Source organism: Perna viridis, chromosome 10 (assembly GCF_037379345.1).
Source record: "Perna viridis isolate PV_CMFRI_1.1 ecotype Kerala chromosome 10, ASM3737934v1, whole genome shotgun sequence".
Lineage (NCBI taxonomy): Eukaryota > Metazoa > Mollusca > Bivalvia > Mytilida > Mytilidae > Perna > Perna viridis.
This window is the reverse complement of record NC_142454.1, coordinates 12,140,322-12,275,914: the sequence shown is the minus strand read 5'-3', so window position 1 is coordinate 12,275,914 and position 135,593 is coordinate 12,140,322. Positions and strand designations below refer to the sequence as shown.

Genomic DNA, 135,593 nt, shown 5'->3' with positions numbered 1-135,593 from the left:
ATTTAGTAGTGGAATAAAATGGGATAGGTGGCCAAAAAGGAGAAGAGGAGAGAGAGAGAGGAGGATGATTGCAGATTTTATGTTTAGGAATATACGGTTGCAGACTGAATGTAAGATTGGAATTTATTTTTATGTGGTTAAGGGATGTGTTTTTCGAGACAAGTGATGCAAGAGGAATATTATTTTTGAGAGTTGTAACTTGCCGTAACTGGAAGTTAACTCGTTGTTGTTGATGATGTTTGTTTGACGTTTTGACGTATACTTGCCTTAACAGGAAGTATTTGTATTCCGGACAATATGTTCCGAGGTTCTGGACAATGGTCCGATGTTATTATGAATTATTGACGTTAGTATAACTTGCCTTAACAGGAAGTTATCGTGTTCCGCACAATGGTCCGAGGTGCCGGACGGTGGTCCGAGGTCGAAGATTGTGTAACTTGCCTTAACAGGAAGTTATCGCTATATGGAGAATTCCTCGATTCTTGATGTCTGTTATGTTGCTCCCCTGTACCATATGGATCCCATCCGTATTAAGGAATTTGAGAACTTTTAGATGATAACTTGATTGAGCGCACGGTATATGTGAGTTTTCGCAATTTTCTGATGTCAAAATAACTTTTCATCCTGTAACATGTATTTTATGTATATTCGTAATAAACTGTTGATTAGTGACAATTCTCTTTATTTTGAACCCGCCTGAGCAACTTGTGAGCAGTGGTTAAAACATACCAGCCAAGAGCTTTGGACATACTCGGCCGCCATGGCACTTACATTAGTACCTCAACCAACTAATGCAACGATTTAACTTCTCCGGGAAGTAAACGTTTTATGTCTTAAACTGGCTAGTTTTGGAGCAGGTTTACTATTGTCATAAAATAATTGTATTGAATATTATTTCATAGATACCATTATAGTTTTTTTTAAAAAACGAGCCGTCTGTTGCTTTATAATACAAATAAATATAACAGCCGACAACCAAATGAATCCCCTAAAACATGTCTTTGACCACAGTGGTTCATAAATGTAATTATCACCATATACTAACAGTTTTTATTTTGAACCATACGTACCCCAATGCAGTCAAACCTTGCATTCAGATGTTACTATTACTTGTCAATAACATTAATTTTCACGCTAATTTGATATCTATTTTTTTGGATGCATAAACTGTAACACTTGTTTACAACCAACCAAAAATTTATAAGAATAGAATATTTGTTTCATCTGCTTGTTGCACCATTATATTTCGCTCTCGGGCTTCGACTTTCGGGCATAGATTTGATTAGTCTCTCTCTTTAAATGTTAAAAATTGTTATACCAAGTCAGGAATGGACCTTTTTCCAATATCGTAAAGTGTCAAAAGTAAAACCCAGCTACTACTCCCCGTACTAGCAATATTTCGACTGAAAAAGTCTTGTTACCATTATCTCTTTTCGACATTGAGTAAAATCCTGTACTGATTTCAGGGTAAGAATGAATTTATAGATAGGTCATGATTTCCAAAGATAAACATTTATTTATTCGTAAGTACTAAACTTTGCAAAATCAATCATCAGCGAAATTAAAGTAAAAAAAAAGCTGTCAAATTAACCAAACTCTTCAGTGACTACATAAATGACGTCAACCTGTAAATCTGTTGACACATTATTCTTGTTATTATAACAATATACCTCTTATTCATAGTTTTTTTTTATTTATTTCAAATTATATTGCAAAATGCAATATGACTGGTTCTCTGAGAAGAAGAAAACAACTTTTTGATATCACAGCGTCAAACATCCAACAATACTTATATTCCTTCATGCACATCTACATATGATAGCTAATCTTCCTTTATTGGCATATCAAAATCCCCTGAGCGAATAAGCAGGAGTTGCACTTACGAGGTTTTAACATGTAAAACCATCAATTTGTATTATCTTCCTTTGTAATGCCCTGGCAGTATCCATATTCCTTCATGCACATCTACATACGGTACCTAACCATCTTATAGAATTTTATCAAAATCCCTTGAGCAGTTTAGGAGAAGCTGCGCGTAAGAGGTTTAAACATGTAAACCTGTTAATTTAGATTATCTCCCTTTGCAGTCCTCCGACAGTAACTAAGTTTCTTCATGTACATCTACATATGATAGCCAATCTTCCGATAGAATTACATAAAAATCTTTCGAGCGGTTTAGGAGGAGTTGCTTACAAGAAACGTGGACAGACGGATGGACGAACGGACAAACAGAGAGAGAGAGAGAGACAGACAGACAGACAGACAGACATGATGATTCCCTTGAGCGGTTCAGGAGGAGTTGCGCTACAAGAAATGTGGACGGACGGACGGACGGACAAACAGACAGACAGGTTTTTTTTATATACCCCTGAAACTTTGGTTGCGGAGGTATAACTAAGTACATGTTATTTAGCCGGTTTTCCTCAATTTACAAAAATACACTGTTATTTTTACTTTGAAATGTTCCCCTGTAATGTATATTTTTTTCGTTATCTACAAAACACTTCCTGTTTTATACTACGCATATTTAAAAAACACCTAAAATCGATTTTTATTGACCTCTATTATTTAATATCCACATGACATACCGGTACATTGTACATATTTAAAGAATAGCTGTCATGCTTCTGTAATGTATATTGTACAGTACATACGAAATACAACGGTAGAACCACACACCCATAAAATTATTTAAAGGACTTGGGTCAATTTTAACTGTATTTTGTTCACAAAAAAGTACTCACGAGCCAATGCTATAATTAGGAATTAAATACGTCACGAGTAGATAATATTTGGCTGATTGGGAAAAAACGGGAAGATAGGTGTACCGTTGGAAAGGTTGTAATGGTGCCTCCTTTGAAATTCCCGACTCAAAAGTGTTCAATTTGGAGAAAACGTCACACATGCATTTTCAATTTTTTGTATTTTTTTATCGGATGTTCTATAAATTTGCATTTTGTGGAAAATATTTTTTTCTGATTCTGATTTCGGACATATGAGCATTTAAAAAAAAAAAAAAATTCATATCCCATGCCATCTTTGTCATTTAAGTATTTCTCCGTCTAAGAATCAGGCAAAATGTGTATAAGGTATGGCACATGAAGAAGAGATTTTATTGCATTATCCAAGTATTTATACTTCATAACCTCACGAAATTACTGTCAAAGTGTTTGTAAAGTTTGCCTTCATCACTAATGCTACAGGATAAATTCAAATAGCTTTTCAGTTGTTTTCTAGATGTATTTGAATATATTTGAGGCAAAAAAGACCAAATTGAGAAAAATGATGTGCCACTCATTGCCTGATTCTTACACAGAATGTTACTTAAGCCTCTTCAAGGGAACAATCGAGCCGACGATGTTTAGAAACCTACGTAGTAATCAAATATGAAGTAAGCTCATTTCTTCGAATTATACAGTTAAGTTGAGCAAGATCTGTCTGTGCGGCTATTAAACCATATATAATGTGCGAAATAATTCAACACACTCCATTTATGGGAAAGATTAGTTCTCTTTTGACATCAGAACATGTTTTATACACAGGTTAACTACGGTAAATGTCAAGCCAGTGTAATTTTTCTCACGTAATTAATATAAACAAGTTCGTAGGGTAAATGAGTCGGAGCGTGCGACCCCGATGTAGGTTACCCCTAAAAGTAAACGGAATCAAAATAACTTATTTACCTATATGTATGATAATTTACTGTTACCTTCGCCTACCACATTGTAATCTCTATTCATTAAAAGTCCATTGTAAAATTTTAAAATATATTACTTCGGTGAAATCAATTGAAACAAAAGGAAACAAATCGAGGTACAAAAACATATAACGCAAAAACTAAAATAAAAAAAAACATTAAAACGTATACTAAACTTCATGCCACCAGTGCTAGCTCTCATATGGCGACAAAGACAAACCCAATTAGATTAGGTCAATACAATAATCCACACGTTTATAAGAACACTGCAATTATAAATTAGAAATATCTGTAATGTGAAAAGTACAGAGAAATGTCATTCTAATGACCGATGCATTTCATATACTGACTTGGTTTAATGGTTTAATTCATTTTAATTTGTATTCAAGCTTGCAAATAACCAAATACGTTTTAAATGAGTTTTAATGGTTTAAAGATACACAGCAAAACTGCCTGGTTTGGTAAATAGTCTTAAAATGTAGCAAATATAGTTGTCTTTGCCTTTAAATATATTCCCATGGACAAAACATAATAGCAAATAGTCGGTCATTGCTTTTTAACCCCTGACCTTTTTTCATAACAAAAATCATGATATAAATGTAACGTTATTTGTAACAAAAAGATTTACAAATCTGTTTTCACATAAACTTGTTAAATTCTGACATAATTACAAGAAAACATATAGCAAGCTGACAAAATACATGTATATCTGCAGATAACAGGTGTTTTAACTGTATATCAGAAGTATTTCCGTGCAGTAAATCAAACGAAGTATGAATAGGGAAAATTCTTAAAAGATAATGTTGAAAATGTATATCATTGAGTATAACTGATATTTCGGCCCACTTAAGGAATGACTGATTTGTTTGGGTCTATGAAGAAATAACCGCAATCACGTCGTACACACGTGTGCTCCATGGGGATTGAGGGTATTTCGAATAATCGAAAAAATATAACAGTCATTGCTTTTAAGTAACAGATTCAGCGAGTAAATCATTAAAAAAGATTTGATGACATTACAGTCACTACAAAATTTGTTCTATGAGATGATGGATGATGTGCCTACCAAAATCGTTGGTACAATTCTTTTATTGGAGTCCAAGTTGCTCATTTACTTTTGTTACTTTGTATGCATTATTTTAGTTACTTTATGTTCTTTGTTGTCTGTTTTCCATATCTGGTCTTTGTCCCTGGATTACATTCTTTTGATTTCCGCTAACATCTTGGTTCGCTTGATTACTCTTTTACAAGTCTGAACATAACTAAAACAATCATTATAAAACTTGCATTGTCCATACATCTGTGACATAACAAAAAATGAAGATGTATCTAAAACTGTAATCTTGATATTTTATGTAATTATGTTCATATACTTTTTAACATACAGTTCTGTAAAATTCCAAATTGTATTTATATATTCAATGTATTGATATTTATTTGCATGTTTTCGTAATACAAGGTATTACTAGTATATTACGCGGACCAGAATTATAAAACGTTCTTCTTATTTAGGCACGTTGGTAAAAGTCGAATTTATGTACGTTTTATAATTTTTAATTCACTGGTTAATCATTATTGTATTATTGTTGATGTTGGTACTTCATCTTATCAGACTAAAGACTCGCCAGTAATGCACACATGGGGACGAACTGGAGGCTCACAAGTGATACTTACACGGAACTATCTGGAAGCTCATGAGTAATGCATACGAGAAGACAAACTGAAGTTTCACGAATGATACACACAAGGTGACAGGCCGAAGGTTCACGAGTGATACTTACAAGGGGCAGATTGAAGAATCACGAGAGATATACACAAGGCTAAGACTGTAGGCTTTCCCAATTCAAGAAATTTAAAGAAAGTGTGAAAGTCATCAATAACATTATAACACAAATTAAAACAAAAAGAGACAAATAAAACACAAAAAACAAAACAAAACAAAATAAACAAACAAAAAACAAACAGTTAAACAGTTTCATGATTTTTTCACAGAGTGTTCAATGATCATATTCTGCTACGCACATGTCTAGATTGTTAAGGAAAGTATAAAATTGCACATTAACTGTCAAATTTAAAACAAGTTAACTTGTAATTGACGCGATAATTAAATTAAATACTTGTTTTACATGCCCCTAAAGAACATTTACATGTATTTTAACTACTTTGTTATTTATGTTGTCTTTGATCCTTATTCACAAGTGCAAAAAAAACTATTACCATTTTGTAATTTATCACAGTGTTAACTACTTCCATTTCCAAAATACAATTCAGCACAAAATAACTAGAAAAGAAGACTATAAGGTTTGTGTAATACTGATGAATTGTTTTGGTTTGTAATGTTTTAAACAGCTTTTAGATCTGCATCCGTTTGAGATATTTCCATCGCAATGAAGTTGGCTAATTTCTTCATTTTTTTTAACAAAAATGTTTTATTTTTGAAAATTGTCAGTCTTCAGAATTTATCTATTTCAGTTATCATTTTTGACGTGATTCAGTTGAAGTAATAATACGAATGCAGCTTAAATAGAAATGCTATTGAATTTAAAAGACATTATGGAATTGATATACAATTTAATATTTGTTTTATTATTGGAATTATGTGACGTCAAGCAAATTGTCATAAACGTTTGCGGTACTAATGAAACATATGTCTCAGTTTAAAAATAATTTTCCAGTTAAAGTGAAGAAAACTATGATTACAGGATTTCTTTTTTATTTAATAGATTAGTAGCGTTTTCATTTTGTCGAACCCACGGACATTGTCATATTTAATATTATGACAATTCAACAAAAACACTTTACGTAAAAAGTGTATAGTTGTATTAACATAACTGTTTTCAAGCTGTTGTTTTATATCAATTACAAACACTTAAAACTATAATTAATTATCATTTTATTGACACTGGTCATGTTAAAATAACAATTTATGACTACAAAACTGACAAAACGTTTGGAACGTCAATTTAATTTCACCCATTATTATTGACACCTTTTGTCACATAAGCGTTTACCTGATGTCCTGCCGTAATGTATGTTTGGACGTCGTAGCAAAATTTTTAAAAATAATTATGTGGTTTTTCAATTGTTTTGCTAGATGTCCCCTTGACAGATATAATGACGTAGTAACTGTCACCTCACCTGAGCCAGGTAGAAACTGCTACAGGTGCGCTGCACTCTCTTCTTGGTACCTGGATAGAAGGAGGTAGAAGGTAAGTGGCGTGCAAATGACCACCTTGTTAACTGCCCCTATCAATTTACTCAAAACGTTGATATAAAAAGCAACTATGATATAGTTAATATTTTTTAACGCAATTAATAATTGGAATGAAACACATTCTGTATGAAAATGCTACTTTTTTAATAAAAAGTTGAAAATTTATTGTTTTTACGCGTGCCGACAGCATTAGTTACATATATTTATTTCAAATATAAAAATATATCACTTAAATATACGACGCATAATTTAGATGTAAGAATAAAGAATATCAGAATATCAGATGTATTTGTATATATATATAGTTTATTGAGTTTGACATATTCAGTAAATGATCTTTGAATTTTCAATTCTTGTTTTTACCTGCTATTTAAATTTATAACCATATAAAATACATGACAAACCGCCTATGACTATAATTATCCTTGCCGTTCTATGCCAAGTTTCGGATGTGACAAATATTTACATGTACTTCTTAATTTACTGTTTTGGTACGCCCACCTCAGTACGAAACCGCGTTTGTAGTTAATTTGTTTTCTTTTGAAATATTTTGTGTTCGGTTGAAAACGAAGTATACCCATTGTTACAACTTGTATTTCGGTAGTACTGAATGTAGTAGTAGTAGTGCATTTATATTACATGTACTAGAATCTCCAAATGCGAATATTTTTCGGTGCATTGATCTATTGCAATCATACCTAAGATAGATAACAACAAATAAGAAAATACCAATCATATGAATATTTCAAATTTAGGTTTTTGTAAGCGTGTTTAAATAAGTAATCTGTCACCAGCAACATAAGAACCACCAACAACATAGGAAGTTCAAAAATAGAATATAAAATGAATCAAATACGCTGTTTAGTCAAAAACCTCACAAATATTGGAATATATATCCATAATAACATGTTTATGAAAGTATTGGTGATATCTGATCAGTTGTTTACATTCAAAATACATTTCGATTCTTGGCACAAGGGGCCGATGAGCTTTATTACTGTAACTAGAATCTTACCACATATTACTAAATTGCGATGTGAAGGATGCCGCTGGCGGGACATCCTTACCCTTCCGGATCACCTAATGTCAATCCAGTTTTTTGTGGAAGTTCATATTGCCATGCTTCAGGTTTTTGTGTGGTGTGCTTTTTCTTTATTTTAAATTTTACATGTAATTGTTGTGTCATGCTTTTTACATTGGGTATTTTTGCCGATATTTCGATATTCACAATATGTAATGATACAGAATGAAAACATGAAAAAAAGGAATAGTATTTATATATATATATATACGTCTCAGAATGTGACGACTGACTCTATTCACTACACTGCTCCATCGGATCAAATTGATACAGGGAAGATATGTAAACGTATAGAAAGGTCTGAAAAATTCCCAACGATGTTAGAACTGTCAAATATGCGATGCAAATTTTTGGTCGTTCCCTCCACGGGACTCGAACTCGTACCGTTGTGACATCTATGGCAACACCTCCTGCACAAAGTCCATATATATATATACGGAAAGTATCAATGAAATATCTGAACGGAAGTGATGTTTTTATACTTGTATAACATTCTTGAATGTAATATTGTCTCGAGTATGTGCTTCTTTTCCTGTCTGGAAACTGACATTTGCTATTTGGTTTCAAAGCCAGTATACTGTTGAGATTATAATTTTAACACATAAATGGTTGTATTAAGCGACTTCCCATTTAACCGGAACCTTACGGTTGAGTAATCAAGGGAACCAAGATTATAGCTGTAATCAAAAGAATGTAATCCAGGGACAAAGACCATACATGGAAAACGGACATACACAACAAAGAACATAAAGTAACTAAAGTCATACATACAAAGTAACAAAAGCAAATGAGAAACTCTGACTAAAAACTGGAAGCATGGACCAGGTGCACCGGTAGGGTAAGCGTCCTCTACTTTTCTAGAAACTTTGTCCTATTTGCTAAGTTAGAAATGTTCAAATGTTTACTTATCTAGGTAGTTTTGTAAAATTGCAGTAAGGCTAATAATTCAAACAATACATGTTGAATACAAATCCGAAAGCAGTCATAGATTTCAAAATTTGCATGTTTGCACTTAATTTAAGTATCAATTATCGGTCATTAGGTGCCTTAAAGAATCATAATACATTAAAGGACGGTAAACCACAAAGAAGCTCTGACTTAATAAATATGATGTAAAAACCTCTTTGTGGTAAATTTTGCTATCATCGACGAATTATGAAAAGGGATTTTGTATTTTTTGCCTACGTGAAGACCATGGTATATTACATCTGACAAGGCATTAGACGTGATAGTTCAAAGCTGGAAATGAAAATTTACTTTACTAGGAAATTCGTGTATTATGTAATTTTTTCCTTATTAGTTTGTGCTGAGGGCACTTACTCTGAACATGCACTTAATCTTAACTTATTATATAGTCAAATATATATTAATAGAAGCTCTGTGTATAGTATAAACTTTCTTCTATAAATTATCGCAAGTGGTAGAGCATTTTTCAAAGTCGGTAGTCTAATGTAAATTAACCGAAAGGTGTTGTCTTTTTTAAGAAATATGCGGCCAAAGTAAACATAGGAACTTTTTATCTAATCGATATTGCGCGTGTCGCAAAATAAAGGCAATACCTTTGTTTCATATAAATGAAAAGTAGTCTATAGTTCAACTTGAGAGAAAATAGATATGCACCCACTGAATATTTACATGTAATATACAGTAACTGAATGTATAACTATAAATTGTGAAGTAGCTATAAGTGAAGCCAATATTTCATCAACTATGGTTAAAAATTGTCGATTTTATCTTTTTGTGAAAACGCTTATATTCAATATTCTGCATGGCTATATGAAGGAGATATATCGTTACAGTGTACAAACTCAGTGTACGAAACATATACAAAATCAGATAAGCAGTGATGATTTATTTCATCAATATACCGGTTTTCAAGACTATTCAATACAGCGTTATTTCCCTTGAATATTATAAATATGCACATCTCATTCCTTAAATCCGAATTATCTTTCATCATCAGCTACAGGGTCTTTTATTGCAATAAATAAAATTATCAAAGCGACATTACTCCATCAAGGTTAAAATTCCATATTTATCAATGTTAATATTCTCACAATTATCAATTCATCTGCGGCCTAATGGGCATTCATTGCTATCTGTAGGCGTTATTTTGATAAACGGTTATTGAATGTTTAACCTTGTAATTGTAACTTTCATCGATATAAGAGCGTGAAACAAAATTGATGTAATATTGTTCTAAAAAGGTGATTCATTATATTGTACTACAGGCTGTACAAGAATTTATGTTTGGAAGTGTCTTTCTTATATAGGACTCGCTTATTTAAGTATAATATAAATATGGCTAATTTCGATATGCTGTACGCGCAGATCGAGGAATAACCTCTTGTTACAAGCATTAGAACCAAATACATTTAAAGATTCGGAAATAAATTATTTTCAAGAAGTACTCGAAATCATAAAAACCGGAACGAGTTGGACAACTAGCCTGACGAATACCTTTGTTTAATTTGCCCGAAGACATGTACCGTAAATCGATTAAACGATGAAAATTCAGTAAATGTGATGAATTTGAAATAAAAAAGTTTTTTAAGTAATATAAATAAGTATAGAAGCTAAAATAAGTGCATCATTTTTTTCTAACTAGTATGCTGTGGTTGTGTAGTCGTAACGAATGCACTTAGCCTGTTAAGCGGAATTTTTTGTTCCAAAATATGAAACAGTTTTAAAAGATATTGCTATAAAAACATTTTGGTTTATAATGGAAAATATTAACGCTAAGTAAACAATTGTGCTTTACTACGCTATTTCCTAATCATATACATTAATCTGCAGGGAAAAGTGAACTTTATTTAACCATTTAAATGTTTTACATTGGTAGTATAATGCAAGTGAATTAGACAATCATTACAGTTCATAATGGTTTTAGGTACAAATTAAACCCTTTTACAGCTAATTGAAATAGACCGGTTTCAATTTCAATACAAATTTGGTTAGGCTAATGAGTAATTTAAATAGCTCGCAAGGTAGAAAACTATGTCTTGTTTTGATAATGTACTAAGTTTTGATATTCTTTCATTTCACTTACCGTAGAAATAAGAAAATGTTTTATAAGGTGTTTGACTGACTTATAAATAACCAAATAATTATTAAATTTTAATACAAAGACACCCATATAGTGATAGAGAAAAGGAAAAATAAAGACTTATCGTTCACGTTACTTGCAGTTACTAGTAGACACATCATGCATGTATAGATCAAATACATTCGTTATTCACTGCACTGATAAACGGCATGCTTTATTCAAATTCATTTATGATGATAATGTTAAAACCACAGAACAAGCAATCTTTATGCAGTAAAATGCATGATTACAAATGATGCAAAAACATGCAATGATGTTCAATGCTTATACATCAACATCAAACCATTAAACTACATGGCTATTTGGTCCGTTAAATGCTCAATCAAATGGTCGTTACATCGTTCTGTACACTGCCTTAGACAGCAAAACACAGTAAAGGTTAGTTTGGGGCTTTATTTTATTTATAAAACGATGATTTTATTCGTTTGGCGATTATTTCTTCAATTAAGGGTTTGTAACTTTTTGTAATGTTTCTTTTTTTTGTGGTTTTCTTCTGGTTTTTGCATATCAATCATTCATATTGGGTCACTAGATACGATGTCCTATTTAAAAGTAATATGTAATATTTGATAAACGAATTCTTAAATGCATATTATACAATGATACATTTATTTTCTTACTAAAAAATCCAATTTAACTAAATCAATTAATTATTACTGTAAACTGTTTTCTTCGTTGATAAGCTGTGCAGTATAATTTGCAAAATGTGCAGACTGCTCACTCCAGTGATCGAAATAGCTGTTTCATTTCAAAAGATGATATAGGCTCTTTTCTCTTTGAATTATTCTGTCAATTATTGATTGAAATGCTAGACGAATGTCATTCAGCCAATCTCCTGCTCAGCAGTTTTTACGATCAATTGGTCTGCATATTGTTGGACATATTTTTACACAGAATGCGTGTTTTGTATATTTTAGTCGGGACATCTTATTAGGCTGAAGAAATTTGAATAAAAAAGACACCACTTGAGTTGCTTTTAAAAGTTTTGAATTTGTAGTTTGAAAAGAATAAATATACATTCGATTTAACCGATTTCCGGTGAATATTTGTACTAATTTCAAGACTTAAGCAGTAACAAATGATCGTGATACTTTTGAAACGCAATGCATCTATCCGATAGCTAATCCAGTTAAGCAAAATTGTTTTTAATACTACTTGTTTGTGAACTAATCTAAATAGGAGTTGAAGACTCAATTCGTATTTTACGATAATGATACAATTTAAGGACGAACAATTTTTGTTTGTTGGTTTTGTTGGTTTTCTTGATTTCTCAATGTCCGATTGCTGTAGATGTAACTTACTACGATCTCATTGATAATCAATATTACATGGACATATGTTTTTTCAAGCATCTAAATTTAGTAAATGCACAGCAAATCCCCTTACATCAAAAATTTATTGTATGCTATGTACATGAAAATAATTTTATCTTCTGAGAAGTGATTTATTTTACGTAATGTTTTTCTGACAGATAATGTATTATGGACATAATTTGGTTTTTACAGATTATGCTAATTTGTATACTAAGACTATTTTAAGACAGTATGATAACTGGAGCAGTTTATGCAAGTTGTCCACAATGCCCGTAAATCAAAGAAAACCTTTTTTGTACCAGTATCCCTCGTAACGTATGACCTGTTTTATTAAGAAGTTCAACGACCTTACGGAAAGTTTACATAGGCGATGATTGCTTTATATGTTATATTTCCTATACCAGTATGCCTTCAAACTAGAAATATTTTGAAAGTGATTTGTAAAGAAAGGACTGTTTTTGTACGATAAAGGAGTCAGATAGAACTTGGTTAAACTCTTGGTAGTACATTATTGGCAATATCAGTATCATTAGTATAGATAGCATAAGCAATTTCCTACGATTTTATAGAAATTGCAACCATTGTCCGAATTTCTATATAAAGCATATTGACCTCCAACAAAAAACAGGATGTATTACAAGAAGCTGGAATTTCTCAAACTTCTGGGGCACCTGTGTTCACATCGGTTTCTAGTTGTGTTCATTGTACGTTTACATTGGCTTTACTTTAAATTTTAATTTGTTCTGTTCTTTAATTCGAAAGAGTTAGTGAACAGTCATTTGACTATTCATTCAGACCCAATGTTTTAAAGAATTTTGTTGAATTCATGGTAGATGTATCACACGAACACATAATCACTATTTCTTTGTGTAGCACTGAAATAAGCATTTAAAAACACATTTTTACATTTTCTTCTAAAGATTAGTAATGAACTTAAATGTCCATATATATGGATTTTATATATGGAGAGTTTTTACCTCGTTGTGTCGTTACGTTTTATTCATTTTCAGTACAAAATTTGGTTAATTTTCTTCAAATTTGATTTACTTTACTAACTTTAAAGAAACATATTTAAATATATCAATCACTGATTAACGACAGCTCCTTAAAATCTCATATTGTTTTTTTAACTCTTTTTCTAGTTATTGTACCTGTTTTTTATTGATGGTTTGATTTGGTGCAATGCAAGTCACTACTGTAAAGTGAAGTTTCAATGATCTTGCAGTTAGACCAAAGTGTCAGTTTGCGACTTAGGTAAATCAAGCACGGTAAAAATGTTGGAGTAGAAAAACTCTGACAGGTAAATCAAGCACGGTAAAAATGTTGGAGTAGAAAAACTCTAACAGGTAAATCAAGCACGGTAAAAAATGTTGGAGTAGAAAAACTCTGACAGGTAAATCAAGCACGGTAAAAAATGTTGGAGTCAGAAAACTCTGACAGGTAAATCAAGCACGGTAAAAATGTTGGAGTAGAAAAACTCTGACAGGTAAATCAAACACGGTAAAAAATGTTGGAGTAGAAAAACTCTGACACCCTCGGAGTCTCGTAAGAGAACTTGAAATATTACTCCTGGAGCGTGGCGCACTCTCGATTGTGTTAAAGTCTTAATTGATTTCGAGATTGGATTGGCTTTGGAATATCACATTCCCTTCTCTGTATTTTAACTAACAATATACAAGATCTCAATTTAATTGACAATATATAATCCATAATTATAGCGTTAAAACTCATTAAACTTATTAGAATACTGGTAGACAATTTTGTGAAAGAAGACGTATTTATTTCTAATGTACAACCGATGTACCGGGTGTACAAGGCCAAGGACAAAAGGTCAAAATGACGATGAACAATTACACATCAATAGTATACTAGAAAGTACACACAGAAAAAAAAAGAATTGCATAAATATGTTGTTGACAGTATTTGAGTGCTAGTGTACGTAAGGACTTGAAAGACATGTTTGTGATAGGATAGATGGGGCTTATGGGATAACTAGAACCATTAGGTATACGATGTTGTATTCTTCAACAAACATTGTAGTCGAAAAGTGGACATCTGTTGATCGAAACGATGTATTTTTTTTATTTTAAATGTATCTTTTTCTTGATATTATGTCCCTGTTTAAGCTGATTATACGATGAATGGATAAATATGCGCAAAAAGTGTTTTTACTCTACTCTTAAACAACAGCTGGTATTATAAAAGCACGTTTTAAAGGTCAAATACAGTTAACACCCCAATTAGTCATACTTAGTAGCAAGTTGAAATAGCGAAATGGTTTAGGAAATATTTCTTCAATGGTAATGGGTGCATGCTAAATGTTGTTACCAGGAGGCGGATCCAGGATTTAAGATAAGAAAAAAAATTGAGGTTAAATTTTTGGAATATTCTTCTAGAGTGGGTGCAGTGTAGATATCTCTTGGGTAAAATTAGCGAGAAATTAAAGTTTCAACCTAAACCGCCTAAATCTACCCCTGACAACCCATGTTTTGCAAATTTTAAGGGGGCGCACGTCCGCCACGCCCCAGCCTGAATCCGCTCCTGGTGTTACATAACGGTCCAATGAGCTATGCTAATGACAAACTTTTCATCTGAAACTACATTTTAGAGTCCTACATGTATTTCATTTATTTTACATTCAAAAGAAATACAAAAGTTCGAAAAAAGTGAATTGAGCTCAGACAAATTCATAATTAAATGTGTAAATTATTACATATACATTGAACAGTTATTAATTTTGAAAAACACATAAAGATACAATCACACTAAAAAGACAAAACCAAATCAACTAACACACAAAAGCAACCCATAAGAAAGATTTTCATAAGCTGTATACTTTTGTGTAGATTTTCACCTGTATTTCTCTTTGAAGTCTCTAAAGTATTTCAATACATTTGCTGTTGTCCTTATCCGTTTAGCTGACTCATGTTTCTGTGAGAGTTTTTACTTTAAGAAATGTTTTGAGCCTTATGGTACATGTTTAATTCTATTATGTAACGGCGGATATTTCAGTACATTCTCTGTGTGGTATCTGACGATGTGACAGCTTTACTCTTTTGTTTGCTTTAACTGCACAATACAGTTTTGAATATCAATTCCCATGATACATTATGTAATAAAAAATCAACATTGTGTTGATGACCAAAAGTCATCTAATCCGCGAAAGAAATATGATGCAAATTAAAGTCTCAAAATACTTACATGAGCCAACCACTTGAACATTACATAACACTACTGCATGTAACAGATGATACTTGTAACGACTTATTTTGAAATATTATCACTGTATCACCAATATTGGAGACAGATAGAAAAAAAGAAAAAAAGAATTATATCTGGCCAGGCTAGTGTCGTATTTAGAAGTAGTTTGTTTCAGTCAATTGAAAGATAATCGAACTACATGATAGTATGAATGAATATCAAACAAGTGTTTCACAACCGCTGTAAAATATTAGTTTTTAAAGCCATCGCCAAATATTTTAAACCAACCATTCCAATTATTTCGAACTTTCAAAAACAGACAGTGGACAACAAATAAGACTATTGACAGTCAAACAAACACACTGATAAGTGACAACACTACAATATATTTATTTTGTTTCAAATGACTACATAATTGTCTCTGAGTTCCGAAAGACTACATAATTGTCTCTGAGTTCCGAAGGTCTACATAATTGTCTCTGAGTTCCGAAGGTCTACATAATTGTCTCTGAATGACCTTTAATTTTCCCGTCAGATTTCGAAAGAGTACACTATATGTATTAGATGTAGTCTTAGAGCAGACATAATGTTGCAGTAATTATTCGATTGAGACTACTTCGTAAACTACATCTTAAAGGGAATATGTTTCCCTATAATGAACATAAGTAGTTGAAAAGGAAGCTGTCTTAAGAAGCAAATAATCAAAACTAATTTATAAAGCTAAGTTTACGGCCACATCAAAATGGTAAATTAGGATCACTATTACTTGATTTATCGATGCAAGATATGCATTGAACAGTTGAGTGTCTTGACCACTTTGTAATTAGCTTTTGCCTTTGTAATGACCATTGACTAGACTGATATATGAATTTATCATACACTGTACCACAATGAGAACTTTAAACCGTTCTTTAATGTCGGCGAGACACATCTTTTATACTGTTAACTGCGTTTGTAACATATTCTTGTTCATTTCACTCCGCCTGCCGGTCACATTCATGTCAAAGACGATAGAAATTTCTCTACGATACACCAAGCACACAATTATTGACATTTTCGTACATAACTTAGTACTTTGTTCGTACCACTACAAATATCTAATTATATCATGCGAACGACTTAGTATTTTGTTAGCACGACTTGATGTTACTCACACCATATTTCGTGCTCATGACTAAACATTTCGTGAGCAAGACAGTATTTCGATAGCACGATTTTTTCTTTATAAGGCACTAAAAGGGCTCCTTAAAATAGAACTAAACAACATTTTGTTTTTGCCAATGATAAATAAATAGCTAGTGTTTTAATGTAATCAGACGTACCGGTCAGACGAAGCATAGTACTGTGAAAGTACTATAGTTCGTGGGGTACCAATTTTCGTAGTTTTCATGGGTAGGTCAAACCACGAAATATTGTTCCCGACGAATAGTAGATTCTCATTGAAGTGTATACTGAAAACTTAAAAACCACGAATTCGAGGTTCCACGAACTTGTGTTTCTTCTATGATCCATGAAAATTGGTATCCACGAATTAAAGTACTTTCGTAGTATTACATTGAAAGGCTCAGTCATTCCCTCAGAAAACACACCTTCTTTTTATGTTTATGCTTCTTATTTCACCTCATTGAATCTTATTCAAAAGGAAACACGAAATACAATGGAAATACACGAAGACATGGTATTATTGCCGTGTCATTCTTTGAATTATTATAAGGCGCTGTGTGTTGTTTTTCTTAAAATATATTACGACATGTGAGGTCCTTATCAGCATGAAAAACTTGAGATGATGAGCGACATTTGGTGGTATCAACAGTGCACTACATTCGTAATCATTTCTTGGAAATGTTTCCCTTTTTCAATATTCATGTATGCACTTTAGATTTTAGCCATGCATTAAATCTTGATAAATTCATTGCATATCATATGACTCACTCATCCACAAATCAATGGTTTGGATGTATTCTGTGGGGGTCAAATCAATATGGCAGAAATAAGCATGTTCATTGCATATTACTATCTTCAAGTAGTAAGTATAATCTAACTCCGGAATAAGCCTATTTTGTCATAATGTTCAAAGTAATTCAAGTTATGAATCATTTTTCATGCAGTCACCTTGTCAGATATTGCATGATTTCATAACAGGATCACACCCAGTATTGAATTAACTATTTCATATTCCGCCAGTAAGAGGATTTCAAATTGAGTTTGCATTCCCTCGATTTTGCAACGCAGAGATCATACATTTGTATCCCCTTAAGACATCTCCCGAAACAACTTGTATCCGACAGATTTTTGAAAATGAGATTCTAAACCATATGGCAATGAATTAGACATTAACAGATATTTTAAAAACCATGATAAAGAGTACGAAGTTGCAATCTCCTACACAGACTTATAACCGACTTCTGATTTATAACATATCTCCTCACTTGCTTATAGCCTGCTATAATACTGGATGGGAAAAAAGTGTGGCAGAGATATAAAGCTTTAAAATAGCGAATACACCTTCTGTGCAAGAGATTGACAAAGTTGTAAACTAAAAATTGATAAAGCTGCTCATTATTGTAAGAAGTAGCAGTACTAACGGTAAAATCATGGGAAAATCCATGGACGGAACAACGCCGGGGACTCTTTACGGACACTTGACAAAGAACAAATTATACAACACATAAAAAGTACATACAGAGAAATGAACACCACAAACCCTATTAAAACCGCAGATAAACTCACATGCTCTGGAGAGCTGGCAGGGAGTACACTCATGTGCACCGAAGAACTAGGTAGACTCTTCTTCTTGAACGACTTAATCGTACTTTTAGCTGAAGGTACGATGAAAGAGGAAGGATATTTATGGCAGATGGAGGACGTCTGTCATATTGCAAATAGACGCTCAGACGTTTCGTACGTTGTTGATGTCACATTCGTTTGAAACGGGGCTGGTTACGAAAACCGAAATAAATTAGAATGTGGAGGTGTCAAAGGCAATATAGTATTAAAATGTGCGAAAACGGTTGTTGTTTTAGGATTACAATCATAAATCTTTGAAAGATGCCGTTAATTGTGGAGGGAAAGCATTATTCGATCACAAGAACGTCCATTTTCATATGTGGACGGGTAACATTAAAAATGCTTGCTTCCCATTTCACCAATATATCTAACTTGTTTCTTGGCGTACTTTGATAAAACAAAATTTTTTGGAAAGAGCAGTTTGTGCCACAGACGATGTCATATTTTTCATGACGTAATGATAAGATCAAAGCGTATTAAAATATTACAAATATCCTCCCTTTGATGTGGACATTGCAAAAATGGAAAGAAATCTATCTGAAGACTCTATATTTAAGGCAAAATGTTAGACATTTTTTTCAAGTAATGCGAACAGCTTTTTTTAATCGGGACTTTTATTAACTATATTGACAATTTATTACATAACCCGAATAATAATATATATTAAATGTTCAATCAGTCTTTTTGTTAATAGCCTTTTTGTCCGTATTTCAATTATGTCACAAATCTTAATTTTTTCTACGTTGTCCATTGGTTACGTTCTTGCTTACGGTTGTAAAATATAACAACGGATAGTATTTTTACCAAAGTATATTCACGTTTAAAGGACTGTGTAAATCATGTTTATTCTAAAAAATAATGAGTTTTATTGTCTAATAGTAGATAAATACGCACATATGTTGTGATGTTACGTTGTATTTTTCCCGACGTTTTCTACGCGCAGCGTTCTACCCAGTCTTTATCAAAAGCTTTTTTCGTTAGCTTTGAGTGAACTATCAAAGTATTTTGAAACGTGTAGATCTACATTACAGATATAAAACCAAATAGGAAAGATTCACTTTACACGCTTTCACAGTATGATTTCCGGTGGGTGCTACTGACTTTTTTGCTTGTAGGTTTGTTGGCATTCTGTTTTAGTGAGGGTGTTCTCCTTTTTTTTTGGCGCATCAGGAAATTTGTTTTCAAATTAGTTCTTGGTAGAGATTTCTCATACTTTGTAAGAAATAATTCCAAATCATCTTCCAAATATACAGAAGAAGATGTTTACAAAATTCTGGAATTTTTAATCGACAACATATTTGTCCAGTGTGATGGACGTGTTTTTCAACAAACAGTCGGCATTCCAATGGGAGCAAATTGTGCTCCTTTACTTGCCGACCTATTCCTTCACTCGTATGAAGCTGACTTTATAGCTGATTTGATCCGAAAGAAAGAATATCGTTTGGCTAGATCCTTTTATCACAGTTTCCGCTATATAGATGACATATTATCTTTAATCCTAATTTCGGGGATTTGATACATCGCATATACCACAAAGAACCCCAAAGAACTTGAGATAAAGGATACTACAGATACTGTAGGGTCAGCTTCATATCTTGGCCTACACTTAGAAGTCGATGGTAAAGGAAAACTATTGACCAAACTTTACGACAAACCCGACTTTTCATTCAGAATTGTCAACTTTCCTTTCATCTGTGGCAACATCCCTTCAGCACCTGCGTATGGAGTGTTCATATCACAACGCATATGTTATGCCAGAGCTTGCCGAAACTACGCAGACTTTTTTGTATCGCGCTAGAACTCTAACAAATAGGCTTCTGGAACAGGGTTATGTTGAAGTCATCACTACAGACGTTTTATGGTCGTCATCATGAACTCGTGGATCGTTATGGTGTACCCATCTGCACCATGAAAACTGATTTATTAAACAGGTCATAGTTTTCCTTTCCTCGTTTGTCTACCCCGGACTTGACTTTTTATGAGCAACTCGGTGGGTGTTTCTAGAAAAACAGAGGACGCTTACCCTACCAGTGCACCTGGTCCATGCTCCCAGTTTTTAACGGAGTCCGAGTTGCTCATTTGCTTTTGTTACTTTGTATGTATGATTTTAGTTACTTTATGTTCTTTGTTGTGCATGTCTGTTTTCCATGTATGGTCGTTGTCCCTGGATAGCATTCTTTATAACCTTGGTTCCCTTGATTACTCTTTCATAATTCCTAACGTTTTTCTCATAGGATAAAATTTCCTTCAAATCATTTTTAAATGGTTGATACCAAACTATTTACCATATCAGGATGTAATCTGATCATTTTAATTGACCAAAACGTACGAAATATTAATATCGATCGGATAATTAAATAATAAAACATGTCGTGTGTGTTATTTTATGTAAAAAATTAAATAAGCACACTTTTTTTTTACATATAACAATTATAGAACGATGTACGTCGCAATACAAAAAAAGACGTCAAATTTTGCCGATTCCGACGTTGCCAAAAATGACACCAACACCGTACGCTACGTCTCAATATTGGTCACTTTAACATTTGTATATAACATGTGCATGTATTTCCCATACGTTACGCCTCATTGATACTTTGATGAACTCATATTGCACTTGTGTCACACGAAGGTTATTCACTTGATAGAGGATTAAACGTTTTATGGCATAACAGATCGTGGCCTAAATAAGCAGATTCATCGACTTCAAGACACTTGACATAAACACAGATGCAATCCTAACCTGCCTTGATTATTCATCAAATGAAAGCAGAATTGGAAGATTTAAGGCTGAATTAAATGACAGAATGGCAAAGTTTCTTCATTTGTTTTTTCTTACTATATATAAGTAAAACTTCTATATAAAACTATTACAAAGAGAAATCAAAATGTATCGTATGCTATATTTGTGAACATCGTATACGGTTGAGGCCGATGGTTGATGATTTTAAAATAATTAATATGTAGACATTTCGTACGACCAACCTATAATTGTACACAGTAATGAGTTGTTATCGTCATCTAAATCTACAAACCATTTACGTAATAAGGCGTTTTCCGATCCTTTTTAAATTTTCGCATGTAATTCAGTTGGGATTTTTTTTTATTACATTCATTTGCAAGTATGTGTGTCTTTATTGAGTTCAAGATGTCCACACTACCGAGGTGTGTGGACCTGGACTATACGAAGAAAAGTATTCAATTTCTAGGAAAAAAACGTGATAGTCCAAGCAATGGCGACCTAGTAATGCTTTATTACAGACAGTTTTATAACATCTATTTTAATTAACATTTTTCTTCGTCAATTGCGATTTAGTTTTCGAGTTAATATTTCTTTCTGGAAAGTATAGACGATAAATAAATCTAACTAAATCATAGGCAAAATTATATGATGGGATTATGGCATGTATCGTAATTATTATCACCAATTTTGTTCAATATTAATAAAACACGGAATATGAATAATGATAATTGTAATAAAAATCGAGTTTCGACATTAATATAACTTTCCTATGCATCGACTGACATTTGGACACAAATGAAACTTTATATACAGATCAATATATATACATCTGTTTCAATGATTTTCTTGTTTTACACGTCAGTGGAGAGAATATTTTTTATCATGTTCACACGCGGGCGTGTTATGGAGGGATAAAATGGGAATTACATGAACTATCAAAGGTAGGCCCGTACTCTTTGGTAACTTCAAATCCATTGTCATTTTTATCATAGAGTTTGGTCACAAACCTTTCATCACTTATTTACAATCCATTCAACGATATAACACTCAAACTAGGAGTAAAAAGGAGTTTGTAAATTGAACATTTATGATTAAAACGTATTTTAGAAGAATAAGCTAGTTCTTGGAGATGACGAGAAAATCGTATAAGGTAGTAATATATTTGTGACTGCTAAACAAAATGTTTACGAGGTGCTTGAATTTGTACTTGAAACAGGACTGTCGAAAATAATACATCTATGATCACCTATTGCGGGGGATAAACTGTTAGAAATGACAGATTTAAAATTTACAAAGCGTTGTTAACCTGCATTACATGAATTTTAATGGCTAGTAAACGGACTGAAAGAGAAACATAACTTGATGCAAACAGACAAAGTCTATCAAATTATTCAACTTTACGTGACCGTTAAATGAGCACTTTATTAACACGGGTTACATGTAATATTAACACGGGTTACATGTAATATTAACACGGGTTACATGTAATATTAATAACTGGCCTGTTGCGGTTAATATTTAGAACGACCTAAGTGTAATATAAGTGTCTTGTTTTTTAAGAAGTAAACATGTTACCCCACTTTCATATCGTCATCTTTGTCGTTTTTTTGTAAATATGTATCTATCTCTCGATCAATATGCACCATGTCAACCTAATACATTGCGGGTTAGACTAATGTTTTCATAAAAAACATAATCCGACACCCACTTGGGCCTTTAATGTATGTTTTGCCAAGGTAGTTCGAATTCCCAAAAACTCTCTTTCTAATTTAGTATTTAGATAAAAAAAAACATTAGGATTGCAGGATCGGTAAAAATAAGGACTTTGTAAATATGTAGTGTTACCTAATTTAGTAACTATGAACATCAGACTTTATAGTTTTTTAGTTTTATCAAACAAGCCGGCCATTCCTTCCTATTACAGTATAAACTGTGTCTCCGATCAATTTTCATTATAAACAAGTAATTATTTCTGCTTGAAAGGCATGTGTCTTTAAACGCCAGATGTGCTAAATGTGGAAAATCATCAATTGTTTGTTCAAATAGAAATTATAGATAAATACTACTGATCAAGCGAGCTTAAACAAATACGAAGGTTGCTCCATTGTGTGGGTCAAGATAACTTAAGACGTTTTTTTTTGCTGCGTGGAAATAGTAAATAAGTCTGTGTCTTACACAAATCGATCGCCATAGTGTGCATCAATCTACATTTGTACAGTAAACTTATAGGGATTTTCTCGAGACACTTCCCCATAATCTGTCAAGTTGGTTTCTGTGCTTTATTACCCGTCTCTATCATCCTTTATTGTATGATTTTCATTTCTTATTAAAATATGATTTCATGACCTTCATATCCAAAGTGTTTTTGTTCTATACTTACAGTAAAAACTGTCGTCGGCTGTTAAAACATCAACTTTCGACGACATGGAAGACAATAAAGCAGAATCAAACGGGGATGCAGTATCCCCCCAGAATATTGATGTCGAGGCTGGAGTCATGGACGAAACCGTCATTTCAGATACCGCCAGTGACGAACCTAAGCTGTATCAGGCGAATAAGTTCAGAAGGGAATATCGACAAGGTCCGAAAGACCACACCATCAAAGACACATTTTGTACTAACTGTGATTCAATGTGTAGTTGTTCGGGAGAGCAAATAAAAAAAGCTTTCCTGAAGACAGTCCCCTTCATCAACATCATGAAAAAGTACAAACCGCGTACTGATCTCCCAAATGATATCATAGCTGGATTTACAGTCGGGGTAATGCAGCTTCCACAAGGTACAATTATAATTTTTACCGTCATGGTGGTCTCAGGGTAGCGTATTCTCCTAGAGTGGGAAGGTCGTGGGTTCGAGTCATATCAAAGAATTTAAAATTGGTAGTCAATGCCTCTCTGCAAAGCATGCGGTATTTAGGAGATAGTGAGGCCACAGGTTGTCTCGAACGGAGTCAGAACAATGTGTCCAAGTGGGATGAGGCTGTTACTCCTATGAGCTGGCACAATAAGAATCCTGCATATCAGACTAGTACATAGCAGGGTCTTTTCGGTATGTCAATCGTTCTACTCCTGGAAGACATGAAATATCATAGGACTTGAAAATATAATCAATAAATCAATCAATCAATCATTTAAATTATGAACAAAAGTTTTATATATTTTTAACACACGAGTTGGGCATATTCTTTAAAAATATTTTTGTAAAAAACCCTATGTAAATTACAGGAATGGCGTACGCTATGTTGGCAGACCTCCCACCAATTGTTGGCCTCTATGTGGCATTTTTTCCAGTATTAATATATTACTTTCTGGGCACATCAAAACACATTTCTATGGGTAAGTCGTACTACATGAGTAAACTCTTAGTAAAATGCGTATATAAATATATATATAAATGTTAGTCCAACCGATACATAATTTATAGCAACTTCGGGAAATGGTTTACAAGTTATCGGTAGAAGTTGGTTCTTTTGCATTTTACCAAATATACAAAAACCTTTTTATTTTACAGCTATGAATAATTCATACATTCTTATGCGCTTGTATAGTTTGCAAATTAATTTGATATTGTACATGTTCAAATAGCGAGCACAGTGAGCGAGCAAGACTTCATACTTACAGTAGATCAATATTAATCTCAAGTTCGATCTTTACTTTCATTGTTAATGGACATTAATCTCATCTTTTAAATATTCATCTGGTAAATACCACTCTTCTTCACAAAGGGTTTATTCTCTAGCTTCGCGAATCCCTCATGTGATGAGAATTATTTTACATCCTGTATAGTAGAGCCTTTAAGCCAGCGGAGTGAATCAAAAACAGTTTTAGCTCTGCGGAGGAGCTTAATAAATGCATACCCATCATTGATAATTATGCAATATTGTCGGAATTCCGGAACGCTTCGGTTCTTTTTTCGAAAATACAATATCTACAAGGATATATTGCAAGGTCGTTTTCTCGGGCTTTTCTATTAAAATCAAGAAGCAAATACTTGTTACTATACAAGTCTTTTGTATTTGGTTCGCTGTTGTACGAACTGTGTAAATATATCATTGGGTTCCATTAAAAAAGTAAATAAGAGATCAGTTCAGTACTATAAGTCATTCAAAACAATGTTTTAAAAATAAGTTTGCATTGGAACAGGCAAAGATGTCAATGATTAACAGATTTACAGAAAGTCCTATCCTTTTCAACATAATTGTTATATTGTTATTTAATAATAAGTGCTGATTTGATTAGGTACTGTTGCTGTTGTGAGCCTTATGACAGGGTCTATCGTATCGCAACTAAAGGAGAAAACAAATTCTATAACTCTCGATACTCTGAACATGACAGATGCTAATTCTACGACAACACTATCTCCCGTGGAATCTCTTATTTCTGAATTGGATGCGGAGAAGATGGCTCTAGCAGCATCAGTTTGTTTTCTTGTTGGGGTCATACAGGTATGGCTGGCGGCAGACTTTTGTTATATGCAATGTTTCAAAAGTCAGTTAATTAAACCCAATTAGGATTTAAAATGTGAGTTTGTATCTTTAATTTTCATATGTGATCTTTGCCTACAACAGTAGAAAACTTCCAAGACAGCAATAAAAAAAAATGATTTTTTTTCCGATGTATTACCGAATCATAACTTACAAGCATGAAATGCAATTGTCATATGTATATTTGGTAACAGCATTTTAAAATCTGGCATGGGTATTTTTGTGCCCTTTGCATAAATTATCCCCGTATAAATGATCTTTTAGAATTAACAGTTCTATCATGATGGTATGTTTTGTATTTTAGATATTGTTTGGTGTCTTCCGACTTGGTTTTGTGACTACATACATGGGTGATTCTTTGGTGAGTGGATTTACCACTGGTGCCGCAGTGCATGTCTTTACCAGTCAGGTCAAGTACATCTTTGGATTGAAAATAAAGAGATTCCCGAACCTTTTCCAAATATTCAATGTAAGTAATTTGATTGATTTTCTTACTTTGACTCATTCATCTGCATCATGCGTACAAATACAGCGAAACCTGTCTTAACCGGAACCCTTTTGAACTTTTGTTCGGTTTATACAGGTTTTAAATTTACCAATGTTTAAAGCACAGTTAAGGAGGTAGACCTGGGGTAAGGGACATAACTCTTGAAATCAGTGACATGTTTATATCATATTCAATTTCGCCAAAGCCTATCAAGCTTTCATTTGAAACAGAATGAAATCTATCCAAGTTATCTTGATGCTTACATGAGATTGATGTAAATCTGAATACAAACGTTCCACTGATTTGTAAGAGTTGTGTCCCTTACCTTAGGTCTACCTCCTTAAACCGACAAAAAAGGACTCTAAAAAGTGTCTGGTTTAGACAGGATTTCGGTTTATTCAGGGGTCAGTTTAGACTGGATTAATTGTACCTGGTCATATATATAACTATATACCCTTTACAAAAACAAATGCTCAAGCAAACTTACTAACCGAGCATTTTGTTTTGACTAGATATTTTTGAATAACTTAAAAGGCAATTTAAGACTAGAAAGATCCATTGTTGTAATTGACAAAATGTGATGATTCAATATTTTGGATTATTCTAAAGTCGTCAGTAAAGAACTTACACGAGGTAAAGCTGTGCAGAGTAACCTGTGTATACAGAATCAGCTTCGAACTAAAAATTGAGTTCAGTTTATACAGATGTACGGTAAATCACATAAAGACTTGTAGATGGAGACCGCTTTATTTGTGGCAGATTTCATCATTTATTATTTTTGACATGATTTTGTTTTTTGTTTTCATTAAAGCTGAAACTGAGAGTGAATTCTTCATGTACATGTATGTAAAAGTTTTATATAATATGTACTGTTAGTTGCAAAGACTTACGTCTAAAGCATCGATACATAATTTGTCATTTTCGATATGTCTTGGTTTCTTTGTAGACGTACAGGGCAATTGTTGAGAATATCGGGAAGACAAATCCAGCCACAGTTATTATGTCTGCTATTTGTATAATTATTCTTTACCTGGTAAAAGTACAAGTGAACCAAAGATTCAAGAAGAAACTAAAGATACCTATCCCTATTGAACTTGTTGTGGTATGTATTGAGAAGCCTTTTCTATATGGGTCAATGGAAGCATTTTACATTGACCCTACTTTACTATGCTAAATGTTCCATGATGTTTTAGGGATGTTTTTAACACTTATACATCTAAAACATTTGTCTTAGCACATCGTTCTTATAAAGTGGTGAAAACTCCAGCTCCGGGGAATTAAGACGGGGACAAATTTAAAAGATAATGTTGGACTTTTCTGATTTCCAAATAGAATTGTTTATGACTATGAGTATAACACTGTTTAATTTTATTTTTTTCTACTTTGATGTACCTGACTGAAAGGGGGTGTTTTTTTTCATGACCCTTAACCATCGTTTGTTTTTTTTTCCAAATAAACTGTCCAGATAATGCTGTGATACGCACATGTCACGCTAGTCTCCCAATTTTCCGTTGATAAAATCCCATAATTTTGTAATCGGAAAACAATGAAACCGATGGCTCCCTAAACTTATCATTACACTGACATAAAACCAATATACTTATGAGCTCTAAATAAACACAAAAACTGTGAGGAAACGCTGTGCAATTTCAAGGACTCGAGATCATTTAATTCGTAGTATTTTGTATGCACAGTGTACCTCTAATGTCAGTATACAACAACATAAAACAATTGGAGGGAAATGCGTTATAAATAAGAAAACCAATGACTTTGGATCGAGGCAGTCGGCATCAAGCCAACTTCAATAACTGGGCGTTTCTGTTGCATAATAATTATAAAAAAAAACAACACTCAAAGCGCTTTTGAAATATCTTACGTAACAACATGGACGGTTGGACATACTGTGGTTTATTAAAATACGTCGGTCCAAAAGTATATTAATTGAAGTTGTATCACGATTGTCACACTTTGACCCAATACTACTGAAGCAAGTTAAACATTTAATCCGTGAAAAAACAGAATAAAAAAATGGTTAAAACTCACTCAGCGAAGGAAAGTATATCAAATGTCAGTATTAAGGATGTTGTAAATGTGGTAATGTGCAGTGTGTCACGTTGATGTGTTTGGTGAGCTGATTGGATAAGAAGTCATGATTTTAATAGGTTAACAAATCCATCTGGTTTTATGTTGGCATCCGTTTCCTATTATCTGTGCATGTATACTGCTAACTATCTACCATTTCCAAATTGGAAGTTCTCAAATTATGCATGTATCTATACACGTTTGCTTTTAAAAGTCATATTTTCGAGCTTATAAGACTGTTTGATTAATTTATATAAATGTAAAATTTATGCTGTTTGTCCTTTTAGGTAATTATTGGTACACTTGCATCCCACTACGGCCAGTTCCATACCAGATATAACATGAAGACAGTTGGGAAGGTTCCTGCAGGGTAAACATTTACACTGAATTTGTTCTTTCATTTGCATTTAAGAAACTGGTAATTTCAGGTAAGAGCAAGCGAATTAGAACGATGAAAATACTCATTACCCGGTACAGACTTGACCAGAAAAGAAATTACATAAAACACAAATTTACCAAATGAATACAATACATACGGAAGTTAAAGCATAAATGAACAACACTGACTTCAATACAACCTGGTGTATCGGTAGAGTAGACTTCACCTGCTGTTCTCAAAACGCCTGTCAAGTTGCTCTTACGATGTCGAATCCAGATTGAAACGAGAAAAACAATGGCATTGTAAACATATCTGTTCTTATGATGGTTATGACCAGGATATGAAAATTATTCTACTAAGCTTACTTTACCTACCTACCTAATTCTCTTCGCACTGGATAGTATATAAGGCCTTCACTGAGGATTCATCTCTTTCTGTTAGTTGCTATGGTGTTGCTCTGGCTCCAACTCCATCCACACTCTCATTCTCATCTCATTCTATACTGATTTTCTCCAAGTTTCCTTTCGACGAATTCTATTTCTTTTTCCTGCTGGTGTCCATCTCATTGCAGTTTGTTGGAATCCCTGTTACCTCCATTCTGATTACTAGTATGTGTCCAATCCAATTTCAGCGCTTTTTCTTGATTATTATTGATATTGGCATTGTAGATGTTTTTCATAAGCTCTTTATTGCCGATGGTATTTAGCCAAAAGATTTTCATTATTCTTCTTAAACATTTGGTTTGAAGGACGTCTACCTTTGTCATAATGTTTTAAATGACGTTCCAAGATTTTGACCCATACAGAATGACTCCAAGAATGTTGCTCTTGAATATTCTGATCTTAGTTTTGTTGCTTATGACTGATGACTTCCAAATGTTTCCAGGCTAGCATATGGTGATATTGCTTTAATTATCCTTCTCTCTAATTCAGATGTTGAATCACAGATGTTACCTTACTTCCAAGGAACGTAAAGTCAGACACCTCATCTATCTCGCTATTGGTGATTTTAAGCTCGGCGTTCGTCTTGCTGTTGACCTTCATCACTTTGGTATTTGCTGCATTTACATGAAGACCAATTTAATTACCGTACATGACTAAGACATTTGTTTTTCCTTGAATGTACTAGAAGAGTTGGTAAAGGAGTACAATATCAACTGAAAGTCACTTGTCAAATGTCCAGGGTAATCCCTTTTTATTTTGTTCAATCAATGCACATGGTGAAAACAGAGGACTTAACAAACATCCATGTCTCACTTCATTCTTAAGATCGAAGCTGTCTGAAAGGTTGGTGCCACATATTACCCTGGCTTGAAAGTTTTTGTAAATAATCTGGATAATTGAAATAGTTGATTGTTTCTGGAATACAATAATTTGCCATGATCTTCCATAAGGCTTGTCTGTATACTGTCAGATGCCGTGGCAAAGTCGATGAAATTGGTATAAATTGTAGCATTCCATTCATTGCTGTGTTCAATGATTTGTCTTGAAGTGGAGATTAGGTTTGAAAATATCTTTCCTTTACTAAAGCCAGCTTGTTCGTTTCTTATAAATAGGGCCATTAGTGGTGATATTCTTCTAAAGATGACTCTACATAGAACCCTATTTGTAACAGATAAAAGAATGATTCCTCTCTAGTTGTTTTGGTCTGTAAGGTCAACTTTCTTGGGCACCTTGAGTAAAGATTAGGTTGCCATTGATTAAGTCCTTGCTCACTGCCCAAGATGTTCTTTAGGATTTCTGTAAGGACTCTAGGTCTTACTAGTTCTTCTGCTTTTAACATCTTAGAATGTATCTGATCACACCAAGGTGCTTTCCAATCTTTTAGAGCCTTGATTGCTTTGACCACTTAAGGACTACCAATTTCTATGTCTAGTGCTTCTTCTGACTGTGCGATGTTTGCCTGTACCAATACATCATCACTGTTTTTATCCATTCCTCTCTTATTGTTCTTAACCTGTCCCAAGTTTTTTCTTTAACTAAGGCATACATTCATTTGGCTCTAAGAAACTTAAGGTTTTAGTTTTTTTTAAACAAAAAACATTTCAATCGATCTAAATTTTATTTTGATAAACGGCATGTAAAAGATGGGAATGTATGAGGTGACCGTTAACCATTGTTTCAGTTCACTGGAATACTATATTTCGGCTGCATAATTTCTTTTGTGTATTTGTAGACATCAAAAGACGTGAACATTGCCCCGATTACAATATAACACTAAAATTATTTACAGTTCGTAGCTCAAATGTATAACCAGTTTTCATTTGCTTTAGTCTTCCCGAACCAAAAGTTCCATCATTCACAGACGCCACTAATAACTTCAGTGAAGGCATCATCGTAGCTGTTGTTGCATTTGCACAGTCAGTATCACTCGCTGCTCTCATGGCAAAGAAACACCATTACAGAATTGACTCTAATCAGGTAAATAACCAAGCTGATAAGTATTGGTAAGTATTATTTAAAGTAAAATTCAATAACAAGTGGCGTAGAATGTGGAAAATTTTGCCAAGTTTATAGGTTATATGGAAATGTGGAATTTTAGGCAAGTAGTAGGTTAATCTATATGTTTGTAAGACTTAACCTGTAAAATAAATGGTAGTAAATTAGTGCCTTAGCTTAAAGCATTTGCATATCAGATATGTACGCCTTGATTGGTATACTACTTGGGGTTAGACCTATAGAAATGAAAAAAAAAGAAATACTGTTTTCATAACGATAAATTAAAGCAGAAACATGAAATCTAAGTGATCGTTTCAAATAATAATCTTCACTGTAACAATAACGCTTCGTCGGATGCAACATATAATGTCGATTAATGTTGGCAGAAACCTACCGAAAGCAGGAAAATTTTAACAAGTAAAACAATGCTTAAATGGTGACATTTGTCGACTTGAAAACAAGTATTTTGCACCCCAAGAAGTGTTGTTACAGTGACGTTTACATTTCATTTTATATTCTGATTCGAATTAAAAAAATATAATCATGTAATAAAACAACGTAAAATACACAGCCAAAATTATTTCAAACGATTTTCACACGAATTTCACATGATTTTCACCTGAATTGAGCAAATAAACTAAGTGACAGAGTTCACGTGAAATTCGGGTGAATGGAGCCTTCACATGAAATTCACACGAAATGTTCAAACGAAATTCGTGTTTACTGAATTTCACATGAAAATCATGTGAATTTCACATGAATTTCATGTGAAGCTCGATTAACATGAATCTCACGTGAAAAATATTTGCCTGTATACATTAATGTATACTTTAGAAGGAGGAATGACAATTGTAATATTTTTTTCAACAGGAGTTCATCGCTTATGGAGCCGCAAATGTTTTTGGGTCATTTTTTTCCTGCTACCCGGCTGCTGCATCTGTTTCAAGAAGTTCAGTTCAAGAATCAGCTGGTGGAAAAACACAGGTATAGTATTTGATATAATCAGTGATACAATGAGTACATAAGCATAGTTTAGATAAATGATGAAAACTGCGTGCGACTCTCTCGTATAATAGAGCAACCAATGAAACCAAGATTCGAGCAGAAATCAACAGAATATAATCCAAGGTTTAAGACCAGACAGGGAAAACAGATGCACATAAAAAGAATGAATCAACCAAAATACCACAAAGAAACAAAAGCAAATGGACAACTCGGACAACTGAAATTGTTGGATCAATATCACTTGTTAGGAACGGACTGTTATCATTATTATACGTAAATAAAGGTTCTGCAGCTAAAGCAAAGTCTACAAGGCAAATTATAAGCACAAAAGATGAATGAAAAGTTAATAGGATCGATAAAACTGCACAGACAACCAATGACGTTGGAGCATATTATGATTGCATGTGATGATTGTATATGACATTTTTTACAGATAAAAAAGCTACTTATCTCCCTTAGAATGTTGTTAAATGTTCAGATTTATTTCCTTTGTTATTTCTCAAATTAATTTTATTAAACAACAAAATTTGTAAACAGTAATGAACAACAAAAGCACACATTAAACAATACTTAAATCCTTCTATGTAATTAAATGTAATATTTGTCTCGCGTATCAGCCTGAATTAATGAATAAACTATTTTGCTAAATAAAGTAAATAAACAATACAAACACAAAACAATCGCGTCACTTTACAATGAAATAGCAGTTTTTGTGAAACAAACTAAAAAACTAAAATATACACCTGCCAAGTGTCACCAATGTAAATGATGTAGAGTAGACGTTTAACAATGATAAACCACACCAAAGAACACAAATGTGGTCATATAAGATTTTAATTACATACTTACCAAAGTTAGATGTTTTATCAGGAAAAATAAGAGGAAAACATTAAATTATATGTAATATCGTGCAACACCTTGTTTATGATGCATCAAAACTTAGTGTTATGACAAGTGTTTTTTTTAAACAGGCTGTATCGTATATTTAAAGGAAGTATTATCCATTAATTTTGACGCATTCATTTCTCATATGCATTTTTTTCTGCAGCTTACCAGTTTTTTCTCAGCATCCCTTGTACTGATAGTGATATTGGTGATAGGACCACTCTTCCAAGATTTACCCAATGTAAGACATTAGTCATGACAAAACTTATACACCTTAGCATTCTAAAACTATTTTATCTTATATATGTATTATTAAAGTAAGTTGATATTATAAATGAGTCAAAGTATTGTTTAATGCTCATTTTAATTTTTAGTAACTATAAGCTATTCATAAATAGTTATCCTGTTCTTTTTGGTTTGATTGTAAATCCTGTATGTTATATTTGCAGTGTGTCTTGTCTTCGATCATAGTTGTTGCTCTCAGGAGTATGTTTTTGCAAATCCTAACTCTGAGGAAACTTCTACATATATCTGCTTATGATTTTGTAAGTATTTGGGCATGTTTTGAGCAAACTTTGTTGAATATTTCAACGCAAATAGTATGTCGGACTTAATTTTTCCACCAAGACTAAAACAAAAATAAACAGGAGATATTATAAAAAAGAACCCCAAGCACAAACACAGTGAGAATGAACGAAATACGTCGTCTTTTCATCACAAATAACTGTTTAGTCCTTTTTTTAAATAAGGGCTAAGTAACTCGTTTCTTTGGTTAGATACTTGATCACTATTAACGCCTTTTTTATCAGCCTTTTCTGATAGAAGTTGTATAAAAATAATATTTATTTTCAGGCCATTTGGGTTGTGACATTTGTGTCTGTTGTTGTTTTCTACGTTGATATTGGACTCTGGGTTGGCATTGGATTCTCCTTTGTCACCGTTGTTATCAGGACACAATGGTAAGTAATATTTAAGTTTAAAATCATCATTTACAGCAGAAATCAAAACTGAGTATCGTGACATTTCGAGATAAGAATTAAAGTTTAAAGTTTAGACCATTGATGAGATCTTTTATTTCAACTTTCAGAAATATAGATATATTATGTTAGAGAACCATTTGTTTTCTAGAGTTACACGTTTTCGGAATAAATACTACTCGTTTTTATTAGTTTTGTATTTCAATTTTCGGGCAAATGAATTACACCTCTCTCTTTGATCAATATATGAAAGTGAAAGTGAAAGTGAATGGGAGTCACATGCAAAGATTCGGTGTGATATTGAGAACAAATTGAAGCTTTTATCTTTTTTCATAAGTACTACAACACTCTCTATAATCACAGGCAATTGTGTTATTGTGTCATAAAATGCCGGATGCCAACAAGTGTTTATAAAAGTATAACTAATGACAGTTTTCTAGTTCTTAACATTTCAGTGAATTTTATAGACAATAATATCAGAAGACGGTGTTAATTTTAATAAATTGATACATTGTAGTGCCAAAGCGAGGGTTCTAAAGAAGATAGAACCAGTTAATGCTTTTGCTGATGAATCTAAATACATCAAGGTATGTAGCATAGTTGAAAAACATGGCGGGTGGAAGTCAGATTTAATTTTCCTTTTTGAATCGCTAGTAAGGGACGGTAGGTCTATCCCCGTGTTCTTAGTTACCAGACTTTTCTATTTTTACCACCAGGATTTTGATTTTGAGGTAAACACTAATGTGATACAGTGTACTTCACATTTTGTATTTGGCATATCTGTAAAATGTATAACGAGTCAAACTTGTGGATCCAGTGTCGATTAAACTAAGGAAAACATTTAGAAAACTTCAGATTACTGATATATCTGAAAGAGTAATCAAGGGAACCAATGTTTTAGCGGTAATCAAAAGAATGTAATCCAGGGACAGACTAGACATGGAAAAACAGGCATACACAACAAAGTACACAAAGCAACCAAAATAATATATACAAAGTAACAAAAACAAATGAGGAACTCAGACTCCACCAAAAAAACTGGGAGCATGGAATAGGTGTACCGGAAGGGTAAGCGCCCTCTGCTTTTCTTGAAACACCCACCGAGTTGCTCATAAAAGTCAAGTCCAGGGTAGACGAAAAAGGATAGGAAAACTATGACACATTGAACAAATCAGTTTTCATGGTGCAAATGGATACACCGTAATGATCCACAAGTTCTAATGACGACCATAAAACTTCTGTAGTGATGACTACAATATTGTAGCAACATAAACCTATTCCAGAAGCCTAATTGTAAAAACTCTCTTATAGCGATAAGAAAAGTTGCGTAGTTACGGCAAGCTCTGACATAAAGTATGAGTTGTGATATGAAAACTCCATACGGAGGTGCTGAAGGAATGTTTCTCAGATGAAAAGAAAGTTGACAATACAGAATGAAGTCATTGATTTTGTCGTATAGTTTGAAACCGATTTCAATGCAAGTGTATGTACCTCTGAGTGACTTTAAAAACACTCTTGATAGAATTATATACTACTTACTATCTTACTTATAAGCTATTTTAACTTAAAAGACCGTATTGAAAAGATCACACGTAGGACACATTGGTAAAATGTAGGGCAGATTTCTACCCAGAGAGCTTTTAAAACACCCAGAAACCTAACAAGATTTGTATTGAAATCAGTATCGCTCTATTTCAAATTGCTAAAATGCATATCACGCCTACTGATAGATGTTATGTTGGTTGTTTCAGACAAGAGGATTTTCAGGAATAAGAATTGTTGGCTTCAACGCACCGCTCTACTTTGCCAATGGTGATTTGTTCCTAAGACAGGTGTACACTTTATCTGATACCAAACCTGAGAGAGTTAGGAAACAGATAAAACGACTAGGGTCTATTCAGGAGTTTAGGAGACAGGTAAATGAAATTGCTTTTTAATCTTATTTTATATTATTTTTTTGTTTTATTTTGGTACGCTTTCGTCTACATGTATCACAATATTGGATAGAGATGAACACTGACAGTGCAGAATTGAAATGTCAAATGTAAAACATTTGATTAAATTGTGGAACTTAATGACTGAACCTTTATGAACATTAATTTTAGGTTTGAACTGCACAGAGATTCGTTCGTATTATAGAGTATTGCATTGTTTATTTCAAATGATTGTACGATCATTGTATAAAATGCTAATATCTTAAACATATGGGCTTAATGCTGTTCTAGTTACGGAAACACAGTAGTTTATGAATATGTGCGAAAAATTCACTTTGAAGTGTTTACATTATATTGTTAAACATATGAACTGGGAAAATACACAAACAGACAACAGGTTTCTGTTTTGATCTGGAATAATTTTAGATTAAACGTAAACATACTGTTCCTCCATGTAGTGTGTCAGCTGGAACACTGTAAACCTTAACACTACTTATACTTTGTTCAACGTAACACGATGTTACAATGATACCTTATTTGATATTCAGTAAACTAATTAATCTAAACTTTCTTTACAGAGCAGTCTTAAGTCATTGGATTCAATTTCGTCGTCCAAATCCTCCAGATCAGCACGATCTAGATCCGCTCGTTCTAGTTTTTCAAGTGTAGGGGCTACTAGCGAGATTGATGGGAACGGGTATTTGCCAACTTCCAATGATCTTGTTCCTATGGGGCGCCCTATTGACACAAGTATGGCAGACTGTGGTTATGTCCATCACATAGTTTTAGACTGCTCTGCAATATTCTTTATTGATACTGTTGGTGCTAAAATATTAAAACAGGTATGAAATATAGTAACCAATTTACAGTGTATCTTGATTGATACGTCATTTATATTTTCATATAGTAACGGAATCTTTAGGGGTTTCAAGTACGTGTATGTGAGACAATTGTTTACGTGTAGAACAAAAAAAAATCTTAACAACAATGTTAATGCTAATGCATATTACTCTTCATCTCGAAATGCCGAAATATGTTAAAAGCTTATAAAGATATCATTGTTTAGTTTATGATTTCGTTAGACTTATAGAACATTTCGATAATTTAATATCATTTGTATTTTAGCTGTGTGATGATTATAAATCCATTCACGTTACAGTACTGATAGCATGCGTTAATGGTAAGTAAGTTATATTCAAGAATTATTATTTGCGGACGTAGTTAATTTAAATTATACATATTTTTTTGACAAAGGAGTGTACTAAGATTGTCTCCCTTTTACTGCAAAAAAATTGTCACTAAAGGGGTATTCTATATTTGAAACTGTCACTCCATTGTAAAATGCAAACATTCACCTACCAAGATATATCAAAGTATTCTATTTTATTTTTTTTTCGTGAAAGACATATTTTGTAAATGCTTGCGACATAAATTTACAATTTAGAAAAATGAAAACACTTCTCCAATTTGGTTTAGTCTTTGAATTTCATTTTTCAGATAATGTGTGGTCAGTGCTTGAGAAAACAGAATTTATAGACACTTATGGCGATAACATGTATATGACTGTTGAGGACGCCGTTACAGCAGCTAGACTGGCTGCACCTGCAGAAGAGGTATGATTGAGCAGCTTGTTATCGCACCATTTTTTTTTTAAACTGTTGACCTCTCGACTAGTACGACACTATTAAGTAAATTGGTTGAATGTTAAATGTTTCCATAGCGACGTAGTCTAATACTACAGAAAGACGTTTTATGATAAAAAAGGTCCTTAGTATCTTTTCGAATACCTTACAAAACTATTTCCCCAATATGCACATTTTAAAGTGATCATATGTTAATGAGATATCTATATTGTTTTAACCTTAATTTGACAAATTTTCAGCGAAAGTTACAAATCTATCTTGAAACAATTACTGAGGAATCTGAGGTTACAGTTGAAACTCAGTTAATTAACGATGATACGTGATAGTGAGTAACAATGGACTCGGGAAAAAAGTTCTGCTTTTACTTGTTTAGTTCAGACGTATTCACTGCAGATCTCTCTCTTGCTTCACATTTAGTTTTTCTTTTTATATTTATTTTATCCTTTATTCTGATTATTATATATAACTTTTTACATTTAAGGTTTAGGTAGTTAAGTTAGAATTAGTTCTTATTTTTAGTATTTTTATAGTTTATATTGGTATCTGGGACTACTGTTTTACTCTTCATATCGAGTTAAAATAAATCTCCCTTAAAACTATGATTTTCAAGCATGGTTGAATGTGCATTACGAAAAATATTCAAAACATTTGTTTATGTATAAAGAGTTCAACACGATATTCTGTTAACACGTTTTTAAGTTCTTTTTACAAACGTAACTTTAAGATAGCAAATAATACCATAAAAAAAAAGATAGCGGACGCAATAATTTTTTTTTAATTTTTACTTAAAATTTTCTGCATTAAGACATGGCACACAATTTTCGATACCGTTTTTTTTTCGAACGCCACTAAGTTATCAGTATTTGGCCAACTGGGAAACAGAATTGAGATTAGGTGACTTGAGTTTCCATAGAAAAGCGTCTTTAAGATCAAAGGGTAAAAAGGGAAACTAGATCGACTGCATCGGAAAAGGATATTTGGCACAGATATTTCCGCTAAAAGTACAATGGTTATTTCATCAAATTATTTAACATTTTCGTTGGACAAACACTCAGAACAAACACATAATGCTTATTAGGAAACAGAAAACCATCGAACAACTAAAAAACGTAATAAAATGTTAGTATCAATTAGAAATAAAACAAATCATTGGCAAAATTATTTTTAACAATGCCAATCAAAAAATGAGCGAGCACGACGAATAGAGGAAATCGAAGAAAATAAATTTGTTGTGTAAGCAAGGATAGACAATCTCTTTTTACTGGAGAGTTACTTGCTGTTCTCCTGTAAAATTTTACACAGAATAAAACTTCGCATCAGTAACAGTAGAAACAAAGGTAACACTGTTTAAAGCTAAATCAGGAAGTCAAATTTTAAGAGAAAATAAACACAGAAAACAGAAGCAATATCATTATTTAAAAACGAATGAATATTTAACGTAATTTCTATAACTCACATTTTTTTGAGTGTGTTGTCGGTAAAGTAAACGTCCTCTTATTTTCTAGAAACATCCAACATGATGCTAATGATATCAAGATGGTACCATCATTTCTACCAACAACAATAATATTATTCTCTTATGATTTATATCTAATAATACCGTTTTTTCTAGAGGTAACATTTTTAAATCTAAAAAAATATCCATAAGAAGTTTTCCCGATTCTGAAAGTTGGTTAACAAGCGCACCAGTAGCGTATGAATATCTGAAGCTGGTGAGTTCGACAGAATGGCTATTTGAAAACAAAAACGCACACACCCATATTAGCACTTAATAGATGAGTATTAGAATAAACTAAAACCATTGATAGTCAATATGTATAATTTATACTGAATGGTATCTGTCGATTGATGATAGAAAATATGAATTTAACTTAATCGTGTTTTTATTGTTATTTTGCAGCCTAAGAACGTTCACATGTAAATCTCATCAATCAATAGTACGGGTAGATTAAAGACTGAGCTAAAAGTGTAGAACATTCATGAAGATGATTGAAAAAAGACATTAAAAACTTTAATGACTTCAAATCAAATACATATGTAGCTAGGTGTACTGCAAAAGTTTTCTATGCATATTTTAGGTTGCATTTGTGCCCTTTAGGTCTTAAACTGAATCATTGTATGTTAGGTTTTTCATAATTCTTTCATTTGTATTTCATAATTCGTTTTATTTCTAAGATGTACAATGTATATCATTTGGATCAGGATGGTTTTCGTTGCTATACAAGCTGAAATAACTTAGTTTTAGACTGAAATTCATCGAAATTGAGTGCTTTAGTAAATGCCGGCATTTTTATGTGTTTTGTGATATTTATGTGTTATATTAATACAAAAATAACTGAAAATTATGTAATATGGGGCAACCTCAATGTGTATCTCAAAATATGCTGACATGGTCTGTTAATATTTTGAAGATGATAAAAATTGCCTTTAACTTTTTTAAACAAGCCCCTTTAATTTATTACGAAATAAAAGTGAAAAAAATATATATTATTCTAATTCTTGCGTGACATACTAATTTAACAGATGTAATAGACATTGTAAGTTGAAGCCATGAACGTGCCATCATTATGCCATCATACATATTCCAAGTTGCCACTGTCGTAGTTTTTCTCTGGATGCATAGGGAACTCATGTTCACTCAGTGTCCGTTTTATGTCATGCAAACTTAAAAAAAGAGGCTTTAGAAAAGTAATAAACTATTGTGAATATTCATTTGTTTGTAGTTCAATTTGAAAAGTAATTTAAATCTTATGTTCACTTCCTTGTCCTTTGCAATTACAAATCAAGCATTAATCATGTATGAAAGTTTTATTACTAATATATGAGCGTAATTTAAGTGCAAATCCTATTGGGCTGGCATTTTAAAAAGCAACAATCCGTCAAGAAAATTCAGTGCCGATCGTGCCGACCCAGTGTATTAGATAAGCCCACCAAATATTGTTTATATGATATAGAGCGTCAATTCTATTCATTAATGGATTTATTTTAAAAATCAACCTTCTTTTCCGAGTGAAAATAGCGAAATCAGCAATTTGATATCAATGCCAAACTGGTTGACCTCTTGACCTCTGAGTCTAATGGAATATTTTTAGTGGAGTCCGATTTGATCATTTACTTTTGTTACTTTGTATGTATGATTTTAGTGACTTTATGTTCTTTGTTGTGTAAGTCTGTTTTCCATGTTTGGTCTTTGTCCCTGGATTACATTCTTTTGATTACCGCTATAACCTTGGTTCCCTTGATTACCCTTACAACAATTGAATGTAAAATGCACTGTTTCATTGTATAATCAATCGATATTATGATTATTTCAATGAAATTTTTTTTCGGATTCGAAAGTGCTCTATGGTTGATGACTGTGCTTCTTGGATTTAATTGTATATTGTTATTGTATTGTTATTGTAAATATAGATGTAACAGTTGAATATGATATTATTAGCCATATTGTTATCATGTAAATAAAACATGTATTAGCCAGTCTTTGTGTATTCACTTTCTATAATTTTTACGAAGACACGCCAGTATGTAACTTTATTAATGCACTAATTATTCGCAACACAAGACAATTGCTGATAGAAAAGTAAAAAGATGACCTCAAAATAACAGTTGTTTGACTATTAAAGTTCTTAATTTCCCAAGGTTAGGTAGGCATCGAAGAGGCCAAAATTATAGGATGATTATCTCAACTCAGTGTTTTTTCAACTGCTTCTAACTCTGTCAGAAGTTTGTTTTCCCCCTTTTTTTATAAATATTTCAGTGATTTCACAAGTCACTCTTTCTTAATTGTAGCATTCCAGCTGCTTCAACGTATCCAGACAAATCTACATAGATTCCCTACAAAGCCATTTATACAAATAACATACTGAATCCCAAACTGTGTATAAATAAAATAATTATGATCAAGTCACATTTAAAGTTTCCAAGATGTACACACAGAGTATTATTTCGATTCAAGCATCACCAAGGCAAGGGGTTTCAATAGCTGTCACTAAAACATCTTTATTATTTACTTGAATTAACTGAATGTCGCATTTTAAAGATCTTACACTTCAAATGTGATGGATTGTGTTCTAATTGGTTACCTTGGTTCTATTGGTTTCGTAAGATGCTCTTATTTTTTGTGAACTAAAACACGCGTATACACGTATTTTTAACAAATGAACACGGAATAACAGAATAAACCACACGGACTTAAAAAGTTATAATCCAAACCCCATATAATGTCATTAATACATTAAGGAAACTCAAAGAAGTTAGAAATAATTGTATATACCAAGTATAGCGGGGACTACTAACGGAATTGTTGAACGTATTCTAAAGTCGTACGATTAAATACAGACTATAGGGCCTACCTATCCTTATTGTTTTAAGTTCGATGAACGTATTAGAATGTAAAAGACAATACTAAGTTCCGGGGGGTTGGGGTGGGGAGGGGGATCGACTAGACAAGCATGTTTCTCTTTTTCTTCACGCATTGTCCGTTCCCGTTCAACCAATCAAATTCTAGCTCCCCTTAACGCTTAGCTGCTCCGAAAACCGTGACAAGCAGAAAAAAAACCACCCGTCTCGTAAACGCTACGTAGCAGGTGCCATAGATAATTATTTAACTGTGTGGAATACTTTTCAACGGAGAATATTAATATCTAGTTTAAAATTGTTTCCATACACAACCTTATGATGATTAAATATACAAGTGTCTGAAAGGGTTTATTTATGGGTACTTTTAAGAAAGTGGGGTTTGTTTTTTTGTGGTGTAAAAGAGTTCACAGTAATAGGTGTTAATGATTCGAATAGTTTTTGTTGTGACATAATCTCCAGGAAGATTTTAGATATTAATAAGTATCCTGGATGTTATTTCATGGGATGTTTTACAAATGGTTTTTCATCCAGGATATTATTTAATTGGTAAATATTATCTTTGAATTTATTTACTTCCAGGTACATGAACACTTAAAAAAAGTATATTATTTCTAGGACACTATTTAACAATAACATTTCATATCCAGGAAAACACTATCCACATTGTTAAAAAACACTTATCCATGGATATGAATTATGAATTCTGTTCACTTTATATGAACTATATTCAGGACATTATTTAATAATATGAAATAATAAGCGAGCGAAACTCGCTCTTAAATGTATAGAAAATTTGTCGAAAAATCATCATACTGACAACTGAGAAACTTAACACTAAATTGGGATACATTTAAGCTTTTGAAATAGTAAAAAAACTGTAGGCTAGACAAAAGACGCCTATGTTGTTCTGGAAGGATCTTGGTAAAACCTTGCAATATATACCGAACCCGGAAGAGCTCTATTTTCACGAATATTTGGAATGCCCTTTGGCGTCTCCCACTTATTACCGATGAAAAATTCCTAAAAAAAACTTGGCAATATGATAAATGGCCTGAAGTTTAATTTTGTCGAAAAGGTAACCTGATACTTTTGCTTCGGACTTTGCTATTGCTTTACTCACATTAACCTGAGTAAAATTAGGAATACGTCTAGCCTCTATATAATAAATTATATTAAATATCATTTTTCAAGTAGTGGAAACAATTTGATACATGTAGGTGTGGAATTTTTTTTCATAGTGAAATAATGTCTTCCTAAAAAAATAGAATATGAAATATTTTCCACAGGACAAGATTTTATTCGGATAGTATTATGTCTTACATATATACTACAAGTAGTGTAAACGCTCACACAAAACACGCGGATCCAGATACTCTGAAAGGGTGGGGGGGGGGGGTTCCAGATAGCTGCCAACAAAAAAAAGGTTTCCAGGCTACTATTTGTTTTTTTGCAAAACTTTTGCACGACATTCTTCAACAGAAGAGACACACGGAACATCCCGGATCCACCACTGCACTTAGGCATTGTATAGATTGGCGTAGTTTGCAAAGCTAGAATGATTTTACATGTATAAGGGTCACTTGTACTTCTCATAGTGACTAACAGTTTTACCCAATTCGTCGCTAGATATATATTACAATACGATTGAAATTATATAATTTTACATTTAAAAATAATTTACACAGTCTGGAGTATTAAGGAACACGTGTGGAATGAACCAAAAGTTCTTTCTCATTGTAGTCTAGTATTATACTTGTAGAACCAATTATTGTCTAGATTTTCGTTTATTTACGGCATAAATTTTCAGAAGGGTCAAAACATTTCAGCCAACACACCACCGCATCGTGGAACACGCATTTCCACGTTGATATCTGCCATGGCAAACAAAAATCACTTCTAACCATAGCATATGTGCATGGTAATTAAACACTTCATCTATTTATCATCGTAACCCTGTGCGACCATCCAACATCCGAGTTTCATCGCAATTCGGAGTCTTCGATATATCATCAAAAACTTAAACGTAAAACAAGTAGTGTAATTGTATCATAAACATGAGGTATTAGATATAAATCTTTACCAGGATAAGACATAAGTTATCCAACTTAATTAGAAGTCCTTTCCGTACAACAGATACACACATATATATAATTGTATACAATGTTTTATAATGCCATAAGGAGGAGGAGAAAGCATATATTACAAAAGGAAGAGGATGGAGTAGAAGCAACGTAGATCACACCAGAGAAAATCGTGAACAGATGTGAGAGTATAGAATATAAATACGGACTAGGATGCTACAAAAAAACGTTTCGAATGTTTGGTAAACTGGCACACATTTTCAAATATTCTAAAATTTTGTTCATAAGTGAAGTCATCGCTACCGAAGACTGATATTCCGAATCTTTTTCTTCATCAGACAGGTTTGTAAAGACACTCTCTCTAGCTTCTTGGTATAATGGACATCCAATTAAAAAATGGATAGCGTCTTCAAAGGGATGACCACAATTGCATAATGTGCTAGTAACTAAATTAACTGTTGCTAAGTCTGCTTTGATAGAGCTACATTGGTGTCAGAAACGACAATTCAGTATACTTATTGTTCGATGTCCCTCATAGTAGTACTCTGGGACTTTACAACAAATTCCCTTAATTCTATTTTTAAAAGGAAGAAAATTCCGTATGGATAAATCTAGATCGTTTCATATACAAAGTAAATGTTGTTGATGATATTTGCATATATATATATATGTAACTGACATATCAATAGTACATAGTTTTCTTGGTTTCTTAGGTTGTAATTAGTTACGTTTGATGTTAAATGAGGCAAGCTGTTATTGAGATATTGTGGACAATTCTATGATGCATTTAATAGAAAACTGTAAACTTTCGAACTGTTCGCTTGTTTTATAAATCATTTCACCGAATTATGAAGAAAATATCTATTGTAAGATTGTAAGTATGAAATTATATTTCACTCTAAATACTTGTGTGTTGGGAAGTCGGAGAGGTATAGATCCTCGATTTATGAAATATTTCGTTATGAGCCTCATCGTTGCGGCATGTTCTGGTCCTATGCGTATAATCATTTATCCTCGGTTTTCATTGGACGAAAGTTTTAAGTAATTATCCCTGTGTTATAACTTAAAACCCCGCGTTTGAAACTGGAAGCTAACACTTCAGAACGCTTCGGGCTTTGATTTGGATGGTTTGGAAACATCTTGAATAAAGAATATAAGTCGAATCCAGTTTGTAGTTAGTAAGGTATGTATTTGCTTAACATATTTTCCTTTGAAAGAACGATTTGTATGATTTTGGGTCGCTATGATATACTCAGTATTTGACCTGAACTATTATGATTTTTCTATACATGAGCACAAACGAGTAAAAAGGAACTGCTTTTATTTTAACATTGATAAACATTAATGTAAAATAATATAACATGTTAAGTAAATTTAGTAGAAGCTTACATTCGCGCGGAAACCGTTTAAAAGAACGTTAACAATGTTAAGATTAACGGTGTGTTTGATTTGTACGTATTTGTAGACTGTTTGATTTGTGATTTCTAGATATAAAGTTATAATTTTGTCCAATGACACTGAATGGTTTTAAAATTATTATATGTGATAAAAATTGTAGTTTTGTATGCAATTTCAGTTAGAAATAGCCTAAAGAATTCTAGACTAACTTCATAGTCAATGTTAGTGCTAGCCTAAGGAACTATAGACTAAGTTTATAGTCAGTATCAATGCTTGTTACTTCGTTGCATAAGGTGTTAATTAGTTATTATAGTATGTTTGAGGGCTTTTTTGAAAAAAAGAAATATCGGCATCAAATGCGATGACGGCCCGGAAATAATTTACTGCTAAATCTTGTGTCAAAAAGTGTTTTGAAGGTTATTGTTCCTACCAAGCGTTTGATTGGAAGAGTAATCAAGGGAGGTAATCAAAAGAATGTAATCCAGGCGCAAAGACCAGACATTGTATTTTTATTGACATTGAAGAACAATTGGTCAGTATTGACCAACAATTACATTGGCGGATTTCTCTTAAGGAATCTTACATTCATTTGGCTAAGAGTAATCAAGGGAACCAAGGTTACAGCTCATGAAATAATAATTATTTGGTTTTATAGAAAGAGAAACGTATGACAAATAGCAAGAACGACAAATCTGACTCGAGAAAACAACGGTTGAAAAAAATAGATGATTAAACCAGTAACTAGCGTAGAATATAGTAAGCTTACAGGGCAATTTATTTATCCAACAAAATATCTGAATCCAAGTCCGGAGTTTAGTTGAATGAAGCCACTAAACATCCTTGACAGACTTGCATCAGTATTATGATTGTAGGATGCCCATACTAAGTCTTACGTCTGTCCAATTGTTAGCTTTTGATTTAGTGATTTTAAAACCAATCCTATCTCAATAGAACTAAACAAATGCTTTTTTTTTTAAAATCAAATCTCCGAAAATCATAAGTATTTCATTGTTGAAGTTGAATGAGTTAACTTTCATTAATATTTTAAATATTTAATGTTTTGTTTTCTTGAGTGCAATTCACCCAACAAATTAATCTAGAAAAATGTGGCCACTGCTATAAGAAAATGAGCCGTCCAACTTTTAATATTTTATTAAATTCTGAAAAACAATAATCATCAATTGTAACTAAATACAATTCATTAATAACACATAGATCTAAGTAGAAAATACTATATTTTCTCCAGGAACAAAACCTGAAATCTATGCTCAAAATATTCGGAACTTCGATTCAAAAGTATAAATGTACTTTACTAAACTTTCTATTATAAAATGTAAAATCTTTATCTAACTTAACTTCGTGTGAAATTATCCGTAAATTTTTCCCAAATGTTACTAATAAAACTTAATTCGAATTACTATAAAATATCAAGAATTAGAATAATGATTTCTACATAGCTAGTAATTTATCTTTAACTGAGAATAGATAAATGCTTTTGAAAATACTTTAAAAATATTAACGATACCTGAAAAGTAGCGGCATTAACCAAACTACATATTTGTGACACTGAATCTGGAGTAAACATAATTTAGTAGTAATATTTCTTTAAATAGTACATATACTAGTGCAAGCATGCCGTGCACGTGATAATGCAACAAGTTCAACGCGCGAAGCGTAAACGTAGTAAATAACAGTCATATATAGTATAGTATAGTCTGTTCCGTATATCTGTCCATGAATGAAAAGGTCTCCAATACTATAGTCTTGTCCCGATATATATGATTTACGACCATGAATGATTATATGAATAATATGCATGAATGAAATGGTTAAACAAACTCTATGAACATGACTCCACAAACCAGACACACAAAACACATAAGATAACTATATAGACCTAATATCCGGTGACATATGAAATGTTTTAGTAAATCAAATTGTTCATCGTATACATGCAGCAATAGAACAAGCGTTGGCGTAAATTGATAATTAGCACATTCTTATCATTCAATTAATTTGTCTGTTCCCTTAGTTGAAAGTGAACAATCGTCAACCGGAAGTGATTTGATTATCTGAATCATTATATGTAAATTCATACCGTCGAAACTGATCTCGATTATCATCTTGATTTTGTTCGATAGTAGCATATTTTATTTTGAATCATTTTGTGTGTTTTAGACAGGAGAAGACGTGGTGGAGGTTGTTTTAATTTGTAGAATTTCATTGATATGAAAATTAATTGATCAAAGATAAAGGGAAATCAATAGACCCAGAATTAGATCATAAGTAAGAACACAATTCAGGGGCAACGACAAAACAATGAAAATAGACACACACAACAAAGAACATGAAAAAAAAATACGCGCATATAGAAACGAAAGACAATGAGCAACCAGGACTAAGTAATAACTTGGACCGAGAACCAGATGCACAGGTAGTGTAAGCGTCCTACTGTAATCCAAGCGTCGGCTTAAATTGTAATAATACATAATATTTATGCCCTCTTACATACACCATTTATGTAATTTATATAAAAAAAAAATAAATATGTTAGTTGGGTTGGACGACTTCAATTTTAATGTTAAGGGTTGACGAAAGGCATTTTCGTCTTCATTACGCCAGAAATGGTCAGTCAACTGTTTGAGATTTCGGAACAGGCCACCAAGATGATATTCAGTTCATACTTGAGAAATAAGTCACGGAAATAAACTCCATTTTATCATTGTTTTACCAGGGGCTGACCATTTATGCCGCATTATTTTTATCCCGAGCGATAGCGGACGATAAAATAATGCGGCATAAATGATAAAATGGAGTTTCCGTGATTTATTTCGACGATTCTATTAGGGCAATTAAGATACTTTTTTATTTACATTTTCATGACATATTACGGTAGCTTTAGACCCGCCATATTTGACCATATTTGGCTGTACATTTTTCGATGTGTCAGTTGAAATGGTCGCTACTGAAACTTTGGTCGAATTAAGTAGAGCGATGTTAGATATGGCAATAGTTGTTTGCATTATAAGGTCAAAGTGGACTGATACAATGTTTTTTTTTCATTGACAATTGTTATTCATTTGATTGTTTTCATACATGATGGCGCACGTGGCGACTGCTACCGTGTACGTGTGTAAGTGATTTTACGGAATATAACATAGTATTTCTAAAACATGACGTTTTAATATTTTTTTTAAAATTAAATATGAATTTGATGTTTATTCACATTACTGAAATGAAACAGCTGATACATCTCGGGATGTTACGTGTGTTTGTTTGCATGATTAAGGTGAGCAGTAATTTACACACACACAAGCCACCCCCAATAAGTCGCGTGCTGCTCATATAAGCAATCGAAAATCACCCACAGTTGTGGTCTCAACTTTTATGGACGTCGTATTAGAAATGGTGATCATCCCATATTAGGGAGACACACCCACAAAATCCATGAAATATTTAGAGTATCCCAAATAAAAATATAAGTTTGTGGCAGGTTATTGGTTAAAATTAATGTGGAAAATGCTAGATTATATTGTTTCGTTTTAAGAAATCGCTTTTTATAACATCTTGCTCATGATACAGTGTCAATGGTGAGAACATGATCCCTGTACCAAAGTTTAACAGCTACATGTATGTTGGCTGCCAAATCTTTATCCGTTTGAATGATATTACTAAAGATGAACTTGATTAGCGACGTAAACATTACGCTTAAACAAATAAATAACATGATATTATTACACTCCATGAGATAATTACGTTTCCTGCTCGCACGATATCTAAACACACACTATAGTCGGCATCACATAAATAACATACTGTTAAAATTTGAATAAAAATATTTTCTACGACTTTATTGACACCTACCGTCGTTTAAATTGTCTTAAATGACTTGCTCATTCGTTTAGCCAAACGGCTTCTCCCTAAACATTGAATCGTTAAATTCCGGTCAGATTTTAATTCTAGGTGCCAATATTTACATTGTAAAAAGTCGGCCATGTTTACAGTGATCGGGTTGTTAGGAGATGTTGTTTACGTTTAAATGGTTTGTCCAAAAACCGAAGAACCCAGAATGCACTTCGGCGTTATTTCGGATTTCTCGGATTTATTTTACGCGAACAACATACAATACCGAGAAGTTGATCAAGCAGACGATTGTCACCGGAGTTCGACGGGAACTTACCAACTTCGTTTGTAAACAAATCGTCCCGTAAAAACCAACATGGCGGATATTAGTATGGGATTTTCCCGTAAGGATTTGTTACGCATGATTTAAGCTAATAAGCGACTTGTTTTTGAGATGCTGTTTGGCTAAACGAATGAACAAGTCATTTAAGACAATTTAAACGACGGTTGGTGTCAATAAAGCCGTAGAAAATATTTTTATTCAAATTTTAACAGTATGTTATTTATGTGACGCCGAGTATAAACATTCACCAAACGCACGATAAACGAACGCTTCTATCGTGCGTTTAAACGATGCTTCCTTCGTGCGTTGAAATGCACGATAAACGAACGCTATAAGCGCACGATACACAAACGCTCATAGCACGATAGACGAACGATGAAAAATAACAAATATTAATGAAAGTAAAAATAGTATCAATGTAAAAACAAATCATAATAGCAAAAAATATAGAAATAACAGTTGAATAAAAGAAATGATGAATGTACAAAAATAAACAGACGCTTCTATGGTGCGTTTAAACGAATGCTTCTATCGTGCGTTTGTCGTGGCATTAAACGAATGAAAAACGATGTGTAAACGAACGATAGCTCATATGTTTTTCAACGGATTTTATTTTGACGTATTTGTACAGGCATATTAAAATCAGTTATATTTGGAACATTCAAACTGACAACCGCAATTCCAAGTAAAAACTTTGTTGAAGGCCTTTCTATTTGTACGACATCATTAACAAAGACATTTATCTATTAAATGAAAGTTTTTTTTTATTCTCACCAGTCAAATCATTACTTAAGATAATTGCTTGTCAGCAAATGCTTTATTTTGTTTTATGTTTTTATTCAAGCATTGTGATTCTTATAAACGCAGATGGAATATTTGTTGTAGGGAACCTAAACGGAATCTAGCCATTACTGAAAGTATTGTATAGAAGATACCCGGTGAAGTAGTGCTTAGTTAACGTTAAACATGGAAGCCTGTACTTCGTATCTTAGTAAGTAAATACTGTAGTTTTTATGCACTGCAGATACCACACTCAAGGAGATTTTATATAAAAAATGTCTGAAGAGTAAACATATTAAAAATAACCATATAACAGCAATACTCGTAAATGACTTTTTCCCTGTTTTCAATTTATGGTAAATTATTACGTTTTTGAAGGAATTTTTTACATCGATATAATTGTTAATTCATATTTTTTTCCCTTTTCTTCGTATTTGTCAGATGTTTTATAGGTTAATACATCGACATTGTTAATTTTCAACCCGAAATCTTGATATCATCACAGGAGCTATAGCTCGAGGAACGATATCAATCGAGGTCTGATAACAAGAGTAATGTTTGGAAGGCCATGCATTCATCTATTTATCACGTTTTGCTTCTGCAATCATTGTAATTAACAAGTGAATTTTAATAGTTTACTAATTATGAAAGAAACAAAGTCAATACTTTTAAGAAAAGCCTCTATATTCTATTATGATCTTAGCGATCTACATAAGAACACAAAGAACTATTTTATGTTGTGATCAAAGGTTTATTAGGCTACTCTATCCACACTCCCACGTAAAAGCAAGTGTTAATTGTGTCGTTTGCATGAGTGAAAAATACATAAGACTACCTAACCGGTACCACTCTTGAAGATTGGTTTAATTATGAATTACTGGGTTTTAAATCCAAATATAAAAAAAATGCTATATAGAATAACCAAATTTATTACCTAATTATAAGGTTTTATCTTGTTCATTAAATGTACACATATTTTTCCCTATTTTCAAAATTTATTCAGGACAGGGCGATCTATTGCACTGTCGATGTACTATTGCACGGTGCAATAGTCTCCTTGAGGAGTCTATTGCACTGACACCATAATGACCTTTATCTAAGCCTTTTGATTGGTTGAACTTTTTTAAGCGCTTCATTGAATTGGAATTTACACACAAAAAACTCGTGTGTAAAAACGTAGATGTGACTGTCGTCTGCTAATTCGGAAACATGGAGCGGTCAATTTCCTATTCCTGGTCGAATGGTTGTCTCTTTGACATATTCCCCATTTCCATTCTTTATTATATCTCATAGACAAATTAGGTAATAAAACAGTTATTGAATGGGTTGGATGTAATAGACCAGAACATTTGTCCTTTGGTACTGAGAATGATAAAGTGTTCTATTGCACTCGGCCGTTGACCTGGTGCAATACAATACGTGATCATTCTCAGTACCTCAGGACAGATATTCTGGTCTATTGCATCCAACCCATTTAATAACTGTATACGATAACCTGATAATCCCGTGGGCAATAAACGTATTCAGTTGACTGTATGACGCATGTAAAGACATGACATGGTCATTCACAAAGAATGAATTGTGATGCAGAGGACCGTGATTTGTTATTTTGTGAGACTTCCCTTAACGACTAAGCGCAGCATTTCCGCCATGATCGAATGAAATACTGACAGGAAATAATGTTTATGCACGCTGTGTAATACGTATTAGTTCAGATATTGATGAATTCCACTTCTGCCCCTTTTAATTATGAGTAAAAATTCATACTTGAACTCCCAAGTATTACTTTGAATAAGATACAAGAATTAATGCGAACATCCTGACATAAAAAAATATTTTTTATGCCCGCTCTTTACCCTTTGACTTTAAGGACACTCTTCTGTGGAAACGCAGGTCACCTGATCGCAATTCTGTTTCCCGATTGGCCAAATACTGATTACCTGATGTCGCTCGAAAAATCCGTATTGTAAATTTGAAATTGCGTGCCATGGGTTATTTTCTTGAAAGAAATGTAGAAACTTAGAAATTAAAAGAACAAAATTTTACTGCGTAGGCTATCTTTTTAAAAAAGACAATACTTGTTTTGTAATTCTTTCTCATTATCTTCTATTAATAATCTTCGTTAATTTTTCCTAGTCATTACCATTGTCAAATTGGACATTGTTATTAAAATATTTCTTTAATACAAGCAATCACTGGATTGGGGTATCTGTGAATGCTAGTTTTCTTCAGCCTCATCCTCATGGCACTGTTGAATGAATGGTTAATACCATTGTAGGAGGTAATAGCTTCATGTTCTTGTTCTAGATATTGTTTTCTCTTTCAACACTTCTGATATCGTCTTCTATCTTCCTTTTCTCCAGTCTAAAATTAGCGTGAAATTTTTCTTATCACATCTGTAATAGTTAGTGCACAGGACATTTGGACATGAAGTTTTGCCCATATTGCATTCTGTTTTGTGGCCAAGAACATAATAATTATAGCATTTTGTTGCTTTGGTTTCATCATGTCTTTTAGATTTTTCTTCAATTTTTTAAAAATTTCTCCCTTTTTCCTCAACTCCTTTCCATTTCCTGATTGTATCTCTTTCAGAAAATTTGAAGCAGTGTTGAATGTGGGTGTAGAATTGTCCACATTCGTAGGTACTATACATGTAGCATTCATTTTTTGTATCGTGCTGCTGGAATTAGCCTCTTTTCGGCAAGTGAGACATTTTGGTGTTCAAGAATAGTGTCACGATCTCCGGTTAATTCGATACATCTCATGCTTTCAGTGTCTTATAATCCATATTTCATGAACCTGTCTTCAAAACTGATTGTCCAATATCTCCTAAGATTCTACTAAACTCATATTTTCTAAAAATTCTACTAAACTCATATTTTCCATATCGGTGATGGAGCTTTCATGTGACTTGTTTTGAAGTCTTGAACTGACAAGATAATAAGCCATATTTTGCTTTGATAGTATATGTAACGATTAGCTTGCTCATGCTATAGCTAGGTCAGTTAACGCAAGACTTCAATAGGGTAATTCATTCTAGCCAGGTGTTATTTCAGAATTGTTTCGATTGGGTCATTTATTCTAGGGATTCAAACAGGTCTAGAAAAAAAGAGACCCTCAGTAGCTGAATAATGACAAAAAATAAAAAAAGGAAATTTCTGTATCTTCATGCTTTGATAAATATCGAAGAGTAATTTTATATATCGCTTTCTAAAAATCTCAAAATTGTACGTATAAAAGTTAATTTATATTCACCCATCTAATCTCTTTCAAGTTCATGTCGGGCAATGGATATAGCTTCAGCTTATTCAGAAAATAAGTTTGGTAGATATTTAAGGAAAGGGCAATATCTTTCACCAGAAGTAATGGCCAAAACTATTTCATTATTTTTGTAATGGAATTTCACTGAGTGATATTGGAAGGATTGTTGGGGTTGGTAACTCGAAGACAAGCAGGAAAATTATAGAAAGTGAAAACCAATATGTCGGTAAAGGAAAAGAAACTAAAAGAGGCTCTAACAAGAAGAAATCAGATGTTATTTGACAATTTTGAAGAAGTAATTTCAAATAAAAATCCAATGACTTGACAATTTTTTTTATGAAGGAGGAGTTGTTAGAACAAATCGAAAAAGAAAATATGGATATGTACAAGTTAACTGAAGGGCAGTGGAGCTAAAAAGATATACATCATATGCAACATTCACTATCAATTTGTTACTTGATTCTCTTGGATTAATTCATTAATTTGTCTTGCTTCATGGACCCTTGTATAGTCAGCAATTGGTTGCTTTCTTTCTAAAAGCAGTCCAACAAACTGATAAATTTGGACGACCAATATTGTAGAAGGGAAATACAGTAATCAGTGAAAACTGTGTTTTTCACAAAGGAAGAATTACAGAAGGTCACCTTAGATAGATGTTTTTAGCTATTGGTGTTAGACTTCTCTGTCAACCTCCATACCAATCTCAGTTAAACTCTTGTGAAAGCTGTTTCATTATGATAAACAGCTACTTGAAACAATATAGCGACTACTGTGAACAATTTACAGAACTTTTTGCCTTCTGTGATGCAGCAGCTGAGATGATTACTGTAAAAACACTCTCATTCTTTAAACAATGTGGATATTAAAAAAGATGTGTTGAAATTTTCAACATTTTGATGTGAAATGGCTACAAATTTGTTTGATTTTCAAGTTTCTTTTTTATGTTATTTCATTCATATTTCACTTGGGAAGGCAATGATTAAGTACATGTAATTACAAAAACATCAAGTTTTCTTTCTATCATAAATGTGAAATTTTATATGAAACAAAAAGTTACCGGTTTATATAATTATAGTAGCACATAAAAATGTAAATTTTGAGATGGTCACTAATTTGCAATAGTAAATACATGTACAACACAAGGCTCTTCAAATCATTGCTTAATTTTCTATACTGATACTAGCTTATCTAGATTTGTGTTGAAATTGGAACTGGTTTGTTTCAACTAACTATAATAAAATTGCACACCTAAATTTTAAAACAGAAAATGAATTGTACTTTAAATGAACTAGGTCCAGCCATAAGTTAAATTGTTCTAATGTGCATAGGCGTTTCTCTAGCAGGAGGGAAAATTATTTTGAAATAATTTCAAATTTGTCAAAAGGTGATGATGAATCTTGGCGATTTGATCGTGGTCTATTTTCTTATTGATGTTCCCGGCTGTGTTTGGCAACATGTTTTTTTCCTTGTGAAGAAAAAACGTCTAATAAGGTCTAACAAATTTTGTGCTCATGAAAGCAAATGTTATCTCTCTTAATAATATATCATCAATTCAACGTGATTCAAAATTCCAACTGAAATGACTAGACTTGTGAAAATAACCTTAGTTTTTTTTTAAATTACTGCATCTCGATATGCAAAATGTAAATGTTTTGTTACTGGCGAGATTCTTCCTATTTTTGAGATGTCAAAACACAAAACAAAACAAAACGCAAAAATAAAATAATTGTCTATTTTGAAATATTTGAAATTAACCTATTTGATAGTGTACTATTTAATGATAGGATTGCAGGATATTTAAAACATCAAACCTTCATGTGGAGTTCAGCAAAAAAAATAATACCTCTACATGTTATGGTAAATTATATCTAAGAAGTTGTGTATCATCTATTGATATCATTATCAGATGACATGTCTGCAACTATATCTTGTTCATTTGTTCCAAAAGGTGACTGTCCAGTATACGACTGTCCGAAACCAATGTGTATAAGCTAAAAAGGATTTAAACTCTGAATACCAAAAATATAAATAATTTCTACTATGTATGTATGTATGTATGTATGTATGTATGATTTTAGTTGCTTTGTGTTCTTTGTTGTGTGTGTCTGTTTTCTGTGTCTGGTCTTTGTCTCTAGATTACATTCTTTTGATTGTCGCTATAATTTTGGTTCCCTTGTTTACTCTTACATGTATAGCAAATTTCGATATGCTGTACACGTGTTTCAAGGAGTAACCTTTCTTAGCAGCATACGTATCAGATATATAGCAAAATCGAGAAAAATGTGATTTTCCAGAAATAAATATATTTTTTATCAATCATCTGATGTTATTGCAAAATGGTTCAATTATATCCCCGTTTTGTAGATATGTCTCTTATAATGGTAAACTACAGGATCGATGTCAAGACAGGTGATACCTGGGGAGCAGGAACAAATGCCAACGTAGGAATTAGATTACATGGTCTGGGTAAACAAACAGAAGAGTTTAAACTTGACAGGGCCTGGAGAGACGATTTCAGGCGAGGAAGCACAGATGACTTTTGTGTGATGTCGGAGATAAACATACCTGAAGTGACAATGATTAAATTTTGGAAGGATTCGGCAGGTTATTTTAGCAGTTGGTATGTGGATTACATTGAGGTTACTAATTTGGTCACAGATATTACATCAATGTTTCCAGTGATGAGTTGGATAACTGCGGGCGAGTTATATTCTGTTGACCATGCTGACACATGCTTACCCCAGGATGATCCATTCACGGAAATGAGAGCATTAGAACTAAAGCAAAAACAAGAACAATATCAATTAGCAGTGAAAATACCAGGAGGCGTTGCACAGGTTTGTTTCTTTAAGCTCACACATTTGAATTAAAAGAAAGTCTGTCTGCCTGACATGTCATGATCTATATGTACATATTTGATATTGGCAATCGTTAATGTTTATAGTGACGCAAGTCTTATAGTTTTGTTTGACTTTTTGCAAACTCACGAGCTTATGTTTATTTCTTTACTTTTTTTAAAGAAAGAATTATGGAATTTGAATTAAACTTGTAGTCCAGGAATGTTTATGTATAGAGTAGATTACCTGGCCAGGGATCCTTTAAGATCCATAACTGATTGCTTCAACGATGTTATAACTGCAGTTTTTTTTAGGTTAAAGAGCTCCCTGAAGATGAGAAATTTTCCTTTCAGTACCAGGTATGATGTTCATAAATATTTAAAATATGACTCAAATATTTCACTGATCCAAAACATGAGTTATGCACGTGGTAACTCCAATATCACCTAGACAACTATTTTAGTAGGTCAATACGACAAAAGCGGTAACGACACATTATTAGTGGTAGTTAAGTATATCGATAAGGTTTCGATTCATCTGTCGACAAAAAAAAATAACTGTCATTTTGCTCGACGAAAACAAACTATTAACCCACCTTTACTCGTTCCTAGGGTTATACTTTTATAAACGAGTTATTTTCATGCGCTAGAACTCTAACAAATAGGCTTCTGGAGCAGGGTTATGTTGCTACAAGATTGAAGTCATCACTACAGAAGTTTTATAGTCGTTATCATGAACTCGTGGATCGTTATGGTGTATCCATCAGCACCATGAGAACTGATTTATTCAGCGGGTCATAGTTTTCCTTCCCTCGTTTGTCTTCCCCGGACTTGACTTTTTATGAGCAACTCGGTGGGTGTGTCTAGAAAAGCAGAGGACGCTTACCCTACCGGTGCACCTGGTCCATGCTCCCAGTTTTTAGTGGAGTCCGATTTGCTCATTTACTTTTGTTACTTTGTATGTATGATTTTAGTTACTTTATGTTCTTTGTTGTGTATGTCTGTTTTCCATGTCTGGTCTTTGTCCCTGGATTACATTCTATTGATTACCGCTATAACCTTGGTTCCCTTGATTACTCTTTCACCCATCCCTTTATTTTATCATTCCATGGGGTAATCAGCGCAGTTAATGGAATCTACGTCACAAGGATTTGCGTCAAAGCTGAGCAGAAAACCGAACTAAATCATTCGGAATATCTTTTTTCTCTGAATGGTAGAACATATGTTATTATTCCATACTTTTCACCTAAAATAATGATGGATAAAATGTATTGATTGTTCATGTCGAAAGGTTTAATTTCCAAATATAATACAATCAATATCTATTATACTAAGCAGTGCTTTATAATTTTATCTCGTTATTTGACAAAACAAGAATAATAGTAAAAAATATATTGCTCTTCAGTTCTTATCTGTGCGTTTGATTTGCTTCAGTTCTTACGAGACTTGTTATCAGAAGAAAAACTGTAGAATTTTACATGTACTTTCAATTCGATACTTAAGAAGCTGAATGCTGGTGCTGATGTATTCCAAAATCTCTAATGTTTCCATACTGAATGTAAGTTAAAAATATTTTTCTTTTAATTATATTTTATCTTTTCACTTTGTTTTGGAAGTGTGAAGGGTGAATAAAATGCACTATCAATATGTTTTACAGTTTATCATTGGCTCCATGGGGAAGAAATTCGAGGAGGAAAGTAAGAGATTGATTTTAGCCAATGGAAATGAATGGAAAAGTGTCGATGATGTTGCAAGCTGTTATACAGATGTGTTCGGTGTACCTGAGGTAGCGATTGAAATATAACTACGGGTGTAGTACTAATCTATTTCCTGAGCTGCAAGGATTTTTTTCGACAATGATCTGTTCCAAGTTCTATAAAAGTTACATATAAAATTACATGATATTTACATTTTAAAAAGTATATAAAACGGCTAAGTAGAAATATATGGAAAATGTCTTAATGCGATATGAACTTTTACGTGTCCACTAGAGTATATAGGTATTCTGTTATCACATTATTATTATTATTATTATTATTATCAATGTATATCATCATTATCATTATCTTTTATCAATAGACTTCTTACAATTACGTTTCTGGAACAGGGTTATATTGCTACAAAATTGAAGTCATTACTACAGAAGTTTATGGTCGTCATCATGAATCGTGGATTGTTACGGTGTATCCATCTGCACCATGAAAACTGATTTGTTCAACGTGTCATTGTTTTCCTTTCCTCTTGACTTTTTATGAGCAACTCGGTGGGTGTTTCTAGAAAAGCAGAGAACCCTTACACTACCGGTGCACCTGGTCCATGCTCACAGTTTTTAATTTAGTCCGAGTTTCTCATTTACTTCTGTTGCTTTGTACGTATTATTTTAGTTACTTCATGTTCTGTTTTGCATGTCTGGTCTTTGTCCCTGGATAAAATCACAGTGTAGGGACGGAAGTACACAATATTGCTTTATATTCACAATTTTGTCCACAACATACTATTTCGTAAACAATGTAAATTTTGTATATTTAAAAAATTTCTTGACTGATACTTATTTAGGTGTCGTGTATGCTTAAACAAGTGCGGATGATATTAAAAACGACAACATATCTAAGAATATTTATTGGATATTCGATACTTTTATTGGTATGTCGTTTTTAGCCATGTTGCATATGTACTTTTTCGTATGACGTGGCGTTCTAGTGATGAAACGATAAATTTCTGCTTTCAATTTAACGACGCTTAACAAAGAAGTGAGAAACGTACACGTATTGAAGTCTATCAGAAAATTATATTATTGAACTATGCTTTAAGGAAACATGTATACAGAAATCTTAACAAATGATATACTGCGTTCATTTCTATATCATACTATATGTTTGTCCTCTAGGGGGCGTTTCATTTTAATGATGACACATACTTTGGTAGACAACGACTTGCAGGATTGAATTCCATGGTTATAAAACTGTGTACGGAAATTCCTCAAAAGTAAGTGCACAAATTGTAGGTCAAGGTTGACATAAATAAGTGTATACAGGAAAACAGTGAATGAGTTACTCTTTATCAAGTTGAATAAGATATTAAGAATGAATTATATAACACATATGTTCCGCGATATGTTATGGTAACAGGTTGTAACTCCACAAGACTACACACAAATAATCTTAACATTTTTACCAAAATATAAAGCAGTGAAATATGCGTAGTCGTCGACACAGATGAATAACGTTGTCTTTTATTTACAATTTATCTTCTATTTGAGCTGTCTATGAAACTCTTTTACATTGCCTGATTTTACCAAAAATAATAAATCGTAATGTAAGAGAGGTTTTAGTGCCCTATAAAATGGAAATACCTGTACCATGTCAGGATTGTTGTGGATTTTTCCATCATTCCGGACCTCCCTTTTAGCTATTTATTTTTCACTAAAATTTATCAGTTTGGTAATTTTGATATTTTCTTTTATTGTAAAATGTGACAGTTTGAAATAGTATAAAAATCGAAGCATTTGGTTTTTGTTGTTCTCCACATAAGCTAAGTATACATTTAGATAAGGTAGAGTAGTCATCTTCTTATCTCTTTCCTGCTATCACTCTGTAATGTACATTTTATGTGAAATATTTTTCTTTGTCCCAATTACAATAATGGAATCTCAGATTTGACATTTATAATATAATTGACAAATGAGCAGGTATATATGTGGAAAAGGAAAACAAAAACAACAATTTGTTTAAGCAATTGGTACGAGTTTAATTTGTAATATATTTGTATGAAAAATGTGGTTATTGTGATTATTTCATTTCTGTAAAGTGAATCGTTTTGTCTACAATGAATATTATGTTATATTATATACAAGATTTGGTGTAAAAGAAGATATGATTTCCAGTCAACTCGAAGGAATGACGTTACAACAAGCGCTAGACAGGAAGAGGATGTTTATTGTTGATTATGAGATCTTAGAAGGGATACCTACTAAATCATCTGAGCTAGTGGTGTGTTGTAAATGATCAAATGATCAATGATAAAAATAAGCTGGATTGTTACTGTTTGTACATAAAAAAACAATTACTTTTGTTTTGTATAAAAATGAACATTGATTACAAATTTATTCTTTTATATCATAAATACAACGGAAACAGTTTAACAAAACCAATTTATTCAAAGTTGTTTAATTAGCAAATTAACCTCACTTTAAGAGAAGAAAAGATTAATCCCCAGGATTTGAAAGAGATTATTTATACCATGATATCAGTCCATTATTGTAATATTAGTACATTTTGTATTCGGACATAGACGATGCAAGCACGTACGTGCTATGTAATATGGATATTACACATTAATTTTATAATCAATTTCGGAGCCTTTTGAGGTCAAATGAAAAAATCCCATTTAAATTCAGACAGATTAAGGTGACATCATTTTATGTGTTCGGTGTAAGTTGGCATGCTTAATATGATAAAATTTATAAATGGAAAAAAAATCTAACCTTATTCATGCATTTGGCGCCCAATTCATTTCTTGTAATGACAATGCATTTTTCAGTAATTTTAGACCGAATAAATACACTAATTCGAATATTTAGATATATTCAATGCTTTGAAAGTTTTTAAGTGGTGACAGTATTCATATTCCATTTGGTAAAACTCAATACAGACAGGTTGTTGGTATTCCAATTTGGACATATTGTACTCCTCTTAAAACCGATTTGTTTTTCTACTGTTTCGAATCACAGTTCACTTCATGGCTAAAATCTTTAAATATCCTTCAAAACATTGATCTGTTGCGTGAATTTAATACTACTTTTACATATTTTGATGATCTTTTGGTCGTAAGTAATTCTAACTTCGAAAACTATGCTCAGGATATATACCAATAGAGAACTTAAGTTGACCAAGTTTGAAGAACAATAGTACTCATACACTTTTTCTTGATTTAGATGTTACACTAGAAAATGGCATCCGTCATACAAACATTTATGACAAAAGAGATGTTCTGATTTTCCTATAGTTACTTTTTCATTCCTAGATGGTGGTATTCCTGAAACACCCTCCATCGGTATTTACATTTTATAGCTGGTCAGTTCTGCTCTGTATTTGTAGTAAAGTGTCAGATTTCAATGAACACAGCAAATTCTTCCATAAAAGCTTTGCACTTAGGTATTGATAAAGCAAACTTCTAAAAGCATTCTCAATTTTTTTTCACCGTTACAAATACTTGATACAAAATATAATAACATTTGCAGGTTCTTAATTAAAAATGGTGTTTACCACTCAGTTTTTACATTTATTGGTAAAAAGATACGTATTAAAATTATTGTTCTTTGAAATTGGTTTATAAGTACAAGAGATATTCGACCTCTAATTGCATTCCTGTATAAAAAAACGTAAAAAAGTCTACCATTTTCTCGTATTGCTCTGTATCAAATCTTGCCTGTTTAATACTTTTAAGTTCCTACTCCCAATCCAGTACACTTGAATTGTAGTGACCAATTATTAAATTTTCTAATGCTGGTAGTGTTGATGGTAATGTAAGTCTTTAATATGTTCTGAGGTTGCTTCCAGTTATTTTAAGCGTTCATTAATTGGATACCTCATTTTGTGTTAAAGTCCTCCATGAAGAGTATGGGATGTATGATTGAGTGAATGTTATGGTGTATTTGTTTGTTGTAGAAGTCCATGTTTGACCTTACATTAAAGGGGATGGTACGGCTTTATAAAACTTGTTGAACCCTACCACAGACATGTGATTGCCCACAGTCAGGAGATGTTGGTCATTAATGTGTTTTTGCGTCGTTATTTGTTGCATTTCATTATATCAGTTCCTTTTCTACACTTAACCCAATCATGGCTGACATTTAATGTATATTAGTAATGACACCTTAAATGTTTGTAAACTGTAATTGAAAACTAACCTGAAGAAAATATACATTTCCCATATTGTTTTTTTTGTAATTGAGCCTAGCTTTAGGATATATTCAAAATATTGTTTCCATGCTATATCCCAGATTATATTTTCTATAATTTCAGGTTCCAGCTCCAATGGCCTTGTTTTACTTTACCAATGACAACCGACTTTTGCCTGTTGCTATTCAGCTGTACCAACAAAAGGGTCCATCGAACCCGGTAATTCAATTAATGACTTTGGATGAGGTTGATATCATGATTTATCGACCAAAGAGTCTAATAATTACCGAGGCAATCGGACGAGGTGATTGTTGGTCTTGACGGTTGATATATCATGATATTAACTGAAATCCAAAGTTATCGTTTGTTTTACTATATGACCAATCTGTTCCGACAATTCAATCTTTTAACAAGCCCACCCACACCTTTTGGAATGAAGCTAACATGCTGAAAGGTGAAATTTAATATAGGGATCCGAATGTAATTATTTGTGACATTCCTCATTAACATCAATCATATCATTTGTTTGCTTCATGATTGTGTATGGTTTGTTTTTTGTTCGTTTCATATTTGTTTGTTTTGTATTTTCACTTCAGTTGTTACCTTTATTCACAATGCAAATAACTTAATTCGCTGATTAAAGTGATCAGGGAAATCAGTAGCCTATCTCGTACTTTTGACGTCCTTGTCAAGATACCTTAAATACTATCGTTGTTTAAGGTAGAGACCCTTCATCTGTTTTGAGACCAGCCGGATCGGCCACCATTGTTGAATGAACGTAAACTTTAGGTAAGGAGAGTGGCGATTGGTCGACAACAATAACAAAACAAAACACTTTTTAATTCATCCACCAATCGTTTAGAGCAATTTAAAAATAAATTATAGGATTTGACCCGATACTGATATTTGGGTACATGCTGAAGCTTTCACAAATGATAAATACCTTGCGTGTCATTTTGCGCGGTAATTATCATTATTTGCAAAGAACCTGAAAGTACCGATTGAATCAATCAAAATCGTGGTGTTTTATAGTCATGTAATAACTATTTGTATGTGACATTTTAATTGATAGTAGTCATTGGTTATTGGTTCGTATTAGTATTGAAAATATAAAATGTATTGCATATAAAAATATATAAAAAAAACAGTATCACAATTGTATATTATAATTCAAGGTTTTTATGCCGACTGACCCACAGTACACATGGATGATGGCCAAGATGTGGTTCAATCTAGCTGATTCAACCTACCACCAGGCAGTGTCACATTTGAGTAAGTGTGTTAACAGTAATTATCGCTTACAATAAGTCTCGAATGGTACATTTTGACACGATTTCCTTTAAAGTGCTTAGAAGTAAAATAACAATAAAAAATATATATATAAAAAAAAACATTTCCCTCAAAAAGTACAGGCAAACAAATGCCATCAGAGGTAGAATAGCGAATTAAGATTAGCATTGACCATTATCACTTTGATTTTACTTCCGTTGTTCTGACGTAAACGTGCAAGTCTGACGTAAACGTGCAAGTCTATCAATTTTAATGCATAAGTAAGTCCGACCACTTGGGATTAGAATAGCATTTGAAATACGTGATTATATTATGAACACATATGCATTGCAGATTTCTCATCATTGAATTAATTACTATCTTTGAATTTTTTCAGGTTTCTTGTTATGTTTAGGCTGACGTTACTTAAAAATACAAAAATTCCAATCATATTAATATTGAAAGTTTTGATATGCTATTCACGAGTTTCTTGGAGAAATCTCTCATCAGCATCATTACAATCAAATACAGAGAAAGATTAAAATCCGAATACATATGTTAATTGTATTCAATAAGTACTCAAAACCAACACTGTTGAAATATGAAGCCAGATCCATCACCGAGAAAGTCTACCTTGTGCAATTCAAGAAAAGATACCTAAGTATTTAAGGTTTGAAATTTGTAATACTGCAGATTTCGTTAAATATTACTATGGATTATTCGGGATCAGACAAGTCTGACTGCTGGCTCGGTGAATTATATAAAAAATTACCTTTTTTTTCTTGCAGCTCTAACTCACCTAATGATGGAAGGCATCGCAGTTGTCAGTAAGAGACAGCTTTCACCGTCTCATCCGATACTGAGGCTTCTCAACCCACATTTTCTCTACCTTATGCCAATAAATATGTAAGATATTGTTATGCGCTATGTGTATTGCACAGTTGGTAAAGCTTTTTTCCCCGACTTTCACTACGCTGGTTTTAAGGATTCTATATTACCTTAATAACAGATATACACTGGTTACGCATACTCCCGAATTTATTTGTGGCATGTGGTTTCCAAGTTTTTCAATATATATAAACTTAACTTCAGATACATAGGAGCTTAATTATTAATTAGCAGTAAGTTTATAGTATTTGTCAATCAAATTGAAATCCTACCACACGTCACTCCAACCAGCCACATACCGACTGGTGAGTTTATTTCTCGAATGCCAACATCCTTTGATCCACCGGCAATTTACCTGTAAAATTTTGTTGGCGGTCAAGAAGTAGGTGTCAGTGGTTATCACAACAAAGGTGCATGCTTACCAAAACATGAATACTAATTAACAGATAGGTAAACTACAGGTAACTTATTTCAGTTCATATTTCAGATAGTTATTCCAGTTGTTGAAATATGTTTTGTTTGGCTGTTTCTTCTTCATAAAATCATATATGTACATGTATAGCACAATAGACTTTTGAATTATTTTTGTAGTCCAATAACTTGAAGATATTTCAATCGATCATTCAGGACTATACTCTTATTACTATAAATTGATATCACATGAGGCATAAAATGTAGAAAATAAATTAGTTCATATTAATTAGTTAAAACGTTAGAATGATAAAGAATGAAATAAATCATTAATATAAAGTTCAGAGTTTGGAATAATGTTAATTGATGTTAAATTTCTTTAATATCTCTGTATATAATTTATACATTTCTTAAATAAAAGATAAAAAAATGTTACAATTTTATTATATTTTTACAAATTTTAATAATTCAATTTTATTATATTCTTACATTTTTAAAAAAATCTGCTGTTTTCCATATAAAAAAGGTATATTATTTCAACAGTTGAATATTTATAAAACGTTTTAACTGTTATAAAAACACCTTTTGTTATAATATAAACATCTATTGAAGTATTTTTGTTGGCATTCAAGGAATAGGTAACATATAATATATTGGCATTCAAGGAAGACACCTACCGACTGAATGTGTAGTCAAGTAGCGTCGAGGCAGGTCAGATCTCATCTCTATAGTATTGTACAATTCCTAACCATACCACTGGTAAAGGTGGTAATTGAGTCTTCAGTAGTATGTAGCTCTCAGATTTCCTAGCACTTAGAAAATATAAGCGCTTGTCAATAGACTATGGCTGTTGATATACAGCTGTATCAACAGACTGAATTATGGCAATTGTGTGAAATTTTATTGGTTAATCCTTGTGAGCCTACAGTAAATCCAGAATGTTACACCGTAACTGTAGAATCGATGCAAAGTTGGAAATTTGCGATGTAAATTTGTTCGCATCCTGAGCGGGATTCGAACCCCATTCTCTTCTCTGACATCTTTGGCAACACCGCCTGCACTAAGTCCAACGCTCTCTATATATACATAGTTGGCTGGGTTGTCTAGAGCGTTGGACTTAGTGCAGGCGGTGTTGCCATAGATGTCAGAGAAGGGAAGAGGTTCGAATCCCGCTGAGGGAGCGACCAAATTTGCATCGCAAATTTGCAACCTCGCATCGATCCTAGAGTTGGGGTGTAGTTTAGACTTGATTATATGTATATATTGCGTGCGTGCGTTCCGACGAACACGGAAACAATGAAATGAGTCATTTCACAGCATATATTATTTTTTATATATTATCTTAACCTCACACCAATGTGACCATGTCCTCTCGTAAACATTAGTCGGCAAAAGGGCCTCACTTTCTGTATTGTAATATGTTTTATTTGTATTTTATTTGTATTTAGTTCCCTTTTAACATTTAAATGTTGCTATTGTTCACATGATATTTTTATTATTTATCATTCTTACAATAGAGAGAACAAGTAATGTAATTTGTAATATTTCATGTTTGCGAATGTTTTAACAAAGGTTACTAGTTTCATACAGCTGATGAATGTGAGTTGTCTGTCTTTTAATTGTCGGATTATTTCAGTAGTAATTTGGTAATATTCTGAGTTGTTTTAAGAAGATGAAACAGTAACTACCTTCTCTGTTAAAGAAACAAATATAGTTTTTTTCTCAATTTGTTTCATTTTTAGCATCGCGTTTTGTAGTATGAAGACTAACGGCATATAGACCAAACAAACTATAGTATATGTACGTATATTCATAAATATGTTACATGTGTCTGACAATATATACTTTGGTTTGCAGCAATGGTGTACCCACTCTAACAAATGCTGACGGAATATTTGACCAGGTTTCAAATGGAGGACGAAATGCGTTCTTTTTCTTGCTCCGAAAGAGGTATTATATCTTTACGAATGATCATTTATTGCATTTAATGTCCATATGTATATAATATCCAACCTCTAATTTAGCATGAAAAGAAAGAAATTCGAGGATAATTTATTCCTCAATCCAAAAGATTTATTTTAATAGATAGTAGACAACATGCTACAAACGCCTGCAATCATAATATAATATTCAACGATAAATCAACCTTATATAAATCTAAAATTTGCCAAATCGTTCACAAATACGTGTTTCATATATTCCAAAGCTTTTTGGAAAAACGAAACGTTCATGGCTGTCAATATAAACCATACACATAAATTATTTAACAGTAGATAAGGTTTAAGTAAGTGTTTTAAGAAGGACGAGCGGCATAAGCAATCTGTACAGAACTGTATGTTTTGGTTTTATGATTTTGGTGCTGTTAAAATATTTAGTTTAAACACATTCCCTCTATTCTCGATTTGAAACAGGCCACTGAAAAAGCTTAGTAAGTTATTTTAACATGATTCGTGAAAATATATTTTTAGTTATTAACATTTTCAAAATGCATTAATAACGATGCGCAGTACTTTGTGCAGTATAAATTCGTTTTAATTTTAAGCATAAAAGAATGGAGGCTTGATGTTCAAGGCACATTGCCAGAAGATTTGAAAAGAAGAAAGGTGCGTGATATGTTATGAATTATTAAACGAGAATAACTTATTGTTTTTTTCAGTAAGATTGTAAAATAGTTAATGAGTATTACATGTAAAATATTATATCATGCTATTAATATATAATTACTCTGACTCACATAAATTAACTTTCAAAATTATTATAATTCAAGATGAAGAAATATGACATATGAATACATGCAACATAATTTTAGTATTATTTTCTGATTCTTATTTTTAATCTCATTTAATTTCTGCCCTGTTAATGAAACAATGGTATCTTTTCCCACAAATTGAATTGTCATCATTAAATAGTGTTCTATATATCAAACACAGGTTTATGACAAATCGATTCTCAAAGGAGCATACTACGTGAGAGACGACGCTTTGATGATATATGACGTCATCAAAACATATGTTGGTAAATACGTCAGACACTACTATGGTAAGTTTTACATTGATTCTATTTTAAACGGTGATATACTATTTTTTCCCATTCATAGACTTCATTCACACCACACGAGCGAGTGATTACAAATTTGTAATTTCCCACCACGTGCCGGAAAATTAAGATATCGCGTGAAGATTCCCACATTTACCACTCTTACCATGTTTACCATGTTTACAGTTGTTATTCATATTGTTGATCAATTAAATACTTATTTTGTATCAACTAATCATAATGGTAGTGATATTGATGACGCAATGACTGGAGGGGAGGTTCTTGATGACGTAGTTGATGTTGAGATAATTTAGGGTGTTGTTTATTTTTTATGGTTTTATTTATGGGAGAAACAGATTCTCCTTCATTTCTCTGGAGAATTACAGGATTTCTCCACTCTTGGTAATTAAATTTTAGATTTTAATAGTCTCGAGTGGAGAAATCCTGTAATCCCCTCGAGACTGAAAGAGAATCTATATTTCCAGACCGCACATTTGAAGCTTAAAGGGACCGTACGGGTTGTCTCTGTGGAGCATACTTTCAAATTGGTAGTCACTGCGTCTCCGCCGAGCAAGGAATAAAGGGATGACTGGTTTCTTGGAATCAGAATAATGAGTCCGAGTAGATTGACATATCTACATGCGGGCTGTTGCTTCTTTAAAGCTGGTGCGATAAAGATCCGTCTCAGAGTCTCACAAATATAAAGAAGGGTCTGTTAGATAGGGCATTTGTTTAAATGCTTGAAATATCCGTAAATGGACTTTAATCCACAATCAGTCAAAGCTTTAAAGGAAATAAAAAAAAATCAAGAAAGGTGTAATGGGATTAGGCTGTCAATACTGCCTAAAATAAAACTTTGTAGCGATAGCATAAAAATTGTTCATAACATAGTATAATATATAAATACTAGAAAAAATAACGTTTTGTGGCATTAATTCATTGTAGTGACGACGCTATGATGGTGCCATAATTATACATCATTTAACAAATACTGAAAAAAACTTCAAATTTTCACACATGATGAAGTATGCAATAATGAATGTATTCATGAAATATGAATTAATCCTTGGATGTGGATAATATTTCCTTAGCAAAAATGTGACTGTAAAGTGACCAAAAAAGTAGCAAATTGAAAGAATATTTAAATCTAAGTCAACGTCAAGCAATTTGTTGTCCTTGTTATAGTTTTCGGAAGTCTTATATTTTCTCATTTGTTATGGATACAAATTTAAATCTTTCAACCATTATGATTACTTTTCAGTTGTATTTTAGGCCAATGACAGCCTTTCCCTTTATCAAATTGTCAAAATTTATTTAAAATGACCTAGTCCAATGAGTCAAGAATAATTCATATAATTTCATTTCTATTTTCTTCGTCTTTAACGTGTTCAATTAAAAACATGTTATGTATGGCTGTTGCATGCAACAACTCGCTAACAAAAAGTTTCTAGAACTATTTAGATCCATGTTACGAGAATACTTCTGATAACATGTAAATATCTTACAAACGAGATATTATGTGATGAATTTATATAGATGAGAGTATAGTATTCAAAATAGACTATAGTTTGAGTCCCTTTTGTATTTTCTAGACGAAAAGGATTCTCTGAAATCTGATTATGAAATACAAACATGGGGTGCAGAAATTGTCAAACGAAGGGAAGATGGAGGAGTTGGAATGCTGGTTTGTAATCGTTATTCTTTTACATTTGTAACATGTTTATGATACGATGGCATCGCAATAATAATCTTGAGGCGTGGTATTTATTTCTAAACATGTTAAATTATTTTAAAAGGAACTGCTTTATTTTTTAGGGGAGGGGGATACTTTCTGAACTATATTTGCTATCCGATGTCTGACTTTCTTTTAACTAATACAGCTGGATAACATCACACAAACTAATTGTAAAAATGAAAAGAGATCTGGTATTCTCCTCATTTGTGAAATAAAATAATACAATAATAAACATTTGTAGATTAACAAATCCAAAAAATATTGTCAATCTGTTTAAACACTGCATAACTGATCAAAGTCTATCACATAAAATCCATCACTTAATACTTCAAAAACTACAGTAAGTTTATTAAGCATTATACAAATACCGACTAGCTACCACAATTCACACACAAGTTTATTTTATTTTGGATGGAAAATAGTTAAAAACACGTTTTAGAAGTTCATTATACACATTATACACCAACAGATCTAGCACAAACTGAAAATACGATATAAGAAAATATTTCTAATCTGTCATGTGTATTTTTTTCACGCTCAGGGGGTTCCAAATAATGGAAAATTTGAAACAGCAGAACAGCTTATTGATGCACTTACATCCGTTATTTATACCTGTAGTGTAGGCCATGCCGCCGTCAACTTTCAACAATACGATGAATATGGAGCACCATTCAGTTATCCATATATGTTGAAGGGAACTCCTCCGAAAACCAAGGTAACTATAAAAGGATAGATATTTTTATAAATGAAAGGCCAAAGACGACCGATGACATATACATTAAATGAAACCTTTAAACACTTTGAAGGAATCTTAGGTAAACAAGCTCCAGATAAAAGTCCCCTAGAAAACAAGCCCTACACACAAAAGCCAACCATCTTATAATATGCTTAATGTGTTAAAACATTTTTGGAGGTCATTTTGTTTTTTTGTATTATTTTTTATGTGGTATATTCCGGAAGTACTAGAGGTATTTGAATGATTCAAATTATTTGTGATAATTTCTTTCTCTTTTTTGTTGTTTGTTTGAATAATTCCTACTTCTCTGGTATGACCATGATCTGTGGAGAGGGTGGTACTGGTAGTTTTTGTCCAGCGTAGTTCTTGTAGCGTCTTATAACACTTAATTGTCGGATTTGTGGCAACTGAGCACCAGCAGACACTTTAACATTACAAAAAGAGATGCTAATTATATGTTGTGGAGTATCTTAGGTTTCTAATGCACGTATATTTTTGATGGCTTTAACCTCAGTTACTTGTTTGCAAGATTGATTAGAGGCATTGTTATGGTCATTTTGCTTGGTGTAGACTTTTTCTCCTCGGACTTTCAGTCTAGCAATACAGCTGTCTCTGCGTATTTCTCACACTTCAAGGGAACAGCACCATTTGCAAGGTCTTGCGGAGAGATTTAAAGATACGTCCGGTAACACGGCTTGTGCAGGCTTTTGTTGGTCGTTACAAACTCCATAGCACTAATATCAAAAAGTTAATGTACCGGAAATATTCCATATTATCCTAATTAAGTTAAATACCTCCTAACTGACTTCAATTTCGAACCGATTAAAGGTTGTTATCATAGTTAAATACATTACAACTAATTGACTTCACATGGCATTCAACCTAGGATAAACGCTCCTCAGACAAAAGTTTTCTTTTATATCTAGTTATGAAATTCAAATCCCAAATTGTACAATTTCAGTATTTGTATTTATATTTGTTTTTCAAAATTAATAAAATATTTTCTTAGGGGGACTTAAGACGTTTGTCCAGAGGGGGTTAAAACAGGTGGCGTTTGTTCTGTGTCCTCCTTCGGAAGTAATTCTTTCTGGAATACTCGTGTGACAGAAAAAGAACAAAAAAAAAAAACAAAAACAAAAACAAAAACAAAAACAAAAAAAACCAAAAACAAGAAACAAAAACAAAACAAAAAACATAACAAAAAAAATCTTTTATATTTTGACATCACGTTCTCAATTCAAAAGCGAGGTGGTCCATATAAGTTTTATTACATAGTAACACATATAAGGATATAAAAGTCAAAGGGAAATACATATTGGGAAAAATACCGAAGCGTCAAGGGTGGTATAATTCAAGTACGTCAAATCCAAAAACATGGTCTGAACGTGAACATATGAAACAAAAACGACCTACCTACACAATATATCGGACCGAATAAAATAGATTACACACAAAAACTGATAAGGAATAGAAGAATTTTGCACCACGTGATCACTTTTTTGCCGGACTGAAATCATACTTTCGGTGGTTTTCAATACAGAGGTTAAATTCGCATAGACTACCGTTTTGCGGAATTCATCTTCTCTTTTACAGTTATTGATAAAAAAATGGAGTTCATGCCATAATACATTTTCGAGATTGTCCTAAATACTTAAATATCAAATGGGTTGAAATTAATCAATACTTAATTATATTTACAGGATCCACTAACAGTCGGCGATGTTTTGAATTCTATAGGAAATCGAATTGTATTATTAAAAATAATGTCAGTCTCTTCAACTCTGAGCGAGAAAGCAACAAAAAGTTTGGGTGATTTTGAAGAACAGTATATTGAGGATCCCGCTGCGGTCTTAATATTAAATGAGTAAGTTACTGGTGCCATTGTCTTATAATATTACGGTAGCCACTGTGGTACATTCAGTGATTCATGAAAATCAGAAGTTCGTAATGAAACAACATGAATTTGTTTTATACTTTATGTACCATAAAACATGCTGCAAAGACCGTAGTGTCATAACACATAAAATGAGCCGTCCAAGATCAAAAGGTTTCATAATAGTTACAGTACAAATATTTGACGGCAATACTTGCAGTAATGAAAGTGACTAATAATATCAGTGGCAAAACCATGGTCATACTATAAAAACAAAGCATTAAATGGAAGTCAATGTTAGTTGATATTACAGATAGTTTGGTACGGAACCTTCCGATGATAAGAAAATAATCACTCTAATTGGAAAGACTTTGACCTCAGCAATAGATATCAGAGAAAACCCTTATAATCGTTTTCAATTAATGTTTGTTTTTTTTCGTCGTATTTTTATTGATATTATAAATTATTTCTTTTTCAGTTTCAGAGAACAGCTAAAAGCTGCTGAACGGATAATTGATCGTCGTAACGCTAAAAGAAAGTTCCCATACGATTATCTCCATCCAAAAGTCATTCCGAATGCAATTAGTATTTAAATATAGGAAACTTGTTATTGATGTTTCGTTTGTTTTAGTTATATTGTTTATTATATTATATGGATACATTGCACATTAAAATTAAGGTAAAAAATATTTGTTAGAATTATTTTTTTAGTCCTGGTTATTTCATTTTTCAATAAGCAACATATACAACCCGAAAGTAAAAGAGTACTTAGTATTTAAGTAGTGCTCAAGTTAAGAATCATGAAAAATGTGATTCATGGTTGGAAAGCCTACATATTTTTATTTTTGATATTTTGTTTAGAATGTTATAGTAAGCAGAAATTAACATATGTGACTGTTCATATAAACCTTCTTCTTAGTAGATAAAAAATATATAAAATGTGTTGTCGAATTCAAAATTATGGGAGATCACTCTCCCATGACACTTAGACTAAAACTTATATTTTCAAAACGTACTTCTTAGAGCAGACAGATTGGAATAAATGCTTGTATATTTTATCATATAGACAAACAGAACAACTTCACAATAAAAATAGCTGCCAAATTTGTTCAGTTTTTTTCTAGTGAATTTTGCTGATAAAAATGAAATAAGTTTGTAGTAATGCAACTGAAACAATAAATGTCGAAAATACCAATAGAATATTGTGAACAACGTTTTTTAACCAAAGAAGATCGAAAGGTAAGCGTGTGTTTTTTTACATTTCATTTCATCTATTTCTGATTAGTTTTCAAATAAATAATGACAGTTACTGACCATATTTGTGCCACATTATATCACAATACGTAAATTTCAAAAGGATCCTTGCATAATATTCGAACTTATGTCTTTTACGGCTTGAGTCCGACGGTCTTCCCTGCCATTGATTAACCACTTTCGCTTTGCAATCAGATTTGTTTAAAAAAAGCGACCCTTACAGCACATGCGTGGATTAAGGTCACCAGAAGTCACATGCATACGGATTTATCTAGGCCGATTTTTTCGTCTTGCAAGATAATAAATATATAAACACCTATTTCATGTATTTAACACATTTTATTTGTGGATATCGAATGAAAATGTTCAGGAAAAGTAAAATTTAGTAGAAATAATTCAAACTTAAGGCATATTGTCAACAGAAACAAAAGTTTATGCTAATGCAGCTTTGAAAAGCAGTGATTTTCATTAACATAACATGAAGTTTGGGATGTAGTGCAATGGTTATATTTAAATTAAAAATTGGATTAAGTGTTTTTTTTTTCATTGGAATTACAGCTTGGGATTAAATGGAATGATATAACTGGAATAACATAGAGAATGTTTTTTTAGTTTATCATTCATTTTAATTGTTATTCTGGATTAAGTGCTACGATTTGCAGCTTTGACTTGAGTATTTTATGTGAAAAGATTTTCAAGGATTTATACTTTAGGATTAAGTGCATTAAATTTCATCAGAACTGTGTACATATATATTATAGAATATGAACTATAGTTTAAGTAGTTACTATAAAGGAGTATATATCAATGCATTGTAACTTAAGTACATTGATTTTCTTTAACTTGCTATCGCATATTTGCTATCATCTTGGTGGCATGTGAGTTTATAACATTTTTTTCTTGGAAAAATATATAAAATATTCACCATTAGTTTTCCCACATTAATATTTTACCCATGTTAGCAAATACAAAGGATGTATCTAACATGTTTCTGTCAACTGCTAAATGCAATAACTAAACAACAAAAAATCATAAATTAAAAAAACACAACATTCCTCTAAAACACATTGTGGGTAATATTCATAAGCTAAGAAAATTCCATATGATGTGAAACATAGAAGGTATTGACTGCCTTACACCTGTTAAGGTAAATTTTCATGGGTGAGTGCCTACATATTAATCAACTCTTACAATGTAATACCAACTGGTCAGTTTAAATGCCCTTATAGCTTTGTCAATCCTTGTATTGTTCAACAGATTGGTAACAAAAGAGTGTCATGGTTGTAGGAAAGTCACTGTAAAAAGAAAACAAATTCTATCTTTTAAAAAAAAGATAGCCGACGCAATAAAATGTGTTCTTTTTACTTTTTTACATTTCATTCAGGAACTAACACATGGCACACAGTTTCAATTTTCTATATAGTCTTTTTCTCGGACGCAACTAAGTTATCAGTATTTGGCCAATCGGGAAACAGAATTGTGATCAGGTGACTTGCGTTTCCATGGAAGAGCGTCTTTGAGGTCAAAGGGTAAAAAGCGAAACTATGCCAACTGCGTCGGAAAAATGTGTGACTAAAAAGATATTGCTTGAGTGCTGATACCAATTCAGGAATTAATCATTTTAATGAGAAAATGGCAAGATGGTTTTGTTTATATATATAGATAAGCCAATAATTGTAAAAGATAATATGTACAGATTAGGTATACACGAGTTAGGAAATAAGTAGTAAAATGCCATTTGTAAATATTCATTATAGAAAATGATTCTTTTTAAGCGTAAAATGGCAATTTATAGACTTTTACCAAAATTATTAATCCATTAAAAAAGGGCAAAATTGAGTTCCAGCTTGAAGAATATACAACTTTGAAATAAAAATATATGCCAGAAACTCAGAAAAAAACCTTTAGTGAGTTCGTTATGTATATCCTCGTGTCCATATAAAAATAGTTCTAGATTAATTAGCAAATTGCCCGGTAACCACGCAAGATTATTCATTAATACTGCATTGAGACACTGTGTAAATGACATTAAAATAGTGATATTGAGTTTCTATTTTTAATCCACGTCTACAAGTCGGACTACAAACAATGTCTAATTCATGAAGGTGACAATTAAAAAATGATGCTTCGCCTCTCATTCCTGTTAGAACCATATTAAGTCATCACTGGTATAGTTCGTTTGAGTTTTTTAAATCTTCGAAAATCTTCACGACTTAGTTGTTCACGTGAATATTTAAATAACTCTCACTATACTAAGACATACAAAAAATAGAAATATAAAAATGGAAGTTACATTAAACGTAAAAGGAAAGTTTTTAGTTTGACTATATCTGAGTTTCTGATATATCTTTGAGTTTCAATATCAAAATTGTGCATTCCTCAAGTTGGAACACAATTTTGAATAAAAACAAATGGATGAATGGTTTTGGTAAAATAAATTTTACGCTAAAAGGACAGAAACCAAAAAAGGCTTTTTACTACTCATTCCTTTATCGTGTATATTTAGACTGTACTACATTATCTTTCGCAAATACTGGCATATGTATATACATGTATAAACAAAACCATCTTCCTATCTTCTCATTAAAATGATTAATCAATGTATTGATATCTACACTCTTGCAATATCTTTTCAGTTATTACTTTTTTTAAAACCGTATGAAAATAATATTGTAGATATTCAATCAATAAGATGTAGCAGTACTGAGGACACAATCAAGCGGAAATCAGCAAAGAAATTCCGGACCACCTAAAGAATACAAAATGTGCAGGACATTTAAATTTACCGCAGAATGTATACGACAACTAGAGATTTTTTTTTCATATCAGGAACAGACACCCTGTATCCGTCAACAATTTCCAGTTGATAATCTAAGAACTTTCAGGGTTAACACAGCAACAAATAGAGATTCTAGAAGGATACAGGAACTGAACATTCTTCTGTAACACCTGCGTTCATCCAAATGCACTAGTTGAAGTATTACCATTTTTTAAGTATCAGATACACTTGTTTCAAAATTTGTTATGCATGAAATAAGATTTCTTAGAAATGTTTAGTTTATATTTGTAGTCTACCAGATGTAAGATAAACAAATCGATTTAACCTTTGTACCTAGCTATAGCAAAGAACGACCACCCAATCATGAATTCGAACTACCATTAATTCATTTAGTTATTGCAGGCTCTTTAGTTTTCTTTATTTGAATAAGTGTGGTTTAGCTGTTTTACGCAGTAAGTAAATTTTTATATTCATAAAGCACCAAGACTTCATTTCGCATTCCTTGTATTGCACATGGTAAACTTCTTAGTTATGGATTTGGGTTTCTATTATTGTATATAATTTTTTTTATTTGGATCTTCCTCTTTATTTGATTCTAATACTGCTAATGAAAGATACCTCCTTGAAACTCGTGTTCAGCATATCGAACTATGTAATATTATTAGTACTTTTGTATTTTGTATCTCTATCAACTTTTGTCTTAAGATATGAATATATTTTCGTTACTACTTAAAATCTTGTCTTTGATGTCAGTTAGATATGTTGCATTTAGCATTTGTAGAATTCTTTTATTGTACGTTTTCTAAAGGATTAATTCATTGTACAATTGTTGCCTTCATGTCTTTATTTCTAAACAATGTATCATATAAAGAGCTCATAAGAAGAAACATCCGACTTACATCAATTTTACATAGATTAAACCCTTTAATTATATTGTATATATCGCCAGTCTCCAAGTTTAAGTACTTGATAAACTAAAGCCGTTTCTTTACACATTGTGACACTTTGAGATGTTACTTCGTGCTACAAAACAACAATCCGTAACTAGTATCAAATACTTAGAACTCTGTTCCTTCTCTGGTGTGTTGGCTGCTTTTTGACTTGACATGTAAGATAAGCAAGATTTAAAAAAACGAAATCTAACAAATTATAATTGTTTCAAAAATTTAATGTGGAATTTGATATTCTGTTGTAATAAACAATATGCCAAAAAAAAAAAAAAAAATACAACGCCCCAAAAAGTACAAACAAACAAACAAATCATTGAGATCACGTCTCCTTTATCTAAATACTAATTGCATTCGGAATGACTTTTGGATGGAGATAATCGTATGGGAACTTCCTTTTAGCGTTACGTCGATCAATTATTTTTTCAACAGCTTTTAGTTTTTTTCTAAATCTGAAACGAAAATTATTTATCGAATCAAAACAAACATAAAAAGAATACGAGCGTTAGGGATTTCTCTAATATCAGTTGCTGAGGCCGAAGCCTTTCTATTTTTTAGTGATAGTTTTTTCCTCATTGACAGCTTCTGTATCTTAGTATCTATATTATTAACAAATAAATATGGTTTTGCCTCTGACATTTTTTAGAGTCACTTTCAAGTAGTGCGTCCAGCATTTGTACTGTTACTATAATAATAACCTTGATCTTAGACGGTTCATTGTTTATGTATAATTATAAGACTATACCATCTTAGCAGCATATGTTTTCGTTATGCTTTCAAGTAAACGAACAAATTCATACTGTCCATGATGAACTTCTGATTTTCTCCAGTCAATGAATGAACAACTACCGTTATGTGATGCGAAAATGGCACCTATAACTCACTCATTTAATATTGCAGCCGGATCTTCAATATACTGTTCTTCAAAATCGCCTAAACTATTTGTGCTTTTCTCGCTCAGAATTGAAGTGGCTGACATTATTTTTAACAACTCAAGTCGGTTTCCTATAGATTTTAAAACATCGTCGGCTGTAAGTGGATCCTGTAAATATCATTTAATATTTGTTGATTTCAACCCATTGATATTTGAGTTTTTAAGAACATCTCAAACAGGCTTATAGCCTAAACTTGTTCGACAGAAGGTGTAATCCTTGCAACGATAGTCTAGACAAATTTAACCTATATAACATTAAAACCACTGCGGGTATGATTTCAGTATGGCAAAATCAATCTGTTGCAAATCGCGTGTTGAAAATACGAAAATAATCATGTAGGACAACTAGGTCAACAGAAAAATCGTCATAAGTCTACTAGGGTGTAAGAACTCCGCCTTCTAACATGATATACCTCTCATATCAACAATGTTTTCAGCAAATACTACCGGATACACCAAATAAGTTAAAATGGAAGCGTTTGGTATTTTTTGTCTGCTTCTGTTTATTTTATATACGCTAATTTTTTTAAAAGTGTTAAGGGAGAGTTATTACGTTACAACACTTTATAAAAGAAACTCACAAGTATCCTTGTTTAATAATTTAGGTAACTACTTTTTTGACTTGATTATAATTTCAGGACTACTAAGTTTTCTCTCAGATATTTTCCTTCAAAAACATGATAAATCATTATATGGACCACCTCGTTTTTAAACGAGGAACGTGATGCCATTATGTAAAAAAAGATGTTTTTTTTTTGTGTACTCGAGAGACAAAAAATATAGCAGACACTTCGGGGCAAATTACTATATATGATTGGTTCGTAAAAATTAATGGACCTTAACCAACCTTCGTTCCAGATAGTTATTTGGAACAACCAACCAATCTTTATAGTGGCTTATGTCCTCCATTGTCATAAACGTTTTTTAAAAAAAACTTATTTAAATAACGATATCATATAAAGTGTTTTAATGACACTGTTCATCTTTGTCATTTTATTGATAAATAATATTTCACTTTGATACTAACCTTGGTTGTCGGAGGAGTTCCTTTCAACGTATATGGATAATTGAACGGTGCTCCATATTCATCGTATTGTTGAAAGTTTACGGCAGCATGGCCAACGCTACAGATGTAGATAACGGCTGTAAGTGTATCAATAAGCTGTTCTGCTGTTTCAAATTTTCCATTGTTTGGAACCCCCTGAGGGTGAAAAAAATTACACATGACAGTTTAGAAATATTCTACGTATATCGTATTTTCAGTTGGCGTTAGATCTGCCTGTGTATACTTTTTATAATGAACATTTAAAACGTGTTTAAGATTCTGACTTTGCCCTCAAACGACTTTCTTGTGTATGAATTGTGGTTGCTTGTTCAGTATTTTTGCAGTGCTAGATGTACTTATATTTAAAGTAGTAGACCTGGGGTACCCTCAAAAGTTTTCCATAATTCAATTTTTTTTAAGTTTGTACATGATATTACACTAACTATGGCGCATTATTTGTCAAATTTTTAAAAATATTCACCGTGCAGATTTTGAACAATGAATACTAAAATATTGCTATTTGTTTTAAATCTGAATCATTGGCCAAACTGAACCACATCTGCTATTTTAGGGTCATGTTGACAGTATATTTAAATCAATAACTGAATATTAAGTCAAATACACTTTAAAAGGACTTAAATATCAGATTTAATATCGAATTTTATTCTTACCATTTTGGAGAAGAAATATTCGGCTTTCAATTTACCAAAATAACAGCAAAAATTTCATAATCAATTTTCGTACAAAACTGATATTATATGGAATATTCGTCTGCAAATCAATAAACAAATTTTCAGAAAAGTTCACCGTTGTAGTTTTTAAAAATGTTTTAATGATATTAGGGTAAGGCATTGAAATATTTTTGGATAATTAATCATTATGGCTAAAATCATGTTAATATTCAATAAGGTTACCAACTATTAAATTATTATGACTTATATTGATGAAAGAGCATTGCAAGGCATAGCCTGAGTCAACTACTGTTGCAAATTAATGTCACACAAATATTTATACTTCTGCACGAAGGGACAAACTTATATGCTAAATTTAGTTCAATACTGGATAGAGTCATATGCTGAACAAAGCAACAAAATGAAAACCGAAAGCTTAAAGTCTTATAAGGATTATTGGAAAGGTATAGTTTTTACATCTAAAAGGTTAAAGAGTTATAAAACTGGCAATGTTATTGGTAAGCCGTACTGTCTCATGACAGAGATTATTTCATATTTCAATTTTAATATTATATCTAAAGGAATCCTAGTTTGCCGTAAATGGTATCCTTTCAAACTTTTTCCCACCTTATAAAATATGTTCCTCAATGTACGCATTTGAAACATTTAATCAATACTTCAAAAGAGCAGAGTTACTGGGGCATCTTTGTTCTAGAAGTTGAACCCTATCTTCTTCTTTCCTTTTAACATCAGTATCACTTTGAAGCTTCCATATCAGGAGACATTCAAACGCTCTAGTGACTAAAATCCTTTCAATATGGATTACCTCCCTTACCCCAGGTCTACCACCTTAAATGCAGTTCCAAAATATTTTTACGTGTCTTGTAACTCAACAAGCTTCGTCTAATTATCAGCAATCTTATTCTGACATACAACCATTATTTGATTTCACAGCTGAGGTAATTGCCAGATCTCCTTTCATTTTTTACATCCCCCCAAAAACGAAACTAGATTTCTTTTAAAATGTTTTGAAATACACAGCATGCCTCAAGATAATCATTGCGAGACAATCGTATCATAAACTGCTACAAATGTGAAAGAATAGCGATTACAAACCAGCATCCCAACTCCTCCATCGTCTCTTCGTTTGACAATTTCTGCTCCCCATGCTTGTATTTCATAATCAGATTTAAGAGATTCATTATCGCCTACAAAATTTAAAGATTAAATGTAGAATTGAAACAAATCTTCAAAAGGTATTCAAACTTTGGTTTCTTTTATTTGTTAAAGGTACAAATATTTGCAAACGTCTTGTATAAAGAAAGGAACAGATAATACCAATTTCAAACAGTTTATATTGAACAATGTTTTGATATTTATTTTTGTCATGCTTATGGTCTGAACAGGACTTAAAATAAATTACTTTTGAAGTGTTAAAACTTTCAATAAAAACATGGCACTAAATAACGAATGTATTAGTTTTATAAAACACAATAATTGACCTATTCACAGTATTACATTTTCTACTAGAGTAATTCATCATAGAATATTTCGTTTGTTTGATTCATATAACGAGAATTGGTATGGTGTAGATGTCAAAGAAACAAAAATCAAACCGGAATGAAATGTCAATGGTCTTCAATGAATGACGAGGAAACCCTCATACCACATGACAGACTGTAGCAGGCCCCAGAACATCATTATACAATAGTACATCGATAGAGTTGCCCCCATGTACCCACGTTTCATAAAAAATAAAGGTGAAAACGAAACAACCATACACAAGCCAGAAATTCCAGACGCAAAAATGCAGCGGGGATGAAAGTACTTTGGTATGATACATGTTAGCAAGAGTATTTTTGTAACATGGGTCTATATAGTTTTGAAGCTTGGTAATTTATAGCATGCACATGCCACACATAATTATATTTTGTGTATGGAGCACGTTAAAGGCGTATAATGTAAAAAAGGAAATATGTGATTTATTCTGAATTCTAAGGACCATTTCATACTAATTAAATTTGGACAATTAACATTTTTCACGAAATAACTTATTGTCCTAAAGCTGAGCCGGATCTTTTTTTGGGCTAGTTATAAAGAAGCAAAAGACCCCTCAGACCCATTTTGTTGATTCCGAGCTAATTAGTTGTCAATATATTCATAATGTACCCCTTGCATGACGGAGAAGCAAAGATTATCAATTTGAAAGTATTTGGTTTTACTCGGCCGGGGATCAAAATCAAGCTACCCTAAGACCATACGGCTGGTCTCCCTCAAGCTTTAAATGTGCTGTCTATACAATACCATGATGTTACCGTTTTTAATATTTTTATACTGATTCGTTTAAACAGCGTAATACTTACCATAATAGAGTCTGACGTATTTACCAACGTATGTTTTGATGACGTTATATATCATCAAAGCGTCGTCTCGTACGTAGTATGCTTCATTGAGAACCGACTTGTCATAAACCTTTGTTTAATATATAGACACTAATTATTGAGATCCAACGCGTTTAGCCATAAATATATCAAAATAATAAAATTCGTTAAAGTTCTGTTGCATACGTACGGATACACTTGTTTTGATATTCATTTGTTATATTTCATCCTTCAGATTTTTTTTCTAATAATTACATACCTTATAAATTATTCAATGTTAATAGGAACAATTTAATATTCTATTAACAATATATTTTTTTATAATTACACCCGTGTGACCCGATTGGTAACCGGGTTTCTTTCGTCCTATATTGATTGGTATCGCGTGGTCTTCTATTATTTGTCCTAAATTGTATCAGTATGCCACATGTTCTTTAAAATCGTGTATTTATATATTATTCAATTGTATGTGTATGTATATTATTTGAATTAAGGCAGTGTAGTTATTTCCTTTTAGCTTGAAACCTCTTCAATATTTCTTATACTTATAAATTACTTTGTAAACTAACTGAAAAATAAATGCACTCTGTATTCGTTGATTTGGTTTTTTTTTAAATTACATATCACGTACCTTTCTACTTTTCAGATCTTCTGGTAATGTGCCTTGAACATCAAGTCTCCATTCTTTTAAACTTTAAAATAAAATGACTTTATATTGCGGCAAGTACTGTGTATCGTGCATTGCGTGAATGTTAACGATAGAGACTAAATCATCACATCTTAATCATATCAAAATGACTTATCAAGCCTTTAAATATTAGTGACCCATTTCAAAATGAGATTAACAAAACACGGTTAAAATAAATAGTTTATCAGAACTAAATAAAACAAAATCAATTTGTACACTTTTCTGCAATTTGTTTTTTTCGCTTTTCTACTCAAAACATTTGATTATATTTTATCTACTGTCAAATAATTTTTTTGAAAGGTTTCGAACTTATCTTTTTTTCAAATAACTTTGGAATAATTAAACATTTATTTGTTAACGATTTTGAATGACATATTTATTTATATTATTTTGATTTGTTTGTATTTGACACCCTGTCGTCAAATATCATATACATGTAGTGCAGTGTCTACTGCCTCTTTAAATAAATATTAGACTTAAGAAATACAAAATCATTCCTTGCATTGTCGTTAATTACCGATTCGATAGTATACTCATATGTAACAAAACAAATGTTTGCATAACAATATAAGATTTAATACCCTTTTCGGAGCAAGAAAAAGACCGCCTTCTGTCCTCCATTTGAAATCTGGTCAATGATACCGCCAGCATTTGTAAGAGTGACTAGCGCATTGCTGTCAACAAAAGTAAATGGTGTCCAATATTATACATTGAACTAAAAAAGTTATAGATAAGCACACATTGACTACCAATATTTTGCCCATATGCTGGTGATCTTCATACTACAAATAACGAGATAAAATGGAATACACCGAGAATAAATAGAAATTTATTTTGAATAGATTAGATGAATTTTATAGGATATTTTATCTCATATCTCTATTGTATTATTAAAGCTTTATCTTAAAACAAATCAGAATACTACCAAATCACTATGAAATATTAAGACAAACAAACAACGGATAAGTTGCATCCATCAGTTATAATTGTTTAAAAGGGAATAACTTAACATGAAAATGGTATTATTCTGTTCAAATATCAAACACTTGCAAATTTAAAATATCACAAACTATATACCTCGCTCTATCTGTGGTCAATAAGATAGTGTGGTTTTTATATTTATTAAAATGGGAATTTGACTGATGGATGTTTTTTTTTTAAAATGAGATTTCTTATATTTACAATATTTATGAGTTCATATTTTTGTACTTGTACATGTAAATATAGTATGAGAAATACTATGGGGATAGTAAAGTCAAAAGTCCAAGTTTGATGGCGACTGTTTTCATGCATTTCTTATCTTTTGTTATTTGTATTTATTATTTATTTATTCGAATGTAAAAGGAATCCTTTTCCATATACTACATATACATTATGAGCTTCTTTTTCATTTTTCTTTTTGTCATTTTAGATTTCCTCCCCCGACGACAGCAATGCTTTTTTTTATTAGAAGACCGGAAGTTTGCTATCAGGGAAAAAATGAGACTTTCGTTGGAACCTTGTAATGATTTTGAATGGAAGGAACACAGATACCGCCAAAGAAATATCACACAATGTTCCAGTTTGTATTAGTTGTTAGCAAGATCTTTTTCATTTGGAATATCATATATTGAATTATTCTTTTGGCGCGATTATCGTAATTTGGGGAACCGTGTAGGATTATAACTTCATTGTCCAATGATTATAAATTAACTGCTAAATGTTAATCATTGCTGTTATAGTAATCTAAAATTCAATTGTTGTTGTACAACAGATATACTAAAATTGAAAAGATTGTCCATGAGTGAATGATACAAATAAAACCATCAATTTAATCTACGTTTTCACCAGTGTAAGTTTTATCAAAATAATTCAGACATTATAAGCTTGCAAACCGATGCAGTGATATTCAGGAAAAAATATACGTCTTTGCATTTTTAACATATGTGAAAACACATATAGCGCGTAAAAATAACTTACGCATTTATCGGCATAAGGTAGAGGAAATGTGGGTTAAGAAGCCTCAGTATCGGATGAGATGGGGAGAGCTGTCGCTTACTAACAACTGCGATTCCTTCCATCACTAAGTGGGTAAGAGCTGTAAAAAATTTAAGTAAACGTTTATATAGTTAAGTGGGCTTCATTCCTGTGATCTCATTCAAACTAACTTAAATATACCAAATAACTGAATTGTTTCAAGCTATAATTTTTTTTTATCAAAAAATGGAAAATTCGCGATTGTTTTGCTTTGATAAAACTGTTGTTTGACAAATTCTAATTTGTGTATTTTAAGGCAAGTCGTACTCTATACGTCAATAACTATAGCTTTTAACATTTAAGTCAGCAGAGCAAGAGTGCAATCCAAGTGAAAAGGACGTCACTAATGTCTTACAATTGCGATCAATTCTAACCTCTCTTCGATCCTGTCAGGATTCGCTGTCATAGAACAGTTCTAAACTGTCAGAAACTGTTCTGACCCGCGACACACTTTGTCAGGGTCTGTCAGGGCTTTGGACAAGCTCTGTCATAATCGGTCATGGGTCCTAACACCCTCCTGTCAGGAACTGTTCTAGGTAGAACAGATATGTTGATTAGAAGAGTTACTGACAGATTTTGACAGTCGAGAATACTTCTCTGACTGAATTACATACAGTACATGTACGTGATTCCGAAAATGCGTAGTACCCGAATATCGATTAGTACGACCGGAAGGAAGCTTAAGCCTTTCTATGTTTAAACTTGATTTTTTTTCATTTTTTACCTGACTTTTATGTATGGCATGCAGTATCAACAAAAATTATTGCCCTTCGTACCTGCTATGCCCCTGACTTTAAAGAATTTGGACTGAATTCGTTTGGTTGCAGATTGCGACACCGGAATGATACAGATTAACTATACATATTGACAATTTTAAACAGTTTATACAGAAATTTTAGACCTTAAAGTGTTCATACTCGTACACTTTGAAAGAATATGACATTTTTGAAGAATTAAGACTGAAATATCTAAGTCGCAGACACCAACATGGTAATTATATTACAAAAAACTAACATTTCAGTCAAAACTTTTAGACTGTCATGGAAATCAGAAGTGCTCGCACTCATACACTCCAGAAGCCTATTTGTTAGAGTTCTAGCGTGATACAAACAGTCTGCGTAGTTTCTCCAAGCTCTGGCATAGCGTATGAGTTGTGATATGAACACTCCATACGCAGGTGCTGAAGGGATGGTGCCACAGATGAAATGAAAGTTGACAATTCTGAATGAAAAGTCATCACGTTTGTCGTAAAGTTTGGTCAATAGTTTTCCTTTACCATCGATTTCTAAGTGTAGGTCAAGATATGAGGCTGACTTCACAGTGTCTGTAGTATATTTTATCACAAGTTCTTTTGGGTAGACGCGATGTATCAAATCCCCGAAATTAGGATTGTTTAAAGATAATACGTCATCTATATAGCGGAAACAGATTGAAGGATCTAGCCAGACGATATTCTTTCTTTCTGATCAGATCAGCTATCAAGTCAGCCTCATAAGAGTGAAGGAATATGTCAGCAAGTAAAGGAGCACAATTTGTTGCCATTGGAATGCCGACCTTGGTTGATAAACACGTCCACCACACTGGACAATTATATTGTCATTTAAAATATGACATTTTTAAGACTTTTGACTCAATTCATTGTCGCAGCCACTATATGATAGTTATACTAAAAAAATAGCATTTTAGTCATTAATTTTAGCCCCTCTTGGAAATAAAAAGTGCACACACTCATACATTTTGCAAAAATATAACATAATTCATATGCCACAGCCCCTATATGATAGTTATATTGAAACAAAAATACCATTTTAGTTAATACTCTTATACCTTCATGCAACTTAAAAGTGTACGCACTCATACATTTTGCAAGAATATGACATTTTAAAGAATGTTGACTCAAACTAATGTGTCACTGCTACTATATGATAGTTATATAAAAGAGTAGCATTTTAGTCATTAATTTTGATGAATATTGACCGAAACATTTAGGTATCAGTCACCCATTTAATGCTAACATTGTTAATTTTAACATTTTCGGAATGATTTGTGACCCTTATGTTATTAAAAGTAGCTTTCACCCAAAAAGTACTTTGTCTATCTTGAACTTCGTGAGAATTACCAAACATCTGAAAGTTATCAGTTACCACTTTCACACTTAGAACAGAATCATAGACCTTTAATTTTATAATTAAATTATTTAATTTAATTAATATCACAGGTGTATGACAGAATGTAAAAAAATCATGCATGTAAACGATGATATATAATTTTTGAATGATGAGTGACTGGACCGTGATCGACGAAAATTGGAACATGAACAAAGATCGAGTGATTGTGGGATAATGATCACGACGAGCTCTATATATATATAATCGGAAATACAATGTAAATTTTGAAATCAAGATTGTTTTCCTAATCGGATTTGCTTATTTACATTAGTCACACAGTTTCATTTATTAATCGCGGACTTCCTGTTCTAAATTACGTCACACAGAATAGAAAGATTTAGTGTCAGGAACTGTCCAGAGGTATGACAATTTAGAACAGCTTTTCGTATCTTTGTCACGACCCAGGACAGTTTCTGTCAGGATCTGTCAGGGAATAGGACAAAATGTGTCCTGACCCAGGACAGCCTCTGTCAGGATTTCTGTTCTATTTGCTGTCGTAGAACAGAAATCCTGACAGATTCTGACAGAATTTAATAGAGGTTAGAAGTGATCGCAACTGTAGGACAAGTTTTGCATTATATGGTTCTTATTGTAAGCAGAAAGAAACTGCTGTTAACACACTTACTTAAATGTGATAGTGCTTGGTGGTAGGTTGCATCGGCCAGATTGAACCACATCTTGGCCATCATCCATGTGTACTCTGGATCAGTCGGCAGGAAAACCTTGAAGTATAATATACAATCATGTAACTGTTTTTTTTTTATTCAAAGCTGCATTAGTTGTCAAATTTGTTCAGTTTTGATTCTACCGAATTTTGCTGATAAAATGGGATAAGTTTGTTGTAATGCAATTGAAGCAATAAATGTCGATAATACCTCCTATCCCGGACTTGACTTTTTATGCGCAACTCGGCGGGTGTTTCTAGAAAAGCAGAGAACGCTTACCCTACCGGTACACCTGGTCCATTTCCCAGTTTTTAACGGATGCTGAGTATCTTATTTGCTTTTTTTACATTGTATGTGTGATGTTAGTTATTTTATGTTCTTTGTTGTGTATTTTTGTTTTCCATGTCTGGTCTTGGTATCACATGTTACTGTGAAAACAACGTTTTTTCAATCAAAGAAGATCAATAGCTCAGATCTAATTATCTGTCGCCATTACTTCCGAAGATTGCCGACAGGACATTAAAATGGATTAAAAATACTTTACCCTAGGTAAAAAAAAAAATAACAACAACGGATACACAGGTAAGCACGTTTCTTGTTAAAAAATCATTTAATCTATTTCTTGATTAGTTTTCAAATAAATAATGACAGTTACTGACCATATTGGTGCCACAATATATCACAATACGTAAACTTGAAAAGGATCCTTGCATTATATTCGAACTTTTGTCTTTTACGGCTTGAGTAGAAATAAGTTAAGATATATTTCAACAGAAACAAAAATTTACGGAAATGACAGCTAATGCAGCTTTTATATTTGTTAAAATTTTTCATATTTTTTCAATATCAATACGAAACTACACAAAAATGACCATTACCAATTGAATCTCATATAATATAATTAGAAGTTATACATACCGGATTTGAAGGACCCTTTTGTTGATACAACTGAATGGCAACAGGCAAAAGTCGTTTGTCATTTGTAAAATAAAACAAGGCAATGGGAGCAGGAACCTGAAATGATAGAGAACAGAATCGTTGATGACAGCATGGAAACAACATTTTGAATAATTTATCATATAGCTTTACGCAATCGAAAAAAAAAGATATTAATAAAATCAATCAGTATTGCTATAAATTTAAGGTTCCATTATTATTTTTAATTTTATGTCCGCTACGATCAAGTTATCTGTGTGCCATATGTTTGAGTTTTTGTTTTAATAACATGTATTATTAACTGATGACTTAAAATACAATGTAAATTGCCCCTTTAATACAACAGGAGGTTTTAGCAACCATAATTTATACAGGGCAATTGCCCTGTATTAATTTAATACATGGCACATGCCCTGTATTAATTCTGGCCCTGTATAAAAGTTAAACTTGTCCGCCATTTTGTTTGACAATATATAAACAGCAACCTGAAAAGTTGTTGAACTCAATTTAATTTGTTACTCTTAGCAAATTCACATGAGTTCTTGTTCTCAAGTTCTTCAAATGAAGAAATTTAAATACATGTATTTTAACAATGAACGTTAATTGTAATATGTTAATTGTTATTGTTCAGATTTATTTGTTCGAAAATAATCTGATTTACCATGTAGATTTGTCCTTTGTTTTTTTTCAGTCAATTCCTTGACAATTTAAAAAAAAATATGTCTTTTTTTCATACATTTAATTGATCTACATGTATGTTTCATAAAGGGATCACTTTATGGCTAAATTCTATATGTGAAAAAAAACACATTAACACGCAAAAAATAAAAACTGAAATAATGATCTACACATTAATAAAATTCGTGGGAAAAGCTAAAGAATGCATTAAAAACCTAATTTGAGAAGGTATCAGCAAACTTGGTATATTAATATAGATCTATATAGAAAAGAACAGTTGGGGTGAATAAATGCATCAAGAGATCTGGAGTGTTACAGTCTTCACTAGGAAATATGTCATACTGAGCTTTATTTAAAGGTTTGTACAGATAACTCCTGTTATTTTAAGTCATCAGTTAATAAAGGGACCATAAAATGGTTATTTTCATATTAATCCTGTATTATGTCCTCGTACAGTCGTATTGGGTTTCGACCACCTGTATTGGCCCTCGGCCATTTAATAACCCTATAATATTGCTAACATGCCAACTTACATGGATCACTTAAAATGATATTAAGATACAAAACTCAATGTGAGGTTGATATTTCAATTGCTTATTGACTTTGAATTTTGAATGAAACGGTTTAGTAAACTGTTTCCCATGTATTAATGATATAAAAGTAAATTTATCATCAATTTTCCTTTTTTATACAAAACAAAATTAAGGGCTCGTTGTATACAACCAATACCAATCAGGCATATTTGATCATCTACAACATACCACTAGTTCAGATGATTTAGTAGGTGCGCCTTCTAAGATTTCATAATCAATAATGAACATCCTCTTTCTGTCTAGCGCTTGTTGTAACGTTTTTCCTTCAAGTTGACTGGAAATCATATCTTCTTTTACACCAAATCTTGTTAATTAAACATAATATTCATTGTAGACAAAACAATAGATATGAAATAATCACAATCAGCACATTTTAATACAAATGAATTACAAATTAAACTCGTATCATTTGTTTTACTAAATTGCATTTTTTTCTTTGTGGGTTTTATACATGCTTATCTGTCATTAATGTTATACAAATAAAATCTGAGATTCTTATCTGGGCATTGGCACACAGATAAATATTTCAAATGAAATGTATTTTAGAGTATGATAGCAACAAAAAGAGATAAGAAATTGATTATTCTACCTTATCTAAATTTATACTTACCTTACGCGGAGAACAAAAATCAAATGTTTCGATTTTCATAGTATTTCAAACTGTCAGATTTTACAAAAAGGGTACTAACAAAATTACCAAAACCGATTAACTTTAGACAACAGTGAAGAGAAATAGCCAAAAAGAAACGTCCATCTAACTAGCTAATGGTAATATCAAGTCAAATACTATAATTATGGAAACATCCACAGTGATCCTTAGTTGGTATATTGTGTACTAGCATTTCCATTTTATAGCATGCTAAAACTCCCGCTAAAATTAAAATTATTATGGTTTTTTTATCAGTAAAATCAGAAATTCATGGAAAACTGAAATAGGAAATAGAAAATAAGTTTGGGAAAATATCATTGACCCGTTTCGACAAACCTATAGGTTGTACCTTATGTTGCTGTAAGAAATTGTTGATTTGCGCACTTACTTTTCAGGAATTTCCGTACACAATTTTATTACCATGGAATTCAACCCAGCAAGTCGTTGTCTACCAAAGTAGGTGTCATCATTAAAATGTAACGACCCCTGAGGACAAATATCCTTATATGATATTAAGATGGACACAGTATGATATTTGTCAATATGTTTGTATTCATGTTTTCTTAAAGCAATAATATAATTTTCATAAAGACATTTAATAGTTACGTTTCTCTCTTCTTTGATTACCTTTATTTACATATCTTAGAAAAGTAAATTTTTTACCGTTTTGGAATTGGGCCTTAAAAGGGAACCAAACATAACACGTAAAAGAAAACGTTTAAACATTAAATCAGTTACAAACAGTAAAATATTTACTGTTTGTTCTTATGCATAAATAATAAAAATCTTTATCTTGAAGCTCAAATCATCCGCAAAAATATAACCGTTTCCTGGTTCATTAAATGTCACTCGGCTAGCGTCTAAATTCTGCTATATATAATTAGTAAAAATCGCAATGCATGATCGATACTCATTACAGATCTGTGCAGCTACGTCCATATAAACTAACTTGCATAAAAAGGTGGGTTTAAGTTAAGAGAATTACAGATGTATACTGGTAACATAATGTTTGCGTATTCACAATTTCGGAATACAATACAGTAAATTAAAAAATATATATATACAAACTTTCATTTATTTACAAATTTTAGATGTTGTTAAGAAAATTGATGATATTAACTGTACACTTCTGTTCCTACACTGATTCTGGAATACCTATAGACGTTATTGGACACGTAAATGCTAACATTCCAGTATGAAAGACATTATCAATGGAATACTATTTAGCCTTTTTAAATACTTTTTTTTTTAAATCCAAAGATTCTTTATTTTTTACTGTAACTTTCATTGAATTTGAAAAAGATTATAGTCGAAAAAATCCTTTCAGCTTATGCAATGAATAAAAAATCAGTATTTCAACCGCTACCTTAGGTACACCGAACACATCTGTATAACAGCTTGCAACATCATCTACACTTCTCCATTCAATGCCACTGGCTGAAACTAATTTCATGATTTCTTCCTGATATGTCTTCTGCATCGAGGCAATGTTAAACTGTAAAATATATAGATGGTGCATTTTCTTGGCCCTTCATACTTTGAAACTGAAAGGCTAAAATAAATTTAAAAAAAAAAAAAAAATTTACATCTGTTTATGAAACATCAGTGTAAAATAAATCGTTCTTCGAATATATGAGCAGTCATATTCAGTTTTCAAAGTATTGATAGCAAACATAGGACATCATACGTATCTTCTGTTCAAAACCTCATAAGAATTGCAATGAAAGTCAAATATACTAATAAGAATTGAAGATGAACATCACAATTTATAGAGCGATAATAAAACTGACAAAGATATAAAACCACTACAGGCGTTTAAAAAAAATAAAAGTAGTTTAGTAACTCGCACCTACTAAAAGTCCACCTACACCTTGGAGCATGGGCCAGGTATATTGATAGGGTAAACGTCCTCTGCTTTTCTAGAAACAAATATTCATTCTCCAAAATCACCAACATATTTTTATCTAATTTTGTCCTTTTATACATAGATTAACTGCATATTTTCTACAATTAAGCGAAAAACTCTTTCCAACTCGTTCTTCTGGTAAGATCTGACCAAATTCCTAATGAATTAACTTATATAAATGTTCCATCGGCTAAGATGATCAAAACAAAGATTAACTCTTTCACAAATATCTATCAATGCATGGAATTAATAGGAGTGTGTAATTTTGGTTCCCGAGCTAAATGACACCAGTTATTCAGTTGATAAATCGCTGCCTTATTGCATCGCTAAACTACCAATATCGTTTGCTGGTCGTTGTCGTTTCTGAAGTAGTAAGCCACTTATGACAAACAAAGGTGTCTTATTGATCAAAGACTTACCATGGTGTCCAATTATTATATGCATAACACATGTTTCGGTTCAATGAAATAACTTTTAAGTCGAATTTAATGAAACTAATGAAACTAGCGAGAATTGAATCATACCTGGTACTGAAAAGAAAATTTCTCATCTTCAGGAAGATCTTTAACCTAAAAAGCAATTGCGATAATGAATCGTTGAAGCACTCATTAGTAAATCTTAAATGGACCGTGGCTACTTATCTACAGAAGAACACGCCTGGCTTTAGAGTTTAATTAATTACTTAAATCATTTCATAATTCGTTTTAACAATGTAAACCAATGTTAAAGTGCGCAAAGAGTAGAATGTACTTTACTATAAACATTAAAGATTGGTAGTATAAATTTATAGACATAAAAATAGACATATAAAAAACTGTCTTCAAAATGCAGATGTGTAGACTATAAATAACCAATAACCACACCTGTGCAGCGCCTCCTATTATTTTCACTGCTAATTGATACTGCGTTTGCTTTTGCTTTAGTTCTAAAGCTCTTATTTCCTTGAATGGATCATCCTGTGGTAAACATGTATCAGTATGGTCAATTGAATACGTCTGGCGTGCAGTTATCCAACTCATGACTGGGAACACTGACGTAATATCTGTCACCAAATTTGTAACCTCAATGTAATCTACATACCAATTGCTTAAAAAACCTGCTGAATCCCTCCAAAATTTGATCATGGTCACTTCGGGTATGCTAATATCCGACATTACACAAAATTCGTCCGTTCTTCCACGTTTGAAATCGTCTCTCCAGTCCCTGTCAAGTTTAAACTCTTCTGTTTGTGTACCCAAACCATGTAAACTAATTCGTACGTTGGCATTTGTTCCTGCTCCCCAGGCATCACCTGTTTTGACATCGATCCTATAGTTCACCAATATAAGAGACATGTCTACAAATTGAAAAGGTAGTTGAACGAGCTTGCAAATAAATTAACTAATACATTTTGATAAACATAGAAATATCTTATAAGAGGGAAAAAAAGAAGAAATTTCGGATGAAGAGCATATTTGCAGATAAACTGCATAGCACACTAGTAATCATTAATCATACCTTTTTGAGGACATATTTTGGATTTTGAATTTCGTTAATGTCTTTCAAATTGAAGTTTGATACATACAATTTCCTTCAATCCTACCACCAAAGAACTTAATTATAGAAAAGGTACTTTTAAACATTTTTGAAAGACTCAAAAATTAGGTTTTGAGTTTTGTTTTGTTCTTGATGTCCTAAGTGAAAATGTCGCGCATTAACATGTATATCTTCTTTATTTTGTGATACATTTATATAAACAATTTTTTGAATACAATTTTGTGTGTAACGAGGTTATGTCAATCAAAAATACCAAACAAAAGGTAACTTTTCTTTAAAAAAACATGTAACAAAAATGCCTGTATTAAGTTATTTCTTGACTTCCGGAACCATGGCCGTGATGTAAACACGCTTTCAGGTCAGGCATAGAAATTCGTTCTTTTAAGACATTTGGCTGCCTAGCCCATAAATAATTTCATATCAAATTGACTCTCAACACCATGAATTGAAGTACCAGCTATAGAATCAAACATTTTTGCTGAACATTATTATATATCTCAACATTTAATGTACCAGTACTGTGTATCACGCCTCCGAACCGTGACCTTGAGTGATTTACCTGTCGAGTTGGCCATATTTATAAAGTCAATCGTAAACAAAACAAAATACAAATTAAAATGTCCAACACGGAATCAGACAAAGCCAGATTCGAAGCCCTGAAAAAGCTTTATAAAGGAAAGGACCTAGCCGATTGCTTTGCCAATCTACATATGACAATAAACAATGAGGTAGAACAAGTAAAAAATGATCTAAAAATAACAAATGAAAGAGTAGATAACCTGGACTCTGGAATATTAATGGTGAACGACCAGATCAGAGAAATTCTTGAGGTTTCGATTCCAAACTTTGAGCAAAAGATCGCCGAGGAGGCCAACGAAAGGCTCCGTTTGGAAATGTGGGGTCGGAAATGGAACTTGGTTATCGGCGGAATTCGCGGAAACTGCAGGAGGATCCCAGAGCTACCGAAGAGCTATAAAGTTCGAATGTTTTTCGAGGGGCCGTTGAAAATACCCAAGGAGGATGTTAAAGCTCTGTTATTACAGGCAACGCATAGGCTACCTGGAGGAGATGACGAAAATAGGCGTAGGGTCATTGTCCGTTTCGACAACCTACATGATCGGGATGACATTCTTTCTGCCGCAATGTCCCTCAAGAAGGGATCGGGTTACAGTGTAGTTCCGGATGTCCCACCGTCCGTTGGAACACTGCGGTACAAGCTTCTTAGGCAGCGACGCGAGATGGCACCAGACGAGCAAAAGAGAACATTTCTAGTTTACATGAGGGAACCGCCCTTTGTCATGTTAAAACAAAAACAAAAACAAAGAAATAAATAAACTGTGTTTGATTTGAAAATAATCCAAACTTTATTTTATCATTTAACAGGAGCTTATTTGATATTTGTATGTGTTTTCATTGTTGTATTTGTATATTGTTATTTAATAATGAATGTGTAAAATAATTGAAAATGGTTATCTTGGGTCCATCTAGAGGTGTCAAACTTTTGTTAAATGTCCCGACTACAAAGCGTGGCTAATTTGCATACAAAATTGGTATTTAATACGCATGCGTAACCAACGTCCCAGATATTGATACACACTACAAAGCAGCCGGACATAGATGAAAACAAACTTATAAATGTCGGTAAAAAATAGTAGAAAACGATTGCTAGAACAGCATTACTGTGTGCAAATCAAACAAAACTAATTTTACTAAAGCGTACACTTTGCAATACGAATGTCATAAAAAGGTCTGTTTAATCTTAACATGTATTTTGTCAACACAGCCCTTCTGTTTACATTTTTGTTTCTCTTCTTAATATTCAATCAACGGTACGAGACCTCTTGATGGACAGATGTATTTTTAACCGAGTCTTAATACAAAAACACTCAAAGATTTACTACGTTATAATTATCCTCCCATTGTCATTATTATGGAGGCTAACATTTTCTTTCATTTAAGGGGGGGGGGGTATTTGTGAAAATCATGTACTGTACAACACAAACTATAGGTGGCCTTAAAAACTATTTAAGTAATGCGAATTTGATGTGACGCATAAACTCATGGTAATAATCACATCCATGCGAAGGAAGGCTGCATTTGGGGGACATAATATTGGGGATAAAATTGATCAAAGTGTGACTGTTTTGCTTGTCAAGTTACTGAATATGTGTTTTAGATATTTTCTTGCTGGTCGGACTGAAATACTTTTTCTTTTTAATATTTATTTGGCAATATATCCATTTTTTTACGATAATGGTTAAGATAACTATTGGGAGTTTGAACTGTCGGGGTTTATCATCTGATAAGGTTAAGAGACAAGATATTTTTCAAAAATGTAGACAAAAATATGACATAGCTTTACTGGTTGACACGCATTGTAAAAAAGAATTAGAGACATATTGGAGGTCTGAATGGGGTTATGACGCAAAGTTTTGCTCTCATACAACCAACAGTAGAGGTGTTGCTATTCTTTTTCAGAACTCTTTTCAGTATGAAATTCTGAAAGAATTGCATGACGAGTCCGGTAATTTTCTGATTATTTCTATAAAAGTTCATGATTTAAAATTTACCTTAGCCGTAGTTTATGGTCCTAACAGTGACAACCCTACTTTTATTGATAATTTACAGCAAAAGATAGAATCATTTGGAAACTCATCTGTCATTGTTGGAGGTGACTGGAATGTTCCTCAAAATTATGCCATGGACACAATTAATTATGTTAACAAAAATAACCCTAAATCTCAGGAAAAAATACATCATATGATGGAAGAGTTAGACTTGGTAGACACATTTCGTGAATTACACCAAGATATAAAAAGGTTCTCATGGCGAGGCCCAAATAAAAAGCATGCCCGTTTAGATTATTTTTTATCTTCGTCAGATTTTCAAGCTATCATTACTGAGTCAGAAATCGGTGTAGCATATCGGTCTGATCACCCCCCCCCCCCATCCATATTACTATTAACTTTAACGATAACCCTAGGGGAAAGGGAACATGGAAATTCAATAATTCATTACTTTACGACAGGGATTATATCGACCTAATAAAAAAAATCTATTAATGACCTTATTAATCAATATAAAATTGATGGTAATGATGATTTATATGAATCTGCATTCAGTATTGATGATCAGCTTTTATGGGAAACGTTAAAGATGTCGATAAGGGGTAAAACAATTTCATACTCCTCATTTAAGAAAAAAGAAAGAGACAAAAGAGAGACCACTCTAGAAAACGAACTAGCGAAATTGAATGAAAATTTTGCACAAAATGAAGAATTAATCAAGCAAAAAGATCAAGAATTAAAAGCTATGCGTGAAGAAAAAATTAAGGGAATTATCATGAGAACAAAAGCACAATGGAATGTTGAAGGTGACAGAAGTACAAAATATTTCTGTAACCTTGAAAAAAGACATTTCACAGAAAAAACTTTACCTAAACTTATAATGGAAGATGAGTCTGAAATAACTAACCAGACAGAAATTCTCAAAGCACAAAAATCTTTCTATGAAAATCTGTACTCGAGTAGGAATACTGAAATATCGGATAGACATTCTGTTTTTTTCGATTCAAATAATCCTTTCATTTCTAAACTTAATCCTGAGGATACTGAATCTTTAGAAGGTAATATATCTTCTGCGGAAATGCTCTTTGCACTCAAAAATATGAAAAATGGAAAATCGCCAGGTATAGACGGATATACGGCAGAATTTTATAAATTTTCTGGTCTGACTTAAAGTTGTTTATAATTAGATCATTCAATCAAGCATATGCTAGAGGTGGTCTCTCTGTGTCCCAACGACAAGGAGTAATTACATGCCTCCCAAAAGAAGGCAAATCTAAATTTTATTTAAAAAATTGGCGTCCAATCTCATTATTAAATGTAGACTACAAGATTTGTGCCTCAACTATTGCATTTAGAATAAAAAAAGTCTTACCTAAGATTATTTCTGACACTCAGATGGGGTTTATGAAAGGTAGATATATTGGGGAGTGCACCAGGCTGATATGTGATATTATTGAAAAATGTGAGGAAAATGAAATTCCAGGTCTTTTAATGCTCTTAGATTTTAAAAAGGCTTTTGACTCTGTAGAATGGAACTTTATAGAAAAATCCTTGGAGTTTCAAGGCTTTGGTCCATCTATTATCCACTGGTTTAAAACATTTTACAGAAATTCAGAAAGCTGTATCCTTAATAATGGACACCTCTCAGAACGTTTTAAAATTGAAAGAGGCGTACGACAAGGAGATCCGCTATCACCATATCTTTTTATTTTGTCTGTTGAGTTACTCAGTGCTGCCATTAAATTTGATCCGCAAATTAAAGGGATAAGTGTAAACAATTCAGAATTTTTAATCAGTCAATACGCCGACGACTCGTCTTTGATTCTTGATGATGATTTACAGTCTGTTAATAAGGCATTAGATTTAATTGAGCTTTACTCTACTTGTTCTGGGTTGAGAGCTAACTTTGATAAAACACAAGCTGTATGGATAGGGGCTCGAAGGGGCTGTGGAATGGAGCTTCCGACAAAAACTACTGTAAAATGGAATCACTCCGGTTGTTTTAAGTTACTTGGGATTCAGTATTCTCTTTCAAAACAAGAGAAATATATTGATAACTTCACTCAAAATATCACTAAGATAAAGAAACTTTTAAAAGATTGGTCATTAAGAAATATATCACTAGTAGGAAAAATTACAGTCATAAAATCCATGGCTTTACCCATTTTAGTGCAATCATTTACAGTTCTTCCTGATCCACCGGGGCACATTATTAAGGAAATTCAAGACATATTCTTTAACTTTTTTTGGAATAGTCAAGTTGATAAAGTTAAGCGAACCACGATTGTGGGAGTTTACGATGAGGGAGGGCTAAAGATGCCTCATATCCTGTCTTTCATGCATGCTTTAAAAGTTTCTTGGATTAAGAAAATCTTGGATCCAAATAATGCTGCCCCATGGAAAGTCCTACTGGCTGATATTTTAAACAATCATGGCCAAGAAAAGTTTTGGTTTTATACTAAAAGTGCACTAAACAATTTTTCAAATAGATTAAATCCATTCTGGAGAGATGTTGTTAATATATGGGCATCTATTAAAGAAGATCCATCCACAGCCCCTGAGCATATAATTTTTCAACCACTTTGGAATAATAGTAATATTAAGATTGGTGGACGACCCATACCTTTTTCTCGTTTTGCTAAACCAGAACTATTTTTTTGTAAATGATATGATAAAAGAAGCTGGAATGTTTCTAACCCCACAAGAATTACAACCAAAATATGATATAGCACTTAACTTTTTAGAATATCACAGTTTGGTGCATGCTATCCCACAAAGGTGGAGAAATTATTTAATTGATAATAGAGTCGAAAGACTTGAAAATATAACAAATAAATATATGTCTCTAACTCGTGTCAACCAGAAAGTTGTGAGACCTTTTTATAATATTCTTTTGGAAAGATGTTTTGAATCACCTAAAAAATCTCAAAACAAATGGATTAGGGATCTGGGACTAGTGGAGGATGAAAACTTTGAAATTTACTATGACATTCCATTTAAAACTCTACTTAGCACAAAACTGCAATCATTTCAATATAAGATAAATTTAAGAATTTTATATACAAATAGTCTTCTTTTGAAATGCAAACTCTCTGAGACAGAGCTTTGTAGCTACTGTTTTGAGACAAAAGAATCCTTAATTCATTTATTCTTTGAATGTAATTTAGTGCGCACTCTTTGGCTCCAGCTTAGGGATGAACTGAGATCAAAATGTAATATTACAATGGATATCACTCCAATATCATGCACATTAGGTTATCCCCCTTTTTATGAAAATTGTGAAATATTGGATACGTGCCTCATAATCATTAGATATTACATTTATGTTTGTAGAATCAAAAAAGAAATACTGAATTGGACAAAATGTTTGGAGACCTTAAAATATTTTAGAGATATTGATCTAAAATCATTATATCTATGTTCAAACCGACAGTCTCTATTCACCAAGTTATAATGGCAATCTATAGACAACGGACAATCTTTTTCAGTCCGATGAGTGAATTTTTATATTTTTATAAGTCATATGTTGTTGAATGAAAAAATAGTATAAAACCAGTTTACCATATATACTTTATGTAACATACATGTTTTTTCTCATACACTTTGTTTTGTGTTAATACCATAAAATGTCACTTTTGATCATAATAAAATATATTTGACAAAAAAAAAGTTATTTCTTGAAAGAATAATCAAGGGAACCAAGGTTATAGCGGTAATTAAAAATGTATTCCAGGGACAAATACCAGACATGGAAAACAGACATACAAAACAAAGAACATAAAGTAACTAAAATCATACATACAAAGTAAAAAAAGTAAATGAGCAACTCAGCCTCCACTAAAAACTGGGAGCATGAACCAGGTGCAAAGGTAGGGTAAGCGTCCTCTGCTTTTCTAGAAACACCCGCCGAGTTGCTCATAAAAAGTCAAGTCCGCGGTAAACGAGGAAAGGAAAACTATGACTCGTTGAATAAATCAGTTTTCATGGTGCTGATGGATACACCATAACGATCCACGAGTTCATGATGACGACCATAAAACTTCTGTAGTGATGACTTCAATCTTGTAGCAACATAACCCTGTTCCAGAAGCCTATTTGTTAGAGTTCTAGCGCGATACAAAAAGTCTGCGCAGTTTTGGCAAGCTCTGGCATAACGTATGAGTTGAGATATGAACACTCCATACGCAGGAGCCGAAGGGATGCTGCCACAGATGAAAGGAAAGTTGACAATTCTGAATGAAAAGTCATCACGTTTGTCGTAAAGTTTGGTCGATAGTCTTTCTTTACCATCAATTTCTAAGTGTAGGTCAAGATAAGAGGCCGACTTCACAGTGTCTGTAGTATCCTTTATCTCAAGTTCTTTGTGGGAAGATGCCATGTATCAAATCCCCGAAATTTGTATTTTTTAAAGATAATACGTCATCTATATAGCGGAAACTGAGATTAAAGGATCTAGCCAAACAATATTCTTTCTTTCTAATCAGACTAGCTATAAAGTCAGCCTCATAAGAGTGAAGGAATAGGCATACCGACCGTTTGTTGAAAAACACGTCCATCACACTGGACAAAAATGTTGTCGATTAAAAATTCCAACATTTTCCTCTGTATATTTGGAAGATGATTTGGAATTATTTCTTACAAAGTATGTGGAATCTCTACCAAGAACTATATATTTGTATCTAGGTGTACTATCTTTTTTTGGAAAAAAACAACGATGTATAATGTTTTTAAGTCGGGATTTTAACTGAGTATGGGGAATAGAAGTATACAGTGTTGAAAAATCATAGGTTTTAATGCTATTATATTCAGATAATAGCCTTGAACTGATTGTCTCCAAAAGATCTACGGGAGTAACAAGTGTTATGGTAGGACTGCAGACCCTCTTTGACAGTTGTGAGTATAGAAGTTAAAAGTTTTGAAAGAAGCGAACAGCATATCGAAATATTTGCAAGACATATGATTGAAATTTATGTATTTTATAACCACTGGATCGATGGCACTGCTGATGGACCAAAGGTCCCCGATGATATGAATCGTCCAGGGCCGAATTATATCTGGTGTTGTTATTTATTAATCATATCTATCCAAATTTTAGGTATTACAAATTTCAAAACATTGAGGTCTTATTCCTTGTATTTCACAAGGTAGAACCATTCAGTGATGGATTTGGCTTCTCATTAATATGGTTTTGCTTTGGAGATCTTCTTGTATACAAATAGGTTTTAAGTCAGATCTCCCTGTATATTTGTTTCTGATGCTGCAGATGAGAGGTTGCTCTTTGAAACATTTGAACAGCCTATCATCGATATTTGCAAAATATCTATAAATGATTGGTTTTTGTATTTTAAAACCACTTGGTCGATGGCATTGCAGGTGGACAAAAGGTCCCGAGGTTATTCACAAACTCAGTACTCAGGCTTGTCTGACCCCAAATTTTATTCGGTTTTATTTAATCATATTTATCAAAATTTGGAGTATGACACATTTAAGAATGGCTGAAATACTGAGGCTTCATGGAATTACCTCTTACTGTATACTGTAACTCGGGAAATTTTCGACGCAGTTTTATTTTTCGCTCTTTAAATGGTAAGACCCGTAAAATTGAAGAATCGTAAATATTTTCCTCCAGGGATATTATAATACGACTTGAGGAGCGATCGCAAATTCAAAACTGCATAAAAATATCGACATGTGCAAAATATGTGATTAGTATTTTTGTATTATGCAGTGGATTGCAACTTTTCGGGTTTTACCTTCATATTGTCATTTGTTATACAGCTCTTGCATGGTGTAAACTTTCCATTTATACCATTAACCTTTCCTCCATTCCCCAATCACCATTGTCCATATCCCCATTCAACATAAAAAAAATCCCCATCCCCTATACAATTCCCATTGCATGTTTTTTTTTTTATCAAATATTCAAATTATCAAATTAAATTATATATTTTTTTTTCAATTCTTCAACATTTTAGTTGTAATTTTTGTTTAAATTTCATACATTTTTCATGTCTATAAATGTTTTCAGACAACTTTCCACATCCTCCCCATTCACAATCCCTATTATCCCATTCACCATCCTCATTCCTCATATACCATAGAATGGGAAGCATTCTCCATACAAGTACTGTACGGACTTTACTTTCTGACTATTAGAGTTTCTCAGTTCTGTAACCCTTCATGTTAAAATAAAACTTCAAGTAAAAGGAAATAAGAAAAAGTAAATAGAGTTCATAAAAAGCGATTTATTGTGTTTCTCAAGAACGAGAGCAGTGACAATGACAACTTTTAATTGCTGACCACGCAAAAAGAGTCTTATTTTGGAAAAGTCAAATAAAACAAAATAGCACATGTGTATATTACAACAGGACTTTTTAACCAGCCTTATTTGAAAAAAAATAATGATGTTTTATTCAGTTTACGTAACATCACAACGTCAGTTTTAAATAATTGTAGGATTTCTCCATTAAACCTTCCTTTCATATTGGTCTATAAATTGAACAACGATAGTTTCAGCTTCTCATTAAATACAGTAGAAATTTGAATACAACCATATACACGACAATGTCATGAACATTTTTCACAAAACAAGTCTTATAGCGCAACAAATACAAAGAGAACACACAAAAGAATGAACAGCACAAATTAAATACAATCTTGTCGTTCACTGAAGCTCTTGGACTGATAATTTTCATGCCGGTGGAATTGGTCTCGTTTTGACATGCCCGCCATATCCGTTCTCTTTGTAATGAACGTTTATATTCCGACGCTTTTTCTTCATTTTGTAAAGTTCCATTTTAGATTCCAAATGCAAATTAAGTGCCAGAATCAGGCAGTGGTACAAAAACTGATTTGAAAGCTTAATTGTACTAGTTGCACCAAATAAATCAAGGAAATAAAGACATGAATTTCAATATCATTTGGATATATTGAGTGATAATTTCATTGAAATGCACTGAAAATGAACATTCTAAGGGCAGATAATTATATAAAAAAGCCTTTATTTACTAAAACACTATTTAAGAATTTCTGAGCAAATCCAGCGATGTATAGATCAAATAATGATGTTACCTAGATAATGCACCTTTAAGTATAATTATATTGTCAGATTGGTGGGTTTTGACATCATGTTGCTGTTTCTTTCAATTTTTCCTGAATCTTTCAAAACAGTATACTTAATTGTTCATTATCTCGACAATAAACTAATGTCATAAGGAAGAACAAAGCAGTAGACTCTTTTTTTCGGCAGTGAAAATAAGTTGATGTTCTGTGGTGAGCTCTACGCACCCTTCCGTTAATTCTGATATCAACATACTATTGCATGAAATAACATATTTTAAATGCTTATAGACAACAGCTGTTAAGCTTACATATTGACTAGGAAAAATGCATTGGGTATAGGAGACTATTTATAGGCTCTCCTGCATATCAAGATTATCTTTTATCTTCTCTTGATGTTATTTCATTTCCGTTTGTTTCCACTATGTACAAAATAAAAAAAAATTCTCAAACTAGTAAAAAGTCGGTTGAATTTGAAATAGTAATCTGTTAGTTTTTAAAGAAACATATTCTGTGTTGTAAACCAACAGGAGGTTATTGGTTATTTACGCAATTTGATGTTTAATTAATTTTCCCTTTATTACATGTTAATAAAAGAAAGAGAAATAACGAAAGTTTCAAGAGTGATCTTAATGATTTTCTTTTTAACTTTCTATTGAAAAAAATATAATAATAAAAAAATAAAAAAATAAAAACAGCATTTGAAGGATGAGGGCACATAAGGCCTTATTCTGACTACTTAAATAATCGTGGAAAAAATTTACCATGAGTTAGAAAGAAAATTCAGAAATAATGTATTTATATTGTAAATTTTCGATTTCATGCATTAAGTTTGTAATTTAAAAAGTAAATATTGAGAAACAAAGGTCCCAAAACCTCTGGATGGCCGTTCAGGAAAGAAAATAGCATTTTTGCACTCTTGTTTCATAGCGAGATCCAGCGTTAATAAAACAAATTGAAACTGAAAGTGTGCATTTATTCATTTATTCTACAGGAAAAAGGATTTTTCTTAATGTCTCATCGCTATGTCCATTTAATAAAAAACTTTCAAAAATCACATTTAAAACCTATTTAAAATGACTAAGTCCAATTTAATTTCCCTGCACATGTATCATGTGGCCTTACTACTTACACTTTTTATCCTATGATTAAACACCTGGCCACCCGTCTAGCTACACCGTAGCAAGTGGGGTAGTTTTAAAGAATTTTAATACGTTTACTCCATTTAGCATAGTTTGTATGCAAAAGACATGTTAAATCTTACGCATTTTTGAGCGTGTAAAATCCTGTTGCTTGAGTTTCTTGTATCTAGTGTAAAATTTCCAACAATTCGTTCGTATTCAGTGTACACCTTTTTTGAACATACGCCGAAAAAAAGTGTAAACACTGAACCGTAGTTACCAGATGAGTTACCTTGCCAGTGCGCACAGTTCTTAAGGTACATGGATGTACATGTCAACTTTCAACGGTCAATAGCTGTGCTCAATAGCCTATTTATTTGTTATAACTGTTGTAATTTGACCAGTCTCGTCGTGTCAATTGTTGTCAATAGTTCAGCTGTCTTTTCAAATATTTTCATGCAAATTTTATCATATTTGTTTTGTGTATAATGAAGTTTTCTTTTATTTAAGTCAGCTGCATCCTGTCTTACGTTTGTAATCAATCCATGTCTTTTCAAGGTTCTATTAATCTAAAAAACAACGGCAACTGCGTCGCGGGTGGTCGATTTGGAGAGGGATGACAATGCTTAAGCATGACCTGGCTGTGAATCATTTTAGTTGTTGTGGTAAGAATATCCACGTGACATTTAAATGAAAAAAGTTTTTTTTTTAAATTGAATTTAAGATATAACAAGCTTAAATGCATTTGAGCGGAGATACCATTTGTATAGGGGAGAATCCTTGGAAAGAAGAAAATCCTTCTATAATTTTCCGAAAGAGGGAAAATTGACGACGTGTCATTTTCACGACATATTTGAGTTGTCAACTCTTTTTATTATTAAACTATACTTGAATTCGTGACAGTTTATTCTCATACATTACAACATTAGATTTGGACAAAAAAAGGTGTTATTTTAATTCTAAATTGAAGTGTGTCATCTGTGAGCTCTTTTTCTCCCATTAATGTAATTGATGAATACTTAAAATTCCGAAAGTAGGAAGTTTTAAGCTTTCGCCTGGAGACAGACAGAACGTTAGGATATTACGAAATGTATGAAATATCGGGAGGTTCTGGTCCAAAGCGGAAGAAACACATATATAGATGCATTTATTTCAAACTTTCCCACATTAATTTACAATATGTGTAGTCATAATTTATAATGAACAAGTGCCATTTGTTATTGTTCTCATTTATATAATTTAAAAATTCGCAAATATGATAGGAATAGTTGATTTCGGCTAAAATAATTATTAGTTTATAAGCAATGATTCGTACATGTACATGCTTATTTTGTCTTACCTACTGTACCCAAAAGAACATTAAACACAGCAGGGATCTGTCAGTCTGTCTGTAGTTAAACACAAGATATAGTCATTCATGCTACCATGTAGTTGAGTAGACAACGGTAAAACATGATTATATAATTGTCTCATCTCTGTGGATTCCGTTTTCAGGGGTACATATTGTTGATACACCGAATTTTATATAAGTTTGTTTTTAGTTTTGTCAATACTTGTTTTAAAACACTATTTAATGGAACGGGAGACAAAAAAATGATTTGTTGTTTAAAGCTTTTGTCATACCTAGAAGTAAATGCAAATATTCTTTACACGGATAAGTACGTGACTTTACCGATGCCTGAATACTCATCGATTTTTTTTCTCACATGTACGTCGGGCTGTTATACCTTCAATTTAAAGGGGAAACATTGTAGAAACAAAACATTATAGATTATCATACTTAATTCTCTAAAGTGTATTTGAGCTGTGTTATTTTTTTTTAAATTTTAATAACCATTATCTTAATGTCGATGATAACAATGGACACACAATGTTGAACATTTTTTTTAATATTCAATACTTGTTGTACTTGTTAAATTCAACGGAAAATATAAAACAAAATAACATAAAACTATATAAGTTAAAACATAGGTTAGTCGTGTAACATATTTTCAAGGTAATTACGTATAAAATTCAAAGTGAGTAAGTCAATAATAACAACAAATCTATAAAAGAAACAATCATTATCTACAATATCATTGTTTTGCATAATTGTAACATATGTCCAATACATATAAATTTATATTTGTGAAATAGCATTCGATTAATCAGTAAAGGCATCTATTCTCATTTAAATTGGGGCAAAATTGGCAGCTCATAAAATTTAATGGGCAAAAAAAAAAAAAAAAATAGATGAATTTCCATACACACATGCTCCATATGTTTTGAAAAATAGGTGAACAAAATATGTTGCAATTGTTTCTATGTTATTAAAGAATTATATACTTGTCTGCCCGAAACTTTTCCATTTTGAAATTTTGGAAATTGTGACCTTTACATTTTTCAGTCTTTCTTAATCATCGTTTTTTTTATAATAGTTTCCAAGTGTAACAAAACTTCGTTTATTTTTATAATTTATTTTTGTAAGTATTTTTCACTAAACTAAGTTTTCTGAAAGGTGTGTTCGAATAAAAAGGTGTTTCGATTGGTATCATTGTGCTGATTATCCTATACGAACAAAAAGTGAAACTATTTTGGACATCAATGGTAATTGCAGATATCGCAACTATTCTTAAGATGCCAAGTGATAAGCCGATTTCAATTGGCAATCATGGTTTATAAAAAATGGCAGTCCCGAATAAAATAATGTAGAAATTATGTCTTAAAAATTAACATTTGAAATCAAATAAACTAAAAACAAGAAATATATTGATACGTTTTTTTCTACATGTATATTGTTCATTTCGCTTGGAGTTTATACTTCAACTGAAGACGACACAGTTTTCCACGTGACCAATGCAGTTGTTGTCATTATACACAATGGTGTCTACGTTTTGCATGTTCATTTGGAATAAATGGGATAAAAAAACTGTAAAGAGTGAAGACACTACAGCCACAATATAATCACGAAAGTCGAGAAACGCCACCATTGTGACACGCATAACAAGTTTTTTAATCTCCAAGTGTTATTGTTATTCACGATATACAATCCTAATAATTATATGGCTTTGTGACAAACAACTGTAGCTATTCAAAATAAAAATCTTTTTTTGTGATGAGCTGATTGGTGATAAAATGAAAAAAAAATAGCAGTCACGTCATATTAAAGAAAAATTCCATTAACTAATTATGACGCTAAAAATTTCGTAAAAGTTTACTGAATTGTTCCCAAGTATAAAGGTTGTGAAATAAAATTTACCGTATTACATATATTAATGAAGATATACATGTAGCAGTAAAAAGCTCATTAATCGGGAGATCTTGCCATTTTCCGAGTCCAGACGTATGTCATCTGGTCAATAATTTTACAAATGACTTTATTATATACCAAAAGACCGGAAATTATCTCTACTGTGCTATCAAATCAAAACATTTTTGCATAAAACTATATGTCTTGAATGCGTAATAGGAAACTGTTCTTAAGCCATATATAGACTTAAAAAAAAACGTTGGGTGCATGAAGCATGTTTATAAGCTCCCTATCATAGTATCGGTTAAGTGTCTATGTCTGTTTGTCTGCTCGTGTAAGATGTTCACGGATGTTCTTATGTTTCCTTGAAAATACGATAAACTTGTAATAAAAATCATAAACTGTACTTAAACTTTATGAAGGTTATTTCTGGATTCTGAAAATTTGCATATAAGTCTACATGGTAGTATAAGGAACAGAAAAGCGAATGTTTGAAGAGAAACCTTCATAATCTTGGGAAGTAATCCACATCTGTATTTATTTCATCTGATTGATTATATTACATTGTACTTTTGTTGACCAAAAACTGTAAAAAAAGAATTCATTTTTTTTTGGCCGTGGAAGGTGGAAGGTAGAAAATGGGGAGGGGTTGTTGAAAAGTATGCTTGATAGATTTTGCAACGAGATATTATTTGTTGACATATTAAAAAAGCAGATAAAAAGTCGTATACTTCGGCCAAATAAAGATGAGTTGATCATGTAGCTGAAAAATATTTCCTTTTTTTCCCAGGACTTCTATGTAAAAAGGTATTTGTTGAAATAAAACATTATAAATTTTCAGACATAGTTCTTTGAAGTCTGTTTTAACTGTGCTTTTTTAAAATTGTGGTAACTCTTATGTCAATCTCAATGATAAACATTGTTGAACAATGTCGAAGAAATGTTTAGTATTCAAGACAATTATACAATGTCTGTTTAAATACAACAGAAAATATGAGGCAGACAAACAAAACCACATTTTGATATACGTTTAAAAAGTGTATAGCGGTGTAACATATTTTCAAGGCAATTATGTATATCAATGAATACATTGTCAGTCATTCAATACGGACGACAGCATCCATAAAACAAACTATTATATAATTATATATCATTATCTTTTAACCTTCTAAATTATAACATTTGTCGAATTTTGAAAAGTTTCCTAGTACAACTACATCGAAAGACCTTTAAACTTATATAGGTCTTAGTTCTTTTAATGAAGCTATGGCACTTCAAAAGCTCGTAAAATCGGGAATTTGTCAATTTCATTCTGTAATCTGGTCAACTACTTTACGATGACTCAAATGATACACCAGTAATTCGGAAATTGTCTCTGCTATATCCTTTAAACAAAATGATTTCTTAAACCTGTCAAAAATAGAAAACTAACCTATGAATTATATTCACGGTAATATGAATACCTTATGAACAAGTATTATCTAGCTGAAATTATAAAAAAAAAGTGAATGCGGGTGTTACCGATCAAATAAGAAAACTAATTACATTTCTGTACTATTCGTGTTTTGGTAATGGACGTATCCTACTCCGTATGCTTGGTTAAACGAAATTACAATATAATATGAATTTTTCTAACAATCTTTAGACAGTACGTTTTTTCTAAACTTTGAAAGCATAAATTTGAATGAGAAATGAATAACAAAAATTGAAAGGTGAAAACTAAGTTGGAGAAGGGAATATTGTGAGAGAGTAATCAAGGGAACCAAGCTTCAAGTGGAAAGCATAAGAATGCAATCCAGGGACAAAGACCAGGGATGAAAAATAGACAAACACAACAAAGAATATAAAGCAACTAAAGCAATACATACAAAGCAACAAAAGTAAAAGAACAACTCGGACTCCAGTAAACACTGGGAGCATGGCCCAGGTGCACCGGGTGCAGGGTAGGAGTGCTCTGCTTTTCTAGAAACAATAGCCGTGTTGTTAATAAAAAAAATCAAGTCCAGTGTAGACAAAATAGGAAAGGAAATCTATGACACGTTAAACAAATCATTTTTTGTGGTGTAGATGGATACATCGTAACGATCATAGAGTTCATGATGACTGCCATAAACATTTTGTGGCGATGACTTCAATCTTGTAGCAACATAACCTTGTTCCAGAAGTCTATTTGTAAGACGTCTAGCGCAATACAAAAAGTCTGCGTACATGTAGTTACGGCAAGCTCTGGCATAACATATGAGTTGTGATATGAAAACTCCATACGCCGGTGTTGAAGGAATGTTGCCACAGATGAAAACAAAGTTGACAATTCTGAATGAAATAAAAGTTTTCCTTTACCGTCGATCTCTAAGTGTATGTCAAGATATGAGGCTGACATGACAGTGTCTGTAGTATCCTTTATCTCAAATTCTTTTGGGTAGATGCGATGTATCAAATCCAATAAACATAAACAAAGATTCTGATAGACAAGCGCTATATTCATAAATCTATTCTGCCTGCATTGCATGTTTCTTCTCTTGAAATTGTAAGTATTCATATTTATATATAATGATTAAGCATATTTATACTTAAGACGCAAAGAACTACACGCGTTCTCGCAATTCTAACGTGACGATCGCTTGAATAAATTTCAACAGGTACGTTCAGCATTTAAACAGTGATCATTCGAAGAATTTTGTAAATAAAAGATAGAGAACATCGCGCGACATTCGCCGATAAAGTATGAATGATCCTTAAATGTTACACGTACCACCATTTTGTACATAGTACAATCATCTTCTGTCTTCTTGTGTACACTTTGTATTTGGTCATTTATGTCCCGGAGAGTAATTAGTTATGATTACGTACTATATATAATAGATATACACGCCCTTAAGCGAAGAATAATATTGTTTCCTACTACTGGCAAGAGAAATATGGTAGGTACGTAAGGAAATTATTTATTTAAAAAAAAATATTAAACATCGAGTTGATGGGGGGCAATCTAGACTTGTGCTTGCGTGGAAATGGCCATGAAATCTTTAAGGCAGGCGACGAAATAGAGTAGATATGGAAGCAGACCAAAATCATATCATTTTCTTTGCTCCAGTGGTATTTTGGTCCTGTAGTGAGGTAAAACTCAAATGGTCGTTTTGTGATCACTGGTACATTTATTGTGGCTTTGTCTGTAGAATAAATATCATTTGCTATTTCATTTTGTCGATGCGGGCTTTTACAAATTTAGCTTTTTTACCTTGACATACGTTTAAATCAAACAGACTTTCAACAGCATCGCCATATTCTTCAATGGACAAAGGGATAAATTGCAAATTTTGCACATAAAGCGACCTCACAAATCGAAGACGGCATAGTATCTTGTGCCATATAATGTACAAAAAGAACACTGTAATTTGTCGTTAAGTTAGCATCACAAGAGATAAACGTTATGACTTTTTTGTGGGAAAATGTTCTATGGTGAAATTATAGTATTTATTTCATATTCGAATTATCAAAAATTACTAATCAGAGAACATTCGACAAATCGATAAATTACTTCTTTCGATAAAATATTTGAAATAATTTTCAAAACCATTGCCTTTGAAATATTTGACAGATAATTATAAAACATTACTTACTGAAAAACGAAGTGCTACTGCATTCATTCATACTTGCGTTGGTTTACCTCTATACAAACTATTCAACGGATTATATATTTGTTACTGTGCTCACGTGAGCCCATTGGTGAACAGATGACTCATATAATGTATTGATGTTGGTTTATTCATGGGCTTTACCTTATGAAATTTAGCTATGATATATGGATAACACTATAAACATTTATACCATTCTCATTATAGGGAATACTTGCATAGGCTTGCTGCTTTGCTTTCTCAAGTGACCATTTTGTTTGTAACGAAGCGTTCAGTAATTTGTAGAAAAAAAGCAATGCGTTATGGGAAAATGATTTTAATTAGATTTATTGTCTGTATATTTTTCACGTGTAACAAGGTGTTTGACGTCATCGGTGTTCTTTGTTTATTTAAAAAAAAGAAAAATTTACCAAAGTGGTGTCTGACCTATTTACTAACGTATATCTTGATGACGTCATATATCAACAAAGCATCGTCCCTCACGTAGTAAGTTTCTTTAAGTACTGTTTTGTTATTTACCTGTTTACTTATTTAATCTACCAAACGGTATCAACGTCGTTTTGGGAAATATATCTTAGTAACACAGAAGTTGTAAAATCACAAATATAAAGAATATATGATAATGGTATATGGAGAACCCCAAAATTATATGTCTTTATTTTACATTTGATAAATATTTGCCAATATTTCAATCTAAGAAAATGTAATATGTTTATAGCTCCCAAGGTAAGAAATCAAAGTATGACTTTCTTCATTTTTTGGACGTCAACATTGTGTATGGTATACTAGTGACTAAAGAAAGTGTTTTGAACTGTAAAGGTATTATCAGTTATTATTGAACCATATGTTTGCAACATATTTGTCCAGTGTGGTGGACGTGTTTTTCAAAAAACGGTCGGCATTCCAATAGGAACAAATTGTGCTCCTTTACTAGCTCACCTATTCCTTCACTCTTATGAGGCTGACTTTATAGCTGATCTGATCAGAAAGAAATAATATTGTTTGGCTAGATCCTTCAATCTCAGTTTCCGCTATATAGATGACGTGTTATCTTTAAACAATCCTAATTTCGGGGATTTGATACATGGCATCTACCCAAAAGAACTTGAGATAAAAGATACTACAGACACTGTGAAGTCAGCCTCATATCTTGACCTACACCTAGAAATCGATGGTAAATGAAAACTATTTACCAAACTTTACGACAAACGTGATGACTTTTCATTCAGCATTGTCAACTTTCCTTTCATCTGTGGCAACATCCCTTCGGCTCCTGCGTATGGAGTGTTCATATCACAACTCATACGTTATGCCAGAGCTTGCCGAAACTGCGCAGACTTTTTGTGTCGCGCTAGAAGTCTAGCAAATAGTTTTCTGGAACAGGGTTGTGTTGCTGCGTGATTGGAGTCATCGCTGCAGAAGTTTTATGGTCATCATCATGGATTCGTGGATCGTTATGGTGTATCCATCAGCACCATGAAAACAGATTTATTCAACGGGTCATAGTTTTCCTTTCCTCGTTTGTCTACCCCGGACTTGACTTTTTATGAGTAACTCGGCAGGTGTTTTTAGAAAAACAGAGGACGCTTACCCTTGTCCATGCTCCCAGTTTTTAGTGGAGTCCGAGTTGCTCATTTACTTTTGTTACTTTGTATGTATGATTTTAGTTACTTTATGTTCTTTGTTGTGTATGTCTGTTTTCCATGTCTGGTCTTTGTCCCTGGATTACATTCTTTTGATTACCGCTATAACCTTGGTTCCCTTGATTGCTCTTTGACAGATGCGATACCATCTTATGGTTCTGAATATAAAAAGAAAGTAATTTTTACGTGAAAAATATTCATATTTTGTGTATATAGATCATTTTGTACACATTTTTCTTGTTCCAGGAGAATAAAAATACCAAAATGTCATGCAGTATTGGTAAAAGTACTCTATTTTGAAATAATTTAGCTATTTCAACCAATGCAACACCAGCATATTAAAAAATAACAATGTATTGTTGATATAAAATATGTCCGTATTATCATACATGGTACATTGCAAAAATATTGCCCGGAAGTATAAAAATATTGAAATTTTTAAAATTGGGGTAATATATACTCAATTTTTATTCTCAATAGACAAACTATTACCACTAGGGAATCATAAATAAATATATTTCGGGAAAGTTTTTCCCGATCATTCCGGAAGGCCATTCAAATATTTACAGTATTTTATTATATGTACAAATAATGCTCGAATTAATTAATTCCTATAAATATTGATTCCTGACAAAATATTGTATTTTCAATATAAAAGGAATATTGATTTTGGCCTAGAAATCAAAATTACAACAATACTCCTTAAAATTGATCTACCATAGGAGCTATGTTTATCTTCCAATCAGAATAGAGAACCGTTGTACGAAGAACGTTGTACGATACACGAAGAACGAAGTACGAAGTGCGCACACGAAAGGCACACGCACATGAAGCCAACGCTGCACGATACACGATCCCACGAAACACGCACATGAAGCATACGAAGCACGTTAAAATGGGAATGTTACACGTTTCAAGAGGGGTAGTATATTGTTGCCTATATAAACAAACGTGGCATGCATCATTACTAATTTTGAGTGTTGACAGTACATGTATTTTATTCAGTATCAATACTAAAAAGATACGTTACGATACTCGAGGTAATTCGAGTAACATATACTGTAGCAACGGGTAACAAAAGAGCAGATATTGAAAGTCGTATTGTGCGCATCTAAAACTATATTAGATGTAATGAACAGATTTACATGTAACCGGGTCCACTTTGTTATCGTTGTATTAAAAGTCGGAAAAGTAAGACATGCTTTCACAACGAACCATGAAACGTACTTTATAGTTGAAAGGCGAGATAAAAACTACAATATATACGAGTTCAAAGAGTTCATTGGAATGTCGAAGACACAAAATAAGTTCCAGTGCACCAGTCTGGCACTTTTTCTTCACATTACGTATAGACCGTTAATTCATCAAATCTAGACCTCTGTGGTATCAATCATTCTTTGATAACCTTAGCAACAGTGTATATGGTGACACGTATACACGCATGTCTTTTACTACATTATATTTGTGCTTGCAAATTCTACAATTACTATCGATCAGATGTGTTTTAGATAGTACATGTACATGTAGTTTTTACGCTAACGCTAAGTCTTAGATCTATCCACGCCCGTTATATAGCTTAGTAAGTCAAGAAATATTCAAATGTAAAACAGAAAAGAGACTGCGAGTTTTATTCATTTTTTTTCACTAGCTGGGTGTAGGAAAAAAAGAAAGTTATTAATTTTGTTTTTAAAATTTCCTCAATAGTTGGAAATATGAACGATATGAAAGCAAGTTTTTTTTCTGATTGCATGTAGACCAATATCATATCTGCGGCGTACTACCATCGCACTTCCGCGCGACCATCGTACCTCCGCGTCCCATTGAGGTTCCGAGTCTTATATATATATTTCCCTTTTCTTGTCTAATACAGCCAATGCATTCACAGCTCCCATATGTTGGACATAAGATACAGACAAGCATCAACAAGTAATTATAATCGATATACGCTTTAAAAAATATAAAAAAAAAATATAATAAAGTTTAACTGTCAGTGAAAATTAACATTTGAAACCAATTGAATTAAAAAACAACAGAGCACATTTTTGAAGCGTTCATTGTCTGTTTTTCATTTGGTGTGGAGTTATCATTCCAATTGATGACGATATAGAAATATAGAACTCCCAGTGGACAAAAAAAAAAAAAAAAACAAAACAAAACAAAACAAAAAATTGGAGTAACATCAGGTGTTACGGAAGGGTAAGCATGTCATGCTACGCCAGCGGCACCCGCTATGTTGCAACTGAGTTTTATCCGGAAATGATTTAGTAACGTCACAGGAAAAAACGTTTTAACTTTATGTCGGGAAAAATTTCAGCATGTATTTCGTATTCTTATGATAAAAAAATTATTACAATGGGAACATTAGAAAATTCACATCTATCTGTAAAATAGTGTAATATTTATCAATGACATACAAACTGTATACAAACTATTCATCCTTGTCATATTTGTTCTTTTGTTGACGTGAGATCGTTAACAGATGTTTGTTTTGTATATTATAACGATGTTGTTTTTTTTTTAATTATAGATTGTTAAATTGCTAATAAAAACAAATAAAAGTCCAAAGTCTTTGTCTTATTGTAATAAAAACTGATAAAATGTGTTCAACATTCAATGCTTGTACCACTTGAACCACTGTTGGCTCTATACATTTAAAAAAAACATTTGATTTTTAATAGTTTATAATAATTCCAACTAATGTCGTCTGTAAAGTTACAAATAGTTACGAATATACTTTTGTGGCGTGTAGGCAGGTGTCAGTGTACAGAGAGATATACAATAACAGTGCACTGACTTGGCATAAAACTGATATATGTATGAGGCTTAAAAGCACGGGATAATGCATTGACGTGCCAAGCAGTTTCACTAGTTTATGCCGAATATTCGTATATCAAAGATTTTGTCAAGTCAATGTACTGCTATTCTTTGTGTACTGCAACACATTTATAAACGACAAAAGCAAAAAAAAACATCATTTGATTTCGAGGTGGACGGCACTATCAACTTCAAAACATTGTTACGTTTGTGACTTTACAACAGAAAGTTATATTCAGTTTGCTTGTAGTTATACGGTCAATGCATTTTGACCACTCAAATAAAACGGTTGCAGGTATAAAAATATCTAACAATTATTGACTCATAACGAAGTCAATATGTAAAATATGAACAAAGTCTGAAGTCAATATATATTTAAACTGGTCCATATAATACGTATTGACTGAAAAAAAGTCTGTTAAATGTATATTTATATATCACATATATGTATGTAAAATGTTCATGTTGGAAATGATACTGCTTTTTGTGTATTCGAAAATCGGACTCGATATGTCATTTTCACTTTGAAAGTCAAAATATCATCCAATAACATTTTTAAAATTCTGGATGAAAATGCGGTCCCCATGACAACGTTAAGTTTTGAATCGTCTCAAAAAGACCAAAATTTGACTCGGTATGTCAAACCTTTCCTAAAAATCAAGTTTCATCCAAATAGGAGAATTTTGAAATTTAGGCGACAAAATCCTTTGCTTTAGCAACGGGCAACATTTATTTCCTTTTTGTATACATGCATAATTAGAGAAATGGACTATGGAAATGCTATTAACGCAAACGAACACCACTAATGAACCTGTTTATAATTTTGTGTTGTCCTGCCTTCAACGGAAACTATCAGTTTGTTGAGAAACGGTATGCGTGTTTGGAAAATCACCAAACCAATTATGTATCTCAAAGAAAATAGCAGTAAAACACTTCGTTATTGCCCAAAGTTGATTCTATTGCACAAAACGAAAGAGTGAATTGTATCCTCATTAACAGAACCTATTTTTGTTAACTCCGTATCGTCGAAATTCGTCTTAACCATGCCAGTGTAAGCCAAAAGAAAGAAACAGAAAGACTTGATTTTATTTTATTGTATAGTGGTACCAGGTTTTTGAAAGGTCCTGAAATGGAACAAAATGTGTGTCAGCACTTTTGGGAGGGTAGCATTGATGATAACGATTTGTTTTTTACCCCTTCGTATACCAACCTGACGTATTCCATATTGGAATTTTTTTGCAGGTTGTTTTAAGTTTTCTGTTTCAAATGAACTAAAACAAGGTACAGGAGGCTTGGGTCTCTGTGAGGACATCAAAACAAAAGTAATTTTATTTGCTAAAAATGTTACGTATACACTAAGGGATATAATATTACGTTTTCAAGAAATTTTGCGGACTAGAATTGATATATAAGTACTATGTTTCTATAGTTCCATATGTTTTGATGTTACTTATTCCTGGAAATGAAAGTCGTAGTTGTCTGTTAAATCTCTGGTAACATATACTGAAAATTTAGAGTGTTGTGTAGATTTGCAGCACTGAATTGATTTTTTTTTAAATTCGATAAGATTCAGAATTATAGTATATTATACAGTTGTAACTGCACAATTTTTCAGTACAATGATCTCACTTTACTCCTTATATTATATAAATGGATTCCTTGTTCATCAAGATGATGCAAAAATGTATTAAAGCGAAAGGGGGTTCCCCAGAAAAATGGATAACATCAATTTCATTCTACGACCACCAATAAAGTGCCATAATGAATCATCCTTCGGAGTCAGATATTCCGAATTATTTGGAGATCTGCGTAAGAGTTGACACATTGTTAATGAATTCCTCATTTTGTTGATATCAAAGAAATGCAGTGCATCAGTGTTTTATCGGATCTTTACAATAAATGCAATCGCAATCTTTCAGTGTGCCGTCTTATACATAAGAAACAAACATTTCCATTTTAAGCACATGTACTCCTTTTCAAATGTTTGGAACACTTATAATTTCTTCTTTAGCAAGAGGCACTGATCGAATCCTCTCAAAATGTTTTATTGACTAAAATTTATTACAACCCCCATTAAACCATCTCTAAATTCCAATAGTTTCAGTAGTAGATGTCGAAATTGGAAAGAATATGCATATTGACTATTATAATAAGAAAGAGTAATCAAGGGAACCAAGGTTATAACGGTAATCAAAAGAATTTAATCCAGGGAAAAGATCAGACATGGAAAATAGACATACACAACAAAAAACATAAAGTAACTAAAATCATACATACAAATTAACAAAAGCAAAAGAACGCATCATACTCAGATTTGGCTCCATCTTATAAATCTAACTAAACAGTAAGTGGATGTCCAAATAAGAACACAAATACAAAATTCTATTGAAGATTTCTAAACTAAACAAAACAAACCAGCAGAGTACAATATACATAACGTATCATTAGCAAAACGCATCAACACAAGCATATACTTTTGACTAAGTGTACTAGTTATTGGATGGCCACAATATGGAGTAAAGCATACATGTGAAATTCCACATTTATAAGTTAGCTTGTACCAGGGATATTGACCTTTTTTGTCTAGTAATTAAAACTACTTCCTATCATCACACAAAATTGAAAGTTTAGAAATTACCTAGTTACAAAACTTATATATATATGTATATAAACCCTGTGATCGATAAACATGCATGAGTTTCATACAGTTGATAAAAATGATTTAAAATTAGCACAAAAATGCGGCCTGCACAACTACGTTAATATTTTCTGCATGACAATAGTTTAGCTTCATATAATCCTTAATTGTTATTCTGCAAGACACTTAGGTCATCAACAAAATGTGATCGTATTTTAAAACTAATATTTTAAACAGACGGTATATGTAGAGAAAAACAGGGGGCCCTTACAGGATGCAAATTTTTACAAATTGTGACCACAAAACATTTGTACAACAATTTAAATTTGAAAGTAGAATGATTTTTCGCATTATATTTCGGTGATATAAACCTCGATCACAGGCAAATGCATATTCAGGTAAAAGTCAAATTTACTCTATAATTTTGTATTGTCATTTGTCACATGTTGTTCCGTGAAAGGTAAAATTTTAACTTGGGAAGAATATTTGAGCTGTTTATGGAAGTATGCTTTACTTAATTGGACTTGATCACATCAGAACCAAACTCTATTCCATACCTCTCACTCTATTACACCCTCTATATATAACAAGTCTTGACACTCCTGTTTGTGACCCTACCTCATCATTATATAGACTTGTTGCCATTTTTTTTAGATATTGGTTTTCACAGAAACTTTAATCTGGTTTGTATGAAAAGTCAAGATGATGAAGAAAAACGATCATTTTTTCCACTACCGTTTGTCAACAAAGGTATAGATGCAATTAATTTAATCATCTTCCATCACAAAAACGTTACTAAACAAATTTCCCCCATATTTCAAAGACAAATCCATACCCATACCAGTTATTTCATATTCCTATACTTCACACATTGCATCCAAAATTTTCAATTATAACAGGCTATTGCAGAACCTTGAGATCGAGGACTTCAAGGCTAAACCATCTGACTGTTGTTGCAAAAACTCTACATTCAAATATGGTCCTTCCGGTCACGTCGTTATGGGAGATCTGTCCATCATCGAATCTCTGCGTAATGTCCTTTCTAAAGGTCCCAAGTACCGTGAACCGCGCTCCATAAATTGGAATTATAACTTTAAAGTTCTTATGCATGCCGTGGAGGACTACGCAAGAAGACATTGATTCTCTGTCAGAGTGGTTAAAAGCAGTGAGGTCTTTAATTTTGAAACGAATGACAGTAAGTCAATGAATGCCAATGCTAAATCAGTTTTCAAAGACCCCGATGTAGAAAAAATATTGTCTACTATAGATGACAAATCTGTTGTCGTACCAGCAGACAAAGCCCAAAACAACATTGTTCTTGTCTGCAAAACGTTTTACATCCAATGTTTATTATCAGAGGTAGACGTATAAAATAATAGCAGTGATATGACCTATACTGCTACCAAACTCCCCAAAGAAGAAATTATGGAAAACCATAAATCTGTGCTATCCTCTTTTGGTATCTTTAACAAGGACGATGGCTGTGATTTACCGTCTATGTACTGGATTCCTAAACTCCAAAAGAATCCATACAAACCACGTTACTTAGCTGGATCTGCAAAATGTACTATCAAACCTCTTTCAAAACTTTAACTTCTATACTCACAGCTGTCAAAGAGGGTTTGCAGTCCGACCACAACACTTGCTACTCCCATAGTGTAGTGGTATTTATTTAATGTGGATCCTGAAAAATTCGAAAAATTTTTTGGAGACAATCAGTTCAAGTTTATTATCAGAATATGAATATTATCAGAATAGTACTTCAACCTATGATTTTTCAACTCTGATTACTTCTATTCCACAGACTCAGTCAAAATCCCGACTAAGAACATTATACATCGTTGTTTTTTCCAATAAGTTGCCACGCCTAGATACAAACATATAGTTCTTGGTAGAGATTCCCCATACTTTGTAAGAAATAATTCCAAATAATCTCCCAAATATACAGAAGATGTTTACAAAATGCTGGAATTTTAAATCGACAACATATTTTTCCAGTGTGGTGGACGCGTTATTCAACATACGGTCGGCGTTTCAATGGGAACTTATTGTGCTCGTCTACTTGCTGACCTATTCCTTCACTCGTATGAGGCTGACTTTATAGCTGATCTGATCCGAAATAAAGAATATCGTTTAGCTAGATCCTTTTTATCTCAGTTTCCCCTATATAGACGTATTATTTTTAAACAATCCTAATTTTGGGGATTTGATAAATCGCATCTCCCCCAAAGAACTTGAGATAAATGATACTACAGACACTGTAAAGTCAGCCTCATGTCTTGACCTACACCTCAAATCGATGGTAAAGGAAAAATATTGACCAAAATTTAGGACACACGTGATGACTTTTCATTCAAAATTGTCAACTGTCCTTTCATCTGTGGTCACATCCCTTCAGCACCCGCGTATAGAGTGTTCATATCACAACTCATACGTTATGCCAGAGCTTGACGAGACTACGCAGACATTTGTATCGCGCTAGAATTCTAACAAATAGTTTTCTGGAGCAGGTTTATGTTGCTACAAAATGGAAGTCATCACTACAAAAGTTTTATGGACGCCATCATGAATTCGTGAATCGTTACGGTGTATCCATCTGCAAAATGAGCACTGATTTGTTCAACGTGTCATAGTTTTCCTTTCCTCTTTCGTCTACCCCGGACTTGACTTTTTATGAGGTCTTCGGCGGATGTTTCTAGAAAAGCAGATGACGCTTACCCTACCGGTCTATCTGGTCCATGCTTTCATTTTTAGTGGAGTCCGAGTTGCTCATTTGCTTTTGTTACTTTGTATGTATGTTTTTAGTTACGTTATGTTCTTTATTGTGTATGTTTGTTTTCCATGTCTGGTCTTTGTCCCTGGATTACATTCTTTTGATTGCCGCTATAACCTTGGTTCTCTTGATTACTCTTTCGGTCTAATCTGTTCCTTTGTGAATTTGAAGTCAGAGGAATTTGGCTCAAAAACATTCGAAATGTCAAATATTACAATTATGAAGGAAAAGGACTATTTTTGAGAGATGGAGTTTTTTGTATTGTTAGTGAAGGACAATTTATATCAGTAGTTCAGGTCATGTGACTGTCCGATAGAATCGCGGCGCCTAATTTGTCATGCATTTGAATAGTTACAAAATATATCAGCCGAGGGACACGAAACGTTACAAGACAAAAAAAAAAAAAGAATACAAAGGCAAATGTGGCATATATGATAATAATATGGTGCTCAATTCATATGATAACTATATGGTAATCATATGACAATTTTATGATAATTTATATATAATAGTTATATGATTATCAACTAATTCTCATGTGTTAATTTTGGGTTGTAAACATATTATAGTCATATGTTTATGAAAAGCATATGATTATCAGATGATAGTCATGTGATCATATGATAATCGAAACATATGATTATCATACGACGCTCATTTCATATGATTACCATATGTTACCAACCATATGATTCTCCTGTGTGGCACATTTGTGGATGAAAGCTTTCCTCCTAGTATTTTCCAGTGAATGTTAAGATCTATTACAAACAAATTGATATGTGTCTGAGATGTCATTAATTTCAACCCCTTTTTGTGTACACAATCAGCATCTTACGGGTGACGGAATGTGTCAGTGAGTTGATGAGCATGATTTGTTTCCATTGAAATGCCGATCGTTTGTTAAATAACGCACCCTCAACATTGGACAAATATGTTTTCGAATAAAAAGTAAAACATTTTGAAAACATCTTCTTCGGTATATTTGGAATATGATTGGGAACCGTTATTTCACAAAGAATCTCTATCAAGTACTACGTATTTGCATGTAAGTGCACCGTCTTTTCTGAAAAACAACATTGCTTAATTAATTTGAGTCTGTATTTTTACTGAGTATAGGAAATAGAAGTATTAAACGTTAAAAAGTCATAGGTTTTGATGGTATTGTATTCTGATAATAACCTTGAATTGAGTGTTTCTGATAGATCTTTCGAATTTGTTAGAATCCACATTTAAGAAATCCTACACAGGAGTAATAGGTGTCGTAGTCAAACCGGAGTCATATTTGAGACGGTGAGTGTAGAAGTTGAAAGTTTTGCAAGAAGTTTTGAGATCGCAAGTTTATATGTTTAGTTTGCATTTACATGTCTTAAACGATTGCATTAGAAACACGTTTTTGTTTATCACAGTTTACATCAAATAATTATTTGCAGTAAAAAGTAATGCTACCGTATTCATCCATATTCATGCGGATAGATCTGTAAAAACTACTCACCTGCTGTTTGCATATTAATTCTCATGGTCGCATGAGTTCGTTCACAAGTGTTGACTTATATCACGTATTGATATGAGTTTTTTAATATAATTTGCCTTCGTCTAGATTTCTAACTTTACTATCAAACCTTACGTATTCTCGTAAAATCGTGTTTTTTTATAAACGCTTGTAATCGAATCATGGTGCTGATTTACCTCAATTACGCACAAAATACACCTTTATTTGCTTAATCACCTGTTCACAGCTCCCTTTACAACTGAAGCGGATTTCATGCTGCTATGAATTTCATGACCAGAAATGCATACAATCGATGATTACTAAATAAGAATATTACCTGTTTTAAAAAAAAAACTGCTAATGTAATTTCAGGTTTTCAGTTTTCTGTTTGACGGAAATTAAGAGTAGAAGACATTTAAATCTTACACTGCATTAAATTATTTGATTGCGTGCATACACTCAATGCAGACTGAAACGCTGATAAAAATGTATTGTTATTCAACAACTAGCTTTACAAGGCTATTTATCATTACACGTCGACATAACACATAAAAAATACGCATGAAGACTGAAGTTAAAGGAAACAATACACAAAAAACTGAAGAAATACCAATTTAAAAAAAAAAACAAAAAAAAAAGATGGAGTGACATCAGCTGTTACGGAAGGATAAGCATGTCATGCTACGCTAGCGGCATCCGCTATGTTGCAACTGAATTTTATCCCGAAATGATTTACATGTAGTTACGTCACAGGAGAAAACCTTTGTAACTTTATGGCGGGAGAAATTTCAGCATTTATTTCGTGTGCTAATGATAAAAACTTATTATAACGGGTACACTAGAAAATTCACATCTATCTGTAAAATAATGTAATATTTATCCCATCAATGATAATGTTTTACTAGAGAGATACTCATGAATACCTACTAATAAAAAAAAACCCGAAAAAACAAACAAAAACAAACAAACTAATAAAAAAAACCAAGGGCTACAACATTCATCCATATTTGGGTACTTTAACTGTATACAAACTATTCATCTTAGTCATATTTGTTCTTTTGTTTATGTGAGATCGTTAACGTATGCATATTTTGTATATTATATATATTTTTTTTTATTATTATAGATTATTAAATTGCTAATAAAAACAAATAGAAGTCCGAAGTCTTTGTGTCATTGTAATAAAAATTGATAAAATGTGTTGAAATTGTCTCAATATTCAATGCTTGTACCACTTGAACCACTGTTGGCTCCATAGTTTTGAAAAAAGTATTTGATTTTTTAATAAATAATGATAATTTCAACTAATGTTGTCTATGAAGTCACAAATAGCTAAGAATATTGTTTTGTGGCGCTGGAGAGAGATAGAGAGATAGACAATAACAGTGCACTGACTTGGCATAAAACTGATATATGTATGAGGCTTAAAACCACGGGATAATGCATTGACATGCCGAGCAGTTTCACTGGTTTATGCCGAATATTCGTATATCAAAGATATTGTCAAGTCAATGTACTGCTACTTTTTATGTACTGCAACACATTTTTAAACGAAAAATGTCATTTTAAGCAAGAAAAACAGCTTTTGTTTTCGAGGTGGACGGCATAATCGACTTCGAAGCATTGTTACGTTTGTGACGCCACAACAGAAAATTATATTCAGTCAGTGATCGTCTTTTGCTTATAGTTATACGGTCAATGCATTTTGAATGCTCAACTGAAACGGTTGCAGAATAAAAATATCTAACAATTATGGACTCATAACGAAGTCCATTTGTAAAATATGGACAACGACCGAGATCAATTTATATTTAAACGGGTCCGTATATCACGCATTGATTGAAGAAAAGCCTGTTAAATGTATATTTATATATTACATATATGTATGTAAAATGTTCATTTTCGAAATGATACTGCTTTTTTTGTGTATTCGAAAATCGGACTCGGAATGTCAAAGTTTTCCTAAAAAATCAAATTTCATCCAAATAGGAGAATTTTGAAATTTGGCAAAAAAATCCTTTGCATAGCAACGGGCAACGTTTATTTCCTTTTTGTACACATGCATGATTAGAGACATGGAATATGAAAAAACACGAAATATTATTAACGCAAAAGAACACCACTAATGAACCTGTCTATAATTTTGTGTTTCCCTGGCTACAACGAAAACTATCAGTTTGTTGAGAAACGGTAAGTATGAATTAATTTGGAAAAAAAACACTATTACTGATAACGTATGTCAAAGAAAATAGCAGTAAAACACTTCGCTATTGCCTATTAAGTTGTTTTTATTGCACAAAACGAAACTGTGAATTATTGTATCCTCATTAACTTAACTTTTCCGTATCGTCGATATTCGTCTTAACCATGCCAGTGCAAGCCAAACAAAAGAAACAAAAATACACTATTTTATTTTATTGTATAGTGGTACCAGGTTTTTGAAAGTTTCTAAAATGCAAAAAAAATGTGTGTTAGCACTCTTGACAGAGTAGCATTGACGATAGCGATTTTTTCAACCCCTTCGTATACCGTATACCAACCTGACGTATTTCATATTGATTTTTTTGTAATCTTGCAGGTTGTTTTCAGTTTTCCGTTTCAAATGAACTAAAACAAAGTACGGGAGGCTTAAGTCTTTGTTAGGACATAAAAACAAAATTTCATAATCAGCAATGAACATCCTCTTATTTTTTGTATCGCGCTAGAACTCTACCAAATAGGCTTCTTGTTGCTACAAGATTGAATTCATCACTACAAAAGTTTTATGGTCGTTATCATGAACTCGTAGATCGTTATGGTGTATCTATCTGCACCATGAAAATTGATTTATTCAACGGGTCATAGTTTTCCTTTCCTCGTTTGTCTACCCCGGATTTTTTTTCTTAAGAACTTTACAGTAAGGGCAACAATAAAACTACAGAACACTAATCAGATCCATAAACTAGGCCAGTCCAAAACAAATCTGGCAAAATAGATATTGCACCACCGGAGCAGCTCTTAAAGTCATGGTCCTGGCTTGGTATAGACATTTCAATCGAAATGATGGGTTAATTCTAGGTTTTATAGCGCAATAAACCTCCCTCATCGGGTCATCCTGTGGTAAACGTGTGTCAGCATGGTTAAAAGAATACAACTCGCCCGCAGTTATCCAACTCATTACTGGGAACATTGATGTAATATCTGTCACCAAATTTGTAACCTCAATGTAATCTACATATCAACTGCTAAAATAATCTGCCGAATCTTTCCAAAATTTAATCATTGTCACTTCCGGTATGCTAATATCAGACATAATACAAAATTCGTCTGTTCTTCCACCTCTGATAACGTCTCTTGAGGCCATGTTAAGTTTAAACTCTTCTGTTTGTGTATTATGTAAGGTAATTCGTACGTTGGCATTTTTTCCTGCTCCCCAGGCATCACCTGTCTTTACATCGATCCTATAGTTAACCATTATAAGAGACATGTCTACAAAACCAAAAGATAGTTAAACCAATTTGCACTAACAGAAGGTATAATTACATCTAACGCATTTTGATAAACACATGATATCTTATAGAAGGGATTTTTTTTTTAAAGATTTGGGCGGTTTACTATTTTGTTGCTAATGGTTACGGATAGTTGTATACTTGAACGTTTTGTATCAAATGAACAATATATAATCTCAGAAAAACTGCATGCCACCCTAGTTATAATTAAGCATTCCTTGTACAGGTAATGTTTGGGATTTTGAACTCCGTAAATGACTTTCAAATTGTGGTTTACTGCTTTAAAAATCCTTCAATCTTATCATCAAAAGACTTCACTATTGAAAAGTTACTCTTATACTCTTCGAAAGAGTCAAGATTTTGTTTTTGAGTTTTGATTTTTTTTTGTCTTTGAAAATGTTACGCATTAGGAAACAAATATATATTCTGTAATTTGCTTCACATTTATTTAAACATAATTGTGAATAATATTTTCTGTGCGGTTTGAAGATTTCAAAAATACCCGACGAAAGGTAGGTTCTCCTTTAATACATGTAACAAAAATGACTGAACAACATTATTCGTTGACACACGTGTACAGCATATCGAAATTTGCAATATATATGATTGGTATTTTTGTATTTTGCAGTCGATTCAACTTTCCGGTTTTTACCTTGACCATTTGTTATACGGACTTTACTTTTTGAAATTTCTTTTTGACTTTTGCATTGGATTTATAAATTCGGTATTTTTTTATTACCCTTTGAGTATAATTTTACAGTTCACAGAATTCTTACACTCACGATATAGCGTACTTATAAAAAACCACGCACAAAATGATATCTACAAATATAAGTATCCATATACTACTAGCCATTTTAGCTGGACTTCAAGTGGAAAGAATTGAGAAAAAAACTATATAGATTTCTATAAATAGCGATTATTGAGTATCTCAAGAGCAAGAGCAGTTTTCTGACAATTACAACTTTTAATTGCTGACCACGCAAAAAGAGTCATTTTTTGGCAAAGTAAAATAAAACAAAATAAAACATTTGTATATCACAACGGGACCTCTTAACCTGCTTTATTTAAAAAAAATCATGGTTTTGTTCAATTTACGTAACATCACAACAACGTTTTTAGGTATGTGTAGATTTTCACCTTTGTGAATTGTTAACTGGCCTTTCATATTGGTCTCTAACGGCAACAACGACACTTTCATGTTCTTACATATTATTAAATTCAGTAGGGAACTACATGCATGTATACAATAATCGCGCATAAAGAGTCACATAGCGCGACAAATACAAAACGTTCACACAAAAGAATGAACGGCAAAAAACTAAATGTAATCTATTCGTTCATTGGAGACCAATGGGTGACATTGAGCTGACAATTTTCATCACAATGGGGTGGCGTTGCTGTTGTTTTGTATTAACATATTATGTTTTGAGGTTTTTCTTCATGTTGTCAAGGTATATTTTGAGATAACGAATTTAAGTGACGGAATCACGCAGTAGATGAAATTTGGTTTAAAAAAAATCACTATTTTGAAACTTTAATTTTACTAGTGTCACCATTAAAATAAAGGAAAAAGACATTATTTTCCATAGGACTTTTATAAATTGACTTATGATATCACTAAAATGCACTAAAAGCTTTTAAGCGAAGATTACTTCTATCAGAAACCTCGTTTTTGTAGCATTCTATTAAAATATTTCTGAGTAATTCCAGTAATTCAGATATCAAGTATTGGTATTTTCAAATAGAGTGAAAATCCTTGAGTGAAATTATAATGTCAGATTGTTATTGCGTTTTTTTATCACGAGTGAAAATAATTTGTAATCTGTACGCAACCCTATGCACCTTTGCGTTAATTCTGATTTTAACATATTTTTGCATGAGTTAGATGTTTTGAATGCGTAAAGGCCACTATTCTTAAGTTTATATATGTACTAAAACAGTGCATTAAGAATAGAAACACTATTTAAAGACTCTCTCTTTCTTTTTTTATTCTTGTAACATGTTACTAGTATTTGATTTCAAATTGTTTCTACTGTACATAAACTATGATATTTCTTTAACTTGAAGTGAAATCGATTGAATTTGAAATAGTAATTCCGTTTGTTTTTTAAAATACAAAAATGTTTTATGAAACTAAAGCCTTCCTTAGGGGTTAGTCATGGTGGCATGGCTAAGAAGTAAAGTTAGTTGGATAACAGAAAGCAAGGAACAAAAACAAAATGTGTGTTGCAAACAACCAGGATGTTATTTTTTTCATAAAGTTTGGCGTTTGAGTTTTCCGTTGTTACATATAGTAATCACGGGAACAAAGGTTATAGCGGTAATCAATTAAAGAATGTAATCCAGAGACAAAGACTAGACATGGAAAACAGTCTTAAACAACAAAGAACTTAAACTAACTAAAATAATACACACAAAGTAACAAAAGCAAATGAGAAACTCGGACTTCACTAAAACCTGGGAGCATGGACCAGGTGCACCGGTAGGGTAAGCGTCCTCAGCTTTTCTAGAAACACCCGACGAGTTGCTCATAAAAAGATTGCTCATTACATGTTAATATATGATACAGAAACAAACAAACGTTTCAAAATAGACTTTTGTCCACCAGTATATTCACGCCGTAATGATGAGGGAGGTTTATTGCGCTATAAAACCTATAATTAACCCATCATTTCGATTGAAATGTCTGTACCAAGCCAGGACCATGACTGTAAGAGCTGCTCCGGTGGTGCAATATCTATTTTGCCAGATTTGTTTTGGACTGGCCTAGTTAATGGATCTGATTAGTGTTCTGTAATTTTGTTGTTACCCTTACTGTAAAGTTCTTCAGAAAAAAGGCAACATTTATATTTGTTTCAACTATGCCGGCATTGGTTTTGAAGGCCAAATCTGTGAAGAAGAGAGTTAATGACATTTCAGGAGGGACACACGCTTGACAGGTTTTGGTACGATATGTTATTTGTTGATATATGGAACATTATGAAGTGTACAGAAGCAATCCTTTCAATTGACATTGAGAAGACTAACAGTCATTACTTCTTTCAGTTTTGTAATCAAGTTTCTGCAATAAAAGTAAAAAAGTGAAAGTTTTCGAGTTTTACAGAAAAAAAAAAAACACAAATATGTCATTCACTTTCGACCGAATAAAAATAGCTATACTTATCCTGCTACTGATAAATATTTAAAATCCTCTAATATTATAAGTTTAAAGGTTCAACATTTTGAATAAAAAAATTATAATTACCATACATAATTAGCTTTTTCAAATAACCATTGTCTTAATTCCGATGATAAATATTGATACATTATGGTGAAAAAAGTTTCAAAATTCAATACTCGTACTATTTTGTTTGGCTAAACGAATGAGCAAGTCATTTAAGACAATTTAAACGACGGTAGGTGTCAATAAAGTCGCAGAAAATATTTTTATTCAAATTTTAACAGTATGTTATTTATGTGACGCCGAGTATAGTTATCTTAGAATTTTATAAATGGTATAATTTGTTTTGCAGGTATTTGTAATATGGAAACATATGTACATTGTTTTAATTAAAATTTGCCGACTTTAATAGGTAATAAAGATTAATAAGATGTGGCAGTCACGGATAAAAGCCTTTTGAAGCCATTTGTATAATTTATATTAAAAAACAAATGAATTAAAACAAGAAAAAAAGTATTGATGAATTCTTTGTCCATATATTTGACATTTCACTGAACGTTTGTGATGGTGTTTCGTTAATTGACAATACTATTTAAAAAAAAATCAGCAGATGACGTCAAATCAAAGACAATCGAATTAACTAGTTCAGACGTTAGGCATTATTAAAATGATACTGAAATGTCCCCATGTACGACGGCACTGCAATAAACATTTACAAATATTGTTCACCATTTTTATATGATGACATAGCAGTAAACAAACTCGTTAATCGGGAGTTTTCTTGTAAATTTCTGTGGTTTAATCAATGATTTAAATATTGCTAATATCATACACCAGAAGATCGATCGGGTATTCTCTCGACTGTTTTCTAAAATAAAATGTTTTTGCATCAAATTAGTTCTTTTGGATGTGTAGGCAACTGCTCTTATGCCTATATATAGATTGGGGAAAATTTGTGGAGAATATGGAGTCTATTTATAGGCTCTCACCATATCATCGTCTCTTTGTTCTCGTGTAAAATACTCATGAACTTCCTGATGGTTACATCATTTAAAATATAAAAATTTTTTAATTTGTTATAAAAACACCTAAAATGTGCTGTAAGCGTTGAGGAGGTCTTCTTGTTAATTCTGTAATTTTTTGTTTAGAAATAGTCAAGCTATACTTATTTCATCTTATTGGTGACATTGCATTGTACTTTTGTAGCCCCAAAAACTGTAAACAAAGAAAGTAAAGCATTTTGGGGGGAAGTTGCTAAGAGATGGTATTTGTTGATCAATACACAATGATGAAGTACAATAAAGACAAATGACCATCCTTGTTAATTCTGAAAGCTCCTAAAGAGAAACTAAAATGCATAAGTTCGTTCAGTTTTGTTTTTGTTTGTTTGTTTGTTTTTTGTTTGTTTTGTGTTTTTTTTTAATCAATTTTCGTTTCTGCAAAATAAGTAATTTTAAAATGTGAACCTTCTTGGGTTTCACCGAAATCACATGCAAAGTCCTTCACTCCAACCACAAAAAGAAAGCTTTGTTGATCGATCCTTTACATAGCAAAGTGTTTCATTTTCACCCATATCTTCTATGTTAAAAGAATAAATATTGCTTTGTATGTATTATGTTTGTTCCCTTGATTACTCTTGAAAACTTGCCTAGCAGTGTAACACATTTTCAAGGCAATTAAGTAGAACAATGAAGATATAGTGAGTCATTCAATACTGACTACAAAAAACCAAAAACTATTATATCATTAGATATCATTTGATATTATTATCTATTATATCATTAGATATCATTATCTATTATATAATTAGATATCATTATCTATTATATCATTACCCTTCCACATTACAACATATATCGAATATATATAAGACTTTGTCCTCGTTATGGTACATTCATCTGCTCCATGGTAACCGGTTTAAGTTGTTTTATCATGTCACAAACAGTTAAAAAAAGCTAAAATTTTATTTTTTTAATTTTTCTATAATTACATGGAATAAATTACATCGAAGTATCATGGATGCACTTTTATCAATTATCAATTACATTTTGTATTTCTTTAATTGCATAACTGTATGGAAAAACCCAAAAAATGTTTCCTGTTATGCAAAGTTTGGTTTCCTTGGAAAACACCTTCAACTTATGAATAACCCACAAGATGATTGTCGAAAGCTTGCTCAACAACACAGTTAAATCTGATTATCTTATGAAAAGGTATTATTTTGCTTTAAAAAAGGCGTGTAACCGATCAAACAAGAAAACTAGTCACATTTGTGTACTATTTCTGCACAGTTTATTTTGATTATTAGTCGTTGCATATTCCATATATAATTTGTTGCATGACGTTACGTCAAAATATTGATTTTTCTTACAATCTTCAATGATGGTACGTTTTCAGAAAATTTGAAGGAGAAATAGACAAAAAGAAAAGATTAAGAATGCCAAAACAAAACTTGATGGCATATTATTAAAAAGACAAAAGACAAAATAATGTCCGATAAAATGAAATTGGAATATAAACCAACGAAAGTATTACAATTTGACAGAAATGCGATAAATACATATACATAAACCTTTTCTGTCTATATTTTAGTATCTCTTCGCTTCCATTTATACATGTAATAGTAAAATTATATGTAAAGTTAAGCATATATTTTTTTTTACTTTAGACGTGAAAGATTAGTCAAGTTCTCGAAATTTACTCGTGACGATCCCTTGATTGTTCTTAATTGTTTTCTTAATTCCTTGATTGTCTTGATTTCTCTTTTCTTGACGACAAACGTAAGTAAATGTATTTGTAAGATTTCTTCTTATGACAACTCAGACATATATTTTTTACCGACAGGGTTGAGCTTCTGTCTCTTATCTTACTTGGAAAAGGAAAGAGACCACAAGAGTCGACAAATAATGACTCACCCTTTACAATTGAACAAAAAATATACCCCTTCTCAGATTTTGTCATCCCGACAAAATGGACCACCTTTATAAATGGGTAAGCCACCCCTTTTGGTAAAAGGTTGATTATTTGGCATCGGTCTCCAATATACCTCCTTCTTGATCACAATTTATGTTGTTGTAATCTTGTAAGTTTGGGTTTTTGACACTTTATCTCTTTTTTGTTGACATAAGTTTTAACAGAACGGTCCTTCAACATCATGGCCATATTGCGTCAATGGTCAAAGGGAAAAATCGCAAATAGTGGACAAAAAGCATCGTCATAAATCAACGACGGCAATATATTGCGACATGAAATGTGCATAAACAACCGTGATTTGTAAGCATCAAAAGAGTTAAACGTTGTGACTTTTGCCAGAAAATGTCAAAAAAGGTAAAACTACAGAATTCATTTAATATTCGAATTATCGGAAATTATTATAGAGAATATTCGACAAAATAATCTGATATTTTTCAACGCCGTTGTATTTGAAAGATAATAATGAATAACTACTTACTGAGAAACGAAGTGTTGCTGCATTCATTCATATTTGCGTTGATTTAACTCTATACAAACTATTCAACGGATTTCAAACTTGTTCTCGCGCTCACGTAAACTCATTAGCGAACAGTGTATTGATGTTGAATTTTATGGACTTAACCTTGTTCAATGTATCTATGACATATGAATTGCACATTCTCATGTTTAGGAATACTTGGATAGGCGTGTTAATTGTTTTGCTTTGTTTCATTTTGTCCTGTTCGTTTTTTTTTCCTGTTTAGTTTCAAACGAGACGTTCAATAAATGATGGAAGGAAAATATTGTGTTAATGGAACATGCTTTCGATAGATATAATGTCTGTATAATTATCGCGTGTAACAAACCTTTCTTTGCTTATGAAGAATAAAATAATGAGTTTAGCATAGTGGCGTCTGACGTATTTACTAACGTATGTTTTGATGACGTCATATATTATAAAGCATTGTCACTTACATACTCAGTTAATTTAAGTACTGATTTCTCTTTTACCTGTTTATTTATTTAATCTGCCAAATGTTGTCAATGAACGTCGTTTCGGTAAATATATTTTGGTCGTACATTCACCGATGATAATAAATTATGATAAAGGTACATGTAAAACATTTAATTGCTTTTGTCTTTGTATTATTTTTGTATCCTTTAAAACATTAAATGCTTATAGCTAGCATTTTAAGTTTTTTTTTCAAATAATGAACAAAAAAAATAAGAAGAATAAGATAACTCTTAGTTGATGTAAAACTGTTAAAGGCATTATCGTTTTAAAAAATATCAATATATTCAACTTCGTCCGCTAACAGGTTACAACCGCCTTACACATTAAAAAATCTCATTTATGTTAAAAAATTAAGATACATCTCCTTTTTTTAGATTCTCTGTTCCTTTCAAACAACACCAAGTATTCATTCAAACTGAACAAAATGAAACAAAATACATATTAATTACATACATTTTAAACACGTTGGAAACGCATAACGTAATTAGGTTTTTTTTTTTACATGAAATGGTTCCACATTATAGCGTACATATACTATTTCCATTTATATTTCTTCTGTTTTAGTTTTTTTTAAAGGTTTTATTAATATCTTTGTACTTTAAATATTGGCGTTTTAAGTCATAAGTAATTGTAATTATATCGTTGTTAATAACCACATTCAGGTTTGCAATATGTGTTTTATTTTTTACGTTTGCCATCAATTTCCAAAAGATTACTATCGTTACGACACATTCTACTTTAAAAGAGTAAACAATGAAATCAAGATTCTAGTGGAAATCATAAGAATATCATCCAAGAACAAAGACCAGACACGGAAAACAGACAAACACAACAAAGAACATAAATTAACCGAAATTACACATTTTTTTTTGCTCAAATAGTTTATTACGTTTAATAGATTTAAATCAAAACTGTAGGATTTCTTAATACCGTTACCTGCTGGTCCGAAATAAGGTGTGATTAAAAAGCATAATTGTTATTCTTTGTATCAATCACAACACTGTCACTGTGACGTAGCGTCATCATTAGATATGGTTGGTTTAAAGAATATTTAGCAGAACAAAAAGGAAATATGTTAGAATTGAAACAACATGCAAACTAAACAATCTTCACTGAATATAGTTAATAATTCATAGTTTCCCCTTTTTTTCAGAAAATTCAAGGTGTCTGGTCCTCCATTTGATGGTTTTAATTTTGTTTTTATCAGACCTTTAAATGAGTCCGCATGTAAGAAGGGCCATGAAGGAAATAGGCTTCTTAAAAAATGCAGGAATTTTACATGATACAACTGGGTTAATCATAGTTTTCTGTGTGCCAGACCAGTACACAGAAAGGAATGTCTCTCCATTATTTTTTTCTTAGACAAGTTTGATAGCTCGTTTCCACGAAACCAGATTACAATTCTATATATTTATATCAAATTAAAATATGTCATATTCTGAATAGACATGACTGAAGTTAAAGGTTGTGTTTAACAAAATATTTTACTAGATCTACAAATTTTCAAATTGTCCATTTAATAAGGAAACGTTCATTAAGCATACTCTATAGAAATATAGTTATATTTCAAGCCTTTTCCTCCCCATTTTACTGCATGTTAGTATGTGGTGTGTGTGTGTGTGTGTGTGTGTGTGTGTGTGTGTGTGTGTTTGTTTAGTTTGTTTGTGTTGTATGATATATTGTAATTGATATGTTGTCCTTAAGGAATTATCTTTCCGGTGTTGTTTTGTCCACGAACGTCTCCTTTTAATAGCGTCGTGTTTACTACTTTCTCCTTTGTTATACAAAACATTGACTATGACTATGTTTTCTATGCGCTTGTCTTATATTTTAATAATACTCAATTTAAATGTATTATTTTGAAAAATATGATCTATTTTGTAAATAAATGCAGTAAACCCGAACAAAAACTATCAAACAGAAATTGGTTGTCTAAGTAATGCCAGGATTACAGGAAGGA

General features: G+C 32.4%; 3 protein-coding genes across 7 annotated transcripts; 2 read left to right on the top strand and 1 right to left on the bottom strand.

The window, feature by feature from the left end:
* Window positions 1-6,807: 6,807 nt before the first annotated feature.
* LOC148604549 (prestin-like) lies at window positions 6,808-40,933 on the top strand. Of its 4 annotated transcripts, none has more exons than XM_088549204.1 (19): window positions 6,808-6,906; window positions 23,525-23,921; window positions 24,367-24,477; window positions 25,381-25,586; window positions 25,930-26,094; window positions 27,059-27,214; window positions 28,482-28,564; window positions 30,846-30,993; window positions 31,882-31,995; window positions 33,065-33,142; window positions 33,351-33,446; window positions 33,754-33,860; window positions 34,396-34,465; window positions 35,630-35,794; window positions 36,391-36,654; window positions 36,938-36,992; window positions 37,310-37,425; window positions 37,695-37,780; window positions 39,356-40,933. In XM_088549204.1, exons 2-18 carry the CDS (start codon window positions 23,567-23,569, stop codon window positions 37,776-37,778), a joined length of 2,373 nt encoding a protein of 790 aa, XP_088405330.1. In that variant the 5' UTR covers window positions 6,808-6,906; window positions 23,525-23,566; the 3' UTR covers window positions 37,779-37,780; window positions 39,356-40,933. The 4 variants fall into 4 exon arrangements, with proteins under 4 accessions (XP_088405330.1, XP_088405329.1, XP_088405332.1 ...); XM_088549203.1 differs by lacking the exon at window positions 6,808-6,906 and adding an exon at window positions 21,974-22,083; XM_088549205.1 differs by lacking the exon at window positions 6,808-6,906 and adding an exon at window positions 22,275-22,292.
* Window positions 40,934-45,000: 4,067 nt separating this feature from the next.
* LOC148604548 (allene oxide synthase-lipoxygenase protein-like) lies at window positions 45,001-72,886 on the top strand. The gene is made up of 17 exons (XM_088550256.1): window positions 45,001-45,078; window positions 50,365-50,470; window positions 55,885-56,357; window positions 56,672-56,716; window positions 58,014-58,142; window positions 59,244-59,341; window positions 60,210-60,345; window positions 62,380-62,475; window positions 63,432-63,528; window positions 64,314-64,431; window positions 66,682-66,774; window positions 67,367-67,427; window positions 67,755-67,863; window positions 69,453-69,544; window positions 70,137-70,310; window positions 72,032-72,195; window positions 72,683-72,886. The coding sequence occupies exons 2-17, from the start codon at window positions 50,446-50,448 to the stop codon at window positions 72,795-72,797; spliced, it is 2,025 nt and encodes a 674-aa protein (XP_088406382.1). The 5' UTR covers window positions 45,001-45,078; window positions 50,365-50,445; the 3' UTR covers window positions 72,798-72,886.
* A 4,609-nt stretch (window positions 72,887-77,495) lies between these two features.
* On the bottom strand, window positions 77,496-133,197 carry LOC148604547 (polyunsaturated fatty acid 5-lipoxygenase-like). Of its 2 annotated transcripts, none has more exons than XM_088549436.1 (16): window positions 133,118-133,197; window positions 93,378-93,850; window positions 93,039-93,083; window positions 91,975-92,103; window positions 90,997-91,094; window positions 90,128-90,263; window positions 88,671-88,766; window positions 87,713-87,809; window positions 84,863-84,980; window positions 83,485-83,577; window positions 82,847-82,907; window positions 82,198-82,306; window positions 80,951-81,042; window positions 79,146-79,319; window positions 78,069-78,226; window positions 77,496-77,636 (listed from the first exon to the last, which is right to left on the bottom strand). In XM_088549436.1, exons 1-16 carry the CDS (start codon window positions 133,146-133,148, stop codon window positions 77,522-77,524), a joined length of 2,025 nt encoding a protein of 674 aa, XP_088405562.1. In that variant the 5' UTR covers window positions 133,149-133,197; the 3' UTR covers window positions 77,496-77,521. The 2 variants fall into 2 exon arrangements, with proteins under 2 accessions (XP_088405562.1, XP_088405560.1); XM_088549434.1 differs by lacking the exon at window positions 133,118-133,197 and adding an exon at window positions 111,644-111,741.
* Window positions 133,198-135,593: the final 2,396 nt, after the last annotated feature.

Coding starts and splice junctions, on each gene's coding strand:
- LOC148604549 (XM_088549204.1), top strand. CDS start 23,567: ATGGAAGACAATAAAGCAGAATCAAACGGGGATGCAGTATCCCCCCAG. Junction 24,478..25,380: donor ATCAAAACACATTTCTATGG/GTAAGTCGTACT, acceptor TGATTTGATTAG/GTACTGTTGCTGTTGTGAGC. Junction 30,994..31,881: donor ACAGAATTGACTCTAATCAG/GTAAATAACCAA, acceptor TTTTTTCAACAG/GAGTTCATCGCTTATGGAGC.
- LOC148604548 (XM_088550256.1), top strand. CDS start 50,446: ATGGAAGCCTGTACTTCGTATCTTA. Junction 63,529..64,313: donor CCAGGCAGTGTCACATTTGA/GTAAGTGTGTTA, acceptor TTTTTCTTGCAG/CTCTAACTCACCTAATGATG. Junction 67,428..67,754: donor AAGATTTGAAAAGAAGAAAG/GTGCGTGATATG, acceptor TATCAAACACAG/GTTTATGACAAATCGATTCT.
- LOC148604547 (XM_088549436.1), bottom strand. CDS start 133,148: ATGAATGAATGCAGCAACACTTCGTTTCTCA. Junction 91,095..91,974: donor ATGTGTTCGGTGTACCTAAG/GTAGCGGTTGAA, acceptor ATTTGTCCTCAG/GGGTCGTTACATTTTAATGA. Junction 79,320..80,950: donor ATGGAGGAGTTGGGATGCTG/GTTTGTAATCGC, acceptor TTTCACCCTCAG/GGGGTTCCAAACAATGGAAA.